Raw genomic sequence first — 144,179 nt, 5'->3', positions numbered from 1 at the left:
GGCTCATTAGCATAACGCAACGTTAACGATTTCTGAAAATCGCAAATAAAATGAAAATAATGCGCCTGCTCTCAAGCTTAGCCTTTTCTTAACAACACTGTAATCTCAGATTTTCAAAATATGCTTTTGAACCATAGCAATTCACTAATTTGTGTAAGAGTATGCTAAGCTAGCTTAGCATTTTGAGTAGCATTTAGCACGCAACATTTACACAAAAACCAGATAACCAAATAAATAAAATCATTTACCTTTGAAGAGCTTCGGATGTTTTCAATGAGGAGACTCTCAGTTACATAGCAAATGTTCAGTTTTTCCTGAAAGAATCTTTGTGTAGGAGAAATCGCTCCGTTTTGTACATCACATTTGGCTACCGAAACGAACCGAAAATTCAGTCACCAACAACGTCAAACTTTTTCCGAATTAACTCCATAATATCGACCGAAACATTGCAAACGTTGTTTGGAATCAATCCTTAAGGTGTTTTTTCACATATCTCTTCATTGATATATCGTTCGTGGAAGCCTGCTTTCTTCTCTGAATTCCATGGAAAAATACTTGCAGCTGAGGTTTGCGCACCAATTTCGACGCAGGACACCGGGCGGACACCTGGTAAATGTGGTCTCTTATGGTCAATCTTCCAATGATATGCCTACAAATACGTCACAATGCTGCAGACACCTTGGGGAAACGACAGAAAGGGCAGGATCATTCCTCTTCCATTCACAGCCATATAAGGAGACAATGGAAAACGGAGCCTCAAAAATCCTGCTGATTTCCTGGATGCCGTTTCATCTTGGTTTTGCCTGTAGCTCACGTTCTAGGGCACGCACAGAGAATATCTTTGCAGTTCTGGAAACGTCAGAGTGTTTTCTTTCCAAAGCTATCAATTATATGCATAGTCAAGCATCTTTTTGTGACAAAATATTGCGCTTAAAACGGGCACGTCTTTTTATCCAAAAATGATATAGCGCCCCCAGAGTTTCAAGAGGTTAAACTCTATGTCTGTGAGTATAACAGAACTGATATTGGAGGCGAAAACCCACAGAAAATCATCCATCATTTTTTTTTCACCAACTACTTCGCAGACACAGTTCAGTGTGTCAAATCGGAGCACCTGTTGTCCTGACCTCTGGCAGTCTCTATGGGGGTACCACAGGGTTCAATTCTTGGGCTGACTCTTTTCTCTGTATATATCAACGATGTCTCTCGTGCTGCTGGTGATTCTCTGATCCACCTCAATGCAGATGACACCATTCTGTATACATCTGACCCCTTCTTTGGTCACTGTGTTAACTAACCTCCAAATGAGCTTCAATGCCATATAACACTCCTTCCATGGCATCCAACTGTTCTTAAACGCTAGAAAAACCAAATGCATGCTTTTCAACCGTTCGCTGCCCACAGCCGCCCGCCCGACTAGCATCACTACTCTGGACGGTTCTGACCTAGAATATGTGGTTAACTACAAATACCTAGGTGTCTGGCTAGACTGTAAACTCTCCTTCCAGACTCATATCAACCATATCCACTCCAAAATCAAATCTAGAATCGGCTTTCTATTCGCCACAAATTCTCCTTCACTCACGCCACCAAACTTACCCTAGTAAAACTGACTATCCTACTGATCCTCGACTTTGGCTATGTCATCTACAAATAGCTTCCAATACTGGATGCAGTCTATCACAGTGCCATCCATTTTGTTAACAAAGCCCCTTATACCACCCAACAATGCGACCTGTATGCTCTAGTCTGCTGGCCCTCGCTACATATTCGTCTCGAAACCCGCTGGCTCCTGGTCATCTAAGTCTATGCTAGGTAAAGCTCCGCCTTATCTCAGCTCACTGGTCACGATAACAACACCCACCTGTAGTATGTGCTCCAGCAGGTATATCTCACTGGTCATCCCCAAAGCAAACACATCCTTTGGCCGCCTTTCCTTCCAGTTCTCTGCTGCCAGTGACTGGAACGAATTGCTAAAATCGCTGAAGCTGGAGACTTACATTTCCCTCACTAATTTTAAACATCAGCTATCTGAGCAGCTAACCTATCGCTGCAGCTGTACATAGTCCACCCAATCTACCTACCTCATCCCCATATTGCTTTTCTTTACTTTTCTGCTCTTTTGCACACCAGTATCACAACTTGCACATCATCATCTGCTCATCTATCACTCCAGAGTTAATCTGCTATAATGTAATTACTTTGTTACTATGGCCTATATATTGCCTAACCTCCTCACGCCATTTGCACACACTGTATATAGACTATCTTTTTTCTATTGTGTTATTGACTGTACGCTCGTTTATTCCATGTGTAACTCTGTTGCTGCTTTGTTTTATCTTGGCCAGGTCGCAGGTGTAAATGAGAACTTGTTCTCTACTTGCTTACCTGGGTAAATAAAGGTGAAATAAATTAAATTAAAAAAGAGATGGCACAACATTGTGAACATAGTTATTCATATTTAGGGTCTTAAAGCACATAGTTCAAGAATAGGGCAATACAAATCATGACTACATGACCAATGGTGCAGCTGTTGCATTGCTTGCACACTACAGAGTAGCATCTCATGCAGGTAAAATAAAACCCTTGTATCTACATTCAATAATGAAGTTTGAATGATTCAGGTTTTAGGTGTTACTTGACTAAATCTGAGTGTTAGTTTTAATTGGACACTTGATAAAGTTAACAGACCCTGTTCTATATTAGACAGTGTCATAATATATTAATACATAACTGTAAATACTAAAGCCTGTCTGAAAGAATATTGTACTATATTATAATATATTAATACATACCTGTAAATACTAAAGCCTGTCTTAAAGAATATTGTACTATATTATAATATATTAATACATACCTGTAAATACTAAAGCCTGTCTTAAAGAATATTGTACTATATTATAATATATTAATACATACCTATAAATACTAAAGCCTGTCTGAAAGAAAATTAGACTATATTATAATATATTAGTACATACCTGTTAATAGTGCAGCCTGTTGTAACGGCGTTCTTCGTTTGTCGCAAGAAAGTCGGACCGAAATGCAGAATGGTGGTTACTCATGTTTTTAATGAATGAACCGCGGTACATGAAATAACTGATACAAAATACAAAACAACAAAACGGAACGTGAAACCTAATACAGCCTATCTGGTGAAACTACACAGAGACAGGAACAATCACCCACGAAATACACAGTGAAACCCAGGCTACCTAAATACGGTTCCCCATCAGAGACAACAAGAATCACCTGACTCTGATTGAGAACCGCCTCAGGCAGCCAAACCTAAACTAAACACACCCCTAATCAACCACAATTCCAATGCCTACAAAAACCCCAATACGACAACACAATAACATAAACCCATGTCACACCCTGGCCTGACCAACTAATTAACTAAAACACAAAATACTAAGACCAAGGCGTGACACCTGTCTTAAAGAATATTGTTCTATGTTATAATATATGAATGCATACCTGTGAATAGTTTAGCCTGTCTTAAAGAATATTGTTATATATTAATTAATTTCAATCTTTATTATTTCAGATATTTCAAAACAGCAACTTTGTTTGGAGAGATGAGTTTTAGCACCATAAACAACCTCATATTCTGATGTAGCATCTATTACATTCATACTCATCATTAAAGGGAAGGTTATCATATTCTGATGTAGCATCTGTAGCATCTGTAACATACATACACAACAATATGTTTCATTACACATAAGTCACCAAGTTTATCAGGAAGAAACAGCAGGAGGTAGAGTGGGGAGGTGCTGGGAGTAGGAGAGGGACTCCATGGTGTTGATCATGAGAAACAGCAGGAGGTAGAGTGGGGAGGTGCTGGGAGTAGGAGAGGGACTCCATGGTGTTGATCAGGAAGAAACAGCAGGAGGTAGAGTGGGGAGGTGCTGGGAGTAGGAGAGGGACTCCATGGTGTTGATCAGGAAGAAACAGCAGGAGGTAGAGTGGGGAGGTGCTGGGAGTAGGAGAGGGACTCCATGGTGTTGATCAGGAAGAAACAGCAGGAGGTAGAGTGGGGAGGTGCTGGGAGTAGGAGAGGGACTCCATGGTGTTGATCATGAGAAACAGCAGGAGGTAGAGTGGGGAGGTGCTGGGAGTAGGAGAGGGACTCCATGGTGTTGATCAGGAAGAAACAGCAGGAGGTAGAGTGGGGAGGTGCTGGGAGTAGGAGAGGGACTCCATGGTGTTGATCAGGAAGAAACAGCAGGAGGTAGAGTGGGGAGGTGCTGGGAGTAGGAGAGGAACTCCATGGTGTTGATCAGGAAGAAACAGCAGGAGGTAGAGTGGGAGGTGCTGGGAGTAGGAGAGGGACTCCATGGTGTTGATCAGGAAGAAACAGCAGGAGGTAGAGTGGGGAGGTGCTGGGAGAAGGAGAGGGACTCCATGGTGTTGATCAGGAAGAAACAGCAGGAGGTAGAGTGGGAGGTGCTGGGAGTAGGAGAGGGACTCCATGGTGTTGATCAGGAGAAACAGCAAGAGGTAGAGTGGGGAGGTGCTGGGAGTAGGAGAGGGACTCCATGGTGTTGATCAGGAGAAACAGCAAGAGGTAGAGTGGGAGGTGCTGGGAGTAGGAGAGGGACTCCATGGTGTTGATCAGGAAGAAACAGCAGGAGGTAGAGTGGGGAGGTGCTGGGAGTAGGAGAGGGACTCCATGGTGTTGATCAGGAGAAACAGCAGGAGGTAGAGTGGGGAGGTGCTGGGAGTAGGAGAGGGACTCCATGGTGACTCTGAGGTTCCTAGCTGAGGAGGGAGGAATGGGTGTGACAGATTCCAGGTGAATAAAGATGGAAAGGACAGAGGAGGGTGGAGGACAAGGAGGAGTTAGGAGCAATTCAAGAATGTCTCATTCTCAGTGATCTGAGGATTGTGGAGCGATTTGGTCGCCCTAGCTAGACCAGAGGTACCGTCCTGTATTTTTTTCATTCCAATCCCAATCTAGTCGAACTGATTCTAATCAAATAAAATCAAATTTTATTTGTCACATACACATGGTTAGCAGATGTTAATGCGAGTGTAGCAAATTGCTTGTGATTCTAGTTCCGACCATGCTGTAATATGTAACAATTAATCTAACAATTTCACAACACCTACCTTATACACACACAAGTGTAAAGGAATGAATAAGAATATGTACATAAAAATATATATGAATGAGCGATGGCCGAACGGCATGGGCAAGATGCAGTAGATGGTATAATCAGGTTAGTTACAACTGGGGCTGGAGTGAAAACCAACAGGAGGGTAGCTCTCCAGGAACAGGGTTGGAGAGCCCTGCCCTAGACTGATGTGTTGCTCGACCTCTAGTTCCTACCATGAGTCATTATATCCCTTAGTTATTGTTTGATCCTTTTACCTTGTTCTTTAATTTCCTGTTGGTGCTTTGAATGTCTGAATCAGATCTGAGTTAGAGTTGGAGGTTTCTTAAATGTATCTGTACAAATTTGTATTTCAGGTTACGTGACGTACACACACACGTAACATGGCAACCACACTGTATTTGATTGGTGGTCAAGGAGGCAGTTCATTTGAATTTCACGGTATGAAAAACGGTGCCACCCTCAAGAAGATTGGAGTGGCGGTGGAAGGCTGGCAGGTGAAAGCTGTGCGGGCGGAGCTTACCGACGGGCGCGTTGAGACCTTTGGAAATTTTGAGTTTGAGTTGTACCTCGGCGAGCGCATCACCAAGCTGTTGCTGTGGGGTAACGGTGTCGGCACACGTCTGGGTGCCATCAAGTTCACGACGAGTGAGAACCGGGAGTTCTTTGAAAAAATGACCAGCTGGGGACTGAAGACTGAGTACACCATGGATGTGGGGTCTGGAATCTGCCTGGGGCTGCAGGGCAGGTCTGGCTCAGACTTTGACTGCATGGGCTTCCTCTTCATCAACACCATCAAGTAGTCCGTGCTGACTGACATGGAGTATCCCACCCTGTCCCTCTTCAAACTCCAGGTGTGTGTAGACGGCTCAGGAAAACTCTATCGATGCTCTAACATTAAGGGGGCTGTCCACTTTAAAACATGTAATCCATTATGGGGGTTGACATTCATCAGGCATCTCATTTCTAGGACAGTCACACACACATACACATTAGTTACTATTGTTGGCTTACTAAAAATCAATTGATCAGTTCCTCACTGATGGTTAGTTCTAAAATTGTCTTTGTCTTATCTGAACAATTTGTATCGTTGTGTGTGTGTTGATTTTAGGTGACTCCAGAATATGTGAAATCCGTGTCCCACCACAATGACACCTCATTGGTTCAAGAAGAGTCCATTACATACAGCAAGACACTGACCAAGACTTCCTCCTGGTCAGTCAGCAACAAGATAGAATCCACCTTGAATGTGTCGGTCAAAGCAGGGATCCCGGATCTGGTCGAAGTGTCATCAGGGTTCAGCTTGAACGTGGGAGTGTAGCAATTAACCAGCCTGCAGAAGACAGAGACCATAACAGAATTGGATACTATCAAAGTGAAGATCCCGCCATGGACGACCATGGATGTTGAGATCACAATGGGGAAAGCAAATTTCGACCTTGACTACAGGGCCATAGTGAAAGTCACCTGCATGAATGGCAGTCAGCTGGTCTTCCCATCCACTGGTGTGACTTACACTTCAGTGAGGATATCCACAAAGGAGACATGATACCAGTGTGTGACATCCTGAATAGTATGCACAGTGATAGAAATTGACACCATGACTAAATCTTCGTGTGCCTTCTCTGTTATTATGATCATCTTTGAGTGATTCTGATTGAACCATGTTGCCTCAGCTCTTTATTTCTGTCTCAGCAGAGGGTATAACAACAGGTGGGTCATTCCTACAATCCGTTGCCTTTTGTGTCCAATGACATTTTAACACGTTTTGTGTGAATTATTGAACAACATTCACTACAAAATGTTTTCTTATATTGTTAGATGCCCATTTACCATAAAAAACAATGTTATGTAACTATAATTAATTAAAGTTGTAATAAACCATTTGTCTGGTGTGTCAGTAAGCTTTCGCCCTATCCCCAGTTAAGTTTATTCATCTTCCATTAGATATACTATTCATAAAATTCACAAATATTGTAATTATCATTCCAATATTTTGATGATCATTACATGATTGGGGTGGCAGGGTAGCCTAGTGGTTAGAGAGGTGGACTAGTAACTGGAAGGATTCAAGTTCAAACCTCCTAGCTGACAAGGTACAAATCTGTCGTTCTGCCCCTGAACAGGCAGTTCACCCACTGTTCCTAGGCCGTCATTGAAAATAAGCATTTGTTCTTGACTGACTTGCCTGGTTAAATAAGGGTAAAATAAAACAAATTGAGTTGTTCTCTTTCTAACTCATTGTTAATCATGATTAAGTTAATATTTAATATAAGAATCATCTAATGTGTCTGTTAGTACACATGCAGTCACACACACAGTGTTTTTTCCTCTGGCTGCACATTTAACATGCTGGTAGAAATTAGGTAACATGGATTTAAGTTATCCTGCATTGAAGTCCCCGGCCACTAGGAGCGCCGCCTCTGGATGAGCGTTTTCCTGTTTGCTTATGGCCTTATACAGCTCATTGAGTGCGGTGTTAGTGCCAGCATCGGTTTGTGGTGGTAAGTAGACAGCTACTAATTAATCTTATTGTATAGAATTGTTCATCTGTGTGCTTTTTCCTCAGAGGAGGTCAAATGATACTGTAGTAGCCGGCTCCCTGCTGACCTAAAACAAAGAAGGGATAAAAAAACATTTTACCCATAATGCATTTCACCAGAATGAGTGTGGTAGCATTGCAGGGAACGGCTTGATAAGTCAGTGAGATTGTAAACAGGAGATGGATGATAGTTCCAAAATGGCAGCGTCCATGGAATTGTTTCTTGAATCTGAAAGTGCAGCAAGTGAAGTGTGTGAGAATGAATGGAAAATAGAGATAAAGAATGGAACAAAACGAGCAAAAGGTTGTGGTAGAAGACATGGACTGGTCCAATAATGCATTTCTTATTGGACTGCATTTTTTTGGACAAGGAGGTCAATTTGGGAAATCCAAGCAGTGGGGAAGGTGGATTTCAATAAAGGTGACTAGAAGCGGCCTTGTTTTGGTTAATTGTGTCGATGAAGAACAGAATTAACGTACACTGGATCTGGCTAAATCGTCCACGTCAGAATTAACCTGTATTTGTCTTCGGAGTCGGGCGCCTGCAAAAGGAGTTATAGCTGGAGTCTCCTTGGATATAGATGATGAGTACCTTAGTCAGAAAATCCCAGGAGTGGTCAGTACACGTCACCTGACCCGTATGGTAAATGGAAGGAAGGAGAAAAGTCTATCAATATTATTGTTGTTTGAGGAGACCCTACCTGAATATGTGAAGCTTGGATGTGATATATGCGGTGAGAGCATTTTTGTAGAAACCATTACAGTGTGGGAGCTGTAAAATATATGGTCACGTGTCAAATGTTTGCAGACGGGAGAAGTATGGTATTGAAAACATTGCAACTGTGGTGGGGATCATACTCAGGACATACTTGAGTGCCCTGGATCAGGGCTGTACAGTAAATCTCCTATGTGGAGGCGGTGAAGAGAGTGGAAGGGGCAAGATGAGACAGTGTTGAAGGTATGGCAATGGAGGCAGGGCAACCAGTTGCTAATGTTTTAAGTCAATTAAGTGATTTGGATACATTCAATGTGAAGAAGGTGGACTTTGTAGCATTTATAGCCACAGTGACAAATTGTACAGCACAAATGTCCATGAAGTCCAATAATCTGGACATCATTATATCTGCAGCCGAGAAGTTTTGGGGGCTCCAAGACTTCACTGCAGAAGCACTGCAAGGACTATTGTCGCTATGAAATCTCTCGCCCTCGCAGGTAGCTTCTGAGGCCGTGTAGCAACCTGATTAGAATTTGTGTTTTTTTATACAGAAAGCGGGATGATTTTGTTTAGTTAAAATACATTTTTTAATAATTTGTATGATTATTATAATGATTTCCTTTTTATTATCCACCTCTGGTGGTAGAATGTACATCCAATTGTTTTGCGAACGCCATTATACCATAGAAGAAGATGAAGATGCACATCACCATGGAATGTACCAATTCACATTTCAATGTCCCCCCGGGACAATCAACAGGTTGGCGTGAAACACCACACAGTTCAAATACGGAGTCTCAACCTCACCTCCATGTGCCTGTCAACATCGCCCACCGAGAAACATGAAGTACCCCACAAGTTACAAGGACAAAGTTAGTATTTAGTTTATTTATCTTACCTTATTTATGAATTAACATATGATTACTTTTGTATTTATACTTTTAATTAACAAATGCATGAATGTTAAGAGTAGAGCTGTAAACAAAAGGTTTGGCGCAAAACTAAACTAAATTTATTGGCATACATTTATTTTCCTTTTCACGGTTGAACAACAATAGAAATAGCAGAGAACTTTGCTACAATTATCAAACGTCTTCCACTGTAAACGGTTTTAATCAGTGACTCATTGGACCTTGTTAACATTAGAGATCAGCTCTGTGACCATGATTTTCAATGTAACATAGATGAAAGGAAAAGCATGAATAAAATGTCATTTAAGTGCAGCTACATGAGGATATAACCTACATACAAATAGGCTTCACATAACATGGGCTATGAAAGGCCTATGAAGTGTGACAACACCATCTAGTGGTCATCTGGCTACATCCACTAAGTAGAAACAATACGAATGAATAATTGATGTAAAACCAAAGCAACTACGCAACATACTCTAAATGAAAGGGGTCTTTGTTTTAGGTCAGCAGGGAGTCGGCTACTACAGTACTATCATTTGACCTCCTCTGAGGAAAACGCACACAGATTAACAAGTCTATGCAATAAGATTAATGTCCTGTCAAATTATTTCCGGTAGGTGAACTGTCAATCTGTACTGTGTAGGAAGTATTTGAAATATAGCCCATTACCTTTACCCTCTTATAATGATCTATTGTCTATTCTACTGGCCAAAAGCCAGGTCTATTACGGGGAACTTCAATGGATGAGAGGAGAAAATACAACAGGAATAATTCCTTCTAATGGCCAGAGCCGTGCTCTTTCAGAGATAAAGGGTGTGTGTGAGAGAGATTAGACTTTCGAGCATAAACCCCCCAAAACTGTATATCAAACCCTCTAGACCACAGCTTTTATGGCCTGTATAAACCCCCCAAAACTGTATATCAAACCCTCTAGACCACAGCTTTTATGGCCTGTATAAACCCCCCAAAACTGTATATCAAACCCTCTAGACCACAGCTTTTATGCCCTGTATAAACCCCCCAAAACTCTATATCAAACCCTCTAGACCACAGCTTTTATGGCCATGGCCACTACACTTTGCAGAGTGGAAGTAGAGTTGTTTATGATTTATGTAACAGCATGCTGGATTTGGTTGTTATTAACACGGAGTTTAAAGCAAAGCTGACTTTCCCCAACGTTTGTCACCTTGGAGGAATAACTGACATTTATTGACTCAGTAATCATTTGAACTGTCTTGGTGAGAGGAAGTAGGGTGTTGCTGAAGAAGCTCTGGCTTTAGAATCCTAGCTTCTCTGTCATCAAGGTGGTGTGATTGTAAAAGAAAACTGTACTGCCCTTATTGCTATTATTAGAAACAAAGACAATAGCCTTCATCGAATGATGAAGATCAGATGGACGACAAGAGAGAGAGGGGGGGGATAATGGAGGAAAGAGGGGGGATAATGGAGGAAGAGCGAGAGGGGGGGATAATGGAGGAAGAGAGAGAAGGGGGGATAATGGAGGAAGAGAGAGAGGGGGGATAATGGAAGAGAGGGGGGGGATAATGGAGGAAGTGCGAGAGGGGGATAATGGAGGAAGAGGGGGATAATGGAGGAAGAGAACCAAGAATGGGAGGAGGGATGATGAATGATAATGGTTTACGCACCCACACGGCTGTGGTCACGGCCGTGGCTGGCTCGGTCCTGTGTGTGGGTGAAGGCGTTGGCTGTTGGAAAACCCCAGGTCTGCCACAGGGACCATCTTGTCTGAGCCAATAGATTTATGTGTCCCAAATGGCACCCCAACACTTATTTAGTGCACTACCTTTGACCCATAAGCCCATAGAGAATAGGATGCCATTTGGGACAGACCATAGAAACATTAAGGCAGTTTATACAATTTTAATAACATTATGAAACAGTCACAGATTTCACAACACACTGGGTTCCCTCAGGCCCCTACTCCTCTACTACCACAGATCTACAGTACAAAATCAATGTGTGTATAGTGCGTATTGTGAGCGGACCAAGTAATTGGGCGTCACTCTAAAGCAGAAAGGTGGAATAAACGAGTCAGGAGTAGGTTGTCTTGGTTGAACACAGTTCTCTATTGAGGGCATTTGGTCAACACAAACACAACAACATAATCAATGAAAATCTCCCAAGGAAAAACATACATCTTCTCCAGATGAAACAGGAACACAATAGGATTATCTTTAAACTACAACAAAAAGTCACGGGATTGTCACCGTTTTAGTGGTTCTTCATAGCTCCTCTCTCTCGGTGGCCATCTTCCAGAGATAGTTTTCCCCTCCCCTCTCTGCTGGTTCCATATTCTCTCTTATAGGGGAAGGAGAATATGTCATTAGTAACGTCAGCTGTGCTTAATTGCCTCTGGTTACCTTGTCTCCCATGCCTTGTTGGGCTACTATCCGTGAGCCCAGCCTGCCCTCTGGTGGTCCTTCCACAGTATGTTATCGTGTGTATATGCATGTGTCTGTGTCTATGTTTGTGTTACTTCACAGTCCCCGCTGTTCCATAAGGTGTATTTTTACCTGCTTTTTAAATCTGATTCTATCAGTTACCTGTTGTGGAATGGAGTTCCATGTAGTCATGGCTCTATGTAGTACTGTGGAATAGAGTTCCATGTAGTCATGGCTCTATGTAGTACTGTGGAATAGAGTTCCATGTAGTCATGGCGCTATGTAGTACTGTGGAATGGAGTTCCATGTAGTCATGGCTCTATGTAGTACAGTGGAATAGAGTTCCATGTAGTCATGTCTCTATGCAGTACAGTGGAATAGAGTTCCATGTAGTCATGGCTCTATGTAGTACTGTGGAATAGAGTTCCATGTAGTCATGGCTCTATGTAGTACTGTGGAATAGAGTTCCATGTAGTCATGGCTCTATGTAGTACTGTGGAATAGAGTTCCATGTAGTCATGGCTCGATGTAGTACTGTGGAATAGAGTTCCATGTAGTCATGGCTCTATGTAGTACTGTGGAATAGAGTTCCATGTAGTCATGGCTCTATGTAGTACTGTGGAATAGAGTTCCATGTAGTCATGGCTCTATGTAGTACTGTGGAATAGAGTTCCATGTAGTCATGGCTCGATGTAGTACTGTGGAATAGAGTTCCATGTAGTCATGGCTCTATGTAGTACTGTGGAATAGAGTTCCATGTAGTCATGGCTCTATGTAGTACTGTGGAATAGAGTTCCATGTAGTCATGGCTCTATGTAGTACTGTGGAATAGAGTTCCATGTAGTCATGGCTCGATGTAGTACTGTGGAATAGAGTTCCATGTAGTCATGGCTCTATGTAGTACTGTGGAATAGAGTTCCATGTAGTCATGTCTCTATGTAGTACTGTGGAATAGAGTTCCATGTAGTCATGGCTCTATGTAGTACTGTGGAATAGAGTTCCATGTAGTCATGGCTCTATGTAGTACTGTGGAATAGAGTTCCATGTAGTCATGGCTCTATGTAGTACTGTGGAGTAGAGTTCCATGTAGTCATGGCTCTATGTAGTACAGTGGAATAGAGTTCCATGTAGTCATGTCTCTATGCAGTACAGTGGAATAGAGTTCCATGTAGTCATGGCTCTATGTAGTACTGTGGAATAGAGTTCCATGTAGTCATGGCTCTATGTAGTACTGTGGAATAGAGTTCCATGTAGTCATGGCTCTATGTAGTACTGTGGAATAGAGTTCCATGTAGTCATGGCTCTATGTGGTACTGTGCACCTCCGGTAGTCTGTTCTGGACTTGGGGACTGTGAAGAGACCTCTGGTGGCATGTCTTGTGAGGTATGCATGGGGTGTCTGAGCTGTGTGCTAGTATTTTAAACAGACAGCTCGGTACCTTCAACTTGTCAACACCTCTTACAAAAACAAGTAATGAGGAAGTCAATCTCTCTTCCGTTTTGAACTATGAGAGATTGACATGCATGTCATTAATGATGGCTCTCAGTGTACTTTTAAGGGCTAGCAGTGCTGCCCTGTTTTGAGCCAACTGCAATTTCCCCAAGTCCCTCTTTGTGGCACCTGACCACACGACTGAACTGTAGTCCAGGTGATATTGTTGTTAAGATCAGATCAGCGCTTTATTATGGACAGACTTCTCCCCATCTTAGCTAGGAATACACAGATTTAAAGAGGAGTCCATCATTTGCTTTCTTCTGATTATGATCCTTTCATCAAAGAAGCTGATGAATATATCACTGCTGAAGTAAAAGCCATCCTCACTTGGGGAATGCTGTTTTTTATTATTATTTATTTTATTTATTTATTTGCGACAGTATCACATTTTTGGGGAGGATTATTCTTATTTTCCTCAATTAAGTTTGAAAAATAGGATGATCGAGCAGCACGGTACTGTCTTTCCAAGCTAGTCGGAAGACTTCCAGTTTGGTGTAGCGCCATTCCATTCCAGTTTTCTGGAAGCTTGCTTCAGGGCTCGGGTATTTTCTGTATACCAGGGAGCAAGTTTCTTATGAAAAATGTTTTTTAGTTTTTAGAAGTGCAACTGCTAAAAGGGTATTACGCAAGGTTACATTTATTTCCTCAGTTAGGTGGTTAACCGATTGTTGTACTCTGACATCCTTGGGTGGGTGGGTGGAGGGAGTCGGGAATGGGATCTAGGAATCTTTGGGTTGTCCGAGAATTTCTAGCATGTCTTTTGATGATCCTTGGTGTGGGTCTGAGCAGATTATTTGTTGTGATTGCAAACATAATAAAATGGTGGTCCGATAGTCCAGGATCATGAGGAAAAACATTAAGATCCACAACATTTATTCCATGGGACAAAACTAGGTCCAGAGTATGTCTGTGGCAGTGAGAAGGTCCCGAGACATGTTGGACAAACCCCACTGAGTCGATGATGGCGCCGAAAGCCTTTTGGAGTGGGTCTGTGGATTTTTCACGTGTATATTAAAGTCACCAAAGATGAGAATATTATCTGCTATGACTACAAGGTCCGATAGGAATTCAGGGAACTCAATGAGGAACGCTGTATATGGCCCAGGAGGCCTGTAAACAGTAGCTATAAAAAGTGATTGAGTAGGCTGCATAGATTTCATCACGAGAAGCTCAAAAGACGAAGACATTGGGTTATTTTTTGTAAATTGAAATTTGCTATCGTAAATGTTAGCAACACCTCCGCCTTTGCAGGATGTGATATGGTCACTAGTGTAACCAGGAGGTGAGGCCTCCATTTAACACAGTCAATTCATCAGGCTTAAGCCATGTTTCAGCTTCTTGATATGCTGACAACTAGCGTTCCATATTGACCCCGTTCCGGGTCCGGATCTGGACCACGGTACACCTATTGAGTGTGGCTGCTGTTGTCTCTCGGGCTGCAATCATAGTCATCGCCACTGGAGGGCACTAAGATATCACCCTTCGAAAACATTCTGAGCACAATTTTCATAATACCACCTCATTGAGTGGCGCACAGTGGTCTAAGACACTGCATCTCAGTGCAAAGGGTGTCACTGCAGTATCTGGTTCAAATCCTGGCTGCATCACATCTGGCTGTGATTTGGATCCCATAGGGCGGTGCACAATTGGCCCAGTGTCGTCCAGTTTTGGCTGTGGTAGGCCGTCATTGTAAAATCAATCTGTTCTTAACTGACTTGATTGATAAAATGAAAATTAAAAAAACAAATGTAATTGCACAGAGAAATAGGAGTAAACTATATTCCAATTGAGTCTGTGTTTAATTGCATGTGTAACAACATTTATTTACTACTTTTGTAAACATCCATTGAGTGTAATACTCCATATGAATAAAAGTAATTTCCCTCCCTCTCTGGCTCCTACGTCCTACCTCAGACAGCTGCTCGGGACAAGGCTGGTTAGATGGGAAATAGAGACAGACAAAATGGAGAGAGAAGAGAGAGAGACCGAGGAGAGAGAGAGAGATAGAGAGTGAGAGGGGGAGAGAGCGAGAGAGAGAGACACAGTGAGCGAGAAGGAGAAGAGATAGAGAGAGAGAGAGAGAGAGAGAGAGAGAGAGAGAGAGAGAGACACAGTGAGAGAGAAGGAGAAGCGATAGAGAGAGAGGGAGATGGAGCGAGAGAGAGAAAGAGTGTGAGAGAGAGAGACAGCAGGTTAAACACAGCTCTATACAGCTCTTCCATTACTCATCCTCTTACACTGAGGAGGTCCTTCACCCTTTCACTATATAAATAGGACATTGACAACATAACTAAATGGGGGGGAACAGTTTCAACCTCGCTCTGCCATCAAGGCCATGAATAGAGGAGCAATTTGAAGACAGGAGAAAGTCTTGGAAATAGACATTATAAGATGTATTATATTAAATAATGATGTATTATTTATACTGCTAACGTGTCCTGGAAACCAACTATAGCCACAGGATGAATATTAGATTCTGTTACATCATAGAATATGATCTTTGAGCGTTTTAGTTTTCCCTCTTTTCCACCAGTCAGTGTGCTTCAATCAAGAAGAGGTGGCAGACAGGGTCAAGTGTTCTGATGTTACATGCCTGCTCTGCTAGCTGGCGCCAATACACACACACACACACACATACACTCAGACACACACATACACTCAGACACACACACACACACACACACACACACACACACACACACACACACACACACACACACACACACACACACACACTCTCTCTCTCAGGCACACACACACAGGCACACACACACACACACACACACACACACACACACACACACACACACACACACACACACACAGGCACACACACAGGCACACACACACACACACACACACACACACGCGCACACACACACACAGGCACACACACACACAAACACAGGCATACACACACACACCCACACACACACACACACACACACACACACACACACACACACACACACACACACACACACACACACACACACACACACACACACACACACACACACACACACACACACACACACACACACACACACACACACACACACACACACACACACACAGGCACACACACAGGCACACACACACACACACATTTTGTACTAGTTTCAGGACGTATGTCACACATCACTACTTCAGAGGCATTTGAATGTAAACAACAACAAAAATGTAATCAAAATGCGTTTTTCTGGGGGGTCAGAAATGTCTTCTGGAACGTGTGAACTTTCATGTGCTTTACAGTTTTTTTCGATTGCTAAACGACATTGGGCACAACTGGAGTCACATGTGCAAAACTCTAACTACAGTCTGCAATACCAACAGTCACCTGAGCTAAACAGTTCACATCACCTGCAAAACTCATTCCAAGCAACACAACTCTTAACACATGGCTCAAAACACGCTCAGCGCAGCCAAACACTATGCACAAACCTCACTGAGATAACACACACTGTCACTCAGAACACACTGAGAGTAAAAACACTAGCATCAAACACCAATACAGAAAATACAAACTTTTCATCTTTACAGTTTGAACAATTTCAGTGACTTCATACAAAGTAATTTTTTCTTCAAAGAAAAGAGTGACATTCTTTCACATGATTTATTAAAATTTTTAGAACATAACAATTCTTTAAGGTAAATGAAAATTAGTCTGTAGTAATTTACGGAATTACAGTAATGAGAAAAAAAGGTAGAAACTAAAAGTACATACTGTAATTCGAACAAATAATTGAGGGGCTAATCCTGCCTCTCTCTAGCATCAGGCCACAGGTTTTCTTCAACATCACATCTAATGTTTTCTCTTGCCATGCACCTGGGGAAGAACCTTCTGGAGTGCCTTATCCATCCCTGGCAGTCCTCTGGACTCGTGTCCTCACATCCTGCACGCATGGCTTCCAAAAGAGACATTTGGTCATGTGGGTGGTGACCAAACACTTTCCACCTCCAGGCAGAGAAAAACTCCTCTATTGGGTTGAGGAAGGGTGAATATGCAGGCAGGTATAAGACCATAAATCTGTGATGTGCTGCAAACCAATCTGTGACAGCTGCAGAGTGGTGAAAAGCAACGTTATCGCAAACTATGACAAAAACTTGGGGGTTTCTTACTGGCTCCCCCTGTTCTGCTGGCACTAGCTGAGCATAGAGCTGTTCTAGGAAAGCTATAAGCCTTTCTGTGTTGTATGGGCCAATGAGTGGTGTGTTGAGAAGCAAACCATCATTGGCCATTGCAGCACACATGGTGATATTTCCCCCCCTTTGGCCTGGAACCTCCACAGTGGCCCTTTGATCTATAACATTCCTTCCTCTGCGCCGTGTTTTGGCAAGGTTAAATCCAGCTTCATCGATAAATACAAATGAATGTGGTCTTTCCAGTGCTTCCACCTCCATTACTCTCTGATAAACAGTAAGTGCACAGTTTTACTGTAGAAATGCTAGTGTTTTTTTTTTACTGTAAATATTTTGTATAGCTGTGTACGTAACCTCAGACGTCTTACCTGGACATATTGGTATCTTTGTTCTTTTACCCGTTCACTGTTTCTCTCGAACGGTACAGTGTATAACTGTTTCATTGTAACTTGGTGTTTCTTTAGGACTCAAGCAATAGTTGTTGTGCTGACAGAATTAACATTTTCAAATATATCATTATCAGCCAGCACTCTCTCTTGAATCTCCCACAGTTTTATTGCATTGTTGACAACAATAGCATTTTCTTCCGCATCTGAACATATTTTTCCTCTTCCCCCTGTTGGGGGCCTTTGGGTCCTGTTGTAAAAATATATTTTACAGTCAAACTTACTGTAATATATATCTGTGTAAATATTCTATAATTGCATTACAAAATAGATTCCTGTAATGTTTTCATTTACTGTAAGGATGTAACTCTCACCTGTTTGTATGATGGAAAATTCGCATTACAGATGCCACTGTGGATCTTTGCAGATTGGGTTGCACCTTCAACCCTGCCTCTCTCAATGAGAGACCATGGTTCACGACATGGTCTATAAGTGTAGCCCTTATTTCATCTGAAATAACAGCTCTTTGTCTTCTTTGTCTTCCTCCACGCATCCGCCCTCTCCCTGCCACCCTTCTCCCCCCACGAACCCATCTTCCTTGTTCCATTTCCAAAATGAGTCTTTCTGAGCTCTACCTATATATACTGCAATATGTGTGTGTTCACTAACAAGTCTAAAACAAGACACCTGCTTAGCCTTTCAGCTGAAATTGCAATCAGCAGTGTTTGAAAGGCACAAGGCTGAAATCTATTCCGTTTTGAATGTGTGGTTCACAGTTTAGACAGCAGTGTGTTAGCATTTGAACAAAGTGCTGTAAATCCACAGTGTTGTGCAGGTTGTGGTTAAAGTCATGGGATAAGTGTGTAGAGTTTTGAAAACTGTGTTCAAGCAATGAAAAACGAGCTAGAGTTTGGTCCACATGAACTGCTGCTGTGCAGACTGTAGTTAGAGTTTTGCACATGTGACTCCAGTTGTGTCCACTGTCGTTTAGCAATCGAAAAAAACTGTAATAACAAACTTCTATTCCATCCATAAATATGTAAAATATGTACCATAAAATTGTTAAATTTACAAGCCTTGTTGGTTTAGCAAGGGGAAAAGCCAGTAACCTTCCAGCTAGCCATGATTGGCTGAGATAATGGATGGACTGGACATGCCAGGAGATGAGTTTGGATTGGTCTGTCACGTAGCATGCTCCTGTCTGTACTGTGAGCTGTTCAGTGTTGATAGTCAAATCTGGTACTACAGAGATACGCATTGGCCGATACCACACTGCAGTACGTACAGTACATTACCTGCCATCACTAGTACATCATCACTTCACAAGCCCAAACCCTCTCAGCTTATTCAGGCAAGTAAGTTAAGGACAAAGTCTTATTTAAAATGTCGGCCTGAAAAGTGGCAAGTGCTGTAAATGGGATCATGACTGTGACCTTGTTAAATAACTCTATAGTCATGCATGGATGTGAGATAGTGATTGATATTTAAAACCATCATAAGAAAACAAGAATATTAACATTTTGGCTAATTTCACAAGCCATTGAATGCATCTTCCTCAAGGTATATTATTATTCCACAGCATAGTTTCTATGGCGTTTACACAGATGTCATGAATTAAATCATGTACAATGTCTGAAACTGAAAACCGATTGATTACTTATATGTAGAAGAAGAATACAGTATTTTATTGAACACATTTCCTTACTAAATGTCTACTGTGAAACAGAATGTTCCAAACAAACACAGATCAAATATACAAATGTAACATACACAAATTTCAAAGACTTCACTGAGTTTAAGTTCATATGAGGAAATCAGTCAATTGAAATAAATGAATTAGGCCCTAATCTATGGATTTCACATGACTGGGAATACAGATATGCATCTGTTGGTCACAAAACCAGTCAGTGTCTTGTGTGACCACCATTTGCCTCATGCAGCGCGAAACATCTCTTTCGCACAGTTGATCAAATCAAATCAAATTGTATTTGTCACATGTGCCAAATACAACAGGTGTAGTGAAATGCTTACAGTACAAGCCCTTAACCAACAATGCAGTTCAAGAAATAGACTTAAGAAAATATTTACTAACTAAAATAAAAAGTAACACAATAAAATAACAATATGGGGTACCGGTACCGGTAGTCAATGTGTGGAAGTACAGGTTAGTTGAGGTCATTTGTACGTTGGTAGGGGTGAAGTGATGATAAACAGTGAGCAGCAGCATGGGAGGGTCATTGTCAATAGTCCGGGTGGCCATTTTATTAATTGTTCAGCAGTATTATGGCTGTTAATAAGCCTTTTGGACCGAGACTTGGCGCACCGGTACCGCTTGCCGTGCGGTAGCAGAGAGAGTCTATGACTTGGGTGACTGGAGTCTATGACAATGTTTTGGGCCTTCCTCTGACACTGCCTAGTATATATGTCTTGGATGGCAGGAAGCTTGGCCCCAGTGATGTACTGGGCCGTACGAACTACCCTCTGTAGCTCTTTACGGTCGGATGCCAAGCAGTTGCCAAACCAGGCGGTGATGCTCTCGATGGTGCAGCTGTATAACTTTTTGAGGATCTGGGAACCCATGCATAATCTTTTCAGTCTCCTGAGAGGGAAACGGTGTTGTCATGTCCTCTTCACGACTGTATTGGAGTGTTTGGACCATGATAGTTTGTTGGTGATGTGGACACCAAGGAACTTCAAACTCTCGACCCGCTCCACTACAACCCCGTCGATGTGAATGGGGGCGTGTTCGTCCCCCCTTTTCCTGTAGTCAACAATCAGCTCCTTTGTCTTGCTCACATTGAGAGAGAGGTTGTTGTCCTGGCACCACACTTCTAGGTCTCTGACCTCCTCCCTGTAGGCGGTTTCATTGTTGTCGGTGATCAGGCCTACCACTATTGTGATGTCAGTGAACTTAATGATGGTGTTGGAGTTGTGCTTGGCCATGCAGTCTTGGGTGAACAGGGAGTACAGTAGGGGACTAAGCACACACCCCTGAGGGGCCCCGGTGTTGAGGATCAGCGTAACAGATGTGTTGTTGCCTACACTTACCACCTGGGGGTGGTCCGTCAGGAAGGCTAGGAACCATTTGCAGAGGGAAGTTTTTAGTGCCAGGGTCCTTAGCTTAGTGATGAGCTTTGTGGGCACTTTGGTGTTGATGTGAGACATGACCAGACTTTTAAAGCACTTCATGTCTACCGACGTGAGTGCTACGGTGCGGTAGTTATTTAGGCAGGTTACCTTTGCTTTCTTGGGCACAAGAACTATGGTTGGTCTGCTTAAAACATGTAGGTATTACAGACTCGGTCAGGGAGATGTTGAAAATGTCAGTGAAGACACTTGCCAGGCTGTTGATTGTGGCCTGTGGAATGTTGTCACACTCTTCAATGGCTGTGCGACGTTGCTGGGAACTGGAACACGCTGTCGTACACGTCGATCCAGTGCATCTAAACATGCTCAATGGGTGACATGTCTGGTGATTACGCAGACCATGGAAGAACAGGGCCATTTTCAGCTTCCAGGAATTGTGTACAGATCCTTGCGACATGGGGCCGTGCAGAAACATGAGGTGATGCCGCGGGGTGAAGCGCCCAACAATGGGCCTCAGGATCTCTTCACGGTATGTTAGTCATCAAAAGCCTGCCTGCCTGCCTGCCTGCTTCAGTAAGTAAGTAAGCCCACGTAAAAACCCAGACTAGTGGAATGATAAACAGACTGCTACCCAGAATAGTGGAATGATAAACAGACTAGTGGAATGATAAACAGATTGGTACTCAGACAAGTGGAATGATAAACAGACTAGTGGAATGATAAACAGACTAGTGGAATGATAAACAGACTAGTGGAATGATAAACAGACTGCTACCCAGACTAGTGGAATGATAAACAGACTGGTACCCAGACTAGTGGAATGATAAACAGACTAGTGGAATGATAAACAGATTAGTGGAATGATAAAGAGACTAGTGGAATGATAAACAGACTGCTACCCAGACTAGTGGAATGATAAACAGACTAGTGGAATGATAAACAGACTAGTGGAATGATAAACAGACTAGTGGAATGATAAACAGACTGGTGGAATGATAAACAGACTAGTGGAATGATAAACTGTCATGTCTTATTATGTCTGTTCCTGTCCTTTCTCTTCACTCTGTCTCTCTCTGCTGGTCTTATTAGGTTACCTTCTCTGTCTCTCCTTCTTCAGCTGTTCTACATCTCCCCTAACTAGCTCATTCATCCTTTCCCACCTGTTCTCTCTTTCTCCTCTGATTAGGTCTCTATTTCTCTCTCTGTTCCTGCTACTTTCAGTGTCAGATTCTTGTTTGTGTTTTTCATGCCAGAAGCAAGCTAGCGTCTCGTTTGCTTCCACCTTGTCCTATCCTGTCGGAGTCGGCCTGGCAGGTGCATCCTGCACTATACAACGTCGGAAGAGGATTTATGCCATTCCTGTTTTTTCATTAAAGAACTCTGTTTTCTGTTAAAACCGCTTTTGGGTCTTCACTCAAGTACATAACAGAAGAATCTGACCAAGAATGGACCCAGCGGCTCCGGACCCTTTTCACTCCGCCGTCGAGATCCAGGGAGCGATGCTAGGCAGACACGAGGAGGAATTGTCTGCTGCTCGACATGCCGTTGAGACCCTGGCCGTCCAAGTCTCCGACCTCACAAGACAGGTTCACCAACTCCACCTCGATCCACCGCCCACTTCCAGGGTTTCCGAGTCTCCGGAGCCCAGGATCAACAACCCGCCGTGTTACTCTGGGGAGCCCACTGAGTGCCGCTCATTCCTCACTCAGTGTGATGTGGTGTTCTCTCTCCAGCCCAACACTTACTCCAGGAGCGCAGCCCGCATCGCCTACGTCATTTCTCTCCTTACCGGACGGGCGCGTGAGTGGGGCACGGCAATCTGGGAGGCGAGGGCTGAGTGTATTAACCAGTATCAGGACTTTAAGGAGGAGAAGATATGGGTTTTTGACCGTTCTGTTTTTGGGGAGGAGGCTTCCAGGGCCCTGTCTTCCCTATGTCAGGGGAATCGATCCATAACGGATTATTCTATTGAGTTTCGCACTCTCGCTGCCTCTAGTGACTGGAACGAGCCGGCTTTGCTCGCTCGTTTTCTGGAGGGTCTCCTCGTCGAGGTTAAGGATGAGATCCTCTCCCGGGAGGTTCCTTCCAGTCTGGACTCCTTAATAGCTCTCGCTATTCGCATAGAGCGACGGTTTGATCTTCGTCGCCGAGCTCGTGGAAAGGAGTTCGCGTTCTCCGTTGCTCCCCTCTCCACATCACTGCCACCTGCCGCATCACTGCCACCCTCCTCCGCCGGCTCGGATGCTGAGCCTATGCAGCTGGGGGTATCCGCATCTCGGCCAAGGAGAAGGAACGGAGAATCACCAATCGCCTCTGTCTCTACTGCGGCTCCGCTGGTCATTTTGTCACCTCATGCCCAGTAAAAGCCAGAGCTCATCAGTAAGAGGAGGGCTACTGGTGAGCGCAACTACTCAGGTCTCTCCTTCAGGATCACGCACTACCTTTCCGGTCCATCTCCGCTGGCCCGGTTCATCTGCTTCTTGCAGTGCCTTGATAGACTCTGGGGCGGAGGGCTGTTTTATGGACGAGACCTGGGCTCGGGAACATGACATTCCTCTCAGACAGTTAGGGAGCCCACGGCCTTGTTCGCTTTAGATGGTAGTTCTCTCCCCAAGATTCAGCGTGAGACGCTGCCTTTAACCCTCACTGTCTCTGGTAATCATAGCGAAACCATTTCTTTTTTAATTTTTCGTTCACCTTTTACACCTGTTGTTTTGGGTCATCCCTGGCTAGTGCGCCATAACCCTTCTATTAATTGGTCTAGTAATACTATCCTATCCTGGAATGTTTCTTGTCATGTGACCTGTTTAATGTCTGCTATCCCTCCTGTTTCCTCTGTCTCTTCTTCACAGGAGGAGCCTGGCGATTTGACAGGGGTGCCGGAGGAGTATCACGATCTGCGCACGGTGTTCAGTCGTTCCAAGGCCACTTCTCTCCCTCCACACCGGTCGTATGACTGTAGTATTGATCTCCTTCCGGGAACTACTCCCCCCCGGGGTAGATTATACTCTCTGTCGGCTCCCGAACGTAAGGCTCTCGAGGATTATTTGTCTGTTTCGCTCGACGCCGGTACCATAGTCTCCTCCTCCTCTCCCGCCGGAGCGGGGGTTTTTTTTGTTCAGAAGAAGGACGGGTCCCTGCGCCCATGCGTGGATTATCAAGGGCTGAATGACATAACAGTTAAGAATCGTTATCCGCTTCCTCTTATGTCTTCAGCCTTCGAGATCCTGCAGGGAGCCAGGTTTTTCACCAAATTGGACCTTCGTAACGCCTACCATCTCGTGCGCATCAGGGAGGGGGACGAGTGGAAGACGGCGTTTAACACTCCGTTAGGGCACTTTGAATACCGGGTTCTTCCTTTCGGCCTCGTTAACGCTCCAGCTGTCTTTCAGGCACTAGTTAACGACGTCCTGAGAGACATGCTGAACATTTTTGTTTTCGTTTACATGGACGATATCCTGATTTTTTCACCGTCTCTCCCGATTCATGTTCAGCACGTGCGACGCGTCCTCCAGCGCCTTTTGGAGAACTGTCTTTATGTGAAGGCTGAGAAGTGCACTTTTCATGCCGCCTCTGTCCCTTTTCTCGGTTCCGTTATTTCCGCTGAGGGCATTAAGATGGATCCCGCTAAGGTCCAGGCTGTCATTGATTGGCCCGTTCCTAAGTCACGCGTCGAGCTGCAGCGCTTTCTAGGCTTCGCTAATTTCTATCGTCGTTTCATCCGTAATTTCGGTCAGGTGGCAGCTCCCCTCACAGCCCTTACTTCTGTTAAGACGTGCTTTAAGTGGTCCGTTTCCGCCCAGGGAGCTTTTGATCTTCTTAAGAATCGTTTTACATCCGCACCTATTCTTGTTACACCTGACATCTCTAGACAGTTTGTTGTTGAGGTTGACGCGTCAGAGGTGGGCGTGGGAGCCATTCTTTCTCAGCGCTCTCTCTCTGACGGCAAGGTCCATCCTTGCGCGTTTTTCTCTCATCGCTTATCGCCGTCAGAACGTAACTATGATGTTGGTAATCGCGAACTGCTCGCCATCCGCTTAGCCCTAGGCGAATGGCGACAGTGGTTGGAGGGGGCGACCGTTCCTTTTGTCGTTTGGACTGACCATAGGAACCTTGAGTACATCCGTTCAGCCAAACGACTTAATGCGCGTCAGGCTCGTTGGGCTCTGTTTTTCGCTCGTTTCGAGTTTGTTATTTCTTATCGTCCGGGCTCAAAAACACCAAACCTGATGCTTTATCTCGTCTCTTCAGTTCTTCTGAGGTCTCCACCGACCCCGAGGGGATTCTCCCTGAGGGGCGTGTTGTCGGGTTGACTGTCTGGGGAATTGAGAGGCAGGTAAAGCAAGCACTCGCTCACACTCCGTCGCCGCGAGCTTGTCCTAGGAACCTTCTGTTCGTTCCCGTTCCTACTCGTCCGGCCGTTCTTCAGTGGGCCCACTCTGCCAAGTTAGCCGGCCACCCCGGCGTTCGGGGTACGCTCGCTTCCATTCGCCAGCGTTTCTGGTGGCCCACTCGGGAACGTGACGCGCGTCGATTTGTCGCTGCTTGTTCGGTCTGCGCGCAGACTAAATCTGGGAACTCTCCTCCTGCCGGCCGTCTCAGACCGCTTCCCATTCCCTCTCGACCGTGGTCTCACATCGCTTTAGATTTTATCACCGGACTGCCTTCATCAGCGGGGAAGACAGTTATTCTTACGGTTGTCGATAGATTCTCTAAGGCGGCTCATTTCATTCCTCTCGCTAAGCTCCCTTCTGCTAAGGAGACGGCTCAGATCATTATCGAGAATGTTTTCCGAATTCATGGCCTTCCGTCAGACGTCGTTTCAGACAGAGGCCCGCAGTTCACGTCTCAATTTTGGAGGGAGTTTTGCCGTTTGATTGGGGCTTCCGTCAGTCTCTCGTCCGGCTTTCATCCCCAGTCTAACGGTCAAGCCGAACGGGCCAATCAGACTGTTGGTCGCATTTTACGCAGTCTTTCTTTTCGTAACCCTGCGTCTTGGTCAGAACAGCTCCCCTGGGCAGAGTACGCCCACAACTCGCTTCCTTCGTCTGCTACCGGTCTATCTCCTTTTCAGAGTAGCCTCGGGTACCAGCCTCCGCTGTTCTCATCTCAGCTCGCCGAGTCCTGCGTCCCCTCCGCTCAGGCTTTTGTCCAGCGTTGCGAGCGCACCTGGAAGGGGGTCAGGTCGGCACTTTGCCGTAATAGGGCGCAGACTGTGAGGGCCGCTAATAAGCGTAGGACCAAGAGTCCTAGATATTGTTGCGGTCAGAGAGTATGGCTCTCCACTCAGAACCTTCCCCTTAAGACAGCTTCTCGCAAGTTGGCCCCGCGGTTCATTGGTCCGTTCCGTATTTCTCAGGTCATTAATCCTGTCGCAGTGCGACTTCTTCTCCCGCGCTATCTTCGTCGCGTTCACCCGGTCTTCCATGTCTCCTGTGTTAAGCCCGTTCTTCGCGCCCCCGCTCGTCCCTCCCCCCATCCTTGTCGAGGGCGCACCTATCTACAGGGTTCGTAAGATTTTGGACATGCGCCCTCGGGGCCGTGGTCATCAGTACCTAGTGGATTGGGAGGGGTACGGTCCTGAGGAGAGGAGTTGGGTTCCCTCTCGGGACGTGCTGGACCGTTCGCTGATCGATGATTTCCTCCGTTGCCGCCAGGTTTCCTCCTCGAGTGCGCCAGGAGGCGCTCGGTGAGTGGGGGGGTACTGTCATGTCTTATTATGTCTGTTCCTGTCCTTTCTCTTCACTCTGTCTCTCTCTGCTGGTCTTATTAGGTTACCTTCTCTGTCTCTCCTTCTTCAGCTGTTCTACATCTCCCCTAACTAGCTCATTCATCCTTTCCCACCTGTTCTCTCTTTCTCCTCTGATTAGGTCTCTATTTCTCTCTCTGTTCCTGCTACTTTCAGTGTCAGATTCTTATTTGTGTTTTTCATGCCAGAAGCAAGCTAGCGTCTCGTTTGCTTCCACCTTGTCCTATCCTGTCGGAGTCGGCCTGGCAGGTGCATCCTGCACTATACAACGTCGGAAGAGGATTTATGCCATTCCTGTTTTTTCATTAAAGAACTCTGTTTTCTGTTAAAACCGCTTTTGGGTCTTCACTCAAGTACATAACATAAACAGACTAGTGGAATGATAAACAGACTGCTACCCAGACTAGTGGAATGATAAACAGACTAGTGGAATGATAAACAGACTGGTGGAATGATAAACAGACTAGTGGAATGATAAACAGACTAGTGGAATGATAAACAGACTGCTACCCAGACTAGTGGAATGATAAACAGACAGCTACCCAGACTAGTGGAATGATAAACAGACTAGTGGAATGATAAACACACTGGTACCCAGACTAGTGGAATGATAAACAGACTGGTACCCAGACTAGTGGAATGATAAACACACTGGTACCCAGACTAGTGGAATGATAAACACACTAGTGGAATGATAAACACACTGGTGGAATGATAAACAGACTGGTACCCAGACTATGCTTTCGTAGCACGGTGGGAGAAATACTGTAGCTTCTTGCTCTACAGTCCTGAGTGATGAGAAAAACACAACCTTCAGACAGAGTGAAATACATTCAATAGTTCTCCATTCTAATACATGTTCTATTTCTGTCTGTGGTGGACAAACTGCCGGGCTCAGAAGAACCCATAGAGCGTAGCGTAGTTAGTCTATTCACTGTCAGGTGGGTCTCTTTTCTCTCTTTGGTAGATAGGCCTATTATGACGTCCTCCAGAATTAGTCTCACATCTCACATAGAAGCCTAAGCTCATTATCTATGTCATGATGAGTCATCGCCACCAACACATGGAGATAATCATGTCATCTTGACACTATGCTGCTGTGAGCAAGTGGGCGAGCCAGTAGAAACGCTGTCATCGATTTTACAATAAGACACATTGATCATCACTGGTGTCAACACTGAGCCAGGACTTATGTCTGTCACAATGTGGTCATGACATATTGGAGGATGAGAGGGAGAGGGAGGCAGAGAAAGAGAGTTTATCATTGAATCAATGAGGCTTCTCTAAGCAGGACTAGACTATTAGCAGACAGGGCATGTAGAATCGCTGAATACTGATACCCTATTCGATCGTTTTAAGCTATAATTATTGTATGTTGGGAAATATTTAGGGAGGGATTCTGTTCTGGAGAGGAGTCTGTAAGGTACCTGTGTGTGTGTGTGTGTGTGTGTGTGTGTGTGTGTGTGTGTGTGTGTGTGTGTGTGTGTGTGTGTGTGTGTGTGTGTGTGTGTGTGCGGGCCCTCCAGGGCCCCCTGGGGGTCAGGACCACTGGAGGTCAGGGCCACTGGAGGTCAGGGCCCTCTGTGCACATGCCCTGAGGGACCGGTTGGTCATGTGGTGATGGTTAGGCCTAAGGTTTAGATAGCTAGTAGTCCAGGTAGCCAGTTGATTATCTATTTATAGCAGTCTTGTTTAGAACTCTTATGGCTTGGTGGTAAAGCGTGCTGTTTTATGCAATGCTATGCCTATTGTTGGACTCCACATTTTGAACATAGAGATATTAAATAAATGATAGAGAAGAAGCATAGAATAATAGGAGTGAAAGAGACTGGGTTTTATGTCAGAAGTTAATGGTTCTCTGTAGAAAGATAGATGGCTTTGGAATGTGTTGGGTGGACGGGAGGAGAGCAACGTGTTGATATAGGGGAGACAGATGGACATCTCTGGATTAGGTGAAGGAGAGGTTGAGGTCAGGAGGTGAGGTCAGATCCACAGACGGGAGAGATAAGGGTTTAGTATCCTGTTACTCGTTCCCTGTAGAACCATAACATGTAAGGATTGGAGAGAAGGAGGAGTGTCTTAAGTGGGATATATATATCTGTGATGGGAGAAATGTTGGGTTGTTTGAATTACAGATGTGCAGAACCTTTGGGAAAAATTAAACTTGGTTAAAGCTTCTCTAGTGAGTTATTTACTCTGAAAAATAAGAACCTGTCACGCCCTGACCGTAGAGAGCCTTTTCATGTCTCTATTTGGTTTGGTCAGGGTGTGATTTGGGGTGGGCATTCTATGTTTTGTTTTTCTATGATTTTGTATTTCTATGTTTTGGCCGAGTATGGTTCTCAAGCAGGGACAGCTGTCTATCATTGTCTCTGATTGGGAACCATACTTAGGTAGCCCTTTTTCCCTCCTTTATCTGTGGGAAGTTGACTTTGTTTATGGCACATAGCCTTTAGCTTCACGGTTTGTTTGGTAGTGTTTATTGTTTTGTTCGGCGTCTTTTCTAATAAAGAGAATATGTACGCCCACCACGCTGCACCTTGGTCCTCTTCATTCAACAGACGTGACAGAACCTAACACTATCCATGTGAGAGACGCAGACTCTCTCTCGACCTTTAAGTCCTTATTGAAGATTCATCTCTTCAGTAGGTCCTATGATTGACTGTGGTCTGGCCCACGGGTGCGAAGCTGAATGGCAAGGCACTGGAGTGACGAACCACCCTTGCTGTCTCTGCCGGCTCCCCTCTCTCTCCCCTGGGATTCTCTGCCTCTGACCGTATTACGTAGGCTGAGTCAGTTGGCGTAGTAGTGCTCTTCCATTCCGTCCCTAGGAGGGCTGCGTCATGTCGTGCCAGGCTTTTTTGCACTATACTCAACTTCGAGTGGGTTGAGTCACTGACATGATCTTCCTATCCGGCCTTGCACCCTGTCGGGCTCATGTGGTGGAGGAGATCTGTTATCATGGTAATAGGTTGGTGGTCTGTTGATGTCCCTCTAGTGGTGTGGGGGCTGTGCTTTGGCAAAGTGGGTGGAGTTATATCCTGCCAGGTTGGGGGTATCGTGGGACGGGTGCACTGTGTTCCCCCCCAAAGTATTGACCAAATACTTATTTTCCACCATAATTTGCAAATAAATTCATATAAAATCCTACAATGTGATTTTATGGATTTTTTTTTTCTCATTTTGTCTGTCATAGTTGAAGTGTACCTATGATGAAAATTACAGGCCTCTCTCATCTTTTTAAGTAGGAGAACTTGCACAATTGGTGGCTGACTAAATACTTTTTTGCCCCACTGTATGTGCCTATTGTAAGTAGAAGCAAGGAGACACCAGTGGGCTTCAATGCCAAAAATTATATAAGAGAATTCTTCATTCTAATCCATTGACTTTCAACTGTGTCTGTTATTCTGAACATTATATTTAAACATTTTAACATCAGTAAATTAACTAATAATAACAATTCTTGAGAATTCCACCTGGCGTTGACAGGGTTAGTGTATATTTCCCGAGCTGAATATGTGTCTATCCTTGGTGTCACATTCTGACATTAGTTCCTTTATCATGTCTTTGTGTTAGTTTGGTCAGGGCGTGAGTTGGGTTGGGTAGTCTATGTTATTTTTTTCTATGTTGTATTTCTGTGTTTGGCCTGGTGTGGTTCTCAATCAGAGGCAGCTGTCGATCGTTGTCTCTGATTGAGAATCATACTTAGGTAGCCTGTTTTCCCCCATTTTAGTTGTGGGTGATTATTTTCTGTTTAGTGTTTTTCGTCACACTGTTTCGGTTTCTCTTTTCATTCTCTTTGCTATTTCGTTTAGTGTTCTGAGTTTAAATAAATATGAATATGAACACTTACCACGCTGCGCTTTGGTCCTCCTCTCGTTCCACCAACAACAGCCGTTACACTTGGCGTCAGTTGAATACATCCTCCCCATCTCTCCCTCCACCAGCTGACACCTACCATCCCACGTTCCATACCATTCTCCATACCGCAAATACACCCCTCTAACAGTTGTCTCCCTCACTTGACATATTGTACTGCTGTACATTTTCATGAAGTTCTCTGCTTTTTAGATTCGGAAAGTGGTTGATTACCACACATATCCCAAGCAGAGGAGATTGTAGGGTAGTCAAATACAGATAATTTCATATTCAACATAAGCCTTGTTCTGAGACAGAAAAAAATGTTCATTACCAAAGTGATGCAGTCGCTAATCGTAACACAGCTGTCTACCTCACTAGACTTCAAATGGAACCCAGTCTTGGCCAGGCTAAAAAGTTTAAGAGCTTATTCCAGTATCTTCCTTTTAAAGGTTGGCCACGTGCAGACGTCATCCATCACCCGCACTGGTGCCAACTCCACGTCTCCATTTTCACCTCTCATCATAAATTCAATAACTTTGCAAATGGCTTTTGAGGAAGAATATCTATTTAACCAGCTCAGGAGACCATCCGCCACCTCATCATTCAGATCTAGGATGTGTTATTTTAGTGTTCCCTTTATTTTTTTGAGCAGTGTATTTAATCTGCTCATGTGAAGTGGAGACAAAGCAACAACATACGTCTGTACATTTCCATTACGTTGATTAAATGGTTTTAAGTCCAGGTTTCCATTTAACTTGAAATCGTCACAAACATGGGCTAGGCCAGGAATGTTGTAAAATCACAATACGGGGGACCATACAACTGACTACAGTGCTCCAGAAATTATACAAGTAGAATTTGGGCAAAGTCATGCAGTGCAAGACACAGACGTGGGAGAATGAGAATGTGAACATGGACATCTCCTCGGATGCATTTATCCCAACCTGAATAGCGCTTGACGATCTCTCTAGCTGGAACATCACAGGTGACAGAGGTGACAATTAGGGAGAACTGTTTCCCTTTAATGGCAAACCCCTTTGCAACTAGTAGCACTCACGTCCATAGCCATGAAGTGCTTTGGAAGGCTGGTAATGGCTCACATCAACACCATTATCCCAGAAACCCTAGACCCACTCCAATTTGCATACCGCACCAACAGATCCACAGATTTAAAAAAATGTTGTTTTTTTTTACATCCACAGATGATGCAATCTCTATTGCACACCACACTGTCTTTTCACACCTGGACAAAAGGAATACCTATGTGAGAATGCTATTCTTTGACTACAGCTCAGCATTCAACATCCTCGTACCCTCAAAGCTCATCACTAAGCTAAGGACCCTGGTACTGAACACCTCCCTCTGCAACTGGATCCTGGACTTCCTGACGGGCCGCCCCCAGGTAGTAAGGGTAGGTAACAAAACATCTGCCACGCTGATCCTCAACACTGGGGCACCTCAGAGGTGTGTGCTCAGTCCCCTCCTGTACTCCCTGTTCACTCATGACTGAACGGCCAGGCACGACTCTAACACCATCATTAAGTTTGCTGATGACGCAACAGTGTAGGCCTGATCACCGACAATGGCGAGACAGCCTATGGGGAGGAGGTCGGAGACCTGACCGTGTGGTGCAAGGACAATAACCTCTACCTCAATGTGATCAAGACAAAGGAGATGATTGCGGACCAAAGGAAAATGGGGACCGAGCACGCCCCCATTCTCATTGACAGAGCTGAAGTGGAGCAGGTTGAGAGCTTCAAGTTCCTTGGCGTCGATGTCACTGAAAAGATTTGGCATGGGTCCTCAGATCCTCAAAAGATTTTACAGCTGCACCATCGAGAGCATCCTGATAGCTTGCATCAGTTCCTGGTATGGCAACTGCTCGGCCTCTGACCGCAATGCACTACAGATGGTAGTGCGTACGTCCCAGTACATCTCCGGGGTGAAGCTTCCTGCCATTCAGGACCGCTATATCAGGGTCCTATAGCCTCCACATTGACTCTGTACCGGTACCCCCTGTATATAGCCTCCACATTGACTCTGTACCGGTACCCCCTGTATATAGCCTCCACATTGACTCTGTACCGGTACCCCCTGTATATAGCCTCCACATTGACTCTGTACCAGTACCACCTGTATATAGCCTCCACATTGACTCTGTACCGGTACCCCCTGTATATAGCCTCCACATTGACTCTGTACCGGTACCCCCCTGTATATAGCCTCCACATTGACTCTGTACCGGTACCCCCCTGTATATAGCCTCCACATTGACTCTGTACTGGTACCCCCTGTATATAGTCTCCACATTGACTCTGTACCGGTACCCCCTGTATATAGCCTCCACATTGACTCTGTACTGGTACACCCTGTATATAGCCTCCACATTGACTCTGTACCGGTACCCCCTGTATATAGCCTCCACATTGACTCTGTACCGGTACCTCCTGTATATAGCCTCCACATTGACTCTGTACCGGTACCCCTGTATATAGTCTCCACATTGACTCTGTACTGGTACCCCCTGTATATAGCCTCCACATTGACTCTGTACTGGTACACCCTGTATATAGCCTCCACATTGACTCTGTACCGGTACCCCCTGTATATAGCCTCCACATTGACTCTGTACCGGTACCCCCTGTATATAGCCTCCACATTGACTCTGTACCGGTACCCCCTGTATATAGCCTCCACATTGACTCTGTACCGGTACCCCCTGTATATAGCCTCCACATTGACTCTGTACCGGTACCCCCCTGTATATAGCCTCCACATTGACTCTGTACCGGTACCCCCTGTATATAGACTCTGTACCGGTACCCCTGTATATAGACTCTGTACCGGTACCCCCCTGTATATAGCCTCCACATTGACTCTGTACCGGTACCCCCTGTATATAGCCTCCACATTGACTCTGTACCGGTACCCCCAGTATATAGCCTCCACATTGACTCTGTACCGGTACCCCCTGTATATAGCCTCCACATTGACTCTGTACCAGTACCCCCCTGTATATAGCCTCCACATTGACTCTGTACCGGTACCCCCTGTATATAGCCTCCACATTGACTCTGTACCGGTACCCCCTGTATATAGCCTCCACATTGTACTGTAATACCCTGTATATAGCCTCCACATTGACTCTGTACCGGTACCCCTTGTATATAGCCTCCACATTGACTCTGTACCGGTACCCCCCTGTATATAGCCTCCACATTGACTCTGTACCGGTACCCCCTGTATATAGCCTCCACATTGTACTGTAATACCCTGTATATAGCCTCCACATTGACTCTGTACCCCCCTGTATATAGCCTCCACATTGACTCTGTACCGTAATACCCTGTATATAGCCCCTATTGTTATTTACTGCTGCAGAATACTCCAATGATGACCGGTCACTTAACGTAGCCCTGATGTATCCCTAGCATTGGCCAGAATTGTACACAGGAACTTTTAAACAATGACAAGCCATGGAAGTTCAGCTGCAGTTGGAAAACACATAGTCTATGTGTGACTTCAGACCATGTTTTGAACAGATCCTCCCCATCTCTCCGTCCACCAGCTGGCACATACATCCCTCGCTCCATACCATTCTCCATACCTCCAATACAACCCTCTCCACAAGTCTATCATGGCACAGTTGACGCCACATTCCTGGCTCGTCTCTTTCTCCCTCCTTCCCGGTCTGCTGCCAGCTGCAACCACTTTTTCATGACCAACTCCACATCCCTGTCAGATGCTCTAGATGTTATCGGATTCTTCCAAACAGCAGCTAACGAACTAGAGCACAAATTGTTTCAATGTCATGGTAATCACATTGCAGGAGGCTGTTTGTGTCGTGATATGATAAATATGATAAATCTTTACCAATCGAAAACTCCCTCATTCAAAGGGGTGTGTCCATTTCTCCCTCCACCAGCTGGTACTGAAACATGCGTGAGTGGTTTAATGCTTGCCACCAGGAGAAGGAGGAGAGCATCTGATGAATCTTTGGGTTTTCTTTTGGTCGTGTCTGCTGGAGCCAAAGTCTTGCATGGTCTTGAGGAAACTGGTGGAAATGTAGGAAAGAATGAAAGGAAGCTAGGGATGGAGGATGGAGACCTGGGAAAGGAAGTAAGTAAGAATAGATATTTCTGAATATGTCTACGTTAATATGGATGCTATCATGATTATGGATAATTTTGAATGAATTGTGAATGATAAAAGTGAGAAAGTTACAGGGGGACAAATACACCCTCCCCCCCAAAAAAATATATGCTAATCTCCTCTGTTATTGGTAATGGTGAGAGGATAACATGTTTTGTTGTAGCCTCTGGAATGAGAAAGTTAATCATTGTTCATTATGTCATGATCATGATTAATTTAGTAGTATTCAGAAACATCTTACTGGAAACTACTCCCGTCATCATTAACCATTCAGTTTCTACTGGGCAAAACATAACCCAAAACAGAAACAAAAGAAACTGCAAATGTATCCGAAGAGTGTCCAGTACAAGCTGTTAGTCCTGTATTGACATTTGATGGCTCGTTGGAGGTCAAAGCAGGATTTTTTATAAACATCCAGATTAGTGTCTTGCTCCTGGAAAATGTCAGCTCTAGCCTTTAGTTCAGTGAGGATGTTGCCTGTAATCCATGACTTCTGGTTGGGATATGTACGTACATTCACTGTGGGGATGTCATCGTCAATGCACTTATTAATGAAGCCGGTGACTGATGTGGTAAACTCCTCAATGCCATTGGATGAATACCAGAACATATTCCAGTCTGTACTAGCAAAACATTCCAGTAGTTTAGCATCTTCTTAGTCAGACCACTTCCGTATTGAGTGAATCACTGGTACTTCATGTTTGAGTTTTTGCTTGTAAGCAGGAATCAGGAGGATAGAGTTATGGTCAGATTTGTTACACAGGTGACATGCTAGTAGAAATGAGGTAAGACGGATTTGACTTTCCCTGCATTAAAATCACTGGCCACTAATAGTGCTGCCTCTGGATTAGCATTTTCTTGTTTGCTTATAGCCCTATACAGCTCGTTGAGTGTGGTCTTAGAACGGAGAGTAGAGGTGGATTATTTACTATACAACATATTTTTGTCAAGGTGCCCACACGTTGGCCTGTCTTACACCATCTCTTCCTTTCCTGAGTCTCTGGGATTAGAGTCTGGGCCGGGGTGAGTGGTATGTCCTGCGCTGCCAACTCGTTGAAGTAGAACTTAATCCAAATCGAGGTTAGTGACCGCTCTTCTGATGTCCAGAACATTATGTCTAAAGAAAAGTTAAGCTCAACGCAAAAAAACATACAAAATAGCGAATTAGTCAGGAGCCCGTAAAACAGCAGCTATAATTTCTACAGCCGTGTGTGCTTGAGGGACACAGTATTGCATGCCACCAGAGATGTATGTGACTGGCAGACCTCCTCATCTTTCTCTTCTGTCATCCTCTTCCCCACACCTCTTATCATCCCCCTCCGCCTTCCTCATCCTCTTCCCCGCACCTCTCCTCATCCCCCCTCTACCTTCCTCATCCTCTTCCCCGCACCTCTCCTAATCCCCCCTTTCACTTTCACTTCCTCATCCTGTCCCCTGCACCTCTCCTCATCCCCCCTTTCACTTCCTCCTCCCCGCACCTCTCCTCATTCCCCCTTTCACTTCCTCATCCTCTTCCCCGCACCTCTCCTCATCCCCCCTCATTCTTCCTCATCCTCTTCCCCGCACCTCTCCTCATCCCTCCTTTCACTTTCACTTCCTCATCCTCTTCCCCGCACCTCTCCTCATCCCTCCTTTCACTTTCACTTCCTCATCCTCTTCCCCGCACCTCTCCTCATCCCCCCCTTTCACTTCCTCATCCTCTTCCCGCACCTCTCCTCATCCCCCCTTTCACTTCCTCATCCTCTTCCCCGTACCTTTCCCTCACCCTCCTCTCCTCTCTTCTCCTCCTCCTCTTTCCCTCACCTCTATTTAACAGCTCGTAAACAATCAAATCTCTTCTGTTGTAAATGCCAATGATTGAGATCCAAAGTCGTTACTGTGGTAGTAAAACAACTCTCTGCTCTACGCATCACTCTGTGCTCGTCCCAAATGGCCCCCTCTTCCTCATGGGCCCTGGTCTGAAGTAGTTCACTATAAAGGGAATGCTTCTGCTTCTGTTAACGCTCTCGCCAACAGGCTGTCAGGTGTCAATATTAACCTATTATACATCTCATATGATAGGGCTCAGTAGGGCACTACAGGAAGTCATCGCGTTCAAGCATCAGTCTCTGCTTTAACAGTTTAACCGGTGTATGGAATATGGAATAAACAAAACACACTCTCCAATGGATTTAGTGTTTTTGTTTTTGTTTTTACTGTATTGGATTTCATGTAAAATGCTTGAATAAAAGGATCTTTTTTGTTTTTACTGCATCAGTAAGGCAGAGCAGGCAGCCATCTTGTTTTCAAGGTCAAATCAGAATACAGCCATGCAGACCAACACTGTGTTATTGATGCATGCTGTGCTCTTCCTCCTGACAAATATGTTGCTTTAGAAAGCTGATGTCCTCTGTGTATATGGTATTATAATAGTAAATGTTATGCAGATTTGATTCATATTTTGAAGATAGCATTAACATATATTTAATCACATTTGACTATTTATTCATGTTTAGCATTTTTTTTTTATTAAAAAATGTAAACGATCCATCTTTGCTCTGAGAAACGTTGTACACACTTAAGGCACTTGATCATAATTGCTTCAGGGTTGCTGGTGATAATGGCAGTCTAAGTCACTTTCCAATGGTGTCTCAGGGAGAGTTAGGATATGAAGGGAAAAAACAACAACATTTCACACCTGTACATGTGTAAAATTTGACAAATATAAGCACCCACCAGCAGTGGGTGAAAATGAAAAAAAATATATGTACAATTTATTAGTTCTCACATTTTAAAATGATTTCCTTGCAATATAATTGTTATTGTTGCTCTCAATACTCCAGGACATACTCCAGCCTGGCCATTCATTCAAAGCCTCGATGCATAAATCCCAGTCCGTAAGCTGCTAAGGTGCTAGAACACAGTGAGTAACTATCATATGATCTGCAGTTGCCGTAGCAACTGATCCCAGCAGTCGAGCCCTTGGAAAGTGAGTCACATGAGCGAATGGAAGCAGGCGGGTGGGCGGGCTGCAGCAAGCTTACTGTGTACACACACTGTGTGTGTGTGTGTGTGTGTGTGTGTGTGTGTGTGTGTGTGTGTGTGTGTGTGTGTGTGTGTGTGTGTGTGTGTGTGTGTGTTCATCCACAATCTGCCTCGTGATGCACAGGGGAGAATAGGGGCTAACATGCACAGCCATACACACACCATAAGCTTAGGATGCTCCACCATGCCTCCAGCTGTAGTTACTGTGGGTGGCAGCATGGAAAACAGAGGGAGGGAGAGATGGAGAGAGAGAGGGAGAGAGAGCTGCAGGGATGGATGGATAAAGGGAGGAGCCACCTCATGGACAAGCCAATCCTATCGTCAGTGGTGGTCTACATCAGCAACATGTCTTCTCTTTCACAAAAAAAAAACAACAACATTTTCACACAGACATTCTCATCCTGACAGATGGACAAATACAACATTGCAACATCTATAACCTAGAGCCTTTAGTTTAGACCTCTGGCAATGCAATGGTTGTCTGAGGATGGAGGAATATCGTTGAGAATCTGAATATTTTACACGCAGACATTCCCGCTGTAAACCCTGGAAAAACCTCCAAAATAATGGGATCGTATCCTCTCTTAAGTTTAGCATCTAACGTAACAGCTTAATATAGTCTATTTACAGATTCCTGTAAAAACATTAAAAGGAATTATAGGAATGTGTTCTCTCCCTAAGTCATTTCCTGTAGGATTTACCATCAGTTCTAATAGTAACACATTCCTAACCTCTTACAACAACCCTAATATGTCAGCCCAGTTTAACTTGTTTGCGTCATTCTACACAGCAGCCACACTCTGAATGTTCTAAACTGGGCTATCCTCACTGTTTGTTGTTCTAAAGGCATCTGAGACATAGCTGGTTCTCTGTGGACTGCTGTCTCACACACTGCTGCCTGCCTCAGGGAAGAGTATCCAGGGAGTAGGGGATAGAATACCCAGGGAGTAGGGGGTAGGATGCCCAGGGAGTAGGGGGCAGGATGCCCAGGGAGTAGGGGGCAGGATGCCCAGGGAGTAGGGGGCAGGATGCCCAGGGAGTAGGGGGTAGGATGCCCAGGGAGTAGGGGGTAGGATGCCCAGAGAGTAGGGGGTAGGGTACCCAGGGAGTAGGGGTAGGATGCCCAGGGAGTAGGGGGCAGGATGCCCAGGGAGTAGGGGGCAGGATGCCCAGGGAGTAGGGGGCAGGATGCCCAGGGAGTAGGGGGTAGGATGCCCAGGGAGTAGGGGGTAGGATGCCCAGAGAGTAGGGGGTAGGGTACCCAGGGAGTAGGGGGTAGGATGCCCAGGGAGTAGGGGGTAGGGTACCCAGGGAGTAGGGGGTAGGGTACCCAGGGAGTAGGGGGTAGGATGCCCAGAGAGTAGGGGGTAGGGTACCCAGGGAGTAGGGGGTAGGATGCCCAGGGAGTAGGGGGTAGGGTACCCAGGGAGTAGGGGGTAGGATGCCCAGGGAGTAGGGGGTAGGATGCCCAGGGAGTAGGGGGTAGGATGCCCAGGGAGTAGGGGGTAGGATGCCCAGGGAGTAGGGGGTAGGGTACCCAGGGAGTAGGGGGTAGGATGCCCAGGGAGTAGGGGGTAGGATGCCCAGGGAGTAGGGGGTAGGATGCCCAGGGAGTAGGGGGTAGGGTACCCAGGGAGTAGGGGGCAGGATGCCCAGGGAGTAGGGGGCAGGATGCCCAGGGAGTAGGGGGTAGGATGCCCAGGGAGTAGGGGGTAGGATGCCCAGAGAGTAGGGGGTAGGGTACCCAGGGAGTAGGGGGTAGGATGCCCAGGGAGTAGGGGGTAGGGTACCCAGGGAGTAGGGGGTAGGATGCCCAGGGAGTAGGGGGCAGGATGCCCAGGGAGTAGGGGGCAGGATGCCCAGGGAGTAGGGGGCAGGATGCCCAGGGAGTAGGGGGTAGGATGCCCAGGGAGTAGGGGGTAGGATGCCCAGAGAGTAGGGGTAGGGTACCCAGGGAGTAGGGGGTAGGATGCCCAGGGAGTAGGGGGTAGGGTACCCAGGGAGTAGGGGGTAGGGTACCCAGGGAGTAGGGGGTAGGATGCCCAGAGAGTAGGGGGTAGGGTACCCAGGGAGTAGGGGGTAGGGTACCCAGGGAGTAGGGGGTAGGGTACCCAGGGAGTAGGGGGTAGGGTACCCAGGGAGTAGGGGGTAGGGTACCCAGGGAGTAGGGGGTAGGGTACCCAGGGAGTAGGGGGTAGGGTACCCAGGGAGTAGGGGGTAGGATGCCCAGGGAGTAGGGGGTAGGGTACCCAGGGAGTAGGGGGTAGGATGCCCAGGGAGTAGGGGGCAGGATGCCCAGGGAGTAGGGGGTAGGGTACCCAGGGAGTAGAGGGCAGGATACCCAGGGAGTAGGGGGCAGGATACCCAGGGAGTAGGGGGTAGGGTACCCAGGGAGTAGGGGGTAGGATGCCCAGGGAGTAGGGGGTAGGATGCCCAGGGAGTAGGGGGTAGGGTACCCAGGGAGTAGAGGGCAGGATGCCCAGGGAGTAGGGGGTAGGGTACCCAGGGAGTAGGGGCAGGGTACCCAGGGAGTAGTGGACAGGATACCCAGGTAGTAGGGGGTAGGATGCCCAGGGAGTAGAGGGCAGGATGCCCAGGGAGTAGGGGGTTAGGGTGCCCAGGGAGTAGGGGCAGGGTACCCAGGGAGTAGTGGACAGGATACCCAGGTAGTAGGGGGTAGGATGCCCAGGGAGTAGGCGGGTAGGGTACCCAGGGAGTAGAGGGCAGGATGCCCAGGGAGTAGGGGCAGGGTACCCAGGGAGTAGTGGACAGGATACCCAGGGAGTAGGGGGCAGGATACCCAGGGAGTAGGGGGTAGGGTACCCAGGGAGTAGAGGGCAGGATGCCCAGGGAGTAGGGGGTTAGGGTGCCCAGGGAGTAGGGGCAGGGTACCCAGGGAGTAGTGGACAGGATACCCAGGTAGTAAGGGGCAGGATACCCAGGGAGTAGGGGGTAGGGTACCCAGGGAGTAGAGGGCAGGATGCCCAGGGAGTAGGGGGTTAGAGTGCCCAGGGAGTAGGGGCAGGGTACCCAGGGAGTAGTGGACAGGATACCCAGGTAGTAAGGGGCAGGATACCCAGAGAGGTAGTGGATCTCCAGTCTGCCCACAAATACTTGTGTTTATAATTGTATATTTCAAGGAAGAGGATCCCTCACAAGATCCATTTCAAAGGGAGAGGATCCCTCACAAGATCCGTTTGCCAACTATCTCTTCAAAGAGCAACACATGTTCCAAATCCTCTATTTAGCTTTAAAGTGTTCAGTGATACTCTTCCATCTGTACACCAACTCAGATGGCACTAAAGTACAACAACAATTGTGACCCTTTGTGTCTAGGAATTGACCACTGTAGGTCTGTTTGTTCATATAAAAAAAAATACATGTTGATGTGCTGCTGTTCCAAAGTGAATAACTTGGAATAAATGTCTTTATAGTCCACAGCTGCTAAAGAAATGACAAGCAGTGTGCATCCAAAGATGTCCTTGAAAAACATGCAATAATGTGTCATATAATCTCAATAGAGCAGGACTTCAGCAGAAGAAAAAAGGTCAGTGGAGGCAATTAAAGAAATGGTCTGGAAGATAGCCTGTCTGTGATCACATATCCTGAGCCAGAAATGGAGGATAGCCTGTCTGTGATCACATATCCTCAGCCAGACATGGAAGATAGCCTGTCTGTGATCGCATATCCTCAGCTAGACATGGAGGATAGCCTGTCTGTGATCGCATATCCTCAGCCAGACATGGAAGATAGCCTGTCTGTGATCACATATCCTCAGACAGACATGGAAGATAGCCTGTCTGTGATCTCATATACTCAGCCAGACATGGAAGATAGCCTGTCTGTGATCACATATCCTCAGACAGACATGGAAGATAGCCTGTCTGTGATCACATATCCTCAGCCAGACATGGAAGATAGCCTGTCTGTGATCACATATCCTCAGCCAGACATGGAAGATAGCCTGTCTGTGATCACATATCCTCAGCCAGACATGGAAGATAGCCTGTCTGTGATCGCATATCCTCAGACAGAAATGAACTGTGATGGGGCGGCAGGGTAGCCTAGTGGTTAGAGGACTAGTTACCGAAAGGTTGCAAGTTCAAATCCCCGAGCTGACAAGGTACAAATCTGTCGTTCTGCCCCTGAACAGGCAGTTAACCCACTGTTCCTAGGCCGTCATTGAAAATAAGAATTTGTTCTTAACTGACTTGACTAGTAAAATAAAGGTATAAAAAAAAATGTTGTTGGAAGAAAATATGAAGCCATTGTCACACAGCATGTTACAATATCTGGTAATCATATGCATAAAGTGTAGTTACGAGTAATAATACTGATAGAAACAACACATTTTGTTCCATTGATTTGAATGTCTCTTGGACATTAGACAACGGCATACCGTAGGTGTAATTGTACATTTGAATATTCAAACTACTCTGTGTGCATATTTACACACACTAATTGAGCATGACATTTATTTTTTTGTCAAAATGTCTGACAGGGGTGCAAAATTCCACACCTAGTTAGTGTCATTATTATAGCCAAGTGTTGACACCTGTATCTGCAAGTTTAAGAGGCTGCTTCATTTAATTTCAGCTTTGTGACAACAGCAAAACAATCTGTTACCTAGAGTTGAAGATGGAAGTTTACATACACTTAGGTTGGAGTCATTAAAACTAATTTTTCAACCACTCCACAAATTTCTTGTTAACAAACCATTGTTTTGGCAAGTCGGTTAGCACATCTACTTTGTGCATGACACAAGGTATTTTTCCAAAAATTGTTTGCAGACAGATTATTTCATTTATAATTCACTGTATCACAATTCCAGTGGGTCAGAAGTTTACATACACTAAGTTGACTGTGACTTTAAACAGCTTGGAAAAATCCACAAAACAATGTCATGGATTTAGAAGCTTCTGATAGGTTAATTGACATGATTTGAGTCAATTCGAGGTGTACTTGTGGATGTATTTCAAGGCTTACCTTCAAACTCAGTGCCACTTTGCTTGACATCATTGGAAAATTTTAAAAAATCAGCCAAGACCTCAGAAAAAAGATTGTAGACCTCCACAAGTCTGGTTCATCCTTGGGAGCAATTTCCAAACGCCTGAAGGTACCACGTTCATCTGTACAAACAATAGTACGCAAGTATAAACACCATGGGACCACGCAGCCGTCATACCGCTCAGGACTGGTGCACTTCAAAAAATAGATGTCATCATAAGGGATGAAAATGATGTGGATATATTGAAGCAACATATCAAGACATCACTCAGGAAATTAAAGCTTGGTCGCAAATGGGTCTTCCAAATGGACAATGACCCCAGGCATACTTCCAAAGTTGTGGCAAAATGGCTTAAGGACAACAAAGTCAAGGTATTGGAGTGGCCATCACAAAGCCCTGACTTCAATCCTATAGAAAATGTGTGAGCACAACTGAAAAAGTGTGTACGATCAAGGATCCTACAAACCTGACCCAGTTACAGCAGCTCTGTCAGGAGGAATGGGCCAAAATTCACCCAACTTATTGTGGGAAGCTTGTGGAAGGCTGCCTGAAACGTTTGACCCAAGTTAAACCATTTAAAGGCAATACTAGCAAATACTAATTGAGTGTATGTAAACTTCTTACCCACTGGAAATGTGTAGAAAAAAAAGCAAAAATAAATAATTCTCTCTACTATTATTCTGACACATAAAACAGGGAATTTTACTAGGATTAAATGTCAGGAATTGTGAAAAACTGTTTAAATGTATCTGGCTAAGGTGCATGTAAACTTCCAACTTCAACTGTACCTTGTTGTGTTGAACAACATGCACCATTACTTTCACTGCCCTCCCTCGAGGTCAAATAGCAGCACCTCGACTGTTATTGTCTGACAGAAACATACTAGATGCTTTACAATAGGTATATAAACATCGGCTGACGTAAGAAAGAGAGGATGACTCAAACCAGCGTCAGGCATCTTGATGGGGAGAAAAAAAACTTCACCATAGTCAACTCTAAATACAGGGAGTTGTCCTACCAATAACCACGTGGAAGGAACCTTAACATTCGTAATATTGACAATATCAGTGCTGGATTGATGAAGTAATACAATACATTGTCGTTATTGTGTGTAAAAGTGACCGTTATTGTCCGTTAAACTTGCCAATGAGAACCATTGGCGTCTGTCTCTGTCTGCGTCAGACTTTACGCGCATCACCGCATGTCATTTTCCACCAAGGAACTCGCGGTGATTTTGCATCTCTGCGCGCAGAGAGATGCTGGTTTCGGAGGTTGTGCCTGAATGAAGATTTGCCTTACTAAATGTGTGAATTTTGAATTGTTTTGAGAACAAATACTTTTGCTGTTGTACTTTGAATAAGGTAAGGAGGGCATTTACGATTCTTAATCCTTTCTTTCCATCTAGCAACGCATTAGGCTACTCGATTGCATCATGAAATATCTAGACTAATAATAAGATAATCGTTAAAGTCAATGGAAAATAATTGTCATGTCTCACCTTTTCAAATATGCATGATTGTTTCATAGGCTATTTCATATTGTAGCTTTGTCTTTTTGAAAGCGTTCGTCTTTTTTCCGTGCGATTTGAGGCTGAGCGCTCATTGGCGCGGTCACTCTAGGTTGCGGTGCTGTCCACAATATTTAGTTCGATTATAAAGCCCTACAATAAGCATCCCCGACGTTCAGGTATAGCATTTATTGAGTGATCAGGTCACCTATGGAGGAAATAGGCTACCGTGCTCTGTCTTTGGATGCATGGACATCTTATTCGGGGGTTTTCTTACCTTGACCTTGGCGACGATTCATGAAATGTGTCCTCCAGCTGTGCACTGTTTGAAGCAATAGTGTTTATTTTTTTACACAAGGAGTCACACACGACACATTGTACCTGTGGACATTAGGCCAATTGGCTATGACATGATGGTGTCTCTTAGTTGAGTTGGGCCTGGAGGAGGCACCCCTAAGTGGGAAGATGCTAAATGTCAAGATGCTATGGGATTTCAACTCAGTTTTTAAAAAGTCCCAAATCCTCTCAAAACCACATGGAATATAATAGTTTCTATAGAATATAATAATTTGTTGTCTTCAGAAAAGGCAACTATTTCCCCCAGTATACAACAATATACTATAGTTTTGAGTTTGACATGGGATGTACTGAAACTGTCCAAGAACAAGTAATTAGACTCAATATGGGTGGACCATGGCCTGGATATATTTAATTCACTCCTAGCCTCGATCCCGGTCGTGAATAGGGTGTGATGTCTGGCAGGTTAAGGCTAGTTCACTTCTATTTTGTCACAGTAACTCTATGTGATTGGCAGCAGTCCTTCCAAGAGATGACAGTGACAGTCTGTGAGATAGTGAGAGGAGGAGAGGTTGGGTTTCACTGATGCTGCAGGGATGGAATGTACATTTAACAGGAAGAACCATTGCCTAGCAACCCCATTTGGATAAAGTGGAGCATCTCCTCTAGAAATGGCACCACAAGGACCTGGACTGTTATGATTTAAGCAACAACTCTTCCCTGGAGAGATGGGGTCTTACTGGTTGGTTTGTTACGTAGCGTCACTACTCTCCACATGTATAAAGGATCCATCCAGTTATTTGGCCTACAGAAATGCCATGATTCATAGTTGATGAGCAGACACGACAACAGTCTGGTTGATAAGGTCAAGGCTAAAGTGACAGACAGTCAGACAGGTCTGAGGGCCCCAGGATACTGTAGCTCATTTCTCTCTCTCTCTCTCTCTCTCTCTCTCTCTCTCTCTCTCTCTCTCTCTCTCTCTCTCTCTCTCTCTCTCTCTCTCTCTCTCTCTCTCTGTCTCTCTCTCTCTCCCTCTCTCTGTCGCTCTCTCTCTCTCTCTTGCTCTCTCCCTCTCTCTTGCTCTCTCCCTCTCTCTGTCTCTCTCTCTCTCTCTCTTGCTCTCTCCCCTGTCTCCCTCTCTCTTTGTCCCTCTCTTTCTTTCTCTCACTCTCTTTCTCTCACTCTCTCTCTGACTTCCTACAGTGAGAAGTGAATCACTCAGTAGATTTTCATCTGATAAACTATCCCAACATCTACTAAACATAGTATTCAAGGCCAGAGGATTCCAACTTGATCATGATTTGCGTACGCACCATAAATAGGAGGCCACTATAGGCCAGAAATAAATCATTGTCAAGTGTCAGTTGTGCAGAGGTGAGGACGGAGTCAGGCGTAGGACACAGAACCGAGTAAAAAAGCCTACTTTACTCTGAAAAATAAACAGCCAATAAATCCATGCAGGGATAACAAACCCGAACACAAAAGACTAACACAAAACCAGGAACAAACACTCACAAAACATAATGAGAGCCAGAGGGTTAACACATGGAAACAGAAACGTGGATCGGTGGCAGCTAGAAAGCCGGTGATGACGACCACCGAACGGTGCCCGAACAAGGTGAGGCACCAACTTCGGCGGAAGTCGTGACAATAATCTCTAGGCTATGTCACAAATAGCACCCTATTCCCTATGTAGTGCACTACTTTTGATAGGGCTCTGGTCAAAAGTAGTGCACTAACTAGTCCGCCGAGCCTGACATGCATGACATACTGCTTTCCCCTGAACAGGCCCAGATCCCCGTCATTTGCGGGAAGAGAAGGCGGAGAAAATGGGGCCAGAGGGCGGGCTGCTTTCTGAGAATTCGTAGGCGATCAAATAAATCCCCACTGCCTTCCATTCTGCTAGCAAACGTGCAATCTTTCGAAAATAAAATTGATGACCTGCGCGGAAGATTAAACTACCAACGTGACATTCAAAACTGTAATATCTTATGCTTCACGGAGTCGTGGCTGAATGAGGACATTATCAACATGCAGTTGGCTGGTTATATGCTGTATCAACAGGATAGAAAAACAGCGTCTGGTAAGACAAGGAGTGGCGGACTACGTATTTTTGTAAATAACAGCTGGTGCACAATGCCTAAGGAAGACTCTAGATTTTGCTCGCCTGAGGTTAAGTGTCTCATGATAAGCTGTAAACCACACAATCAGCCTAGAGAGTTCTATTTTTCCTTTGCTGTCTACATACACCACAGACTGATGCTAGCACTAAGATTGCACTCAATGAGCTATATTCCGCCAAAAGCAAACAGGAAAACTCTCACCCAGAGGTGGTGCTCCGAGTGGCCGGGGACTTTAATGCAGGGAAACTTAAATCAGTCTTATCAAATTTCTATCAGCATGTTAATTTAATGTGCAACCAGATGGAAAAAAAACTTTGAACCACTTTTACTCCACACACAGAGATGCATACAAAGCTCCCCTCACCCTCCATTTGGCAAATCCTGCTTACAAGCAAAAATTAAAGCAGGAAGCACCAGTGACTCGATCAATAAAAAAGTGGTCAGCTGAAGCAGATGCTAAGTTACAAGATTGTTTTGCTAGCTCAGACCAGAATTTGTCCCGGGAAGCACAGCCGAGAGCAAATAACACTGGCAAATAACATTGAAACATGCATGAGAGCACCAGCTGTTCCGGAAGACTGTGTGATCACACTCTCCGCAGCCTGCTGTCCATTGATTATTGATTTCCATTACCATTAATATTTATCTATTTCTTCTGCTATTGGTCACTATTATTCCTCTTTACATGTATATATTACCATTAGTATATTGAGCCTCCCGAGTGGCGCAGCTGTCTTAGGCACTGCATCTCAGTGCAAGGGGCGTCACTACATTCCCAGGTTTGAATCCAGGCTGAATCATATCTGGCCGTGATAGGGAGTCCCATAGGGCGGTGCACAGCTGGCCCAGCGTCGTCCGGGTTTGGCCAGGGTAGGCCGATATTGTAAATGAGAATTTGTTCTTATCTGAATTGCCTAGTTAAATAAAGGTTAAATACTAAATATTACGAGAAGTATTTATATATTCCTGCTATCACACAATTTTCAGCCCTGTATATAACTACCAGTACATTTTTATTGTATAAACCCACCTCAACCAATATAGTACCCCTGCACATCGAATAAGGTACTGGTACTGACCTGTATATACAACCAGTCCAGTACCCCTGTACGTTGAATAAGGTTCTGGTACTGACCTGTATATATAACCACTCCAGTACCCCTGTACGTTGAATAAGGTTCTGGTACTGACCTGTATATATAACCACTCCAGTACCCCTGTACGTTGAATAAGGTACTTGTACTGACCTGTATATATAACCACTCCAGTATCCCTGTACGTTGAATAAGGTTCTGGTACTGACCTGTATATACAACCAGTCCAGTACCCCTGTACGTTGAATAAGGTTCTGGTACTGACCTGTATATACAACCAATACAGTACCCCTGTACGTTGAATAAGGTTCTGGTACTGACCTGTATATACAACCAGTCCAGTACCCCTGTACGTTGAATAAGGTTCTGGTACTGACCTGTATATACAACCAGTCCAGTACCCCTGTACGTTGAATAAGGTACTGACACTGACCTGTATATACAACCAGTCCAGTACCCCTGTACGTTGAATAAGGTTCTGGTACTGACCTGTATATACAACCAGTCCAGTACCCCTGTACGTTGAATAAGGTTCTGGTACTGACCTGTATATACAACCAGTCCAGTACCCCTGTACGTTGAATAAGGTTCTGGTACTGACCTGTATATACAACCAGTCCAGTACCCCTGTACGTTGAATAAGGTTCTGGTACTGACCTGTATATACAACCAGTCCAGTACCCCTGTACGTTGAATAAGGTTCTGGTACTGACCTGTATATACAACCAGTCCAGTACCCCTGTACGTTGAATAAGGTACTGACACTGACCTGTATATACAACCAGTCCAGTACCCCTGTACGTTGAATAAGGTTCTGGTACTGACCTGTATATACTTTTATTTGTGTGTTTCTTTAACTCATCGTAGTTCTTGTGTAATAATTGTGTAAAAATGTAATAATAATAATAATAGTTTAATAAACTGTTATGACAGTCTTCATTCATAACCATCACGGTTATATTGTAATTGTGCCAGCCCTACCTACAGTTGAAGTCAAAGGTTTACATACACCTTAGCCAAATACATTTAAACTCAGTTTTTCACAATTCCTGATATTTAATCCTAGTAAAACTTCCGTGTCAGTTAGGATCACCACTTTATTTTAAGAATTTGAAATGGCAGAATATAAGTAGAGAGAATTATTTATTTCAGCTTTTATTTTTTTCATCACATTCCCAGTGGGTCAGAAGTTGCATACACTCAATTAGTATTTGGTAGCATTGCCTTTAAATTGTTTAACTTGGGTCAAATGTTTCGGGTAGCCTTCCACAAGCTTCCCACAATAGGTTGGGTGAATTTTGGCCCATTCCTCCTGACAGAGCTGGTGTAACTGGTTCAGGTTTGTAGACCTCCTTGCTCGCACACGCTTTTTCAGTTCTTCCCACAAATGTTCTATGGGATTGAGGTCAGGTTTTTGTGATGGCCACTCCAATACCTTGACTTTGTTGTCCTTAAGCTTTTTTTGGGGGGGGTCATTGTCCATTTGGAAGACCTATTTGCGACCAAGCTTTAACTTCCTCACTGATGTCTTGAGATGTTGCTTCAATATACCCACATAAATTTCATCCCCCATGATGCCATCTATTTTGTGAAGTGCACCAGTCCCTCCTGCAGCAAAGCACCCGCACAACATGAGGCTGCCACCCCCGTGCTTCACGATTGGGATGGTCTTCTTCGGCTTGCAAGCCTCCCCCCTTTTCCTCCAAACATAACGGTGGTCATTATGGCCAAATGTATTTTTGTTTCATCAGACCAGAGGACATTTCTCCAAAAAGTACTATCTTTGTCCCCATGTGCAGTTGCAAACTGTAGTCTGGCTTTTTATGGCGATTTTGGAGCAGTGCCTTCTTCCTTGCTGAGCAGCCTTTCAGGTTATGTCGATGTAAATCAAATCAAATGTTATTGGTCCCATACACATGGTTAGCAGATGTTAAGTGTAACGAAATGCTTGAGCTTCTAGTTCTGACCGTGCAGTAATATCTAACAAGTAATCTAACAATTTCACAACAACTACCTTATACACGCAAGTGTAAAGGAATTAATAAGAATATGTACATATAAATATATGGATGAGCGATGGTTGAGCAGCATAGGCAAGATGCAGTAGATGTATAGAGTACAGTATATACATATGAGATGAGTAATGTAGGGTATGTAAACATTACATACATTACATTACAAACATTACATTGTTTCAAGTGACTAGAGATATGTTTATTACCTCCAATAGTTTTATTATTAAAGTAGCTAGAGATTTGAGTCAGTGTGTTGGCAGCAGCCACTCAATGTTAGTGATGGCTGTTGAACAGTCTGATGGTCTTGAGATAGAAGCTGTTTTTCAGTCTCTCGGTCCCAGCTTTGATGCACATGTACTGACCTCGACTTCTGGATGATAGCGGGGTGAACAGGCAGTGGCTCGGGGGTTGTTGTCCTTGATGATCTTTTTGGCCTTCCGATTTTTTTTTTACCCCTTTATTTAACTAGGCAAGACAGTTAATTAAGAACACATTCTTATTTTCAAAGACGGCCTAGGAACGGCGGGTTAACTGCCTTGTTTAGGGGTACCTTGTCAGCTCTGGGATTCAATCTTGCAACCTTACGGTTAACTAGTCCAATGCTCTAACCACCTGCCTCTCATTGCACTCCATGAGGAGTCTGCCTGTTACGCGTAGAAGCCAAGGTAAGTTGCTAGCTAGCATTAAACTTATCTTATAAAAATCAATGAATCTGTAAGGTACTGGGTGTTGTGAGGGTGAAGTCAGGCACAGGAAAGCAGAGAGTTCAATATAGTGCTCCTTTAATGCACACACGGTGAACCACAGCCACCCCACTTTTGGGTGCTCAAACAAAATGCCCCAGACACAGGGAACAAAAACAGTCCAGCACTAAATACACGAACACGTTCGTCTGTAGCAAACCCCAGGATTACAATGATCAATCCCGCACAAAGAAACGGACGGGCCGGCTGACCAATAAAGCCCAACTAATACAATTTGCGGAAAAAAGCACAATCGTTGCACGACTGTACCTAACCTAAACAGCAATGATTTCTTAAAATCAATACACAGAAGTATATATTTTTAAACCTGCATATTTAGCTAAAAGAAATCCAGGTTAGCGGGCAATATTAACCAGGTGAAATTGTGTCACTCCTCTTGCGTTCATTGCACGCAGAGCCAGGGTATATGCAACCGGTATCAGCTTTTTTTGGTCCTCCAATAATCGGTATCGGTATCGGCGGTGAAAAATCATAATCGGTCAACCTCTAGTGGAGATGTTGTTTCCTACCCTCACCACCTGGGCGCGGCCTTTCAGAAAGTCCAGGACCCAGTTGCACAGGGCAGGGTTGAGACCCAGGGTCTCGAGCTTAATGACGAGTTTGGAGGGTACTATGGTGTTAAATGCTTAGCTGTAATCGATGAACAGCATTCTTAAATAGGTATTCCTCTTGTCCAGATGGGTTAGGGCAGTATGCAGTGGGATTGCGAGTGTGTTGTCTGTGGACCTATTGGGGCAGTAAGCAAATTGGAGTGGGTCTAGGGTGTCAGGTAGGGTGGACGTGATATGATTCTCGACTAGTCTCTCAAAGCACTTCATGAGGACAGAAGTGAGTGCTACGGGGCGATAGTCATTTAGCTCAGTTACCTTAGCTTTCTTGGGAACAGGAACAATGGTGGCCCTCTTGAAGCATGTGGGAACAGCAGTCTGGGATAGGAATTGATTATATATGTCCTTAAACACACCAGCCAGCTGGCTGCGCATGCACTGAGGACACGGCTACGCATGGCATCTGGGCCGGCAGCCTTGCGAGGGTTAAGACGTTTAAATGTTTTACTCACGTTGGCCAGGGTGAAGGAGAGCCTGCAGGTTTTGGTAACGGGCCGTGTTAGTGGCACTGTATTGTCCTCAAAGCGAGCAAAGAAGTTGTTTAATTTGCCTGGGAGCAAGACGCTGGTGTCCGCGACTGGGCTGGTTTTCTTTTTGTAATCTGTGATTGACTGTAGACCCTGCCACATACGTCTCGTGTCTGGGCCGTTGAATTGCGACTCTACCTTTGTCTCTATACTGACGCTTAGCTTGTTTGATTGCCTTGCGAAGGGAATAGCTAAACTGTTTGTATTCCCTCATGTTTCCGGTCTCCTTGCCATGATTAAAAGCAGTGGTTTGCACTTTCAATTTTGCGTGACTGCTGCCATCAAGCCACAGTTTCTGGTTGGGGAAGGATTTAATAGTCACCTTGTGTACAACATCACCGATGCACTTGTTAATAAACTCGCTCACCGAATCAGAGTATACATCAATGTTGTTGTCTGACGCTATCTGGAACATATTCCAGTCCACGTGATCGAAGCAATCTTGAAGCGTGGAATCCGATTGGTCGGACCAGCGTTAGAACAGACCCCAGCATGGGCGTTTCCTGTTTTAGTTTCTGTCTATAGGCTGGGAGCTACAAAATGGAGTCCTGGTCAGATTTGCCAAAAGGGACTATAGGACTTGTTTTACTGTGGATATAGATACTTTTGTAGCTGTTTCCTCCAGCATTTTCACAAGGTACTCTGCTACTGTTCTGTGATTGATTTGCACTTCTCGCACCAAAGTACGTTCATCTCTAGGGGACAGAATGCGTCTAGCCCTTGAAATACATCCACAGGTACACCTCCAATTGACTCAAATTATGTCAATTAGCCTATCAGAAGCTTCGAAAGCCATGACATAATTTTCAGGAATTGTCCAAGCTGTTTAAAGGCCCAGTCAACTTAGTGTATGTAAACTTCTGACCCACTGGAATTGTGATACAGTGAATTATAAGTGAAATAATCTGTCTGTAAACAATTTTTGGAAGAATTACTTGTGTCATGCAGAAAGTAGATGTCCTAACCGACTTGCCAAAACTATAGTTTGTTAACAAGAAATGTGTGGAGTGGTTGATAAACGAGTGTATGTAAACTTCCAACTTCAACTGTATAGCACAGACCCCTCCCCCCATCAGATGTACTGGCTAAACCAACAACATAGCATCCCTCTGAGGAAGGGACAGGAAAGGAGCTACTGACTTGTCAAGCAGCCAGTCAGCCGACCACCCCAAGCAGCCAACCAACCAACCAGAGATTAGAGGGTTTTACACAGTCTCCCTCCACAAAGTTACATTCAATTGCCCAATGCCGTGAGCTCAGACGATTTCCATTCAGACTCAATTTCTAGACAAATCTCCTTTAGCTATTACCTTAGACCTGGCATAATTAATGGGACTGACATAAATACAGCTGAATCATGCTGAAATGTTGGGCTCTTTGATGAAAACTACTGTGGTTTTAAAGAGCCCGTACAGGAGGGGAGAGGGGACTGCTGTGGATAGGGTGTCTATATTTGTCTAGTTGCATAAGTTATAGACATTGAGCTTTTGTCGCTGTAAATTATCTGTGTTTTAAGGCATATACAGAGACATATTTCCAAGTCTGATTGTTTAGGACATAGAAAGATTTATCTAACCAACTCGTAACTTGTCTCTTTCCAGGTTCAAGACAAAAAACATCTTTACGCCTCTATCTGTGGAATCTACTTTTTGACCATCTCTGACCCCTTCTGACATCTAACCCCTGACCCTAGACCACCCTCACCATCCACCGCCACCATGCCTAAAAACAGCAAGGTGACCCTGGGACTCCCTCACAGTGATCCCGTCACTGAGTCAGTGGCGGACCTCCTGACCCTGGCCGAGCCCCTGGACTATAAGAGCAGCCGGATGAGTATGGGTCTCAGCCCCGGGGCCCAGCCGGCCATGGGCAAGGGCCTGCTGCCTTCTCCAGGGGACGAGGAGGGGAGGCCGGCCTGGAACAGCAAGCTGCAGTACATCCTGGCCCAGGTCGGGTTCTCTGTGGGGCTGGGCAATGTCTGGAGGTTCCCCTACCTGTGTCAGAAGAACGGAGGAGGTGGGTAATGCTGGGGAATCTGGGTATTGTACTTAGTTACTGGTGGGGATTCTGGATAGTGTAGTCACAGGGGGGATATGGGTACCTTAGTCTTTGTCGGGATTATCTGTGGTGCTGGGAAACATTTGGAGATTCCCCTACCTGTGTCACAAGAACAGAGGAGGTGGGTTCTGGGTATTGTAGTCATTCTTGGAGTGGGGGGATATGGATACTGTTGTCACTAGTGGGGATTATGGATACTGTTTTTTCGGTGGGGGTGGGCTTCCCTATAGGCCCCGCTATCGTACTGAGGTTCCTCTACCTAGGCCGGAAGAATGGAGGAGCTGGGTATTGTAGTCACCGGAGATTCTGGGCACTGTAGTCAATCTGCATACTGTAATTACTAGTGAGGGTTTTGGGAACTCTGTGAAGCAGTTACTGTGTTATAATAATGATGATGATAATGACAATCATGAAGAACCATGCTGTGTTTACTATGTATGTATCAGAACATGCTCATCCTTTACAGCTTTACAAGGCTTTACAGGTTTACAAGGCTTGAGAAAGTGCAGTTTGTTTTTATGTCACCAGTCACCCCAGGCTGGTGGGGAAATGGTGGGGGGAAAGAGCATCACATCTCCTGACAAGGCGGGTCATTGTTCTGGCAGACTGGACAGGTGTGAAATAGCAGGCAGTTGTAGCTGTCACTATTCACATTTTCTATAGTGTAGTACCAGGCTGAGTCAGGGAACATCCAATAGGTGACCCTGAGCATCTTGTTCACTTGTTGCAACAAGGATAAACATGGTGAAGGACTATAATACATTTGACTTCAAAGATATACTGCCCTTGGCTATACTAGTACTATAATAGCCTAGTATCCCCTAGTACAGTGTTTCACAAAACGCGAGGGGATGGAAGGTGGGTGCGGATCCCCCCTCCGTCTTGAAATAAATGAATAAATATATATATATATATATACAGTATATTACGGTTACATACAGTATATACATACAGTAGCAGTCAAAGATTTGGAAACACCTACTCATTCAAGGGTATTTCTGTATTTTTACTATTTTCTACATTGTTCTACATTGAAGACATCAAAACTATGAAATAACACATATGGAATCATGTAGTAATATAAAAAAAAACTAAATATATTTTATCTTTGAGATTCCTCAAAATAGCCAAAAAATAGCCTTGATGACATATTTGCACACCCTTGGCATTCTCTCAACCAGCTTCACCTGGAATGCTTTTCCAAAAGTCTTGAAGGAGTTCCCACATATGCTGAGCACTTGTTGTCTGCTTTTCCTTCACTCTGCGGTCCAACTCATCCCAAACCATCTCAATTGTGTTGAGGTCGGGTGACTGTGGAGGCCAGGTCATCTGATGCAGCACTCTGTTAATCTCCTTATTAGTCAAATAGCCCTTACACAGCCTGGAGGTGTGTTAGGCCATTGTCCTGTTGAAAAACAAATGATAGTCCCACTAAGCACAAACCACATGGGATTGCGTATCGCTGTAAAATGCTATGATAGCCATGCTGGTTAAGTGTGCCTTGAATTCTAAGTAAATCAAGACAGTGTCACCAGAAAAGCACCCCCACACCATCACACCTCCTCCTCCATGCTTCATGGTGGGAACCATACATGCATAGATCATCCGTTCACCTACTCTGCATCTCACAAAGACACAGCGGTTGGAACAAAAAATCTCAAATTTGGACACATCAGACAAAAGGACAGATTTGCACCAGTCTAATGTCAATTTTTTGTGTTTCTTGCCCAAAACAAGTCTGTTCTTCTTATTGGTGTCCTTTAGTAGTGGTTTCTTTGCAACAATTCAAACATGAAGGCCTGATTCACACAGTCTCCTCTGAACAGTTGATGAGATGTGTCTTTTATTTGGAAAGCATTTATTTGGGCTGCAATGTGAGGTGCAGTTAACTCTAATGAACTTGTCCTCTGCAGCAGAGGTAACTCTGGGTCTTCCTTTCCTGTGGCGGTCCTCATGAGAGCCAGTTTCATCACAGCGCTTGATGGTTTTTGGCGACTGCACTTGAAGAAACTTTGAAAGTTCTTGAAATGTTCAGGATTGACTGACTTTCATGTCTTAAAGTAATGATGGACTGTCGTTTCTCTTATCTTATTTGAGCTGTTCTTGCCAGAATATGGACCTGGTCTTTTACCAAATAAGGCTATATTCTGTATACCACTCTAACCTTATCACAACACTCAATGCAGCTTCAAATGCATTAAGAAAGAAAGAAATTCCTGTTATTTGAAATGCATTCCAGGTGACTAAATCATTAAGCTGGTTGAGACAATGCCAAGAGTGTGCAAAGCTGTCATCAAGGAAAAGGGTGGCTACTATATATAATATACATTTTGATTTGTTTAACACTCTTTTGTTACTACATGATTCCATATGTGTTATTTCAATGTAGAAAATATTAAAAATAAAGAAAAACATTTAATGAGTAGGTGTTCTATATATATAATTTTTTTGAGGAACTCAGTCAGTCTCAACTTACTCTTGAAAGTCGTGTGCCATCAGGTGCCATTTCTAAACTGTGTCCCAGTGAAACCTGACACCGTGGTAGCCTGTAACCTCAAGTCCAGGCTTGTCCTAGTGATGATTGATTCTGATGCTCCTTGACAACCCATTTGTGTCTCCCTACGTCTTCTCCTCTCCTCTCCTCTCTCTCTCTCTTCCTCCTTTCCCCCCTCCTTCATGTTCTCTCTATTCTATTGCCTTTTGATGAAAGGCCAGTAGAGATGACATTGAACAAAGGCTACAGTATTACAGTGCTCAATTACAGCAGCAAAAAGCACCACTATATTATAAGCCCTCCATCAAAATAATTGTGTTCCAAAGAGTAAAGAGCATTATAAACCTGAAGAGCTTTCGCTCTGCTGTGTTTGGATCCGCACAACCAGTCCAGGCCTCCTAGTCCCAGGTGTGTTATTACTGGGATTTGTTTTCTGGTCTCCTGGAATAGCAGCAGCAAGTGAGAGTTGGCTGGCAGCCAAGGTTGTGTTGATTAGGGTATTCATTGGGGTGCAAATGTGTTGTTTGTGAGTGCATGATGATGCTCTGTGTGCTCGGTGGAGCTAAAAGAGGCAGGTAGAGAGGTACAGTTTAGTGCAAGACAGAGGGAGACAGGAAGTGGTGAGGCTGCAGAAGGCAGAGAGACAGGAAGTGGTGAGGCTGCAGAAGGCAGAGAGAGACAGGAAGTGGTGAGGCTGCAGAAAGGCAGAGAGAGATGGGAAGTGGTGAAGCTGCAGAAGACTGAGAGAGACAGGAAGTGGTGAGGCTGCAGAAGACAGAGAAAGACAGGAAGTGGTGAGGCTGCAGAAGACAGAGAGAGACAGGAAGTGGTGAGGCTGCAGAGGTAGGATAATAGAAAACATGACCATGACAAACCAGTCTGTCTTTCTTTGTTTTGCTTGAGACATTTCTTTCAATGTGATATATAGTGTGCTCGCCTTTTCCTTCCATCCAGAAGGCTGTTTCAATTTTACCTTTACTGACTTGTACCTAACCTTCTTCCTCTTCATTCCCCCTCTCCTTCTCATTCCTCTTTCTTCCACTTCCCCTCCCCCATCCCCTCCCTCCACCCCCTTCCTCTCTCAGGTGCGTACCTGGTCCCATACTTCATCCTCCTCATCCTCATCGGGATCCCTCTGTTCTTCCTGGAGCTGGCGGTGGGACAGAGGATTAGGAGAGGCAGCATCGGGGTGTGGAACTATGTTTACCCTCAGCTAGGAGGCATCGGGGTCTCCAGTCTAATGGTGAGAGGCTTGCACACACACACTAAAGGGCTGTGGCGGTCATGACATTTTGTCAGCCGGTGAATGTCGTGCAAATAACTGCTGGTCTCATAGTACTTAATTACAATAAACACGTTTAGCATCTCTAGGCTTTGAGCCACTGGTGCGCCACTGGTGCGGACTGGTGCGCCACTGGTGCGCCACTGGTGCGCCACTGGTGCGGACCTTTTACATCTACATTTGAATGTAGCCTACACCATCACACAATAAATCCATTATTTATTTAAGCAGGTTTAAAGAAATGTTATGATATGAAGAAAATTGTACCTATTTCAGAAGAACAGAATAGCATATTCTGAGACGACCTTATGTTGGGCCCTGATCTATGGCTATGCCATAGACTGTGGGCTACTTTAGTTAATTTAGCAGACAAGATTGGTTTTCATTCCTGTAGTATCATTTTATAGTAAGAAGAATACAATTGAACATAGCTGAATAAAATATAAAATATATTTTTCGCAAACGATTTCCGAGGGAATAATATAATAATAAAGCCTACCAATGTACAGTACACACCTACTCATTCAAGGGTTTCTTTATTTTTACTATTTTCAACATTGTAGAATTATCATGACACAAGGTGAGACCCAAACGTAGACACAGGAGGCAGATGGTTGGAGTCTTACAATGTTAATTCATCCAAAAGGAGTAGGCAAGATAATGGTCGTGGACAGGCAGAAAGGTCAAAACCAGATCAGAGTCCAGGAGGTACAGAGTGGCAGACAGGCTCGTGGTCAAGGCTGTCAGAATGGTCAGGCAGGCGGTTACAAAGTCCAGAAACAGGCAAGGGTCAAAACCAGGAGGATTAGAAAAAGGAGAAATGCAAAAAGCAGGAGAAAGGGAAAACCACTGTTTGACTTGGAAACATACAAGACAAACTGGCACAGAGAGACAGGAAACACAGGGATGAATACACTGGGGAAAATCAGCAACACCTGGGGCCAGGGGGTGGAGACAGTCACAAGAAGAGGTGAAACAGATCAGGGCGTACCCCACCTGTCGTCCTACCTGGGTGCATACCTGGCTGACCGGCGGTGGAATTGGCGATGAGGGCCAGGTCCAAGATGTCTTTAGCAGGAACCCAGCACCTCTCCTCCAGGCCATGACCCTCCCAGTCAACCAGGTACTGGAAACCCCTGCCCCATGCTCGAACCTTCAGGAGTCGTCTCACCGTATACGCTGGCTGGCCATGGATTACCCGGGGGGCGGAATGGGCCTGGTAAAACAGACACAGTGAGACACATGCTTAATTCTGGATACATGGAAAGGAGGATGGATACGGAGGGTACGGGATAACACAAGACGGACAGCAGTGGAACTCAGCACTCTGGAGATGGGAAAAGGGCCAATGATCCGGGGAGACACTCCCCGGCCAGGTCCCAAGTCGAAAGCCATATAAAGCCATATCCTCTGCCCAATGCAGCCGAAGGGAGCTGGGGTCCGACAACAGTCCGCTTGTCGACGATACCTGGAGTTGGTCGTGAGAATAGCCGACAGAGGTGGACATCGACAGAGGTGGACAAACATCTGGGCCGTGGGTACGCTGACCTCCTGCTCTTGTTCCGGGAAGACTGGAGGCTGATACCCCATGGAGCACTCGAAAGGGGAGAGTCCCATGGCAGAACAGGGAAGGGAGTTCCTGGCATACTCCACCCAGACCAGTTGTTGACTCCAGGTAGTGGGATTGGTTGAGACTAGGCATCTCAGTGTGGTTTCCAGGTCTTGGTTGGCTCGCTCCGACTGACTGTTGGTTTGGGGATGGAATCCGGATGACAGGCTGGCCGACGGCCCAATAAGGATGCAGAATGCCTTCCAGAACTGAGACGAGAACTGAGGACCCCGATCAGAGACCATGTCTACCGGGAGTCCGTGGATCCGGAAGACATGCTGCGTCATAAGCTGAGCCGTCTCCTTGGCAGAAGGTAGTTTGGGGTAGTTTGGGGAGAGGGATGAAATGGACGGCCTTGGAAAACCTGTCGACTACCGTCAGAATGACAGTGTTGCCATCAGACGGAGGAGGCCCAGTGACAAAAACCAGAGATATATGAGACCAGGGACGATGAGGGACCAGTACTGGCTGCAGGAGGACAAAAGGAGCTTGCCGTGGAGTCTTGTTATGAGCACACACTGGGCATGGGGCGACGAAGACTGAGACATCAGGAACCATTGTGGCAGACCAGAAGCGTTGTCGAAGGAAGGCTGGTGTACGACGGGACCCTGGATGACAGGTCAGCCTGGAGGAATAAGCCCATTCCAGGAACCGGGACTGGACTGGATTAGGGACAAAAATCCGGTTAGCCAGGCTCCCTTCAGGTCCAGGCTAGGATCGTTGTGCCTCGCGGATCAGGTTCTCAATACCCCAATCTACAGTGCAGCAAGGCATGAGGTAGGGAGAATGGTTTCAGAGGTCGAGGGTGAGGCAAAGGAACTGTATAGGCGGAGAGGGCGTCAGGCTTCACATTCTTTGACCCTGGGCAGTAGGAAATGCTGAAGTTGAATCTGGTAAACAAGTGGGCCCACCGTGCCTACCTGGAGTTGAGGCGCTTGGCTGTACGGAGATATTCCAGGTTTTTATGGTCGGTCCAGACCTGGAATGGCTGTTCTGCTCCTTCCGGCCAGTGCCTCTACTATTCCAATGCCATCTTCACCGCCAGGAGTTCTCGGTTGCCAACATCGTAGTTCCTTTCAGCAGGATTGAGATGATGGGACAGGAAGGCACAGGGATGAAGCTTCTGGTCCTGGGCAGATCGCTGGGACAGGATGGCCCCCACTCCAACAACCGAAGCATCCACTTCCACCACAAATTGACGCGAGGGGTCCAGATGGATGAGGATGGGTGCTGTTGTGAACAGATGCTTCAGGTCCACAAAGGCTTTGTCGACATCTGGAGACCATTTGAATGGCAAATACACTGGGGAAAATCAGCGACACCTGGAGAGGGTGGAGACAATCACAAGGACAGGTGAAACAGATCAGGGCGTGACAAGAATCATAGTGAAGACATCAAAACTATGAAATAACACATATGGAATCATGTAGTAACCAAAAAAGTTTTAAACAATTCAAGTATAATTTAGATTTTAGATTCTTCAAAGTAGCCACCCTTTGCCTTGATAAAAGCTTTGCACACTTTTGGCAAAAAAGCAAACTCGGCTCCATCCTTCATTGAGGCAGATGGCTTGTTCCTAACAAAACCCTTTGGTATTGCCAACCACTTGAATAACTTTTTTGTTGACAAGATTAGCAAACTTAGGCCTGAAATACAAACAACAAATGCTAAGCATCTTCAGCACTGTAGTTTTGAGTTCTACAAAGTGGGTGTGGAAGAGGTGAAACAATTGTAGCTGTCTATAAATGAGGACAAACCACCTGGTACCCACAAAGGTTGGCACGCAGTTCAGACACTCATAGGTACAAGACATGTAACCAGAGGTCTCTTCATAGTTCCCAGGTTCAGAACAGAGGCTGGGAATAACACGTTCTTTAAATAGATAATAATAATAATTTTATGCCATCCCAGGTAACTATAGCAATAATACCAGATTAAAAAACAGATAAAATAACACTACTGCACAAAGGGGACAGTGAAGAGACATTTTATAAATATTTTATTATACTTTGCCCTGTATTATGTATGTATTAGACCTAGATATTGTGTGTATGTATTAAATGTATGTATTTCAGTCCTTGACTAATAGTGTTCTGTACTACGTCTTATGTCATGTTTCATGTGGACCCCAAGAAGAGTACGGCTAATGGGGGATCCTAATAAGTACAAAATGCCAAATATGGCATTCTGGCAACACAAGAATAGAATAGTTTATTGTTCTCCAATTGAGCAGCCAAGTCTGTCTCAAACATATACCATTCACCAGGACACGAAACAGCAGTTTTGATGTCATTGTCTCAGTTTACCTGACAGACGTGTGGTCTGATGAAACATTTTGCATCCCTCAGAAGGCCTACCCACATTAGTGTCTCTAGAGAGTTCAGAGTAGACTGACATACAGACGTCAGCACTACCAGTCGCTTTCATCTGTCAAATGTCACACTCCTCCATCCTCAGTACTCTCAGGCAGAGGCTTCTGTCCAGGAGAAGATGTGTGCTCTGGATGCCTATGTTGCTATGTGGCTAACTGAAGGACCAAGAGGCTAGCCTGTCTGTCAAATACAGGTGACTTTAGAGCTCAGGTCACTCACCACAATCACATCTGCTATGTCCACAGTCAGCCAGCCAGCCAGTCAGTCAGACTTTAGATCTCAGGGCACTCACCACGCTCACATCTGCTACAGCCAGCCAGCCAGTCAGTCAGTCAGTCTGTGACTCAGTCAGTGAGCCAGTCAGTGAGCCAGTCAACGAGTCAGTCTGTCAGCCAATCAGTCAGTCAGTGTGTAGTTAGTCAGTCAGTGTGTAGTTAGTCAGTCAGTGACACAGTCAGTCAGTCAGTGTGTAATCAGTCAGTCAGTGTGTTATCAGTCAGTCAGTGTGTAGTTAGTCAGTCAGTGTGTAATCAGTCAGTCAGTGTGTAGTTAGTCAGTCAGTGTGTAGTTAGTCAGTCAGTGTGTAGTTAGTCAGTCAGTGTGTAATCAGTCAGTCAGTGTGTAGTTAGTCAGTCAGTGTGTAGTCAGTCAGTGTGTAATCAGTCAGTCAGTGTGTAGTTAGTCAGTCAGTGTGTAATCAGTCAGTCAGTGTGTAGTTAGTCAGTCAGTGTGTAGTTAGTCAGTCAGTGTGTAATCAGTCAGTCAGTGTGTAGTTAGTCAGTCAGTGTGTAGTCAGTCAGTCAGTGTGTAATCAGTCAGTGTGTAGTCAGTCAGTCAGTGTGTAGTTAGTCAGTCAGTGACACAGTCAGTCAGTCAGTGTGTAATCAGTCAGTCAGTGTGTAATCAGTCAGTCAGTGACACAGTCAGTCAGTCAGTGTGTAGGTAGTCAGTCAGTGTGTAGTTAGTCAGTCAGTGACACAGTCAGTCAGTCAGTGTGTAGGTAGTCAGTCAGTGTGTAGTTAGTCAGTCAGTGTGTAGTTAGTCAGTCAGTGTGTAATCAGTCAGTCAGTGACACAGTCAGTCAGTCAGTGTGTAATCAGTCAGTCAGTGTGTAATCAGTCAGTCAGTGACACAGTCAGTCAGTCAGTGTGTAATCAGTCAGTCAGTGTGTAATCAGTCAGTCAGTGAGTCAGTCAGTCAGTGTGTAGTCAGTCAGTCAGTGACATAGTCAGTCTGTAGTCAGTGAGTCCATCAGTCGATCAGTCTGTAGTCAGCCAGGCCCATGCAGCCCTGGTCCAGTGAGGTGTGAGGCTGTCTGTGAAGTAGTAGACTCATATGCTAGCATGGATAATGTAACATAGGCCATCAGTTAGTCAGTCAGTCAGTGAGTCAGTGAGTGAGTAAGTCAGTCAGTGAGTCAGTCATTCAGTCAGTGAGTAAGTCAGTCAGTGAGTCAGTCATTCAGTCAGTGAGTAAGTCAGTCAGTGAGTCAGTCAGTGAGTAAGTAAGTCAGTCAGCCAGTGAGTCAATCAGCCATTCAGTCAGCCAGTCAGTCAACCAGTCAGTCAACCAGTCAGTCAATCAGTCAGCCAGCCAGTCAGTGAGTCAGCCAATCAATCAGTCAGTGAGTCAACCAGTCAGTCAGTCAGCGAGCCAGCCAGTCAGCCAGTGAGTTAGTCAGTCAGTCAGTCAGTCAGTGTGTCAGCAATAATTTAGATCTCAGGGCACTCACCACACTCACATCTGCTACAGCCAGTCAGTCAGTGAGTAAGTCTATCAGACAATGAGTCAGTCAGTGAGTCAATCAGCCAGTCAGCCAATCAGTCAGCCAGTCAGTCAGTTAGCCAGTGAGTAAGTCAGTCAGTAAGTTAATCAGCCAGTCATTCAGTCAGTGAGTAAGTCAATCAATCAGCGAGTCAGTCTTTCAGTCAGTTAGTGAGTCAGTCAGTGGCACAGTCAGTCAGTCAGTCAGTGAGTCAGCCAATCAGTCAATCAGTCAGTGATTACGTCAATCAATCAGTGAGTCAGCCATTCAGTCAGCCAGTGAGTCAGTCAGTGAGTCAATCAGCCATTCAGTCAGCCAGTCAATGAATCAGTCAGACAGTCAGTCAGTCAGTAACACAGTCAGTCAGTCCTTCTGTAGTCAGTCAGTATCTAATAGCTAGCATACCAATGAAGCATTGTCGTGGGCACACATCTTAAAATTAACCATTGTATTGGGTACACATCTTAAAATTAACCATTGTATTGGGTACACATCTTAGAATGAAGCATTGTATTGGGTACGCATCTTAGAATGAAGCATTGTATTGGACACACATCTTAGAATGAAGCATTGTATTGGGTACGCATCTTAGAATGAAGCATTGTAGTGGGTATGCATCTTAGAATGAAGCATTGTATTGGGTATGCATCTTAGAATGAAGCATTGTATTGGGTACGCATCTTAGAATGAAGCATTGCATTGGGTATGCATCTTAGAATGAAGCATTGTATTGGGTACACATCTTAGAATGAAGCATTGTATTGGACACACATCTTAGAATGAAGCATTGCATTGGGTATGCATCTTAGAATGAAGCATTGTATTGGGTACACATCTTAGAATGAAGCATTGTATTGGACACACATCTTAGAATGAAGCATTGTAGTGGGTACGCATCTTAGAATGAAGCATTGTAGTGGACACACATCTTAGAATGAAGCATTGTAGTGGACACACATCTTAGAATGAAGCATTGTAGTGGACACACATCTTAGAATGAAGCATTGTATTGGGCACACATCTTAGAATGAAGCATTGTAGTGGACACACATCTTAGAATGAAGCATTGTATTGGGTACGCATCTTAGAATGAAGCATTGTAGTGGACACACATCTTAGAATGAAGCATTGTATTGGACATGCATCTTAGAATGAAGCATTGTAGTGGGCACACATCTTAGAATGAAGCATTGTAGTGGGCACACATCTTAGAATGAAGCATTATAGTGGGCACACATCTTAGAATGAAGCATTGTAGTGGGTACACATCTTAGAATGAAGCATTATAGTGGACACACATCTTAGAATGAAGCATTGTATTGGACACACATCTTAGAATGAAGTATTGTAGTGGGCACACATCTTAGAATGAAGCATTGTATTGGGTACACATCTTAGAATGAAGCATTGTAGTGGGCACACATCTTAGAATGAAGCATTGTATTGGACACACATCTTAGAATGAAGCATTGTAGTGGACACACATCTTAGAATGAAGCATTGTAGTGGGTACACATCTTAGAATGAAGCATTGTAGTGGGTACACATCTTAGAATGAAGCATTGTAGTGGACACACATCTTAGAATGAAGCATTGTAGTGGACACACATCTTAGAATGAAGCATTGTAGTGGGCACACATCTTAGAATGAAGCATTGTATTGGCCACACATCTTAGAATGAAGCATTGTAGTGGGTACACATCTTAGAATGAAGCATTGTAGTGGGTACACATCTTAGAATGAAGCATTGTAGTGGACACACATCTTAGAATGAAGCATTGTAGTGGACACACATCTTAGAATGAAGCATTGTAGTGGGCACACATCTTAGAATGAAGCATTGTATTGGACACACATCTTAGAATGAAGCATTGTAGTGGACATGTATTCTAAGTAGTATTCTACTATAGCTGTTGGAAATTGCAGACAGTGCAGGAGGCCCTATACAGTACTATGCAGTGCTGAGGCAGTGAGGGTTGAGGCGAGAGGGCATGAGGCATTGAGGTATGAGGCGTTAGATTTGAGGTGTTAGGCTTGAGGGTTGAGGCGGGAGGGCAAGAGGCATTGAGGCGTAAGGTTTGAGGTGTTAGGCTTGAGGGTTGAGGCGGGAGGGCATGAGGCATTGAGGCGTAAGGTTTGAGGTGTGAGGGTCGAGGGTTGAGGCGGGAGGGCATGAGGCATTGAGGTGTGAAGTGTAAGGTTTGAGGTGTGAGGGTCGAGGCGTGATGGTTGAGGTTTGAGGCGTGAGGTTTGAGGTGTTAGGCTTGAGGGTTGAGGCGGGAGGGCATGAGGCATTGAGGCGTAAGGTTTGAGGTGTTAGGCTTGAGGGTTGACGCGGGAGGTCATGAGGCATTGAGGCGTGAGGTTTGAGGCGTGAGGGCCTGAGGCTTGAGGGTTGAGGCAGGAGGGAATGAGGCATGAGGGTTGAGGCGTGGGGGTTCAGGCAGTGAGGTGTGATTGTTGAGGTGTGAGGGTCGAGGCGTGATGGTTGAGGTTTGAGGCTTGAGTCAGTGAGGCGTGAGAGTTGAAGCGTGAGGGTTGAGGCTGGATGGTTGAGGCGTGAGGCAGTGAGGCGTGAGGGTTGAGGCGTGAGAGTTTCAGGCATGAGGGTTGAGGCGTGAGGGTTGAGGTGTGAGGGTTTCAGACATGAGAGTTGAGGCGTGGGGGTTGAGGTAGTGAGGGTTGAGGCGTGAGGGTTGAGGCGTGAGGGTGTCAGGCATGAAGGTTGGGGCATGAGGGTTGAGGTGTGAGGGTTTCAGGCATGAGGGTTGAGGCGTGGGGGTTGAGGCAGTGAGGTGTGAGGGTTGAGGCGTGAGGGTTGAGGTGTGAGGGTTTCAGGCATGAGAGTTGAGGCGTGGGGGTTGAGGCAGTGAGGTGTGAGGCGTGAGGGTTGAGGCATGAGGGTTTCAGGCATGAAGGTTGAGGGTTGAGGCAGGCTGGATGGACCTGGATGTTTATGTACCTACACTAGCATACCACTTAGAAAGAAGCAATGCATTGGACATGCATTCTAAATAATATGCTATGCCAGTATGTATACTGCAGTCAGTCTGTCTGACCCTGAGATGGTGAGGCGTTAGGCAGACAGGATGGCTCTGTAACAGTACTCATACTAGCCTACCAGAATGACAAAATTATGCTCCTGACTGACTGACTGATATTAGAATGTAACCACTGCAGTCGATAAATCAGTCCCGCAGGCTCTGCTGCAGAGGCAGATAGACAGTCAGCCAGGCTCTGCTGCAGAGGCAGATAGACAGTCAGCCAGGCTCTGCTGCAGAGGCAGATAGACAGTCAGCCAGGCTCTGCTGCAGAGGCAGATAGACAGTCAGCCAGGCCCTGCTGCAGAGGCAGATAGACAGTCAGCCAGGCCCTGCTGCAGAGGCAGATAGACAGTCAGCCAGGCCCTGCTGCAGAGGCAGATAGACAGTCAGCCAGGCTCTGCTGCAGAGGCAGATAGACAGTCAGCCAGGCTCTGCTGCAGAGGCAGATAGACAGTCAGCCAGGCTCTGCTGCAGAGGCAGATAGACAGTCAGCCAGGCCCTGCTGCAGAGGCAGATAGACAGTCAGCCAGGCCCTGCTGCAGAGGCAGATAGACAGTCAGCCAGGCTCTGCTGCAGAGGCAGATAGACAGTCAGCCAGGCTCTGCTGCAGAGGCAGATAGACAGTCAGCCAGGCTCTGCTGCAGAGGCAGATAGACAGTCAGCCAGGCCCTGCTGCAGAGGCAGATAGACAGTCAGCCAGGCCCTGCTGCAGAGGCAGATAGACAGTCAGCCAGGCTCTGCTGCAGAGGCAGATAGACAGTCAGCCAGGCTCTGCTGCAGAGGCAGATAGACAGTCAGCCAGGCTCTGCTGCAGAGGCAGATAGACAGTCAGCCAGGCTCTGCTGCAGAGGCAGATAGACAGTCAGCCAGGCTCTGCTGCAGAGGCAGATAGACAGTCAGCCAGGCTCTGCTGCAGAGGCAGATAGACAGTCAGCCAGGCTCTGCTGCAGAGGCAGATAGACAGTCAGCCAGGCCTTGCTGGAGAGGCAGATAGACAGTCAGCCAGGCCCTGCTGCAGAGGCAGATAGACAGTCAGCCAGGCCCTGCTGCAGAGGCAGATAGACAGTCAGCCAGGCTCTGCTGCAGAGGCAGATAGACAGTCAGCCAGGCTCTGCTGCAGAGGCAGATAGACAGTCAGCCAGGCTCTGCTGCAGAGGCAGATAGACAGTCAGCCAGGCTCTGCTGCAGAGGCAGATAGACAGTCAGCCAGGCTCTGCTGCAGAGGCAGATAGACAGTCAGCCAGGCTCTGCTGCAGAGGCAGATAGACAGTCAACCAGGCTCTGCTGCAGAGGCAGATAGACAGTCAACCAGGCTCTGCTGCAGAGGCAGATAGACAGTCAACCAGGCTCTGCTGCAGATGCAGATAGACAGTCAGCCAGGCCCATGTAGCCTGGGACAGTGAGGATTAAGCAGGATGTAGCCTGGGGCAATGAGGGTTGAGATAGGCTGGATGTAACCTGGGACAGTGAGGGTTGAGATAGGCTGGATGTAACCTGGGACAGTGAGGGTTGAGATAGGCTGGATGTAACCTGGGACAGTGAGGGTTGAGATAGGCTGGATGTAACCTGGGACAGTGAGGGTTGAGATAGGCTGGATGTGACACCAGGAGCTCTGCTCTGCTCTGGAGCTATAAATACATAGAGGCCTAGAACACACAGAGGACTTTAATTATTCAGAGAAACTTCAGCTGTGGGCTGCCTGAGTGTCTGAGAGTGAATCACAGAGAAAAGCCGATTCACATGATAGCATTTCCTGTGTAGCTTTCTGTTGGTCTTTGCGTGTCAGCCAGGAAAACCATATGTATGTGTAACCGGCGCCGGTTGGTTGATGGAAACTCTGATATGCTATGGGTTTCCCAAAACACAGCCCTATCACATAACAAACACACCACAAAACAAACATTGAAGTTTGAGCAATGACCGACATTTCTTGGAAGAACTACAGATTTGTTTTACCGTTCTCTCTCTGTCTCTCTCCAGGTGTGTGGTTTCGTGGGCCTGTACTACAACGTGATCATCGGCTGGAGTATCTTCTACTTCTTCCAGTCCTTCCAGTACCCGCTGCCCTGGGCAGAGTGCCCAATCAGAGTGGTCAACGGGAGCCAAGCCAGTAAGGTCACACAAGCAGCACAGTTTAGAACAGTACAGCAAATGAGAACACAACGAGACACAGTACAGCATCATGTAGTACAACACAGTACAGCATCATGTAGTAGAACACAGTACAGCATCATCTAGTACAACACAGTACAGCATCATGTAGTATAACACAGTACAGCATCATGTAGTAGAACACAGAACAGCATCCTGTAGTATACCACAGTACAGCATCATGTAGTATAACACAGAACATCATCAGGGTAGTAATCACTTCATATGACATCGCAGCACGTTATATAACATCACAGTACAGCACGTCATATGACATCACAGCACGTCATATGATATCACAGCACGTCATATGATATCACAGCACGTCATATGACATCACAGCACGTCATATGACATCACAGCACATCATATGACATCACATCATATGACATCACATCATATAACATCACATCACGTCATATGACATCACGGTACATGAATGTCAACCACTGTGCAGTACAGCGTGGCTGAGATCTAGGGTACAGCTGAATACACCACACTACATTACATTTGCTACATTGACCTACTGTAGTTTTCCATTCACTGTGCCTGCTCAGTACTGTATAGTCAACAATACATTACATCAAATAATACGATGTTTTACTGTCACATATAATGAACAGCCTGTAATCTGCTGGTTGAGCAGAGAGAGGATGAGGTGGGATGCAGTCAGAACAGAGCTGGGATGGCTCTATACTTAATCTGACCTAAGAGGGTAGGTGTGATGCTGCGTACTGTCAGGAGGTGTGGCCCAGTCTCTGAGTACCCAGCATGCCCTGCGATGACGGCAGGCAGCACATAGCAATCCAGACAGAGTCAGGGACCTTACGTCAGCATTAGCTCGCATTAGCTCCTCCACTCACCTAATGTTAGCATGCTAGTCTTAGGTCCCACACTGACCTTGTGTTAGCATGCTAGTCTTAGCTCCCACAGCGACCTCTATGCAGATATTAGCCATTGGCCACTATGTAAACTTCACGGCTGTATATTTCGTACTTTCTCCCCCCTCTTTGCACACTCCCATATCTCCCTCTCCCCTCCTATCTTCCCCCATCTCCCTTCTCTCCTCCCTCCCTCTGCCGCTCCCTCTAGTCATCGAGCCGGAGTGTGAAAAGTCTTCTGCCACCACCTACTTCTGGTACCGGCAAACCCTGAACATCACCAGCACCATCGAGGACAGCGGAGGCCTCAACTGGAGAATGACCCTGTCCCTGTTCGCCGCCTGGCTCATCGTCTGTCTGGCAGTGATCAAGGGTATCCAGTCATCTGGGAAGGTAACAGGCCGAGAGCTATTATATAGAATACTTTGGAAAGTATTCAGACGTTTTGATGTTACAGCCTAAAATCGAAATTCTAAAATCGATTAAATTTCTTCATTAATCTACACACAATACCCAACAATGAAAAAGGCAAAAATAGGTTTTTAGACATTTTCTAAAATGTATATATAAAATAAAAACTGAAATATCACATTTATATAGTAAGTATTCAGACCCTTTACTCAGTACTTTGTTGAAGCACCTTTTGGCAGCGATTACAGCCTCGAGTCTTGGGTATGACGCTACAAGCTTGGCACACCTGTATTTGGGAAGTTTCTCCCATTCTTCTCTGCAGATCCTCTCAACCTCTGTTAGGTTGGATGGGGAGAGATGCTGCACATCTATTTTCAGGTCTCTCAGAGATGTTTGATTGGGTTCAAGTCCGGGCTCTGGCTGGGCCACTCAAGAACATTCAGAGACTTGTCCCGAAAACACTCCTAATTTGTCTTGGCTGTGTGCTTAGGGTCATTGTCCTGATGGAAGGTGAACCTTTGCCCCTGTCTGAGGTCCTGGGTGCTCTGAAGCAGGTTTTCATCAAGGATCTCTGTACTTTTCTCCATTCATTGTTCCCTCAGTCCTGACTAGTCTCTCAGTCCCTGCCGCTGAAAAACATTCCCACAGTATGATGCTGCCACCACCATGCTTCACCGTAGGGATGGTTCCAGGTTTCCTCCAGACATGATGCTGCCACCACCACCATGCTTCACCGTAGGGATGATTCCAGGTTTCCTCCAGGCGTGAGGCTTGGCATTCAATCCAAAGAGTTCAATCTTGGTTTCATCAGACCAGAGAATGTTGTTTCTCATGGTCTGAGAGTCTTTAGGTGCCTTTTGGCAAACTCCAAGCGTGCTGTCATGTGGCCACTTTACCATAAAGGCCTGATTGGTGGAGTGCTGCAGAGATGGTTGTCCTTCTGGAAGGCACTCCCATCTCCACATAAGAAATCTGATGCTTTCAGAGTGACCATTATGTTCTTGGTCACCTCCCTGACCAAGGCCCATCTCCACTGATGGCTCAGTTTGGCTGGGCGGCCAGATATAAGAAGAGTCTTAGTGTTTCCTAACTTCTTCCATTTAAGAATTATTGAGACCACTGTGATCTTGGGGACCTTCATTGCTGCAGAAATGTTTTGGTACCCTTCCCCAGATCTATGTCACGACACAATTCTGTCTCGGAGCTCTACGGACAACTCCTTCGACCTCATGGCTTGGTTTTTGCTCTGACATGCACTGTCAACTGTGGGACCTTATATAGGCAGGTGTGTGGCTTACCAAATCATGTCCAATCAATTTAATTTACCACAGGTAGACTCCAATCAAGTTGTAGATACATCTCAAGGATGATCAATGGAAACGGGATGTAACTGAGCTCCTTTTCGAGTCTTATAGCAAAGGGTCTGATTGCTGTTTTTTTCTGGGGTTTTTTCGCTTTGTCATTATGGGGTATTGTGTGTAGATTGATGAGGATTTTTTTATTTATTTAATCAATTTTAGAATAAGGTTGTAAACGTAACTAAATGTGGAAAAAGTCAAAGGGTCTGAATACTTTCCAAGTGCACCACTGTATGACTGGAAAGGTACAGGGCCAGGGGCATCGTCTTCCCGACAGATACTGTATGCTGTTGTAACATGATTCTATCTGTGGTAAGACAGTGGGGGGAGGGGTTACATGAAAAAGAAACACTGGTGTTGTTGAAAGTGTTCTGGAAGGTTTAAGCGATCCACTCAGTTGTTAATACAGATTATTAAGTGTGCTGGAGTTTGACTTTTTCAAATACAGATATTTTCCTATGGACTTTCTATGTGTAAAATACAGTAGGAAGAGATTCACATCTTGTCGTGTGTAAGTATATTCATTTTCATGAGCATTTTTGTACTGGCTGGACTGTGACATAGCCTATGGTGAGAAAGGCTAAAGTGTTAATTAAAGCACAAAATACTATCTTTTGTATTATCTTGTGTTAAACAATTATATATTTGTATTATCTTGGGTTAAACAATTCTATCTTTGTATTATCTTGGGTTAAACAATACTATCTTTGTATTATCTTGTGTTAAACAATTCTATATTTGTATTATCTTGGGTTAAACAATTCTATATTTGTATTATCTTGGGTTAAACAATTCTATATTTGTATTATCTTGGGTTAAACAATACTATATTTGTATTATCTTGTGTTAAACAATACTATCTTTGTATTATCTTGTGTTAAACAATACTATATTTGTATTATCTTGTGTTAAACAATACTATCTTTGTATTATCTTGTGTTAAACAATACTATATTTGTATTATCTTGGGTTAAACAATTCTATATTTGTATTATCTTGGGTTAAACAATTCTATATTTGTATTATCTTGGGTTAAACAATTCTATATTTGTATTATCTTGTTTTATGGGAAGGAAGCAAAATGAATGAGCTTAGTCTGAAGAGTCTCGGAGGCACAGTGTTGTTCGATAATATGTTGGCTGGCCAACAACTCCATTCCCAAATGGTGACCTATCCCCTATATAGTGCACTACATTTAACCAGAGCACTATGGTAGCGTATTCCCTATATATAGTGCACTACTTTTGACCAGAGCCTTGGTCAAACTTGAGAATAGGGTGCCATTTGTGATTCAGCCTAACAAAGTGCTTTCATCTCAGTCCAAACAATGAGTCATGATCACAACACAACAATCCAACCCACATTTTGGAATAGAGAAATATATAACAAGTTCTGACAGTTTGTCTGGATTCCAAATAGCACCTTATTCCCTGTACACTGAGTACAAACATTATTAACACCCACAGTTGTGTCAAGTTGGCTGGATGTCCTTTGGATGCCGGCCCATGTTGACTCCAATGTTTCCCACAGTTGTGTCAAGTTGGCTGGATGTCCTTTGTGTGGTGGACCATTCTTGATACACATGGGAAACTGTTGTTGACACAAACCGGTGTGCCTGGCCCCTACTACCATACCCCGTTCAAAGCCACTTAAATCTTTTGTGTTGCCCAATCACCCTCTGAATGGCACACAATCCATGTCTCAATTGTCTCAAGGGTTAAAAATCCTTCTTTAACCCGTCTCCTCCCCTTCATCTACACTGGTTGACGTGGATTTAACAATTGACATCAATAAGGGATCATAGCTTTCACCTGGATACACCTGGTCAGTCTACGTCATGGAAAGAGCAGGGGCCATGGTCTAAAGTAATGCCCTGTATAGGGATACAACCTTTTAACATGGGGCTATTATTCAACTAAATTACCAAAGTTATGATAGATTGCCATAGAGTTTATGTTAATTACCCACATTTTCAAGATTTCCGGTAACTTTAGTAAACTACGTGTGTGTATGTGTGTGTGTGTGTGTGTGTGTGTGTGTGTGTGTGTGTGTGTGTGTGTGTGTGTGTGTGTGTGTGTGTGTGTGTGTGTGTGTGTGTGTGTGTGTGTGTGTGTGTGTACGTGTGTGTGTGAGTGTTTGTGCAGTGTTTGTGCATTCATACCTCTGTATGCACGTGTGTATGCATGTGTCTGTCTCAGTGTCTCTGTCTGTTCGAAGCATCACAATATGGTCCCTCTTCACTGTGAGGTCAGACTAGTTTGAGGCAGTATGGTAGTGTCCGTGGTAATGGTGTGGTGGTTCCCATGGTAACAGTGCGGCTGTGTCCATGATAACAGTGTGGTGGTGTCCATGGTAACAGTGTGACGTGTGTACAATCCTCTGTCTGTCGCCCCTCTCAGGTGATATACTTTATGACGGTGTGTGTGTGTGTGTGTGTGTGTGTGTGTGTGTGTGTGTGTGTGTTTTATTTTCTCCTATCAGGTGATGTACTTCAGCTCTCTCTTCCCCTACGTGGTGTTGATCTGTTTCCTCGTCAGAGGCCTGATGCTCAAAGGATCTGTTGACGGCATCGCTCACATGTTCACCCCAAAGGTACACGCACACACACACACACGCACACACACACACACACACACACACCAAAGGTACACACACACAGACAGACAAACATTCACACACACACACACCAAAGGTACACACACACACACCAAATGTACACACACACACACCGACACACACATTCTCACACACACACACACCAAAGGTACACACACACACCAAATGTACACCGACACACACCGACACACACACACACACACACACACACACACACACACACACACACACACACACACACACACACACACACACACACACACACACACACACACACACACCAAAGGTACACACACACAGACAGACAAACATTCACACACACACACCAAAGGTACACACACACACACCAAATGTACACACACACACACCGACACACACATTCTCACACACACACACACCAAAGGTACACACACACACACACCAAATGTACACCGACACACACACACACACACACACACACACACACACACACACACACACACACACACACACACACACACACACACACACACACACACACACACACACACACACACACAGACAGACACACACAACACCAAAGATAAATACACACACACCATCCTTTATCTGTGGTACTGAGAATTACAGCTCCACAGATTCAACTCACCTGCATGTTGTGTATCCGAAGGTACAACACATCCAACACAGCCATCCAACATCCAACACAGCCATCCAACATCTAACACAGCCATCTGATATCCAACACAGCTATCCAACATCCAACACAGCCATCCGATATCCAACACATAACATCCAACACAGCCATCCGACATCCAACACAGCCATCCGACATCCAACACAGCCATCCAACATCCAACACAGCCATCTGATATCCAACACAGCCATCTGATATCCAACACAGCCATCTGATATCCAACACAGCCATCTGATATCCAACACAGCCATCCAACATCCAACACAGCCATCTGATATCCAACACAGCCATCTGATATCCAACACAGCCATCTGATATCCAACACAGCCATCTGATATCCAACACAGCCATCCGACATCCCACACAGCCATCCAACATCCAACACAGCTATCCAACATCCAACACAGCCATCTAACATCCAACACAGCCATCTGATATCCAACACAGCCATCCGATATCCAACACAGCCATCCAACATCCCACACAGCCATCCAACATCAAACACAGCCATCTGATATCCAACACAGCCATCCAACATCCAAACAGCCATCCAAGACAGCCATCCAACATCCAACACAGCCATCCAACATCCAACACACACATCCAACACAGATATCCAACATCCAACACAGCCAGCAAACATCCAACACAGCCATCTGATATCCAACACAGCCATCAAACACAGCCATCCAACATCCAACACAGCCATCCAACATCCAACACAGCCATCCAACATCCAACACAGCCATCCAACACAGCCATCCAACATCCAACACAGACATCCAACACAGATATCCAACACAGCCATCCAACATCCAACACAGACATCCAACACAGATATCCAACACAGACATCCAACACAGATATCCAACACAGCCATCTGATATCCAACACAGCCATCTGATATCCAACACAGCCATCCGATATCCAACACAGCCACCCGACATCCAACACAGCCATCTGATATCCAACACAGCCATCTGATATCCAACACAGCCATCCGACATCCAACACAGCCATCCGACATCCAACACAGCCATCTGATATCCAACACAGCCATCCAACATCCCACACAGCCATCTAACATCCAACACAGCCATTCAACATCCAACACAGCCATCCGATATCCAACACAGCCATCTGATATCCAACACAGCCATCTAACATCCAACACAGCCATCTAACATCCAACACAGCCATCCGATATCCAACACAGCCATCTGATATCCAACACAGCCATCTGATATCCAACACAGCCATCCAACATCCAACACAGCCATCCAACACAGCCATCTGATATCCAACACAGCCATCCAACACAGCCATCCAACATCCAACACAGACATCCAACACAGATATCCAACACAGCCATCCGATATCCAACACAGCCATCCGACATCCAACACAGCCATCCAACATCCAACACAGCCATCCAACACAGCCATCTGATATCCAACACAGCCATCCAACACAGCCATCCAACATCCTGTGTGGCTCAGTCGGTAGAGCATGGCGCTTGCAACGCCAAGCGTCGTGGGTTCGATTCCCGCTAGTGGCCCCAGCCGACTTGTAAGTCGCTTTGGACAAAAGCGTCTGCTAAATGGGATATATTATCCAACACAGACATCCAAAACAGATATCCAACACAGCCATCCGATATCCAACACAGCCATCCGACATCCAACACAGCCATCTGATATCCAACACAGCCATCTGATATCCAACACAGCCATCTGATATCCAACACAGCCATTCGGCATCCAACACAGCCATCCAGCACTATCTCCGACTCCTTCTCAAACACAGGGCTATGGCTGTCATCACACTCAGACTAGAGAGTGGCTGTCATCACACTCACACTAGAGAGTGGCTGTCATCACACTCAGACTAGAGAGTGGCTGTCATCACACTCAGACTAGAGAGTGGCTGTCATCACACTCAGACTAGAGAGTGGCTGTCATCACACTCACACTAGAGAGTGGCTGTCATCACACTCAGACTAGAGAGTGGCTGTCATCACACTCACACTAGAGAGTGGCTGTCATCACACTCAGACTAGAGAGCATTGGTACAAAGCATCACATTCTGAGAGGAGAGAAAGGTTTCCTTATATGGCAGTTAGAGTCTCAGGGCAGTGTCTGTTTGTCTGTCTGGACTGGATTCTATGTAGGGAAACTCTAGTCTCAGGGCACTGTCTGTTTGTCTGTCTGGACTGGATTCTATGTAGGGAAACTATAGTCTCAGGGCACTGTCTGTTTGTCTGTCTGGACTGGATTCTATGTAGGGAAACTATAGTCTCAGGGCACTGTCTGTTTGTCTGTCTGGACTGGACTGGATTCTATGTAGGGAAACTCTAGTCTCAGGGCACTGTCTGTTTGTCTGTCTGGACTGGACTGGATTCTATGTAGGGAAACTCTAGTCTCAGGGCACTGTCTGTTTGTCTGTCTGGACTGGATTCTATGTAGGGAAACTCTAGTCTCAGGGCTGTGTTTCTCCTGCTGTCTTTTGTTCCTCTTGCATCCCATTCTTTGCAGGGATAGGAACGTTGATCCTCACTCTTAGATAGCGAGATAGAGGAGTGTTTTAGTGAAACATTTTCTTTGAATGACACTCAACCATAATTCATGTATTCAATGCCTCTGTACTGAATGTCTGGATCCTTAGAGTGACGTCAGACTGAAAGTGTGAAATTGTGGTTGTTGTCTCCCTCCAATGGCTGACTTAGGTACTCGCACTAGATAATGTCTTACTCCTCTTGTTAAGTGCAAAAGGACAGGCCATGATTGTGTGGAACATTACATAGTTACCTCTGACCTCTAACCCCAGTTGGAGAAGATGCTGGAGCCCCAGGTATGGAGGGAGGCAGCCACCCAGGTGTTCTTCGCTCTGGGCCTGGGGTTCGGAGGGGTCATAGCCTTCTCCAGCTACAACAAGAGGGACAACAACTGTCACTTTGACGCAGCGCTGGTCTCTATCATCAACTTCATCACCTCCATCCTGGCTACGCTGGTGGTGTTCGCCGTGCTGGGGTTCAAGGCCAACATCATGAACGAGAAATGTGTTGTGGAGTGAGTATATCTTATCCCAGATATGTTTGTGCTGTCTTCTAGAGTTAATCTACTGTATAACCAGTCGTTCCTCTTGAATATTGACTTAATATGATGTGTTTTTTGGCAGGGTTGGGGAGTAATGTATTACATGTAAGGGATTACAACAAAACAACGGTAACTGTAATCCGTTATGTTACCAGCAAAAATATTCTAATCAGATTACAGATACTTTTGAAAAACTAGATGATTACTCCGAGGATTACTTTTAAATTGAGAAAGATTGTTTGGGAAAAAAAAATATTTGACCCTTCTCTGTTTTCTCAATGACATTCAAATCAGCATTGAAAAAAGGAACAAGTTTAAGTTTGTTCCACTTGAGCGAGTCTAACCACAAGTCAGAGACCACTATGATGTCAGAGAACACTATGATGTCAGAGACCACTATGATGTCAGAGAACACTATGATGTCAGAGACCACTATGATGTCAGAGACCACTATGATGTCAGAGACCACTATGATGTCAAAGAACACTATGATGTCAGAGACCACTATGATGTCAGAGACCTCTATGATGTCAGAGAACACTATGATGTCAGAGAACACTATGATGTCAGAGAACACTATGATGTCAGAGACCACTATGATGTCAGAGAACACTATGATGTCAGAGACCACTATGATGTCAGAGAACACTATGATGTCAGAGACCACTATGATGACACACCAAATGTGTTTGATGGATCGTGGGAAAAGAGCAGGATTAGAGTTTTGTAGGCTACAGTCCAAGCTTTTGTCTTCCAATGGTGCGACTGCTGTCGGCATCCAAAGATTATACAATTTGAATAAACGCTTGGAGGTAAGGATGACAGCAGTGGTGTCGTCTACGGCGATACGGATATGACCTATTATTGATATCTACATAGTGCATTGATGTGAATCACACTGCTGCTCTCTCATTTAGCTATTTGAGCCTCATGGATTGTGGTTGTTATGGATGGCTGTTCACAAATCTAAATGTGTATTTGAACCCAATAATGGTTTGAATTCAAGAAGTTTAAGATGCCTATCGATAATTGTTTTTGAAACCAGTGGACAGCCAGTGAAAAATGCTCTCTTGCGACAGCTGCATAGTGCGGATCTCAGCCTATGGGATAACAGCTGCATAGTGTGGATCCCAGCCTATGGGATAACAGCTGCGTAGTGTGGATCCCAGCCTATGGGATAACAGCTGCATAGTGTGGATCCCAGCCTATGGGATAACAGCTGCATAGTGCAGATCCCAGCCTATGGGATAACAGCTGCATAGTGCAGATCCCAGCCTATGGGATAACAACTGCATAGTGCAGATCTCAGCCTATGGGATAACAGCTGCATAGTGTGGATCCCAGCCTATGGGATAACAGCTGCATAGTGTGGATCCCAGCCTATGGGATAACAGCTGCATAGTGTGGATCCCAGCCTATGTGATAACAGCTGCATAGTGCAGATCCCAGCCTATGGGATAAAAGTGGAGCTTTCATTGCTCAATCTAATTCATGCTGATAAAAAGGCCGAACGGACACATGCTCAAACTTGTACACGTTTGATAAACTTAAAGGGGCAATCTGTAGTTGCTACATCCATTTTTTGACATTTTTTGACTAAATATATAGTTGAAGTCGGAAGTTTACATACACCTTAGTTAAATACATTTAAAGTCAGTTTTTCACCATTCCTGACATTTAATCCTAGTAAGATTCCCTGTTTTAGGTCAGTCAGGATCACCACTTTATTTTAAGAATGTGTAATGTCAGAATAATAGTAGAGAGAATTATTTATTTCAGCTTTTTTTCATCACATTCCCAGTGGGTCAGAAGTTTACATACACTCAATTAGTATTTGGTATTTGATCCCATGTGCAGTTGCAAGCCAGACTGGCTTCTTTATGGCAGTTTTGGAGCAGTGGCTTCTTCCTTGCTGAGCTGCCTTTCAGGTTATGTCGTTATAGGACTCGTTTTACTGTGGATATAGATACTTTTGTACCTGTTTCCTCCAGCATCTTCACAAGGTCCTTTGATGTTGTTCTGGGATTGATTTGCACTTTTCGCAGCAAAGTACATTCATCTCTAGGAGAAAGAACATTTCTCCTTCCTGAGCGGTATGACGGCTGCGTGGTCCCACGGTGTTTATACTTGCGTACTATTGTTTGTACAGATGAACGTGGTACCTTCAGGCATTTGGAAATTGCTCACAAGGATCAACCAGACTTGTGGAGGTCTACAATGTTTTTTCCTGAGGTCTTGGCTGATTTATTTTGATTTTCCCATGATGTCAAGCAAAGAGGCACTGAGTTTGAAGGTAGGCCTTGAAATACATCCACAGGCACACCTCCAATTGACTCAAATGATGTCAATTAGCCTATCAGACGCTTCTAAAGCCATAGCATTATTTTCTGTAATTTTCCAAGCTGTTTAAAGGCACAGTCAACTTAGTGTATGTAAACTTCTGACCCACTGGAATTGTGATACAGTAAAATATAAGTGAGATAATCTGTGTGTAAACATGTAAAATGACTTGTGTCATGCACAGAGTAGATGTCTTAACTGACTTGCCAAAACTATAGTTTGTTAACAAGAAATTAGTGGAGTGGTTAATAAACAAGTTTTAACGACTCCAACCTAAGTGTATGTAAACTTCCGACTTCAACTGTGTATATATACACTACCGGTCAAAAGTTTTAGAACACCTACTCATTCAAGGGTTTTTCTTTATTTCTACATTGTAGAATAATAGTGAAGACTTCAAAACTATGAAATAACACATATGGAATCATGTAGTAACCAAAAAAGTGTTAAACAAATTTAAATATATTTTATATTTGAGATTCTTCAAAGTAGCCACCCGTTGCCTTGATGACAGCTTTGCACACTCTTGGCATTCTCTCAACCAGCTTCATGAGCTACTCACCTGGAATGCATTTCAATTAACAGGTGTGCCTTGTTAAAAGTTAATTTGTCAAATTTCTTTCCTTCTTAATGTGTTTGAGCAAATCAGTTGTGTTTTGACAAGCTGGCGGTGGTATACAGAAGATAGCCCTATTTGGTGAAAGACAAGTCCATAGTTTGGCAAGAACAGCTCAAATAAGCAGAGAAACGACAGTCCATCATTACTTTAAGACGTGAAGGTCAATCAATACAGAACATTTCAAGAACCTTTAACCTTTCATCAAGTGCAGTCACCCTCAAGCGCCAAACTCTAAAAATTTTGTCAAGCTCAAATAGCTTAACCAAATGTAACGGATGTGAAATGCTAGTTTAGTTAGCGGTGGTTCGCGCTAAATAGCGTTTCAATCGGTGACGTCACTTGCTCGAGGGAGACTGTTGTTGATGTGTGCAGAGGGTCCCTGGTTCGCGGCCGGGTATGGGCGAGGGGACGGTTTAAAATTATACTGTTACACAACCATCTATTGTCATTGTAAAATAGAGTCAATCTTTTTCAGCACTATCCCTACCCACTCGGTCTTTCCTACCTGTTACTATGAACGCAGCTCGATGACATCACTACCTCACAATTAACACTAACACGTTCCTCTTCTCCGCTCTCCACCTTTCTACAGGAATGGTGAGAAGATCCTAGGTTACCTGAACACAGGTGTGTTGAGCCATGATCTGATCCCTCCCCATGTCAACTTCTCTCACCTGTCAGCTGTGGACTATCAGGAGATGTATGGAGTGATCAAGACTGTCAGGGAGGACAGCTTCAGTCAGCTTGGACTGGACCCCTGTATACTGGAAGACGAACTCAACAAGGTATGTTGGGTCTGGACCCCTGTATACTGGAAGACGAACTCAACAAGGTATGTTGGGTCTGGACCCCTGTATACTGGAGGATGAACTCAACAAGGTATGTTGGGTCTGGACCCCTGTATACTGGAAGACGAACTCAACAAGGTATGTTGGGTCTGGACCCCTGTATACTGGAGGATGAACTCAACAAGGTATGTTGGGTCTGGACCCCGTATAGTGGAGGATGAACTCAACAAGGTATGTTGGGTCTGGACCCCTGTATACTGGAGGATGAACTCAACAAGGTATGTTGGGTCTGGACCCCGTATAGTGGAGAATGAACTCAACAAGGTATGTTGGGTCTGGACCCCGTATACTGGAGGATGAACTCAACAAGGTATATTGGGTCTGGATCGCTGTATTCTGGAGGACGACCTCAACCAGGTATGTTGGGTCTGGACCCCGTATACTGGAGGATGAACTCAACAAGGTATATTGGGTCTGAATCCCTGTATTCTGGAGGACGACCTCAACCAGGTATGTTGGGTCTGGACCCCGTATACTGGAGGATGAACTCAACAAGGTATATTGGGTCTGGATCCCTGTATTCTGGAGGATGAACTCAACAAGGTATGTTGGGTCTGGACCCCGTATACTGGAGGATGAACTCAACAAGGTATATTGGGTCTGGACCCCGTATACTGGAGGATGAAATCAACAAGGTATATTGGGTCTGAATCCCTGTATTCTGGAGGACGACCTCAACCAGGTATGTTGGGTCTGGACCCTGTATACTGGAGGATGAACTCAACAAGGTATGTTGGGTCTGGACCCCGTATACTGGAGGATGAACTCAACAAGGTATGTTGGGTCTGGACCCCGTATACTAGAGGATGAACTCAACAAGGTATATTGGGTCTGGATCCCTGTATTCTGGAGGACGACCTCAACCAGGTATGTTGGGTCTGGACCCCGTATACTGGAGGACGACCTCAACCAGGTATGTTGGGTCTGGACCCCGTATACTGGAGGATGAACTCAACAAGGTATATTGGGTCTGGATCCCTGTATTCTGGAGGATGAACTCAACAAGGTATGTTGGGTCTGGACCCCGTATACTGGAGGATGAACTCAACAAGGTATATTGGGTCTGGACCCCGTATACTGGAGGATGAAATCAACAAGGTATATTGGGTCTGAATCCCTGTATTCTGGAGGACGACCTCAACCAGGTATGTTGGGTCTGGACCCCGTATACTGGAGGATGAACTCAACAAGGTATGTTGGGTCTGGACCCCGTATACTGGAGGATGAAATCAACAAGGTATATTGGGTCTGGATCCCTGTATTCTGGAGGACGACCTCAACCAGGTATGTTGGGTCTGGACCCTGTATACTGGAGGATGAACTCAACAAGGTATGTTGGGTCTGGACCCCGTATACTGGAGGATGAACTCAACAAGGTATGTTGGGTCTGGACCCCGTATACTAGAGGATGAACTCAACAAGGTATATTGGGTCTGGATCCCTGTATTCTGGAGGATGACCTCAACCAGGTATGTTGGGTCTGGACCCCGTATACTGGAGGACGACCTCAACCAGGTATGTTGGGTCTGGACCCCGTATACTGGAGGATGAACTCAACAAGGTATGTTGGGTCTGGACCCCGTATACTGGAGGATGAACTCAACAAGGTATGTTGGGTCTGGACCCCGTATACTGGAGGATGAACTCAACAAGGTATGTTGGGTCTGGACCCCATATACTGGAGGATGAACTCAACAAGGTATATTGGGTCTGGACCCCCTATACTGGAGGATGAACTCAACAAGGTATATTGGGTCTGGATCCCTGTATTCTGGAGGACGACCTCAACCAGGTATGTTGGGTCTGAATCCCTGTATTCTGGAGGACGACCTCAACCAGGTATGTTGGTCTGATTTGGTTTAGAGGTGAATTATTATTTATTTTTTTACATTTTCACAAGAAATACACTGCTCAAAAAAATAAAGGGAACACTTAAACAACACAATGTAACTCCAAGTCAATCACACTTCTGTGAAATCAAAATAATTGATTTTGTTGTCAGCACATTCAACTATGTAAAGAAAAAAGTATTTAATCAAAATATTTCATTCATTCAGATCTAGGATGTGTTATTTTAGTGTTCCCTTTATTTTTTGGAGCAGTGTATATATATTTTTGGGGCCTTTGATGTAAATCTATGGCCCTGATTTTTCTAGTCCTGCTTTCGGTCTGGGGAACTAGCCTATAAAGTAGAGATTTCATACTCTGATCAACACCCAAAGCACTTCCAACATCATCTACAACCACTTTTAGATGGAAAACAGTCATCTCATTATATGAAGTGAAATACAGTGAAGACACATGGATAAAATATCTCTCATATCTTTCCCTCCCTCCCTCCTTTCTCCAGGCAGTGCAGGGTACAGGCCTGGCCTTCATTGCCTTCACTGAGGCCATGACCCACTTCCCTGCCTCTCCCTTCTGGTCCGTCATGTTCTTCTTCATGCTGATTAACCTGGGGCTGGGGTCCATGATCGGCACCATGACAGGGATCACCACACCTGTACTGGACGCTTTCCCCAAGATCCGCAAGGAGTTCCTCTGTGGTAAGGCTTCTATTGGTTGGTTGGATGATTCTTTATCAGTCAGAAGTCAAAGGTCAGCCAATGGCTGTTGAAAGAGACTATATGTTGTAGGCCTTACTTTGAATTGGTAAGCATCCGAAATGTAGTCATATAAACAGCCTGGCGTCTTTCTTTCTCTATTCCTCCTCTTTCAGTAGGCAGTTGCATCGTAGTCTTCTTCTGTGGTCTGTAGGTATGATTATTAATGTTTCCTCCTCCTCTTCCTCCTCCTTCCTTCTCAGTTGGTTGTTGCATTGTGGCGTTCTTCTGTGGCCTGCTGTTCGTCCAGCGCTCCGGGAACTACTTTGTGACCATGTTTGATGACTACTCAGCTGGCCTGCCTCTCACTGTGGTGGTTATGCTGGAGAATATATCTGTGGCCTGGATCTACGGCACCAAGAGGTACTGGATACGTAACATGACACAAGGAACATACATATTACCTTACAGCAGTGCCTAGGAGAAATAGCTTTGTAAAATTGATTGTGTTCAAAATTCTCTTTTGTTCATCCCCACCTTAATCTTTCCTTCCTTCCTTCCTTCCTTCCTTCCTTCCTTCCTTCCTTCCTTCCTTCCTTCCTTCCTTCCTTCCTTCCTTCCTTCCTTCCTTCCTTCCTTCCTTTCCATCCATCCTTCCTCTCTCTCTCTCTCTCTCTCTCTCTCTCTCTCTCTCTCTCAGGTTCATGCAGGACCTAGAGGACATGTTGGGTTTCAGACCTTACTCTTTCTATTTCTATATGTGGAAGTACGTATCTCCTGCCTGTCTCACCGTGCTCATTGTTGCCACTGTGATAGAGATGTCCGTCAGTCCTGCTGGGTACAATGCCTGGGTGGAGGAACTGGTCAGTGAATCTTTACCTTTGTTACACCAGCTCTAACAGCTGGTTAGCTCTAACGCATTTGTGCTAATCCATCCCATTTCACCTAACCGGAATCTCACTCTAAGTCCCACGACTACAAAAGTGACAATCTTTTTCATGGTCCTTCGAGCCCGGATGGGTTTTGTACAGCATGGTTCTCTTTGAAGCATCTTTTGTATTCACACATGCATTTACTTTCCCTTTAAAATGATCTCCTTTTGGTCAAGGGTTAACTCACCCTCATCTTCCTCATCACGGACTGCTTCACTTTATATAAAGTGTCTTTAGAAGTATTCACACCCTTTTTAATTCGCTTTGTAAAATTGTTTCAAAATTAATTTAAAAAATTTAAAAAGCTGAAATGTCTTGAGTCAGTAAGAATTCATCCCCTTTGTTTTGGCAAACCTAAATAAGTTCAGAATTTAAAATGTGCTTAATAAATTGTAAAATCACATAATAATTTGCATAGACTCATTCTGTGTTCAATAAAAAGTGTTTAACGTGATGTTTTAATCACTACCCCATTTCTATACCCCAAACATACAATTATTCTGTAAGGTCCCTCAATCGAGTAGTGAATATCAAGCACAGATTCAACCAATGCCTCGCAAAGAAGGGCACCCGACTGGTAGATGTGTGACAACATACAAAAAAAAGGGTAAAGTTATTCATTAGGTTTTTGATGATGTATCAACACACCCGGTCACTTTCTAACTTAGTAGCCAGAGACTAAGAATAATAACATACCAAAACATGCATCCTGTTTGCAACAATATGCATCCTGTTTGCAACAATATACATCCTGTTTGCAACAATATACATCCTGTTTGCAACAATATGCATCCTGTTTGCAACAACATACATCCTGTTTGCAACAACATACATCCTGTTTGCAACAACATACATCCTGTTTGCAACAACATACATCCTGTTTGCAACAACATACATCCTGTTTGCAACAACATACATCCTGTTTGCAACAACATACATCCTGTTTGCAACAACATACATCCTGTTTGCAACAACATACATCCTGTTTGCAACAACATACATCCTGTTTGCAACAACATGCATCCTGTTTGCAACAACATACATCCTGTTTGCAACAACATACATCCTGTTTGCAACAATATGCATCCTGTTTGCAACAACATACATCCTGTTTGCAACAACATACATCCTGTTTGCAACAATATGCATCCTGTTTGCAACAACATACATCCTGTTTGCAACAACATACATCCTGTTTGCAACAATATGCATCCTGTTTGCAACAACATACATCCTGTTTGCAACAACATACATCCTGTTTGCAACAACATGCATCCTGTTTGCAACAACATACATCCTGTTTGCAACAACATACATCCTGTTTGCAACAACATACATCCTGTTTGCAACAACATACATCCTGTTTGCAACAATATGCATCCTGTTTGCAACAACATACATCCTGTTTGCAACAACATACATCCTGTTTGCAACAACATACATCCTGTTTGCAACAATATGCATCCTGTTTGCAACAAGGCACTATAAAAAAAATATTGCAAAGAAAATGAACTTTTTAGTCCTGAATAGAAAGCGTTATGTCACTGAGTACCACTCTTCACATTTTAATTTGTGGTGGTGGCTGCATCATGTTATGAGTATGCTTGTCATCAGCAAGGACTAGGGAGTAAAATTCCAAAATAAAAATGACCGAATAAAGCAAAGCACAGGCAAAATCCTAGAGGAAAAAATGATTCAGTCTGCTTTCAAATTCACATTTCAAACCTAAAACACAATGCTAAATCTACACTGGAGTTGGTTACCAGGATGGCATTCAAATCAAATCAAATTTTATTGGTCGCATACACATGGTTAGCAGATGTTAATGTGAGTGTAGCGATATGCTTGTGCTTCTAGTTCCGACCGTGCAGTAATATCTAACAATCTAACATTGAATGTTCCTGAGTGGCCTAGTTACTATTTGTAAATGGCTTTCTAGCAATGATGAACAACCAACTTGACAGAGCTTGAAGATTTTTCTAAAGAATAATGGACAAATGTTGTACAATCCAGGTGTAAAGGGCTCTAGAGACTGAACCAGAGAGACTCACAGCTGTAATCGCTGCCAAAGGGGATTCTAAAATGTATTGACTCAGTGGGGTAGTATTTTGTGTCGATGTTTTTACCCAAGATTACAATTAAATCCATTTGAATCCCACTTTATAACACAACAAAATGTAGAAAACGTCAATGGGTGTGAAACATTTCTGAAGGGACTGTATATTCTATCTGTGTTTGTATTTACTGTCCAATCAGTTGATCGTGTGTTTGTATTTACTGTCCAATCAGTTTATCGTGTGTTTGTATTTACTGTCCAAACAGTTTATCGTGTGTTTGTATTTACTGTCCAATCAGTTTATCGTGTGTTTGTATTTACTGTCCAATCAGTTTATCGTGTGTTTGTATTTACTGTCCAATCAGTTTATCATGTGTTTGTATTTACTGTCCAATCAGTTTATCGTGCGTTTGTATTTACTGTCCAATCAGTTTATCGTGTGTTTGTATTTACTGTCCAATCAGTTTATCGTGTGTTTGTATTTACTGTCCAATCAGTTTATCATGTGTTTGTATTCAGTTTATTATGTGTTTTTATGCAGTTGCAAACCCAATTTCCCAATATTGGGACACTAAAAGCTTTTCTGAATCTGTATCTCAATGTCTCAATCTTCACTCTCCTCCTCTCCCCTCTTCTTCGTCCTCCCTCTCCTCTCTCCTCCCTCTCGTTCTCCCTCTGCTAGGCGTCGGAGAAGTTCCTCTCCTACCCTCCGTGGGCTCTGGGCGTGGCCTACTCCCTCATCATCGCCGCCATGCTTCCTCTCCCCTGCGTCTTCATCGCCCGCCACTTCAACCTGCTCTCTGACGGCTCCAACAAGCTGTCCGTCTCCTACCGTAAAGGCATGACCAAGGACCTCTCTGGCCTAGAGGAGGAGAACGAGTCCCGCTTCATCCTCGGTAAAGGCACCCCCAGCCCCAGCCCCTCGCCCATGCCTTCTCACCGCCCCTACCTGGGGCCCGGCGGAGCCCAGGAGATGACCAACACGGCTGGATATGGTACCGGGACACCGACCAAGACGGGTTATCAGAATATTCATTCGCCAGAGTCCGAACTATGATCGATCTGACTGACTGAAGCACAAGAAACCCTATCTATCAAACCCAACACAACACAACCCCTCCAGAGACAGAGAGAGAGAGAGAAAGAAAGAGCATATCTGTAAAGCACAGCCTCCCCCTCTCTCTGCTGTTCACCTAGCTGTAAAGCACAGCCCCCCCTCTCTCTGCTGTTCACCTAGCTGTAAAGCACAGCCCCCCCCTCTCTCTCTCTGCTGTTCACCTAGCTGTAAAGCACAGCCTCCCACCTCTCTGCTGTTCACTTATCCGTAAAGCACAGCCCCCCCCCCCTCTCTGCTGTTCACATATCCGTAAAGCACAGCCCCCTCTCTCTGCTGTTCACATATCCGTAAAGCACAGACCCACCCCCCTCTGCTGTTCACATATCTGTAAAGCACAGCCCCCCTCTCTCTGCTGTTCACCTTTTCGTTAAAGCACAGCCCCCCTCTCTCTGCTGTTCACATATCTGTAAAGCACAGCCCCCTCTCTCTGCTGTTCACCTTTTCGTTAAAGCACAGCCCCCCTCTCTCTGCTGTTCACATAGCTGTAAAACACAGCCCCCCTGCTGTTCACCTTTTCGTTAAAGCACAGCCCCCCTCTCTCTGCTGTTCACTTAGCTGTAAAGCGAAGCCCCCCGTCTACTGTTCACCTAGCTGTAAAGCACAGCCCCCCCCCCTCTCTCTGCTGTTCACCTTGCTGTAAAGCGAAGCCCCCCCGTCTACTGTTCATCTAGCTGTACAGCCCCCTCCCCCTCTCTCTGCCGTTCACCTAGCTGTAAAGCACAGCCCCCCCTCTCTCTGCTGTTCACCTAGCTGTAAAACACAGCCCCCCCCTCTCTCTGCTGTTCACCTAGCTGTACAGCCCCCTCCCACTCCCCATAACATAGAACATCTCTGAGCCTAAACACACTTTCATTCTATTCTAAAACACCCTTCCCCACATCGCCCCTAATCTAAACAAAACCATGACCCTAAGCAGAGCCACTACCTATGTTAATGTCAGTCCTCGTCCTACATCACTCAGAGGCACAAACGAAGAAGGAGGGCCTCCATTTGAATTCAGCCTTAGAAGGCAGGCATGGGGTGATTCATCTGAACGCAGATAAGCCAAGCAGCTAGCGTTTGATCATCAGGCAGTGTGTGTGTGTGTGTGTGTGTGTGTGTGTGTGTGTGTGTGTGTGTGTGTGTGTGTGTGTGTGTGTGTGTGTGTGGTCGTGCTCCCCAGCCATTCCAGGTGACCCCTAGTGTTATAAATAGATGTGATACCCACGTTGGCAACCGGCCCCGGCAACACAGTGCCATGGTGATGAATCCTCTTGTGATGTCATGGAGGAAGGCACACACACACACACACACAAGAGGGAATACACACACACACACACACATATATAAGAGGGCACGTTGTTGCGCTTTGTCAACCAGCTGTTACCAAGCCGGGTTGTGTTCATTAGGGAAAACATTTTTAAAAGCAGAGTGAAACCAGCTGTTATCAAGCCGGGTTGTGTTCATTTGGGAGAAAAAGCAGAGTGAAAACAACTGTTAAAAAAACAATTGAAACAGGGAGGTACAGCCTGAATGTGTACTAAGGTACTACCTGAAAATGTGAGCACAGATTGTAGTTTTATTTTGCAACAGTGTGACCTATTGAACACTACCCAGGTGTGCCACAAGCCATTATATATGTTGATATCTGTTTACCGTTGTTCAGAAATGGATCAATGGGAAATGTAGGGTTAATTGTTATTGTACATTCCTCTAATCATGTTCTTCGATAAGCACTCTGATCAATCAATGGCACTAATAATAGATTTATTTATGTGAATTGTCAAGTAAAAAAAAGCCTTTTTATTTAAATGGTTGAGATATTTGTATGATAGTGTGTAATAATAATTATGTGGATAATGTAGTCTATAATACTGTAGTGTACAAAACTTTTTTGTTGTTGCAATAGAAGACTTGAGCCACAGGGTGGCGCTGTTGGCCACCAGAGGAGTACCTGACATAATCTGTGTGTTTCCTGCCTCTTCATGAAGACAGTGATGACACACACAGAGCACACTGTGGCTCTTTCTAAAAATCCATCCTCTCCTCCATCGCACTGATCTGCAAGAACTGACCAGGTTAAACATTTTCCAAACAGTGCAGATGAAGGGGGGAAAATTATGAGAGGGAGGATTTTTAAGAGATTGAGAATGAGATACATCCAAGCTGTTGCTGGCAGCCAGCCCAGAGATGCTTCGATTCTAACGGTGATACAGGCTATGGTCAACCTGTTGATGGATTCTAATGTTGATTCAGGCTATGGTCAACCTGTAGATCGTTGATACAAGCTATGGTCAACCTGTTGATGGATTCTAATGTTGATACAGGCTATGGTCAACCTGTTGATGGATTATACTGTTGATACAAGCTATGGTCAACCTGTTGATGGATTCTAATGTTGATACAGGCTATGGTCGACCTGTTGATGGTTCATACTGTTGATACAAGCTATGGTCAACCTGTTGATGGATTATACTGTTGATACAAGCTATGGTCAACCTGTTGATGGATTCTAATGTTGATACAAGCTATGGTCAACCTGTTGATGGATTCTGATGTTGATACAAGCTATGGTCAACCTGTTGATGGATTCTAATGTTGATACAAGCTATGGTCAACCTGTTGATGGATTCTGATGTTGATACAAGCTATGGTCAACCTGTTGATGGATTCTAATGTTGATACAGGCTATGGTCAACCTGTTGATGGATTCTAATGTTGATACAAGCTATGGTCAACCTGTTGATGGATTCTAATGTTGATACAGGCTATGGTCAACCTGTTGATGGATTCTAATGTTGATACAAGCTATGGTCGACCTGTTGATGGATTCTAATGTTGATACAAACTATGGTCGACCTGTTGATGGATTCTAATGTTGATACAAACTATGGTCAACCTGTTGATGGTGCCTGAACAGCATATCTGTGTCTGTCTGCTAAGCCTTTTTAAAGTCGTCTTTATGGAGACTTTATGGAGATTCTATAGTGTTGTTACGTAGTCTGTAGTCCCAGCCATGTCAGCACTTTACAGCAGGTAGAGACCCTGGAGTTGAACATCAAGGACTTTATAGCATGTAGAGACTCTGGAGTTGAACATCAAGGACTTTATAGCAGGTAGAGACCCTGGAGTTGAACATCAAGGATCTTATAGAAAGTAGAGACCCTGGAGTTGAACATCAATGACTTTATAGCAGGTAGAGACCCTGGAGTTGAACATCAAGGACTTTATAACATGTAGAGACCCTGGAGTTGAACATCAATGACTTTATAGCAGGTAGAGACCCTGGAGTTGAACATCAAGGACTTTATAGTAGGTAGAGACCCTGGAGTTGAACATCAAGGACTTTATAGCAGGTAGAGACCCTGGAGTTGAACATCAATGACTTTATAGCAGGTAGAGACCCTGGAGTTGATCATCAATGACTTTATAGCAGGTAGAGACCCTGGAGTTGAACATTAAGGACTTTATAGCAGGTAGAGACCCTGGAGTTGAACATCAAGGACTTTATAGCATGTAGAGACCCTGGAGTTGAACATCAATGACTTTATAGCAGGTAGAGACCCTGGAGTTGATCATCAATGACTTTATAGCAGGTAGAGACCCTGGAGTTGAACATTAAGGACTTTATAGCAGGTAGAGACCCTGGAGTTGAACATCAAGGACTTTATAGCATGTAGAGACCCTGGAGTTGAACATTAAGGACTTTATAGCAGGTAGAGACCCTGGAGTTGAACATTAAGGACTTTATAGCAGGTAGAGACCCTGGAGTTGAACATTAAGGACTTTATAGCAGGTAGAGACCCTGGAGCTCAACATCAATGACTTTATAGCAGGTAGAGACCCTGGAGTTTAACATGAATGACTTTATAGCAGGTAGAGACCCTGGAGTTGAACATGAATGACTTTATAGCAGGTAGAGACCCTGGAGTTCAACATCAAGGACTTTATAGCAGGTAGAGACCCTGGAGTTGAACATCAATGACTTTATAGCAGGTAGAGACCCTGGAGTTGAACATCAATGACTTTATAGCAGGTAGAGACCCTGGAGTTGAACATCAATGACTTTATAGCAGGTAGAGACCCTGGAGTTGAACATCAAACACTGATTGAACAGAAAACCACCGACAGAGCATGTCTTGTCTGTCTGCAGCAGTAGTCACAACAGGACTGTCATTAAATGTTTTGTTTTTTTGATACTATTAGAAGTGATAGACCTGTAATGATGGCCACACAATACAGAATACCCTGCACACAAATAGCACAGGATCTAAAGGCACAAACATAAAAGCCCTCTCGATTGTAGATCACAGCCACATGTTGCTCGGGACTGCTTGTAGATCACAGCCAGCGGTAAATTATGGATTACCAATTAGAGAGCTAGAATCACTTGAACTATTATTGATGGAGGGAGAGGTTGAGGGAGCGGGGGAGAGAGAGTTGGAGGGGGAGAGAGAGAAAGAGAGAGAGAGAGAGAGAGAATAGTAACCACCATACAGTACTGAAATCAAATCACATTTGATTAGTCACATGCACATAATACAACAGGTGTAGACCTTACAGGGAAATGCTTACTTACGAGCCCCAAACCAACATTGCAGTTAAATAAAAACAGAATAAGAAATAAAAGGGTATTACGGTACAGAGTCAATGTGGAGGCTATATACAGGGTGTTACGGTACAGAGTCAATGTGGAGACTATATACAGGGGGTACCGGTACTGAGTCAATGTGGAGGCTATATACAGGGTGTTACGGTACAGAGTCAATGTGGAGACTATATACAGGGGGTACCGGTACTGAGTCAATGTGGTGGCTATATACAGGTGGTACCGGTACAGAGTCAATGTGGAGGTTATATACAGGGGGTACCGGTACAGAGTCAATGTGGTGGCTATATACAGGGTGTTACGGTACAGAGTCAATGTGGAGACTATATACAGGGGGTACTGGTACAGAGTCAATGTGGTGGCTATATACAGGTGGTACCGGTACAGAGTCAATGTGGAGGTTATATACAGGGGGTACCGGTACAGAGTCAATGTGGAGGCTATATACAGGGTGTTACGGTACAGAGTCAATGTGGAGGTTATATACAGGGGGTACCGGTACAGAGTCAATGTGGAGGCTATATACAGGGGGTCCCGGTACAGAGTCAATGTGGAGGCTATATACAGGGGGGTACCGGTACAGAGTCAATGTGGAGGCTATATACAGGGGTACTGGTACAGAGTCAATGTGGAGGCTATATACAGGGGGTACCGGTACAGAGTCAATGTGGAGGCTATATACAGGGGGTACCGGTACAGAGTCAATGTGGAGGCTATATACAGGGGGTACCGGTACAGAGTCAATGTGGAGGCTATATACAGGGGGTACCGGTACAGAGTCAATGTGGAGGCTATATACAGGGGGTACCGGTACTGAGTCAATGTGGAGGCTATATACAGGGTGTTACGGTACAGAGTCAATGTGGAGACTATATACAGGGGGTACCGGTACTGAGTCAATGTGGAGGCTATATACAGGGTGTTACGGTACAGAGTCAATGTGGAGGCTATATACAGGGGGTACCGGTACTGAGTCAATGTGGAGGCTATATACAGGGTGTTACGGTACAGAGTCAATGTGGAGACTATATACAGGGGGTACCGGTACTGAGTCAATGTGGTGGCTATATACAGGTGGTACCGGTACAGAGTCAATGTGGAGGTTATATACAGGGGGTACCGGTACAGAGTCAATGTGGTGGCTATATACAGGGTGTTACGGTACAGAGTCAATGTGGAGACTATATACAGGGGGTACCGGTACAGAGTCAATGTGGTGGCTATATACAGGTGGTACCGGTACAGAGTCAATGTGGAGGTTATATACAGGGGGTACCGGTACAGAGTCAATGTGGAGGCTATATACAGGGTGTTACGGTACAGAGTCAATGTGGAGGTTATATACAGGGATTACCGGTACAGAGTCAATGTGGAGGCTATATACAGGGGGTCCCGGTACAGAGTCAATGTGGAGGCTATATACAGGGGGGTACCGGTACAGAGTCAATGTGGAGGCTATATACAGGGGTACTGGTACAGAGTCAATGTGGAGGCTATATACAGGGGGTACCGGTACAGAGTCAATGTGGAGGCTATATACAGGGGGTACCGGTACAGAGTTAATGTGGAGGCTATATACAGGGGGGGTACCGGTACAGAGTCAATGTGGAGGCTATATACAGGGGGTACCGGTACAGAGTCAATGTGGAGGCTATATACAGGAGGTACCGGTACAGAGTCAATGTGGAGGCTATATACAGGGGGTACCGGTACAGAGTCAATGTGGAGGCTATATACAGGGGGTACCGGTACAGAGTCAATGTGGAGGCTATATACAGGGGGGTACCAGTACAGATTCAATGTGGAGACTATATACAGGGGGCACCGGTACAGAGTCAATGTGTGGGGGTATAGTTATTAAAGTGACTATCGATAAATGACAACAACAGAGAGTAGCAGCGGTGTAAAGGAGAGGGGAGGGGGGCAAAGCAAATGGCTAGCCATTCAATTAGATGTTCAGGAGTCTTATGGCTTCGGGGTAGAAGCTGATTAGAAGTCTCTTGGACTCCAACTTTAATGTCACCCAGGCAGCTTCTGCCAAAGTGTGGTCTCTGTCTGGTTTGACACTACCCAGGAGGAGCTGTCTGTCTGGTCTGACACTACCCAAGAGGAGCTGTCTGTCTGGTCTGACACTACCCAAGAGGAGCTGTCTGTCTGGTCTGACACTACCCAGGAGGAGCTGTCTGTCTGGTCTGACACTACCCGGGAGGAGCTGTCTGTCTGGTCTGACACTACCCAAGAGGAGCTGTCTGTCTGGTTTGACATTCCCCAGGGGAGCTGTCTGTCTGGTTTGACACTACCCAAGAGGAGCTGTCTGTCTGGTCTGACACTACCCAAGAGGAGCTGTCTGTCTGGTTTGACACTACCCAGGAGGAGCTGTCTGTCTGGTCTGACACTACCCAGGAGGAGCTGTCTGTCTGGTCTGACACTACCCGGGAGGAGCTGTCTGTCTGGTCTGACACTACCCAAGAGGAGCTGTCTGTCTGGTCTGACACTACCCAGGAGGAGCTGTCTGTCTGGTCTGACACTACCCGGGAGGAGCTGTCTGTCTGGTCTGACACTACCCGGGAGGAGCTGTCTGTCTGGTTTGACACTACCCAGGGGAGCTGTCTGTCTGGTCTGACACTACCCAAGAGGAGCTGTCTGTCTGGTTTGACACTACCCAGGAGGAGAGAGACAAGAAGGTGTTCATGCACAAGGGCCCGATTCCGACTTAAGTTGCTATTCAGACTTACCTTATGCAGTAACTGGCTTTGCAGGCGTGGTTCCCTTGCGAGCGTTGAATTAATGTAATTCAACCACTTACAAACCCTCTCACTCGCTGGCCAACAGATTTTCTTGTGGAATATTCAATCAAAAGAGTTTTCAGGACATTTATCTGAAGCCGTCCCTTTACAGTGTACCTTTCATTACAATAATTAGGATTTCATTAGAATACATGAATATGGTCGACAGACTAGAATACATAGAGAGACAGGTTCAGAATATTAGGGATCCATTTTTTAAAAAGCCATCTAAATATCTGCATATTTTGTCTCTGTTTCAACACCAAGTGGTAGATAAAACATTTTTTAAATACTCTCATTATTAAGGCACAATTTTAGGATTATGTGTTAATCTTCATTTTTTTAAACAGGTTTGGAGATCTCTAAGCACCTAATATATTGATAAATCAAAAATACAGTGGTTTGATTCATTCTGAAAATGTGTCACATTCAGTTCTACAACCCATGATAATGTTGGAAGATTAGTGTACATATAATTATAATAGGGCCAATAGTGTACAATAGTAGGCTATATCCTCCTCTATTTCCTGCACTAGCCACAGAACTGTGTGATGTCACAGCCAAGTATTGCACTGTGTCAGGGTCTAATTGCTCAATAACATTTAAATTAGCCTACATGTCTTTATATATATATATATATATATATATATATATATATATATATAATATAGTATGTAGACTCCTTTATATAAACTTCTTCATATATATATATATATATATATATATATATATTACTATATTACTATATTATATATTACTAATGATACTCAGCAACAACGCCATGGTCGTGAAGGAGTTTACAGAGGACGAAAATTAAGGTAAATTAAACACTTGGGGTGGCAGGGTAGCCTAGTGGTTAGAGTGTTGGACTAGTAACTGGAAGGTTGCGATTTCAAATTCTTGAGCTGACAAGGTACAAATCTGTCGTTCTGCCCCTGAACAGGCAGTTAACCCACTGTTCCTAGGCTGTCATTGAAAATAAGAATTTGTTCTTAACTGACTTGCCTAGTAAAATAAATAAAATTAATTAAACAGAATGATATTGTAGGCTACACCAACTGAAGGGAAGTAACCATTGAAATTGGCATTGTAATATGTGTGGTTATTAGGCCTACTGATGGTCAATAGTGGTGTTTAACATGATAGAGACAGAGAAAGTCGAGGTAGCCTATAATTACAACATTTCAGAGTGCCCATACCTGCAAGTTGAAAGAATGTACAATTCCAAACCTGCGTAAAATGTATTTAACTAGGCAAGTCAGCTAAGAACAAATCCTTATTTTCAATGACAGCCTACCTGGGAAGAGTAGGTTACCTGCCTTGTTCAGGGGTAGAATTACAGATTGTTTTCCTTGTCAGCTCAGGGATTTGATTTTACAACCTTCCGGTTTCTAATCCTACGCTGTAACCACTAGGCTACCCTGCCGCCCCAACAGACTCACTTTGATATGCTTAATTTTCTTGATGCCATATGACTGGTGTCACATTTGTCTCCAGCGATTATATGGTTCAATAGCTCTAAAACAAGCCTCATTTACATTTACATTTCCCTTATCCAAAACGGATTACTCAAATACCTAACTCTTGTCGATAGCTCTTATTAAATTGGTGTTATTTCAATCTGAAAAAGACAAATAAATGAGATACCTTTTCCTCACCTTTTATTAATGGTTTCCTTGCACATAAAGGTGGTAGAATTACTTTGGGAATTAAGTCAGAATACCATCTATCTGAAAGCACACCATCGATCTCCACCCTGAACGAGTAGTGTGTGAAAAGCACCGATGTGAATCGAAATAGGGGCCAGGGCTGTTGCTAGACAATTTGCCTAAAAGAACGTTCAATTCCCTAAATCACTTATTGAGGTGATGTAATGTCAACTCCAGATGGCCTGTATGTATTATCATCACTGTCTCATTACTGCCTTGTACAAGTACAATAAATGAAACATGTGTAGACTAACTCGATTTCTCTCAAAATGACAGTGATAGTGTATTAATTTACTTAATAGTGATAATATGCTTTATTCTGTGATTTGATCAATAACTAAACTACAGTACTTACAAGGGGAAGCCCAGGAATGTATCATTTGATGTTAGAGGATTCCTCACCCTGAAATGAGTCCTTATGCCCCATTCACTTCCATTGAGTGTTATAGCTAGTAGTAGCTGTAGTTAGCTGCAGTTTGTATTAGCTGTTTGAAGAAAACAGTTTCTCCAGGCCCATAGACGGCTTTCAGGGTGAGGAACCATGGAACATCAAGTTGTAGAATTCCGAACCTACCCATTTTATTCTGTATATTTACTCTATAGGCATTGATGTACATTCTGTCCCTTCACAATGAAGTTATCTATAGTGTAAGGAGAGAATACTTGAGCTGTATATAATAATTGTATATTTTGAGATATTTCAGATTTTTGTACGTAATGTACCCTTATTGTGTCTGTAGATTTATGATGTAAAAAATATTAGTGTGAAATTGTTGTTTTCAATCCAAATAACTGGAGAGATTGTACTTTGGCGTGTGTCTGTGTGCGTGCTCTTGTGTGTGAGTGAGTATGTGATGTGCTTACGTGTATGTGTGTGTGTAAGTCTGGTGTGATTGAGTGTGTGATTCTGTGTTCATGTAGATGTCATTGTTAAAACTGGTTGTGTGTTTCTTGATTTCCACCTTCAGTGTTGTGTGAGCTTTACTGACTGTAATCAAGTAGATACGACTCACTTGTAATGACTTGGGACCACTGACTTCTTTAAGCAATCTGTAAGTGTTCTGTGTTTCTTCAGCTGCTCTATGGGACAACTCTCTGTTCTCCACACAAATTACAACTTGAACATGGAATAAAATTGTGTGAGAATTCACGAGCGTCAATACTGTAACAACCAATGTTTTTTTGTCTTAGACAAAACATTGAGGGAATATGAAATAAAAGTTAGCACTTTTATGAACCACGTTATACAGTGTGTTGGTAGTGTCATTTATTTGAATACATTTTATTTTATTTCATTCGAATGGGATTGTCACGTGTCTCTGGTTTGGAGTCTAACATTGTTATCTGTCTGTCAACAAGCAGCTTGGAGTCTTAACACACTATGTCTGTTTTGTTAACTAGCAGAAACTGAAGCTAAAGTAGCTTGTTGGGGGGGGGGGTCTTCTATTCCTTGCCGAGGCTACAGTAGCTTGTTTGGGGGGGGGGTCTTCTATTCCCTTGCCGAGGCTACAGTAGCTTGTTGGGGGGGGTGGGTCTTCTATTCCTTTGCCGAGGCTACAGTAGCTTGTTAGGGGGGGAGGGGGTCTTCTATTCCCTTGCCGAGGCTACAGTAAAGAGATATTCTCTTTGGACATTGATCGCTTTATTGAGTGATGTCAGAGATGCATGGATTCCCAGAAATGGATACAACAGTGACGCTTGGATGCAGAAATATACCATCTGAGGCAGACGTCACAGCCTTCCAGCTCACTATCTATCAGTATATATATCTATCAGTATATATATATCTATCAGTATATATATCTATCAGTATATATATCTATCGGTATATATATCTATCGGTATATATATCTATCAGTATATATATCTATCAGTATATATATATCTATCAGTATATATATCAGTATATATATCTATCAGTATATATATATATATATATCAGTATATATATATCTATCAGTATATATATATCTATCAGTATATATATCTATCAGTATATATATCTATCGGTATATATATCTATCGGTATATATATCTATCGGTATATATATCTATCGGTATATATATCTATCAGTATATATATCTATCAGTATATATATATCTATCAGTATATATATCAGTATATATATCTATCAGTATATATATATCTATCAGTATATATATCAGTATATATATCTATCAGTATATATATATATATATATATATCAGTATATATATATCTATCAGTATATATATCTATCAGTATATATATCTATCAGTATATATATCTATCAGACTCAAGGTCCTGCGTGTCTCAGAGCGCGGCATTTCCAACCCCAGGATCGTGGGTTTGATTCCCGCTGGGGTCACCCATACCAATGCTATGTGTGCGTGCATGACGGTAAGGATGGAAACGTTTGCTGAATGGCATATAGTAGTAATATAAGGATTAATTGGTAGATAAAAATCAGAATGTTGTTTGTTCAGAAACAACATTTCGCGACTACTTGACCGCTAATTGTTACACCTCTCTGGTCAGGTCTGGTCTGCCACAAATTGGCCCAGATCTGACCCACATCTGACCCTAATGACGACACTCTTCTCTGGACCACACAGGCCCACCCTCTTCTCTGGACTGAGAACCATAATCCCTATTCTCTCAGTTGACTGAATGGGGGTTGAAGGTCACTGACAAGCCCACCAGAAAGACACAGCAGCCATATAGAGGGCTTTGGGACAAACGCACATGTAAAAACCCATATACGCACACACGCACACACACACACGTGTTCACACAAAATGCTCATAGAATTGGGACAGGGACAGGGTGTGTGTGCATGGTATTAAATATTTACACCCTTTGAAAGCAACACTGGAGAGGTATTTTTTGACTGGTGTTAACCTCGTCTGACTGGTGTTAACCTCGTCTGACTAGTGTTAACCTCGTCTGACTGGAGTTAACCTCGTCTGACTGGAGTTAACCTTGTCTGGTGTAAACCTCGTCTGACTGGTGTTAACCTCGTCTGGTGTTAACCTCGTCTGACTGGTGTTAACCTCGTCTGGTGTTAACCTCGTCTGACTGGAGTTAACCTCGTCTGACTGGAGTTAACCTTGTCTGACTGGTGTTAACCTCGTCTGACTGGTGTTAACCTCGTCTGGTGTTAACCTCGTCTCACTGGTGTTAACCTCGTCTGACTGGAGTTAGTCTGACTGGAGTTAAACTCGTCTGACTGGAGTCAACCTCGTCTGGTGTTAACCTCGTCTGACTGGAGTTAACCTCGTCTGACTGGTGTTAACCTCGTCTGACTGGAGTTAACCTCGTCTGGTGTTAACCTCGTCTGACTGGAGTCAACCTCGTCTGGTGTTAACCTCGTCTGACTGGAGTTAACCTCGTCTGACTGGAGTTAACCTCGTCTGACTGGAGTTAACCTCATCTGGTGTTAACCTCGTCTGACTGGAGTTAACCTCGTCTGACTGGAGTTAACCTCGTCTGGTGTTAACCTCGTCTGGTGTAAACCTCGTCTGACTGGTGTTAACCTCGTCTGGTGTAAACCTCGTCTGACTGGTGTTAACCTCGTCTGACTGGTGTTAACCTCGTCTGACTGGAGTCAATAACATGCACTGATGGTTTTAATCACAAAACCACAAAATGTTGAGTACCTCATCTAAAATCCTACAATGGGATTTCTATTCAAAGTGAGGTGTGGGAAATGAGAGATGGCAGTACTTCCCTGTAACCGTCTGCTGCCCACAGCAGCATCACTATGCGTTGGAGGCCAGCTGGGTCCTTGGTCTGGAAGCTGACATTGGAACTGCAACAGACGGTGAGAATATGACTGGTGTTAACCTCGTCTGACTGGAGTTAACCTCGTCTGACTGGAGTTAACCTTGTCTGGTGTTAACCTCGTCTGTCTGGAGTTAACCTTGTCTGGTGTAAACCTCATCTGACTGGTGTTAACCTTGTCTGGTGTTAACCTCGTCTGACTGGAGTTAACCTTGTCTGGTGTAAACCTCGTCTGACTGGTGTAAACCTCGTCTGACTGGTGTTAACCATCACTATGCGTTGGAGGCCAGCTGGGCCCTTGGTCTGGAAGCTGACATTGGAACTGTAACAGACGGTGAGAATATGACTGGTAGTTTTCCACCCCCACGTCCACTGTCTTCTTGTCCTTCTGAAGAGGAAGTGGGGCTAAGAGTATAAGAAAATGTTTATAACTACCAAGAGCCTCTTCCTAGATTCTAAATCAGGTGGACGGACATTGGAAAAATGGGAAGTGGCCTCTTGGCTTGATATTTCGGGCACACAGACACACATACACACACACAGAGAGACAGACACACATACACACACACACAGACACACATACACACACACACACACACAGACACACACACAGACAGACACACACACACACATACACACACATAGAGACAGACACACATACACACACACACAGAGTGATAGACAGACACGCACACAGACACGCACACACAAACAGACAGACACACACACACACAGAGAGACAGACACACACACACACAGAGACAGACACACACACACACAGAGACAGACACACACACATACAGACACACACAGATACACACAGAGACAGACACACACAGATACACACACACACACACACTAATTATATTGTCTTGGTGCTCTGACCAGATAAAGATCTGGACTGGAACCTGCAAGACGGCACATGGTCCTCCGTCATTAACTATAAAGATGGGAATCCCATTAGCGTGTGTGCCTGCCTGTGTATATATGTATGTGTCAGTCATGGTTAGGTCAGTATTTCTGTTGTCATGGATACCCCAGAAGAGGCATGCTGCCGTTCTGCTGTTCAAAGACCACAGGAACACAGAGGTTAAGAATGGAAGAGTGTGACGCAGCGATGAGGGACAATACTGTTGACATTTACACACACAACCTGTCTGCCAAGTCAACAGTGTCAGAAACATTTCCTGCTCTGGCAGGAACTCTACGTACATCTACACAATAACAGAAAACACACACACACACACTGTTGACTCATCTCTTGCTAGGTGGCAATTGTGTAGGTTAGGTTTTGATTAAATTCATAACTCAAAGTGCCAACAGGAGACATGAGGCACAGACTTATTCCGACCTGACAGATTCTGTCGTCACGGATACTTGATGTTGTTTGTTGTACTCTACTGTTAGTTTACATATCATATTGAGATCGAGATCGGGATCAGGTCATTTAAGTGTGTATGTGTGTGTGTATATATTGCACATGTGTGTGTGTGTGTGTGTGTGCATGCGCGTGTGTGTGTACGTTCGTGTGTGCACGTGTGTGTGTGTGTGTGTGCGTGCGCGTGTGTGTGCATGCGCGCATGTACGTGTGTGTGTTATCGCGTGCGTGTGTGTACGTGTGTGCGTGCGCGTGTGTGCATGCGCGCATGTACGTGTGTGTGTTTTCGCGTGCGTGTGTGTACGTGTGTGTGTGCGCGTGTGTGCATGCGCGCATGTACGTGTGTGTGTTTTCGCGTGCGTGTGTGTACGTGTGTGTGCGTGCGCGTGTGTGCATGCGCGCATGTACGTGTGTGTGTTTTCGCGTGTGTGTGTGTGTGTGTGTGTGTGTCCTCCTGATCCTGTGTAAACCAGCAGCCACTTACTACAAGTGAGTAGGCAGCAGGAGATTGTTGATTCCGTCCAACAACACCACATGATAACAGCTCTGCTCTACGATGGATGGATGTAGGACTGTGTGTGGTGTGTTGTTGTTCTTGTGGGGATCAGAAGTCCTCACGAGCATAGTAAAACAAGGTGGGGACATTTCGCCGGTCCCCAGAAGGACCATTTCTATTTTAAGCTTAGGGCTTAGGTTTAGGGTTTCAATTAGGGTTAAGGGTTAGGGTTAGGGTTTCAATTAGGGTTAAGGGTTAGGGTTAGGGTTTCAATTAGGGTTAGGGTTAAGGGTTAGGGTTAGGGTTTCAATTAGGGTTAAGGGTTAGGGTTAGGGTTAGGGTTTCAATTAGGGTTAGGGTTAGGGTTTCAATTAGGGTTAGGGTTAGGGTTAGGGTTTCAATTAGGGTTAGGGTTAGGGTTTCAATTAGGGTTAGGGTTAGGGTTAGGGTTTCAATTAGGGTTAGGGTTAAGGGTTAGGGTTTCAATTAGGGTTAGGGTTAGGGTTAGGGTTTCAATTAGGGTTAGGGTTAGGGTTAAGGGTTAAGGGTTAGGGTTTCAATTAGGGTTAAGGGTTAGGGTTAGGGTTTCAATTAGGGTTAGGGTTAGGGTTTCAATTAGGGTTAGGGTTAGGGTTTCAATTAGGGTTAGGGTTTCAATTAGGGTTAGGGTTAGGGTTTCAATTAGGGTTAGGGTTAAGGGTTAGGGTTTCAATTAGGGTTAGGGTTAAGGATTAAGGGTTAGGGTTAGGGTTTCAATTAGGGTTAAGGGTTAGGGTGAGGGTTAGGGTTAGGGTTTCAGTTAGGGTTAGGGTTTCAATTAGGGTTAGGGTTAGGGTTTCAATTAGGGTTAGGGTTAGGGTTTCAATTAGGGTTAGGGTTAGGGTTAGGGTTTCAATTAGGGTTAGGGTTAGGGTTTCAATTAGGGTTAGGGTTAGGGTTTCAATTAGGGTTAGGGTTAGGGTTTCAATTAGGGTAAGGGTTAGGGTTAAGGGTTAGGGTTTAGGGTTAAGGGTTAGGGTTAGGGTTATAGGGAAAATAGGATTTTGATGGGGAATCTGCTGAGGCCAAATTAGCCTGTATGTGACAATAACTGCTTCCAAAATAGCCATTATTAAATTTCCTCATCCATTTCCAGAGAACACACAACGGGTCATGTTTTTGGTTGAATTTAGGAGTGGGGTTTTCACACTAAAACCGCCAAGGGCCACTTACGTTTGATTTTAGAAATTAAAATAATCCTGCTCCTTCCCTGACTCTTCCTAAATGTTTTCTATTCTCCAACGCCACTGAATTCAGAAATCACCAATAGAAGTATTTAGAGCCCTTTTACCCGTTTCTTCCACCACATATTCCTGATTTTACCCACCAAGACAATGTGCTGTAGGACATTGGTACCCAGCTAGGCTCCAAGACAATGTAATGTAGGTTGTTGGTACCCAGCTAGGCTCCAAGACAATGTAATGTAGGTTGTTGGTACCCAGCTAGGCTCCAAGACAATGTAATGTAGGTTGTTGGTACCCAGCTAGGCTCCAAGACAATGTAATGTAGGTTGTTGGTACCCAGCTAGGCTCCAAGACAATGTAATGTAGGTTGTTGGTACCCAGCTAGGCTCCAAGACAATGTAATGTAGGTTGTTGGTACCCAGCTAGGCTCCAAGACAATGTAATGTAGGTTGTTGGTACCCAGCTAGGCTCCAAGACAATGTAATGTAGGTTGTTGGTACCCAGCTAGGCTCCAAGACAATGTAATGTAGGTTGTTGGTACCCAGCTAGGCTCCAAGACAATGCACTGTAGGACATTGGTACCCAGCTAGGCTCCAAGACAATGTAATGTAGGTTGTTGGTACCCAGCTAGGCTCCAAGACAATGTAATGTAGGTTGTTGGTACCCAGCTAGGCTCCAAGACAATGTAATGTAGGTTGTTGGTACCCAGCTAGGCTCCAAGACAATGTAATGTAGGTTGTTGGTACCCAGCCAGGCTCCAAGACAATGTAATGTAGGTTGTTGGTACCCAGCTAGACTCCAAGACAATGTAATGTAGGTTGTTGGTACCCAGCTAGGCTCCAAGACAATGTAATATATCCCATTTAGCAGACGCTTTTGTCCAAAGCGACTTACAAGTCGGCTGGGGCCACTACTTTTACATATGGGTGGTCCCAGTGGGAAGGTTGTTGGTACCCAGCTAGGCTCCAAGACAATGTAATGATGGTTGTTGGTACCCAGCTAGGCTCCAAGACAATGTAATGTAGGTTGTTGGTACCCAGCTAGGCTCCAAGACAATGTAATGTAGGATGTTGGTACCCAGCTAGGCTCCAAGACAATGTAATGTTGGTTGTTGGTACCCAGCTAGGCACCAAGACAATGTAATGTAGGTTGTTGGTACCCAGCTAGGCTCCAAGAAAATGTAATGTAGGTTGTTGGTACCCAGCTAGGCTCCAAGACAATGTCATGTAGGTTGTTGGTACCCAGCTAGGCTCCAAGACAATGTCATGTAGGTTGTTGGTACCCAGCTAGGCTCCAAGACAATGTAATGTAGGTTGTTGGTACCCAGCCAGGCTCCAAGACAATGTAATGTAGGTTGTTGGTACCCAGCTTGGCTCCAAGACAATGTGCTGTAGGTTGTTGGTACCCAGACACCCACCAAGACAATGTGCTGTAGGTTGTTGGTACCCAGACACCCACCAAGACAATGTGCTGTAGGTTGTTGGTACCCAGACACCCACAAAGACAATGTGCTGTAGGTTGTTGGTACCCAGACACCCACCAAGACAATGTCCTGTAGGTTGTTGGTCCCAGGCCATTATTCCTCCTCCACCAAACTTTACAGTTGGCACTATGCATTAGGGCAGATAGCGTTCTCCTGGCATCCACCAAACCCTCCAGAGAACGCATTTCAACTGCACCCATGGCGCCGAGCTTAACGCCACTCCAGACGACGCTTGGCATTGTGCATGGTGATCTTAGGCTTGTGTGCAGCTGGGAAACCCATTTCATGAAGCTCCCGACGAACACTTCTTGTGCTGAACGTTGCTTTCAGAGGCAGTTTGGAACATCGAGTCAGTGTTTTTATACACTTTCTGTATATATAGTGTATGTCGGGCAATTAAATAATCCTCCTCTACCCACCGTGCTATTGGCAAACTAACAATCACTGGAAAACAGACTGCATGAGCTCCGTTGGAGATTATCCTATCAACGGGACCTGAAGAACTGGAATAGTCGTTGCTGAACAAGGACATGGATAATATACAGTCAATATACATATATACAATATACATATACATATATACAATATACATATACATATACATATATACAATATACATATATACATATACTTATATACAATATACATATATACAATATACATATACATATATACAATATACATATATACAATATACATATATACATATATACAATATACATATACATATATACAATATACATATATACATATACATATATACAATATACATATATACAATATACATATATACATATACATATATACAATATACATATATACATATACACATGAACATATATACAATATACATATATACCATTTACATATATACATATATACATATATACAATATACATATATACAATATACATATATACAATATACAGGGTAACACACATCTAGATATTTTTTTCTATGCATCGTCGGGTAAGGTTACCATAAAGGCAAAGTGTCAATACAGGACTAAGATCAAATTATACTACGCCGGCTCTGACGCTCGTCAGATGTGGCAGGGCTTGCAAACTATAACGGATTACAAAGGGAAACCCAGCCTAGAGATGCCCCAGTGACATTAGCCCACCAGACGAACTAAATGCCTTCTATGTTCGCTTCAAGGCAAGCAACACTGAACCATGCACAAGAACACCAGCTATTCTGGATGACTGTGTGAACACGCTCTCCGTAGCCGATATGAGTTACACCTTTAAACAGCTTAACGTTCACACGGCCGCAGGGCCAGACGGATTACCAGGAGGCATAGTCAAAGCACCAGCTGGCCAGTGTCTTTTCATTTGTATCTATTATGTATCCCCATAAGTATACCTTAAATCTGATTTTACTGCTTTCATTAATTATTTGATTTGAAATAGAGTTCCATGTAGTCATGGCTCTATGTGCGCCTCCAATAGTCTGTTTTGGACTTGGGGATTGTGAAGAGGCCTCTGTCTTGTGGGATAGGTGTCTGACCTGTGTGCTAATAGTTTAAAACAGACAACTCAGTGCATTCAACATGTCAATAGTTTTCACAAATATAAGTAGTGATGATGTCAATTTCTCCTCTACTTTGAGCCAGGAGAGATGCATATTATGTTAGCTCTCCATGTACATTTAAGGGCCAGCCGTGCTGCCCTGTTCTGGGCCAATTGTCATTTTCTTAAGTCACTCTTTGTGGCACCTGACCAAACGACTGAACAGTAGTCCAGGTTCTACCAAGCTAGGGCCAGTAGGACCTGCTTTGTTGATAGTGTCGTTAAGAAAGAGCAGCGCTTTATTATGGACAGAACTCTCCCCATCTTAGCTACTGTTGTATCAATATATTTTTACCACGACAGTTTACAATCCAGGGTTGCTCCAAGCAGTTTAGTCTCCTCAACTTGCAAAATGTTCACATTATTCATTACAAGATTTAGTTGAGGTTTAGGGTTAAGTGAATGATTTGTCCCAAATATAATGCTTTCATTTTTTGAAATATTTAGGACTAACTTGTTTTTTTCCACCAATTCTGAAACTGATTGCAACTTTTTGTTAAATGTTGCAGTGATTTCACTTGCTGTGGTAGCTGATGTGTATGGTGTTGACTCATCTGCATTCATAGACACATACTGTAGACTTTACTCAGAGCCAGTGGCAGCTTATTAGTAAAGATTGAAAAAGTAAGAGGCTTAGACATCTGCCCTGGGGAATGCCTGACTCTTGAAAAATTAAAGGAGAGCCGCACACTCCAGGAGATCAGATGCAATAATTTAATAACCAACGTTTCGATAGACAAACTGTCCTCATCAATGTAATTCTTAAATTATTGTGATGTGTGATATCAAAATGACGCCAAACAAAACAATAAAACACTTCAAAAACAAACCGTGAAGCTCAAAAGCGACGTCGAGCACCGGCGAGGGAGATTGGGAGTAGATGTGACACACACAGACATTCCTGTATCTTTGGGAATATGTTGCATTGCTACCACTGTGTCATCAAATGTATTATCTAAATGAGTTTCAGAGATAGTCAGAATATGAATGTTACACATTGCAAAAAGCAAATGAAATAGGTCATTAACTAAAGTGAAATAAACAATACAAAAATGTACAGTAAGCATAACACTCACAAAAGTTCCAAAAGAATAAAGACATTTCAAATGTCATATTATGCGCATATAGTTTTAAGTACAAAATGGAAAATATAGAAACATAAATATGTGTTGTATTTACAATAGTGTTTGTTCTTCACTGGTTTCCCTTTTCTTGTGGCAACAAGTCACAAATATTGTTGTTGTGATGGCACACTGTGGTATTTCACCCAGTAGATATGGGAGTTTATCATAATTGGGTGTGTATTCAAACTCTTTGTGGGTCTGTGTAATCTGAAAGAACTCTTTGTGGGTCTGTGTAATCTGAAGGAAGTATGTGTCTCTAAGATGGTCATACATATGGCAGCAGGTTAGGAAGTGCAGCTCAGTTTCCACCCCATAGTCTTTTCTTGAGAGCCAGGTCTGCCTACGGCAGCCTTTCTCAATAGCAAGGCTATGATCACTGAGTCTGTAAATAGTCAAAGTTTTCCTTAAATTTGTGTCAGTCAGGCTTCCTGTGTGGCGCAGTGGTTAAGGGTGCTGTACTGCAGCGCCAGCTGTGCCACCAGAGACTCTGGGTTCGCGCCCACCGGCTGTGACCGGGAGGTCCGTGGGGTGACGCATCATCCGTGTTAGGGAGGGTTTGGCCAGAAATCCATGTCTCATTGTGCACCAGCAAATCCTGTGGCGGGCTGGGTGCAGTGCACGCTAACCAAGGTTGCCAGGTGCACAGTGTTTCCTCCAACACATTGCTTCCGGGTTCAATAGCGCTGTGTTAAGAAGCAGTGCGGCTTGGTTGGGTTCGGAGGACGCATGACTTTCAACCTTCGTCTCTCCCAAGCCCATACTGGAGTTGTAGCGATGAGACAAGATAGTAGCTACTAAAAGAACAATTGGATACCATGAAAAAGGGGTAAAAAATAATAATAGAAAATTGGGGACCGTCACAGTGGTCAGGTATTATGGCACTGTGTACTCTCTGTTTAGGGCAAAATAGCATTCTAGTTTGATCTGCTATTTTGTAATTATCTTTTTGTTTTCTCATAATTTGGTTGGGTCTAATTGTCTCTCTCTCTCTTTCCGTGTCTCTCTCTGTCTCACTCTCTGCCCCTCTCTCTCCCTCTCTCTCTCTCTCTCTTTCTCTCTCTGTCTCCCTCTCTCTCTCTTTCCATCTGTCTTTGTCTCTCTGCCTCTCTATTACCGTCTCTCGCTCTCTCTTTCTCTCTCTCTCTCTTGCTGTCTATCTCAATTCAATTCAACTCAAGGGGCTTTATTGGCATGGGAAACATATGTTAACATTGCCAAAGCAAGTGTATTAGATAATACACAAAAGTTAAATAAAAAGTAAAAATGAACAGTAAACATTACACTCACAGAAGTTCCAAAATAATAAATACATTACAAATGTCATATTATGTATATATACAGTGTTGTAACGATGTGCAAATGGTTAAGTACAAAAGGGAAAATAAATAAACATCAATATGGGTTGCATTTACAATGGTGTTTGTTCTTCACTGGTCACTGCTTTTCTTGTGGCAACAGGTAACAAATCGTGCTGCTGTGATGGCACACTGTGGTATTTCACCCAGTAGATATGAGAGTTTATCAAAATCTGGTTTGTTTTTGAATTCTTTATGGATCTGTGTGATCTGAGGGAAATATGTGTCACACTTAGTCATTTTGTGGGCAGTGAGCACATGGCCTGTCTTCTCTTGAGAGCCAGGTCTGCCAACGGCGGCCTTTCTCAGTAGCAATGCTATGCTCACTGAGTCTGTACATAGTCAAAACTTTCCTTAAGTTTGGGTCAGTCACAGTGGTCAGATATTCTGCCACTGTGTACTCTCTGTTTAGAGCCAAATAGCATTCTAGTTTGCTCTGTTTTTTGTCTGTCTCTGTCTCTCTCCCGCTCTCTTCCTCTCTCCCTCTCTCCTGCTCTCTCTCTCTCTCTTTCCATCTCTCTCTTTCTGTCTCTCTCTCTTTCCGTCTCTCTTTCTGTCTCTCTCTCTCTTTCCATCTCTCTCTCTCTCTCTCTCTCTCTCTCTCTCTCTTTCCGTCTCTCTCTCTCTCTCTCGCGCTTTCCGTCTCTCACTCTCCCTCTCTCCTGCTCTCTCTCTCTCTTTCCATCTCTCTCTTTCTGTCTCTCTCTCTTTCCATCTCTCTTTCCGTCTCTCTCTCTTTCCATCTCTCTTGCTCTCTCTCTCTTTCTCTTTCTGTCTCTCTTGCTCTCTCTTTCTGTCTCTCTCTCTCTCTTTCTGTCTCTCTTGCTCTCTCTTTCCGTCTCTCTCTCTCTTTCCATCTCTCTCTCTCTCTCTCTCTCTCTCTCTCTCATTCTGTCTCTCTCTCTCTCTCTCTCTCTCTTTCTGTCTCTCTTGCTCTCTCTTTCCATCTCTCTCTCTATTTCCGTCTCTCTCTCTCTTTCCATCTCTCTCTTTCCATCTCTCTTTCTCACTCTCTCTCTCTCACAGTTAGCCACTCTCTCTCTCTCAGTTAGCCACTCTCTCTCAGTTAGCCTCTCTCTCTCTCTCTCTCAGTTAGCCATTCCATTCATCTCTGCCTTTAAAGGGTATTGGTCTCAGCCTGATATAAGGGTCACAGCTATAAGGGTCACATATAAATAGGAAGAGGTTGAAAGGCCTCAGGAAAAGCAAAGGGAGTGTGCAGAGACCCCCGGCTGGATTCTCTCCATTCTGAAGTAAACAAACAAACTAGAAACAACCTGCGCCCTTTTGTCTTTATTCATCACTTGTTGGTATTTTAATCAGGCAGGAACACAACCAGTGTTTCTCAAAACAGGATAGAGAGGGGTCTCTTCCCACCACATGGCAAAGTAACCTAGGGGTGTTCCACATGGCTCCCTACTCCCTATCTAGTGCACTACTTTTGACCAGAGCCCTATGGAACCCTATTCCCTATCTAGTGCACTACTTTTGACCAGGGCCCTATGGAATCCTATTCCCTATCTAGTGCACTACTTTTGACCAGGGCCCTATGGAACCCTATTCCCTATCTAGTGCACTACTTTTGACCAGAGCAATATGGTTCATGCATATAGTTCAAGTATATGGACCCTGGTCTAAAGTAGTGCATGATGTTGGGGAACAGGGTGTTTTTTGGGATGCTAAATAGCTGTACAGAAGAAGCGCTAGGCTACTGGCTCATCTGTTCTCTTCTTGTGTCTGGCATCAATGGATAGGAAAGGGGGTCTGTCAATGAGAACAGTGTATTTTAAAACCCTACCTACCAAATTCACAGTATAGTACTGAAATCCCGCCTAGGGATCGATATTAAGACACCTTGATGGAAATACAATACTCTATCAGAAACCATGGTGGTGAATATGAACAAGACGAGACTTGCAATATGCCCCCCCCCCCCTCCCCCCACACTAAAGTTCTGTGTAAACCAGATAACATAGCTTCCCTGATGTATCGTACGGAGAAAATACACTTCAATGTTTGGGAGAAGAGGTTCTGGTTGGTCTGAAACAGGGATGGGCAACTTTGATGGGAGTGGGGGGAGCAACAAAAGATTCTGAACTCATCATGAGGGGCTGCAGTTGCACCACTGCTAAACTCCCCCACCCGAATACATTTTGTGCAATTCTAACATTTTTGCCATGGGGTGTAAGGATATTGTTGCTGTTTTAAAGCAAGTTTGCTGAAATTCTACACATTTTGCCTGGGGGGGGGGGATACTATTACAAGTTTAGATAGCTTGCTAAATTGCAACTTGTGTGCGTTTTACTATTCTAACTCTTAACAGTCAATTGAGACCCCGACTGATACCAGTAAATACCACCATTTGCCCTTTCATGGTCTGAGAAGAAGGCCAGTCAGAGTCCAGACTGTGAGGAGTTATACTGTAGGACCTGATACATCAGAGAGACAGGAAAAGTGTTTTTCATAGAAAGAACTAAGAACCATTAGTGACATCACATCTTGAGCTTTATATCATAAACTTAGCCTGAGTTAATCACTGAACCAAACGCATTTGACTTTCCAATGCCTTTACAAAACTCAGAATTATCCCAAACCCCAGAATTGATTAAGCTCGAATCACAACCGGTTACTGATTAATGGCAGTCCAATCAGTAGTAACAACAGGGTCCAAAGCAAACATACCCACGGTTTTTCAGACCAGAATATTAAGGGATGTCAAGCTAGGTTTCTGCTCAAACAAAACATACATAAAGAATGCCCCCAATGTCACTAGCTAGGTTTTCAACCGATTGGCGACAGATTTTCACGCGAATGTTCTAGAATCCGCATAATGAAAACATGCACATTTGCCCACCAGTGATGTGTTTCCACCATTTAGTTTTTTTTGCTGATTAATTATCAGCGCGTGTTGACGTAGTCCACACAACATTTACTTTAAAAAATAAAATCTCAATCTCAATATGTTTCCATCTCATTTTCAACTAGTTAAGTCACAAAAACTGTTGCGTTAAATAGCAAATATTTCTACTCTGGTCTTGGTGCTTAAGCTTGAGACAACAACTCTCAGATACTGTATGGGTAGGCTAGTCTACATGATGATATTATTATGGATAAGAGTGAAAATATTTTGGGGGTTAGACAATCATTGATTATTCATAGATCATCATGTCACTGGAATAAGACCCTTCTATATTTATTAGTAAGGAGCATCAAGATCACTGCACTTTCACCCCCCTGTGAAGTTCATCAGAACTTATTTAATCTGTAGACTAATGAACTGGTTTCCTGAGTTGTCGTGGGAGGACCACACACCATATCCTCACCGCTCACAAGTGTAGTTCAATAAAATGGTTATTATATCAATATTTGCGCATAAAGACATTTCTACTGCCCTTTCTCACATAGTGAATTTTACCGACACACAAAAAAAAAGATCCCACCATTAACAAACTAACAAATTGTCTGTCAGCGTTTATAAAATTGTCGTGAAACTTTGTGTTTCCATCACAGCTGTCATACATTTTTACAGGTCAACAGTCCAGTTCAGGCATGGTGTAAATGACTGTGGGGCTACAGTGGAGGCTAGGTGCCAGGAAATGTGTTAATACCTAGCTAGCTAAAAGTGTTGATACCTAGCTAGCTACAGTGGAGGCTAGGTGCCAGGAAACCTAGCTAGCTAAATGTGTTGATACCTAGCTAGCTAAATGTGTTGATACCTAGCTAGCTAAATGTGTTGATACCTAGCTAGCTACAGTGGAGGCTAGGTGCCAGGAAATGTGTTGATACCTAGCTAGCTACAGTGGAGGCTAGGTGCCAAGAAATGTGTTGATACCTAGCTAGCTACAGTGGAGGCTAGGTGCCAAGAAATGTGTTGATACCTAGCTAGCTACAGTGGAGGCTAGGTGCCAGGAAATGTGTCGATACCTAGCTAGCTACAGTGGAGGCTAGGTGACAGGAAATGTGTTGATACCTAGCTAGCTAAATGCGTTAATACCTAGCTAGCTAAAGGTGTTGATACCTAGCTAGCTAAATGTGTTGATACCAAGCTAGCTAAATGTGTTGATACCTCGCGAGCTACAGTGGGCTTCAACTGTGAGAGACGGAATCTAAAACAAAAATTCAGAAAATCACATTGTATGATTTTTAAGTAATTCATTTGAATTTTATTGCATGACATAAGTATTTGATACATCAGAAAAGCAGAACTTAATATTTAGTACAGAAAACCTTTTTTGCAATTACAAAGATAATATGTTTCCTGTAGTTCTTGACCAGGTTTGCACACACTGCCGCAGTGATTTTGGCCCACTCCTTCATACAGACCTTCTCCAGATCCTTCAGGTTTCGGGGCTGTCGCTGGGCAATACGGACTTTTCAAATTATCAAATACTTATGTCATGCAATAAAATGCAAATTAATTACTTATTATTATCAATCATACAATGTGATTTTCTGGATTTTTGTTTTAGATTCCGTCTCTCACAGTTGAAGTGTACCTATGATAAAAATTACAGACCTCTACATGCTTTGTAAGTAGGAAAGTCAGCAAAATCGGCAGTGTATCAAATACAGTGCCTTGCGAAAGTATTCGGCCCCCTTGAACTTTGCGACCTTTTGCCACATTTCAGGCTTCAAACATAAAGATATAAAACTGTATTTTTTGGTGAAGAAACAACAACAAGTGGGACACAATCATGAAGTCGAACGACATTTATTGGATATTTCAAACTTTTTTAACAAATCAAAAACTGAAAAATTGGGCGTGGAAAATTATTCAGCCCCCTTAAGTTAATACTTTGTAGCGCCACCTTTTGCTGCAATTACAGCTGTAAGTCGCTTGGGGTATGTCTCTATCAGTTTTGCACATCGAGAGACTCAAATTTTTTCCCATTCCTCCTTGCAAAACAGCTCGAGCTCAGTGAGGTTGGATGGAGAGCATTTGTGAACAGCAGTTTTCAGTTCTTTCCACAGATTCTCGATTGGATTCAGGTCTGGACTTTGACTTGGCCATTCTAACACCTGGATATGTTTATTTTTGAACCATTCCATTGTAGATGTTGCTTTATGTTTTGGATCATTGTCTTGTTGGAAGACAAATCTCCGTCCCAGTCTCAGGTCTTTTGCAGACTCCATCAGGTTTTCTTCCAGAATGGTCCTGTATTTGGCTCCATCCATCTTCCCATCAATTTTAACCATCTTCCCTGTCCCTGCTGAAGAAAAGCAGGCCCAAACCATGATGCTGCCACAACCATGTTTGACAGTGGGGATTGTGTGTTCAGGGTGATGAGCTGTGTTGCTTTTACGCCAAACATAACGTTTTGCATTGTTGCCAAAAAGTTCAATTTTGGTTTCATCTGACCAGAGCACCTTCTTCCACATGTTTGGTGTGTCTCCCAGGTGGCTTGTGGCAAACTTTAAACAACACTTTTTATGGATATCTTTAAGAAATTGCTTTCTTCTTGCCACTCTTCCATAAAGGCCAGATTTGTGCAATATACGGCTGATTGTTGTCCTATGGACAGAGTCTCCCACCTCAGCTGTAGATCTCTGCAGTTCATCCAGAGTGATCATGGGCCTCTTGGCTGCATCTCTGATCCGTCTTCTCCTTGTATGAGCTGAAAGTTTAGAGGGACGGCCAGATCTTGGTAGATTTGCAGTGGTCTGATACTCCTTCCATTTCAATATTATCGCTTGCACAGTGCTCCTTGGGGTGTTTAAAGCTTGGGAAATCTTTTTGTATCCAAATCCGGCTTTAAACTTCTTCACAACAGTATCTCGGACCTGCCTGGTGTGTTCCTTGTTCTTCATGATGCTCTCTGCGCTTTTAACGCACCTCTGAGACTATCACAGTGCAGGTGCATTTATACGGAGACCTGATTACACACAGGTGGATTGTATTTATCATCATTAGTCATTTAGGTCAACATTGGATCATTCAGAGATCCTCACTGAACTTCTGGAGAGAGTTTGCTGCACAGAAAGTAAAGGGGCTGAATAATTTTGCACGCCCAATTTTTCAGTTTTTGATTTGTTAAAAAAGTTTGAAATATCCAATAAATGTCGTTCCACTTCATGATTGTGTCCCACTTGTTGTTGATTCTTCACAAAAAAATACAGTTTTATATCTTTATGTTTGAAGCCTGAAATGTGGCAAAGGTCGCAAAGTTCAAGGGGGCCGAATACTTTCGCAAGGCACTGTACATGTTCTCCCCACTGTAAATGTGTTGATACCTAGCTAGCTAAATGTGTTGATTCCTAGCTAGCTAAATGTGTTGATACCTAGCTAGCTAAATGTGTTGATACCTAGCTAGCTAAGTGGCGACAGAACAGACTTTATGCTACAGTACACTGGTAAAGAAAGAAGAGGCCATGGATCTGTCCCAAATTGCACTCTAAAAAGGGTGCAAAAGGGGTAAGGTGTATGTAAACTTCTGACTTCAACTATACACCGTAGCCAAATACATTTAAACTCAATTTTTCACAATTCCTGACATTTAATCCAAGTAAAAAAATATTTAAAATTCTGAGGTCTTGGCTGATTTCTTTTGATTTTTCCATGATGTCAAGCAAAGAGGCACTGAGTTTGAAGGTAGGCCTTGAAATACATTCACAGGTACACCTTCAATTGACTCAAATTATGTTAATTAGCCAATCAGAAGCTTCTAAAGCCATGACATAATTTTCTGGAAGTCACAGTCAACTTAGTGTATGTCAACTTCTGACCCACTGGAATTGTGATACAGGGAATTATAAGTGAAATAATCTGTCTGTGGGCCTCCCGGGTGGTGCAGTGGTTGCCAATGCCCCTAAGATCATGTACATTTGATGATACTGGACCTGAAATTATTCACAGTTTTTTGGGGTCTTTTAATGCTAATATCAGTTCTTTCAAATCCATTTTCAAATGTTCCGAGCTAGCCCTCCGAGCTAGCCCACATGGACTACGACAGTGTCATCTCCCGGCATTTGAGGTAGAACAGTCGGAAGCAGCCATGTTATTTTCAGTACTTGTGCTCCTGGGTAGCATAGGGTTTTCGCCTTGGGGACCTAGATGTTTCTTCCCATAGAGCTGCCTATGATGACAGCTGGTAATGTTGAATGGTCTGGTCTCTCAGGCAGCCTCACGGTCTGGTGAGCTCCGAGGATCTGAACCCGAGGTAGAATCCACCAGAGAGGGAGACAGAACCGAGGGATGAAGATGCAGGTACCTCCGGATACGATCTTGATTGGGAAGCCACCAAGGAAGAAGGCGCCGGAACTTCTGGATCCAGGGTGACAAAGCTGTTTCTGGTCTGTGTCAGTTCCGGGCTCAACATCTCCATGGAGACCCCCATTGCCAGAGGACAACGTCTTCGACGAGTGACGTCCCTCCATGGCTGGTTGGTTTGGTCGAGAACAGCTCCATTCTCTAGAGAAGGGGGAGGCTGTGGAGAGCCGACACGGCGGCAAAACTTCCAGCAGACCAGAGCGGCATCCAGCTACTGGGGTGGAAGAAAAATAAAAAGTAGGTGGGTGTGGGTTCCCCAGTAGCTTATTGCTTGCTTGCTACTTGCTTGCTAAGAGGAGCTACTTCGCTCCTGTAGTCCTCCGCAACAAGCAGTTGCTACATTGATGGCATAGAAGGCCCTTCTTGCTTGTCTCTCAGATTGTTCACAGCTTTGTGGAAGTTACCTGTGGCGCTGATGTTTAGCCTGAGGTTTGTATAGTTTTTTGTGTGCTCTAGGGCAAAGGTGTCTAGATGGAATTTGAATTTGTGGTCATGGCAACTGGACCTTTTTTGGAACACCATTATTTTTGTCTCACTTTTTGCCTTACTGATATTTACTGCCAGGTCTGACAGAATCTGTGCAGAAGATCTAGTTGCTGCTGTAGGCCATACTTGGTTGGGGACAGAATTCTAGTAGGGTGAGGCCGGGTGCTGCAGACTATTCTAGTGCCCTCGCTAATTCGTATATGTTGAAGAGGGTGGGGCTTAAGCTGCATCACTGTCTCACCCCCCGGCCCCACTTTCCATCAATTTGTATAAGAGGCTCTCCTGCCAAATTCAGGCTAAAGCTTTTTTGAAAATAACAATGCATGAGAAGACTTTGTCTTTGTTTTGGATTGATTATTTGTCAATTGGGGTGTGCAATATGTGGTCTGTCGCAAAGATATTTGGTAAAGAGCCAATTTGACATTTGCTCAGTAGATTGTTTTCGCTGAGGAAATGTACGAGTCTGCTGTTCATGAAAATGCAGAGGATTTTGCTAAGGTTGATGTTGATGCATATGCCACGGTAGTTATTGGAGTCAAATTTGTATCCCCTTTTGTGGATTGGGATGATCAGTCCTTTGTTCCAAATATTGGGGAAAATGCCAGAACTGAGGATGATGTTAAAGAGTTTAAGTATAGCCAATTGGAATTTGTGGTCTGTATATTTTATCATTTCATTTCGGATAACATCAACCCCACAGGCCATTTTGGGTTGGAGGGTTAGTATATAGTTCTGTAGTTCATTCAATGTAATTGGATAATCCAATGTGTTGTGTTACTCTTTAATAGTTGATTCTAAGATTTGTATTTGATCTTGTATGTTTTTTTCTGTTTGTTATTTTCTTATAGGGCCAAAACGATTGGAGAAGTGGTTCACCCATACATCTCCATTTTGCATAGATAATTCTTCGTGCTGTTGTTTCTTTAGTGTTTTCCAATTTTCCCAAGAGTGGTTAGATTCTATGAATTCTTCAATTACATTGAGCTGATTTCTGATGTGCTGTAGTGTATTTCTGTATTGTTGTTGAAGGAATTCTAAATTCCTTTGTTTTAATTCCCAATCAAAACTAAACTCTCTGTCAATGCATTAAGGGTTTGTAAGACCCTTATCTTGTAAGAATGGACAGAGCCCCGGTCTTAAAAGTCAGGTAACAGTCTTTAATTCAAGAGAGTACTGCCTTCATACACATTTTACCACAGGTTATAAACTGAAAATGACGTCAGCGTTTTCTAAATGTTCCGTCTCTTCTTGACACTGGTAGAAAGGCCCTATAATTCTCAAGCCTTCCCTCCTCGCCTAGAGCCAAGGTCAGTCAGTGTAGATAAGCATTCTAGACAGTCTGGAGATTTGTACAAAGGAACAGACTGTCATTGTTACTAAACTCTTGACCACATTCACTTCAGTACTGGGATCAGATAAGAAAATTCATACATATACAGTAACATAATAGTATTCTGATTAGTACATATACAGTAACATAATAGTATTCTGATTAGTACATATACAGTAACATAGTATTCTGATTAGTACATATACAGTAACATAATAGTATTCTGATTAGTACATATACAGTAACATAATAGTATTCTGATTAGTACATCCTGATTGAAATGTATACATAATAACAATTGTTTAAGGGATTCACCATAGTGAAGGCGTAGGCCCAGGTTTTCCTCATCTCTCTCTCTCTCTCTCTCTCTCTCTCTCTCGCTCTCTCTCTCTCTCTCATTCACGCAATAGCCTCTATCTTTCACTGTCCCGACTCCCCCTCTCTTTCCATCCCTGTTTTCCCCAAACACCACAGAGTGCATAGAGAAGTCACAGGAGGGGCAGAGCAAGGAGTGATGTCCATTATCGTCTCTACTGAGACTGGTGCTCTCCTGTTTCCGGATCACACACACAATACACACACTGCAAACACTATATACACTACACACACTATACACACTACACAATAAACACAATGCACATACAATACACAATACACAATACACACAATACACACACTACAAACTATACACAATACACGCACTACATAATACACACACATAATACACGCAAACCACACACACACAGTACAAACAATACACAATACACACACGCAATACACACCCACACATTACACACACACACACAATACAAACAATACACACACTACACGCAATACACCCAATACACACAGACAATAAATGCAACACACACACAAGACACACACACGCACACAATACACATATACAATGCACATACAATACACAACACACAATACACACACACGATACACATATACAATGCACAGACAATACACAAAACACACACACAATGCACACCCTACACAATACACACAATAAACACACACACAACACACACAATAAACACACAATACACACACACACAACTGAGTGCTCTCCTGTTGAACAACAGATAAAACTAGATTGGTAGTTATTCCTTTTAGGTGTGTTGACCAATAAATAGTTCTCCTTCTGCTCTTCGTGGATCGATATGTCTCACAGTATTGAGTCATTTCTTTGTCCTGTCCTTCCATGTCGTTCCTCAGCCTATTCTCAGAGGACAAGCAGACCTGGGCGGACATACCACACCAAAAAGGTATTTTAACACAGTGATGATCTGTTTTGTTTTATGTCAAATCTAATTTTCTGAAATGTGCATTAGTCTGCAGACATGAAGGCTACGTCATTCATGTACTGCACTTGAACAATTCTTGTGTGATTGTTAGATATTTCGAGGCACATGTTGATTGCATGTAGGCTACTGCTGCCCGTTCCTCAGTGACGACAAGAAGTGCAAATCGAAAGGTTAAACAACTAAATCTATTTCTCTCTCTCTCTCTCTCTCTCTCTCTCTACAAGCAACCAGCTATATTGATTGACTCTTGAGCCTCTGGCTTGTCTTTAGAGGCTCAGAACAGACACTCAACAGGTGTTCAGCTTACAGATATCACCAAATGACCTATGACTCTGATGGCTTGACAATGACTGACTTGACGACTGTCAGTGATGAGGCTAGATGGCCACTGTTCTCCACGTCAAGGGCTAACGGCTAATGGCTGTAGGCTCTCCAAATAGGGGGATGATGCTTGATGCTCGATGACTGTGTTGAAGAAGGGGAGAGGAGAGGAAAAACAACGCCCTAATAGCAGTGTCACCATGGTAACTACAGGTGGCCGTGTGGCTCTGTCTGTTGTTGTTCCTTCATTCCATTCGGGTTGTCATGTGATGTATAAGAGGCGCGGGATTGGTGGAATGGAACAGGAGGGGTGTGGAAGAGAAGAGGACCAGAGTACTGATAAGCCAGGGCCTGAGTCAGAGCCAATTAAACCTGTTTATTATTATTTTAGACATGGTAGCATCGAGAGGAGGAGGCAATGGAAATGACTTCTTTAACAATGGAAATTACTACAGAACAAATTTCAATTTAAACCATGATTCTAATGGTGCTGATGTGACCGACTGGGCTCGAACCAGGACGTTCAGACCGCAATAGCACAACATCTGAAGTGTTTGTAGCAGCTTTGAACGTTAACTAAATTTAAAAAAAAAAATCTAAAATCACACGTACCCATTCACAAGCACACCCCCAACCCCACCCCTGGCCACTCCTGTGACCTGGCTGGCGCTGAGGCTGCGTGCTGAACGGATGATCATAAGGATGAGGATACAATGAAATTCCTTGATTCTAAGTAGTTCCACACATCTACAACAACAACAAAAAGATCTCCACTCATGATTCTACTGAATACTATTCAACTCTTAAATTGAGCTGTCCATCTTACTTACTGGGTGTAGTTTTTTCCCCCACTTTGAATGAAACCAGAAACCAAACAGCGTAGACAATTAATGGTCAAACATGAGTTTGCATCTCAAATGGCACCGTATTCCCTTAACTGGGGCTCTATCTGGTATAAAGTAGTGCACTATGTAGGGAATAGGGTGCCATTTGGCATTTCCCATGGTTTGACAGCCTTGACACAAGGAGTGGATAGATTGTCTTCTATCAGAGAGCCTCCTAAACAGCAGGACAGAGAGGGAGAGAGAGGAAGAAAGATGGAGGGAGAGAGAGTACCTTATAGCACCTGGACACAGAGAGGCAGAGAGAGAAGAAGAGATGTAGAGTGAGAAAGAGGCAGAGAGAGAGAGAGAGACAGAGAGAGAGACAGAGAGACAGGCAGAGAGAGAGAAAGAGGGGCAGAGAGAGAGAAAGAGAGAGAGAGAGGGAGAGGCAGAGAGAGAGAGAGAGAGAGAGGCAGAGAGAGAGAGACAAAGAGAGAGGCAGAGAGAGGGGCAGAGAGAGAGACAAAGAGAGAGGCAGAGAGAGGCAGAGAGAGAGAGAAAAAAAGCGAGTGTCATGTACTACAAAGGAATCTAAACCACTTTGTGTGTCTCTCTCATGCCTCTCTCTCTGCCTCTCTAGGCTTCTAGACTCGTTGTAGTATCTGTAGCTGTATGGTTCCCTCCTGTTACTATTTCAGCTACCTGTGTTTACAACCCTAGCTGTAGAGTGCAGTACTTTAGCCATGGAAATGATTACAGAACAAAATTCTAATTTATGATTCCCTGGGCTCAAACCAGGGCCTTCTGACCGCATACTACACGACTGGGTAAGTTGGATGAGCTAAAGGCTAGGCATTAGCTCGGGGGGGGGGGTGGGGGGCGACAAAAGGGAAGCGCAGGTTAAAGGATGCAGTTCAATACACAGATACACAAACACGTATCATTCACAAGCACACACACACACACACACCCTCCCCCCAGGTTATGAAGGTGTCTGTGTTCTTCCAGGGGTTAAACCATCTAGCCACTCCTGTGACCCGGCTGCGTGCTGAACGGATGAGCACTTCTCCATGGAAACTGTGTTCGATATCGCCATGACAACCATATTTGGGAAGGGGGTAAAAATACGACAACCACAAATGAGCAAAAACATTGAATGAAATGAAAGAGCCTAATAAGAAATGACAGGCAGCGTACTATGGGGATTTCTGGTCTAAAATAATGCGCAATATAGGGAATAGGGGTGCCATTTGGGATACAGAATGACTAATGTTATCTCAACCTTATCTGAGCTGGAAGCATTTCCTTTAGCCATAACTGCCAAGAAGAGCATCTGACTCCTGTCTGCCTGTCTTGGGTTGTGTTTTCTGGCTTACGGCTGGTGGTGGTGATGGTGCTTGATGATGCCGGCTTCATCTTGAGGTGGATACAGGTGGACAGGCCTGAGTTCACCTGCTATTTGTTTTCTTTCAAATACTTTAAAAACCTCTTAAGGATCGGACCCTTTTTATTCCCAATTTTCACTTAAAATGGCATACCCAAATCTAACTGTCTGTAGCTCAGGACCCACATCTAACTGCCTGTAGCTCAGGACCCAAATCTAACTGCCTGTAGCTCAGGACCCACATCTAACTGCCTGTAGCTCAGGACCAAAATCTAACTGTCTGTAGCTCAGGACCCAAATCTAACTGTCTGTAGCTCAGGACCCACATCTAACTGCCTGTAGCTCAGGACCCAAATCTAACTGTCTGTAGCTCAGGACCCACATCTAACTGTCTGTAGCTCAGGACCCACATCTAACTGCCTGTAGCTCAGGACCCAAATCTAACTGTCTGTAGCTCAGGACCCAAATCTAACTGCCTGTAGCTCAGGACCCAAATCTAACTGCCTGTAGCTCAGGACCCAAATCTAACTGATGTAGCTCAGGACCCAAATCTAACTGCCTGTAGCTCAGGACCCAAATCTAACTGATGTAGCTCAGGACCCAAATCTAACTGCCTGTAGCTCAGGACCCAAATCTAACTGCCTGTAGCTCAGGACCCAAATCTAACTGCCTGTAGCTCAGGACCCAAATCTAACTGTCTGTAGCTCAGGACCCAAATCTAACTGCCTGTAGCTCAGGACCCAAATCTAACTGTCTGTAGCTCAGGACCCAAATCTAACTGTCTGTAGCTCAGGACCCAAATCTAACTGTCTGTAGCTCAGGACCCAAATCTAACTGCCTGTAGCTCAGGACCCAAATCTAACTGTCTGTAGCTCAGGACCCAAATCTAACTGCCTGTAGCTCAGGACCCAAATCTAACTGCCTGTAGCTCAGGACCCACATCTAACTGTCTGTAGCTCAGGACCCAAATCTAACTGCCTGTAGCTCAGGACCCAAATCTAACTGTCTGTAGCTCAGGACCCAAATCTAACTGCCTGTAGCTCAGGACCCAAATCTAACTGTCTGTAGCTCAGGACCCAAATCTAACTGCCTGTAGCTCAGGACCCAAATCTAACTGCCTGTAGCTCAGGACCCAAATCTGACTGCCTGTAGCTCAGGACCCAAATCTAACTGCCTGTAGCTCAGGACCCAAATCTAACTGCCTGTAGCTCAGGACCCAAATCTAACTGCCTGTAGCTCAGGACCCACATCTGCCTTTAGCTCAGGACATGAAGCAAGGATATGCATGTTCTTGGTACCATTTGAAAGGAAAGAATTTGAAGTTTGTGGAAATGTGAAATTAATGTAGTAGAATATAACACATTAGATTTAGTAAAAGATAATACAAACCAAAAAAATGTTTTCTATTTATTTTTTCATTCCATCATCTTTGAAATGCAAGAGAAAGGCCATACATTGACATAGGATCCTAGGTGTAGTTTAGATGTTGTCCACCAGTTGGCAGTATGTGTGCAAAGTTTCAGATTGATCCAGTGAATAATTACTTCACTACTAATACTACTACTTCACAAGTCTGTCAGGAGTTTGACCAAATGTGCCGAATTGGTAAATTGATACGTTTTCAAGTACATAACTATAGAGAACATACTAAGATGCTATGGTAATAAAGCATTTAAGTTTACACACATCCAGAATGTCATACATTATGGATCATTAGCTTCCCTATAGAAAATAGACAAACCTTCACACGTCTAGATTGCAGGGGGGTTTCCTAAAAAATTGTAATGTAAGTGTGTAAGTACATCTTACAATACATAATATAAGAATGTAAGTACATGATTTACCTACAGAGGTGAATGTATCAAACCAGTTGCTGTGATAAAAGTGTTTTGTTGTTGTGCACTCTCCTCAAACAATAGCCTGATATTTTTTTTGTTGCTCTAATAGTTACTGTAAATTGGACACTTGAGTTAGATTAACAACAATTGATGCTTTCTGCCCTTTATAAGAGATGCCTATGTCCCGGAGTTGGCTGTAGTTTACAATGCCATTCTAGTCATTTTAACTGTCCCAGTTTAGGGACACCAATCCCGTAGAGGCTGCGTTTGATCTTGGCCGACCCAAACTGAATTCTTCCCCTGCTCTATGATCGCTACATACTTCATAGAGTGGTAAGGAGGAGGAGTCTACAATGTTCAGAAGTGATGTCACCAAGTCATTTCCTGTATTCAGGGTTCACTCAAACATCGCTTTAAGCTTTGTTTTACTATTGTCAGTTACAGTTGATTTCGGGATTGTATGTCTTTTCGCTTTCATTAAATATAAGTCTGATTGATTCATTTCAGTCTCAATTGAAACTTCTCGCTGCCAGCTCCTGATATGATAAAAGATACAGTATGTCTCCTGCCATAAGAAGACGGTAAGGAAGGATATCATTGCTACTTAATGTGGATCCAAGTTCAGTTTTGAGATCAACCGGGATCATTGGCATAGGGTTACCTGGACATTTCTGACTGGTCTTGGAACTGTGTCAAAGGGCAGCCGTGGATCGATGGGATGCAGTCAGTACTGATTCTGCCACAGACAGATATGTCCAGTCTTGTACCCTTAAACTCACTATCGTACTTGATGTCCTGAATACCAAGTGTTATGTTTGGGGGGGGAGGAGAAAGAGAGAGAGAGAGAGAGAGAATTAAAGGGGGAAATCTTTAGTTCACACAGAACACCAGACTAATGAAAAGAAAAGCCTGGCACAACATGACGTACCCCTCCTAGGGACGGAAGAGCACTAAAAAGCCAGTGGCTCAGCCTCCATAATAGGGTCAGAGGCAGAGAATCCCAGTGGAGAGAGGGGAGCCGACCAGGCAGTAAGGGTGGTTCATCACTCCAGTGCCTTGTCGTTCACCTTCACACCCCTGGGCCAGACTACATTCAATCATTGGACCTAATGAAGAGATGAGTCTTCAGGAAAGACTTAAAGGTCGAGACAGAGTCTGCCTCTCTCACATGGATAGGCAGGCAGACCATTCAATAAAAATTGAGCTCTACAGGAGAAAGCCCTGCCTCCAGTTGTTTGCTTAGAAATTCTAGGGACAGTAAGGAGGCCTGAGTCTTGTGACGGTAGCGTACATGTAGGTATGTCCGGCAAAACCAAATCGGAGAGATAGGTAGGAGCAAGTCCATGTAATGCTTTGTAGGTTAGCAATAAAACCTTGAAGTCAGCCCTTGCCTTAACAGGAAGCCAGTGTAGAGAGGAGTAATATGATCAGATTGTTTTGGTTCTAGTGAAGATTCTAGCAACGCAGCCTCAGTAAGGCCTCATTTAAACCACAAACACACACACACACACACACACACACACACACACACACAAACACACACACCATGTAAAATGGTTGAAATTTAATCAGTCTTGAGCCGTGTTTCAGTCAGACCAATCACATCAAGGTTATGATCAATGATTAGTTCATTAACCTGCCTTGGAAGTGAGGGCTCTAACATTAAGTAGCCCTATTTAGAGATGTGAGATATTGTCACAACCTCTTTCAATATTGACATGAATGGAGGAGGTCTTTGTTCCAGTGAGATTGCTAAGGCGAACACTGCCATGTTCAGTTTTGCCCGACCTAGATCAAAGCACAGACACTGTCTCCATGGGGAAATATGAAATGACTACACTGACTGTGCTAGTGGCAGACTCCACTAAGCTGGCAGGGTGGCTAACAGCCTGCTGCCTGGCCTGCACCCTAGTGTGGTGCTAGAGGAGACAAAGCCATGTCTATGTTGATAGATAAGATGAGAGCACCCCTCCAGCTTGGATGGAGTCCTTCACTCCTCAGTAGGCCAGGCTAGGTCCTGTTTGTGGGAGAGTCCCAGAATGAAGGCCAGTTATCTACAAATTCTTTATTTTGGGTGCGGCAGAAAACCGTTTTCAACCAGCGATTGAGTTGTCCGAGACTGCTGTAGAACTCATCACTCCCCCTAACTGTTTTATCCTAACATCATTGGTGCCGACGTGGATGCTAGCTCATCTAGCTCATCTGGGCTGGCAGCCTTGCGAGGGTTAACACGCTTAAATGTCTGACTCACGTCGGGCCACGGAGAAGGAGAGCCCACAGTCCTTGGTAGTGGGCCCTGTTGGTGACACTGTGTTATCCTCAAAGCGTGAGAAGAAGTTGTTGAGCTTGTCCGTAAGCAAGACGTTGGTGACACTGGGTTATCCTCAAAGCATGAGAAGAAGGTGTTTAGCTCGTCTGTAAGCAAAACGTCGGTCTCGGAGACGTGGCTGGTTTTCTTTTTGTAGTCTGTGATTGTGTGTAGACCCTGCCACATACGTCTTGTGTCTGAGCCGTTGAATTGCGACTCCACTTTGTCTTTATACTGACGTTTTGCCTGTTTGATTGCTTGGTTTTAATAGTCATAGTGGGTACAACATCTACCATACCCTTCCTGATAAACTCATTCATCTTTTTAGTATATTTGTAAATATTACTTACTGTTTGAGTTTCTGCCTATAAGAAGGGAGGTGCAAAACTGTCATGGTCAGATTTGCCGAAAGGAGGACAGGGGAGGGTCTTGTAGGCATCCCGGAAGTTGGAGTAACAGTGGTCGATTGTTTTAGCAGCGCGACTACTACAGTCAATTAATGTGTTGATAGAACTTTGGCAGACTTTTCCTCAAATTTGCTTTGTTAAAATCCCCAGCTACAATAAATACGGCCTCAAGATATATGGTTTCCAGTTTGCATAAAGTCCAGTGAAGTTCCTTGATGGCCGTCTTGGTATCCGCTTGCGGGGGGGGGGATAAACATGGCTGTGACTATAACCGAAGAGAATTCTCTTGGGAGATAATACGGTCGGCATTTGATTGTGAGATATTCCCGGTCGGGTGACCAAAAGGAATTGAGTTCCTGTATGTTATCACAATTACATCATGAGTTGTTAAACACGAAATATACACCCCAGCCATTCTTCCGGAGAGATATTTATTCCTGTCTGCGTGATGAACTGAGAACCCAACTGGCTGGGCGATGAACTGAGAACCCAACTGGCTGGGCAATGAACTGAGAACCCAACTGGCTGGGCGATGAACTGAGAACCCAACTGGCTGGGCGATGAACTGAGAACCCAACTGGCTGGGCGATGAACTGAGAACCCAACTGGCTGGGCAATGAACTGAGAACCCAACTGGCTGGGCGATGAACTGAGAACCCAACTGGCTGGACGGACTCAGACAGTATATCCCGAGAGAGCCATGTTTCCGTGAAACAGAGTATGCTACAATCCCTGATGTCTCTCTGGAAAGAGACACTCGCCCTGAGCTCGTCAACTTTATTATCCAGAGACTGAACATTAGTGAGTAATATACTCTGAAGCGGTAGGTGGTGTGCACGCCTCCTAAATCGGACTAGAAGACCACTCCGAATATCTCTCCTCCGACTGCGGTGTTTTGGGTCGGCCTCTGGAATCAGTTAAATTGCCCTGGGGGGTGCGAACAAAGGATCCGCTTCGGGAAAGTCGTATTCCTGGTCGCAGTGCTGGAAGTGCTGGTGAGTTACCGCTGCTCTGATATCCAATAGTTCTTCCTGGCCTTATGTAATAACATCAATAAAAAAATCTGAGCTAACAATGTAAGAAATAATACATGAAAAAACAAAATACTGCAAAGTGTCCTAAGAACTAGAAGCACAGCAGCCCTCTCTGTCGGCGCCATTGAGAGTAAACTCAGAGTGAGCTCAGTGCTAGATCTTGAGTCACTTGTTTGTCCAAATGGCACCCTATTCCCTATAGCGCCTTTGGGCCCTGGTCAAAAGTTGTGCACTAAATAGGAAATAGTGTGCCTTTTGGGAGACTGAGAAAGAACATTGCCATTCACTGGGTGTTCCATTCCATATGTGTTCCATTCCGGTGAGGTGTTCCATTAATTCAGCGAAGGGGTGCTACCAGGTAATAATAGAGTAGCACACTTCAGTCAGCATCTGACACGTTGAACAGAGTTGACTATTTTGTAGCGATGTTTAGCTCACTAAAGGAGTCGGTCTGCTTTCATCAAGAAAACAGCAAGCCTGATTTGTGACTCATTGTTTTACGTCCAACCTCGGTGTCTCTATAGACAGCATAGCGCGCATGCATGTACACACACACACACACACGCACACACACGCACGCACACACACGCACGCACACGCACACACGCACGCACGCACACACACTTTCTTTTTTCTGTTTATGTGTGTGTGTGTGTGCTTCCAAGTGTGAGGATCAGCAGCAGAGAAGCAACTGAACAGTAATTAGTAGCCTGTCGTTCCAGATCTCCGTGGAGACGGCTGTGTGTTGTGTTCCATCTACACCTTCAGCGAGTGATCACACAGACACTGGGGAGTAGGAGGCATGTCTATGACTTTCATTACACCTCTTTACAACAAACCACAATAACACACATATTCTAGTCTGGTGCTCTGGTAGCTGCAAATAACCACAATATAACACACACACACACACATACTAGTCTGGTGCTCTGGTAGCTGCTAATAACCACAATATAACACACACACTAGTCTGGTGCTCTGGTAGCTGCTAATAACCACAATATCACACACACACACACACACACACACACACACACACACACACACACACACACACACACACACACACACACACACACACACACACACACACACACACACACACACACACACACACACACACACACACACACACACACACACGTCTGGTGCTCTGGTAGCTGCTAATAACCACAATAAAAATCACACGCACATTCTAAGCACCTCTACTCCTGTTTTTTGAGCACAAAAACACTGTTTAAAAAAATAAATAAAAAATTCACAACCACAAACAGCAATCACACTGATTCTAGTTTTGATCCCACCAAGAACAGAAATCAAAGCACGACAAGTTGGCCCCCACGTTGTGCAGTAAATGGTTGAGTGTATAAAGGCCACGGGGCAAAGACGTCACCGTGGAAACATACAGCCTCGGAGACAGAAACAATAACAGCTATCAGCTTGTGGAAAGGCAGAGACAGTGGCACATTTGGTTTTTACTGTAGTCATAGAGAAAATGTATTTTATTTTCACATGATACATGATATCAACTGCAATGCTTTAAGACACACAACATCTGACAGTTTCACTGCGTTTCAATCACCAAAATGGACCGTTCAACTTTACAAACTGCACCAGATACACAGCTCCATACAAAGCCTCCAACCCATGATGAGAACCCCATATAATTAGAATGAGAATCTTAGAATCGTGCTATGTTCTATGGAGAATATTCTAACCATTCTAATTCTCATTGTAATCATTCTAGAAACCAGCTTACTCATATAGCTACGATGCAGTTCACCCCTGCTAAAACACAGCAGTACAAGTGGAAAAGGAGGCTGTATAGGTAGATATAGATAAAGCTGGAATCCTTAATTGAAACAATAACAAAGGGTCACCCCGTCTGTGTTTTGGTAAACAGCTGAGGGATGAGGCTGGAGAAATGTAACTACTCTCAAATTCATAGAGAGAGCTACGGTATGGATACAAGGACTGACCATCCATGATATCAACATTATAGTATGAACCATGTTTTGAGACTATACAGTGTTTTGTTTACATTTACTTTGTTTACAAACATTGGAGTATAACAACTTTATATATTGTGTTCTGATGGGGTGTGACAGTTGAACTAAGCTCACGAGGCATTTACAAGTTAGGTTCTTCAAGAATCATTCCGTTGTCCAAAAGTCCAAAAATGGATGTAGCAACTAAGGATTCTAGATTTAAATTATCAAAATAAAATAATCTTCATATAATGTAATATATTGTTACTAAATGTGCAGATAATCAATTTTCTAGAGGGGTTTTCTACAGGATTAAGGTTAAGTCGATAGGCCTATAGTGTGCTACATACAACTGTGCTTCTATATACAGACTTGTGTCAGAGCAGTCAAAAATAGGGTTGAGATATAAATTAAAATACATTTCAATAAAACGTTACTTTTTTAAATAGTAAACACAAGGCAACTATGGTCGACCAAGAGAAATATATTAAGACACCACGTGAAAGAAAACACACTCTCTTTGGCTTGCATCCCAAATCCCACTCTCAAAACACACTCTCTTTGTCTTGCCCCCAAATCCCACTGTCAAAACACACTCTCCTTGGCTTGCGTCCCAAATCCCACTCTCAAAACACACTCTCTTTGGCTTGCATCCCAAATCCCACTCTCAAAACACACTCTCTTTGTCTTGCCCCCAAATCCCACTGTCAAAACACACTCTCCTTGGCTTGCGTCCCAAATCCCACTCTCAAAACACACTCTCTTTGGCTTGCCCCCAAATCCCACTGTCAAAACACACTCTCCTTGGTTTCGTTCCAAATCCCACTCTCAAAACACACTCTCCTTGGCTTGCTTCCCAAATCCCACTCTCAAAACACACTCTCCTTGGCTTGCTTCCCAAATCCCACTCTCAAAACACACTCTCCTTGGCTTGCGTCCCAAATCCCACTCTCAAAACACAACAGGGTGCCATTTGAGAAGCAACCTTTTTCCACCTTACACGCTGACTAAACCAGGCACGTTGAATAAACCAGGCACGCTGAATAAACCAGGCACGCTGACTAAACCAGGCACGTTGAATTAATCAGGCACGCTGACTAAACCGGGCACACGGACTAAACCAGGCACGCCGACTAAACCAGGCACGTTGAATAAATCAGGCACGCTGACTAAACCGGGCACACGGACTAAACCGTGCACGCCGACTAAACCGGGCACGCCGACTAAACCGGGCACGCCGACTAAACCGGGCACGCCGACTAAACCGGGCACGCCGACTAAACCGGGCATGCCTTCGATTTTGTCTATCCACACCAGACGCGATCAGGACTCTCAACTCTGAACCAAATATATTAATTTGGACACAGGTCAAAACATTTATGAAACATTAATGGACATTTAGCTAGCTAGCTTGCTGTTGCTATCTCATTTTGTCCTGGGATATAAACATTTGGTTGTTATTTTACTTGAAATGCAAAAGGTCCTTTTTTGTTGTTGTTGCTGGATCTTTGTAGAATATCAACCCATTTTGAGTCACGCAAAATAGTGTGTTCTCTACTCTGACAATGAATCCACAGTAATCTCTCCTAGTTCAGTATTCTTCTTCTGTGGATTTTATATGGTGGTTGGCTACCAACTTTAAGGTGAATTACTACAACCAACTGGACTGGAGTGTGGACCTCTGTTCACCCAATATGCTCCTAAAAACCAATGAGATGGAAGAGGCGGGACTTGCAGCGTGTCAAGCGTCTAAAATAGAACCAAAGTATTATTTTAGCGCCTGGCTAGCAGACGCTTGTTGTGCAAGCAGTTTGGACAAGATGACTGAATAACATGTATTTGTACATTTATTTTGCAACGCTCGCGCACATTACGCCGCCGGTGTGGTTAGCATGTTAGATACATGTACAATGATTATCAAACAACGAAGATCTTAAAAATAACCAAGATCTTAAAGAACCAAGATTGGCGTTTTAGGAAGAAAATCTAAATCTCATCACATTACTCCATAACAACATTAAGCTCCATCCCTTTGACATTAAGCACGACTGGAACGGGCGGATGATGTCACACAGCATGTGCCGATATGGATCTTAACAATGCATTTACTAACCATGTTGATGATGCATTTAGCAATGATGATGTTGAGATAATCTCTTTTAATCTAATATGGCCGCCCACATTTTTGGTCCCCTTTTTCAACCAAGCAAATGTATTGTCAAAGAAGTACAATAGCATTTCTGTATTATTTGCAGGACACTTTTGTTTGTGAAAAGACAAGTAGTGTGTGCTTCTTCAGTCACATGCTAAATCTTGACTACTGTCTGACTGCATCTGGTCTCTCAATTCCGTATTTCTCTTCTTTTTTTTTGGTACAACGACATAAAGACACTGAGTTTGTGAACAGTAGCGTAAGCTTTAATAGTCACTTGCTACTTACTGTCTGCATGTTGACACTCCTCTTCCTGAAACTGTTTACGCACTGTACTTGTAATAGACATTATTTTTTATTATTTCATACATCATTTTTATTCTTTCTATAAGGATTTGCAAGATACTTTGTTTGTGAAAGGAAAATAGCGTGAGCTTTCATAGTCACATGCCACTGCTTGACTACAGCCTGTCTGTTGACTGGCATGACACCAGGCAGAGATCCAACCTGTTTTAACTTTCACTTAATCAAAACAAAGCTGGACTTGTTGGGAGTCAGTTGGCTGGGAACAACGACTCCTAGTTCCAATCCCACTGTAGTCTGTTAACAGTCACTTTTTATTATTTATTATTTATTTTATTTTACCTTTATTTAACTAGGCAAGTCAGTTAAGAACAAATTCTTATTTTCAATGACGGCCTAGGAACAGTGGGTTAACTGCCTTGTTCAGGGGCAGAACGACAGATTTTTGCCTTGACGGCTCGGGGATTCACTCTAGCAACATTTTGGTTACTAGTCCAACGCTCTAACCACTAGGCTACCTGCTGGTTACTAGCCCAACGCTCTAACCACTAGGCTACCTGCTGGTTACTAGCCCAACACTCTAACCACTAGGCTACCTGCTGGTTACTAGCCCAACGCTCTAACCACTAGGCTACCTGCTGGTTACTAGCCCAACACTCTAACCACTAGGCTACCTGCTGGTTACTAGCCCAACGCTCTAACCACTAGGCTACCTGCTGGTTACTAGCCCAACGCTCTAACCACTAGGCTACCTGCTCGTTACTAGCCCAACGCTCTAACCACTAGGCTACCTGCTGGTTACTAGCCCAACGCTCTAACCACTAGGCTACCTGCTGGTTACTAGCCCAACGCTCTAACCACTAGGCTACCTGCTGGTTACTAGCCCAACGCTCTAACCACTAGGCTACCTGCTGGTTACTAGCCCAACGCTCTAACCACTAGGCTACCTGCAGGTTACTAGCCCAACGCTCTAACCACTAGGCTACCTGCTGGTTACTAGCCCAACGCTCTAACCACTAGGCGACCTGCTGGTTACTAGCCCAACGCTCTAACCACTAGGCTACCTGCTGGTTACTAGCCTAATGCTCTAACCACTAGGCTACCTGCTGGTTACTAGCCCAACGCTCTAACCACTAGGCTACCTGCCGCCCCATGCAGTGGTGCAACTCCACATTTCTGTTGAATTTTTGTTAGTCAATATTTACCAATTACACTTAATTGATGAAAGACTGCAGCATTTTTTTACAGAAACATCAAATAACTCGAATCCTTCACAAATAGTAGCAATTTCTTGAAAACACCATTTGGAAATAGGAGTTACTTCAGATATTCAAAACACTCCTCAACTTTAAATGTGTCCCTTAACATTAAGTTCACTGATGATATTTTCTTTCATGGTACATTATATAGTGCTAGATCATGCAATACAATACATGCTAAATGCTTGGAAACAGACAGATGTGTGTACATACATAACTATACCTCCTAAAGCATCAGATAGACGTATTCTACAACAGAGTTTGGGTACTGTGTACTTGACAGAAAGACAAGAGATCTTCTTCCAGAACCTTCCGGAAGGACCCGGACCTTCATCTCAGTTAGAGGAAGGAGGGACCTAAGACCTGAAGCTCCACCCCATGTCCTTCAGTGCTGCATCCTGGTTCACACGCAATTCTCCTTCATCGACCAATCAACTTCTTCAGGTCAGAGTGGTGATTTCTGGTTGGGCGTAGTTCCCAGTAGCGGCCAGGATGTCTTTACAGCTCTCTGTAACAAAGGTACATAAAAGGGTGGAAATTAGAGACAGGAAAGTCAAAAACAATGTTCTGTGTATGTATGGCATGACAATGATGGACGAGTTGGCAACATCACTGAATGAAGTATATGATAATATAGCGTTCATTCAATATTGGGACTTTGAGACAAATATTCTATACATTATGGGATCAGAAATTCATTGCCAACCATAGTGGTAAAGGCCTGAATACATTCTACGGGGACGTTGGGGAAGTTGAGCCATGTTTTACATTCAGCAACACTCCGTCAAGGGAAACATCGTATTCCTTCGAACAAAGATATCGACAAATACTTCAGGATGTTGTGTATCCCTGGAAGTAATCAGAATGAATGTAAACATTCATGAAAACATCTTGTCCAAGAGAAAAGTAATCTCCTGACACAACGTACCCTGGTTATGGGGTAAGATGAGCCGGGGGAAAGGGGAAATTAAGCTGCTTACACATTTCTGAAGTGAATTAAATACTACTATGTTTTTAAAACCATGACTGTCTTTTTTCCCTCAGACACAATTCAACACAATCGCAATAGCTTTTTCAGTTAAAACAATAATAATTTTAAGCATCTTTTAACAGAGGCTTTACACCTAACAAAAAAAAAACTTTTAACATAGGCCAGGCCCTGTTGTTAACTCATATCCCATCGATAATGACTTGCATTACGCCGAGCAAGAACATTTGCTTCAATTTGCTCAACTTGCCATTGGCTCAACCACTGGCTCAATTTACCCCATGGCCATTGGCTCAACCACTGGCTCAATTTACCCCATGGCCATTGGCTCAACCACTGGCTCAATTTACCCCATGGCCATTGGCTCAACCACTGACTCAATTTACCCCATTGGCTCAACCACTGACTCAATTTACCCCATTGGCTCAATTTACCCCATTGGCTCAACCACTGACTCAATTTACCCCATTGGCTCAACCACTGACTCAATTTACCCCATTGGCTCAACCTCTGACTCAATTTACCCCATTGGCTCAACCACTGACTCAATTTACCCCATGGCCATTGGCTCAACCACTGACTCAATTTACCCCATTTGCTCAACCACTGACTCAATTTACCCCATTGGCTCAACCACTGACTCAATTTACCCCATTGGCTCAACCACTGACTCAATTTACCCCATTGGCTCAACCACTGGCTCAGCTTACTCCATGGCCATTGGCTCAACCACTGGCTCAGCTTACTCCATGGCCATTGGCTCAACCATTGGCTCAGCTTACTCCATGGCCATTGTCTCAACCATTGGCTCAGCTTACTCCATGGCCATTGGCTCAACCACTGGCTCAGCTTACTCCATGGCCATTGGCTCAACCACTGGCTCAGCTTACTCCATGGCCATTGGCTCAACCATTGGCTCAGCTTACTCCATGGCCATTGGCTCAGCTTACTCCATGCCCATTGGCTCAACCATTGGCTTAGCTTACTCCATGGCCATTGGCTCAATTTACCCCAAGGCAAACATATTGGCTGTATTAGGATACACATCTATAATTATGCACATTCATGCTAGGTTTATGACCTTATAATGAAGCTTATAGAGACCCCAACTGATGTATAGAACAATCTTAAAAGTATCTACTTTGGTTTAGATACAAGCATCATGAAATCTCTATCACAATCAATTTCATTTGACTGGTGAACATCTCTCAACTTTTCCATGTGGTTTCTAACTTCACAAACTCCATACAAGTATGACTTCTTCCTAAAGATTTGGTTAAAATTTTGGTCAAAAGTTTCCTAGAAACAAGGACACCTCTATCACTGGCCACTTTAACAATGGAACACTAGTGACTTTAATAAGGTTTAAATATTTTGCGCTACTCATGTGTATATGCTGTACTCTATCCTATTCTACTGTATCTTAGTCTATAACAGGTGTGTGCCTTTCAAATCATGTCCAATCAATTGAATTTACCACAAGTGGACTCCAATCAATGTGTAAATCAAATCAAATCAAATTGTATTTGTCACATACACATGGTTAGCAGATGTTAATGCGAGTGTAGCGAAATGCTTGTGCTTCTAGTTCCGACAATGCAGTAATAACCAACAAGTAATCTAACTAACAATTCCTAAACTACTGTCATATACACAGAGTAAGGGGATAAAGAATATGTACATAAGGATATATGAATGAGTGATGGTACAGAGCAGCATAGGCAAGATACAGTAGATGGTATCGAGTACAGTATATACATATGAGATGAGTATGTAAACAAAGTGGCATAGTTAAAGTGGCTAGTGATACATGTATTACATAAGGATGCAGTCGATGATATAGAGTACAGTATATACGTATGCATATGAGATGATGTAGGGTAAGTAACATTATATAAGGTAGCATTGTTTAAAGTGGCTAGTGATATATTTACATAATTTCCCATCAATTCCCATTATTAAAGTGGCTGGAGTTGAGTCAGTGTCAGTGTGTTGGCAGCAGCCACTCAATGTTAGTGGTGGCTGTTTAACAGTCTGATGGCCTTGAGATAGAAGCTGTTTTTCAGTCTCTCGGTTCCAGCTTTGATGCACCTGTACTGACCTCGCCTTCTGGATGATAGCGGGGTGAACAGGCAGTGGCTCGGGTGGTTGATGTCCTTGATGATCTTTATGGCCTTCCTGTAACATCGGGTGGTGTAGGTGTCCTGGAGGGCAGGTAGTTTGCCCCCGGTGATGCGTTGTGCAGACCTCACTACCCTCTGGAGAGCCTTACGGTTGAGGGCGGAGCAGTTGCCGTACCAGGCGGTGATACAGCCCGCCAGGATGCTCTCGATTGTGCATCTGTAGAAGTTTGTGAGTGCTTTTGGTGACAAGCCGAATTTCTTCAGCCTCCTGAGGTTGAAGAGGAGCTGCTGCGCCTTCTTCACGATGCTGTCTGTGTGAGTGGACCAATTCAGTTTGTCTGTGATGTGTATGCCGAGGAACTTAAAACTTCCACTCTCTACACTACTGTTCCATCGATGTGGATAGGGGGGTGTTCCCTCTGCTGTTTCCTGAAGTCCACAATCATTTCCTTAGTTTTGTTGACGTTGAGTGTGAGGTTATTTTCCTGACACCAGACTCCGAGGGCCCTCACCTCCTCCCTGTAGGCCGTCTCGTCGTTGTTGGTAATCAAGCCTACCACTGTTGTGTCGTCCGCAAACTTGATGATTGAGTTGGAGGCGTGCGTGGCCACGCAGTCGTGGGTGAACAGGGAGTACAGGAGAGGGCTCAGAACGCACCCTTGTGGGGCCCCAGTGTTGAGGATCAGCGGGGAGGAGATGTTGTTACCTACCCTCACCACCTGGGGGCGGCCCGTCAGGAAGTCCAGTACCCAGTTGCACAGGGCAGGGTCGAGACCCAGGGTCTCGAGCTTGATGACGAGCTTGGAGGGTACTATGGTGTTGAATGCCGAGCCGTAGTCGATGAACAGCATTCTCACATAGGTATTCCTCTTGTCCAGATGGGTTAGGGCAGTGTGCAGTGTGGTTTAGATTGCATCGTCTGTGGACCTATTTGGGCGGTAAGCAAATTGGAGTGGGTCTAGGGTGTCAGGTAGGGTGGAGGTGATATGGTCCTTGACTAGTCTCTCAAAGCACTTCATGATGACGGAAGTGAGTGCTACGGGGCGGTAGTCGTTTAGCTCAGTTACCTTAGCTTTCTTGGGAACAGGAACAATGGTGGCCCTCTTGAAGCATGTGGGAACAGCAGACTGGTATAGGGATTGATTGAATATGTCCGTAAACACACCAGCCAGCTGGTCTGCGCATGCTCTGAGGGCGCGGCTGGGGATGCCGTCTGGGCCTGCAGCCTTGCGAGGGTTAACACGTTTAAATGTTTTACTCACCTCGGCTGCAGTGAAGGAGAGACCGCATGTTTCCGTTGCAGGCCGTGTCAGTGGCACTGTATTGTCCTCAAAGCGGGCAAAAAAGTAATTTAGTCCGTTTAGTCTGCCTGGGAGCAAGACATCCTGGTCCGTGACTGGGCTGGATTTCTTCCTGTAGTCCGTGATTGACTGTAGACCCTGCCACATGCCTCTTGTGTCTGAGCCGTTGAATTGAGATTCTACTTTGTCTCTGTACTGACGCTTAGCTTGTTTGATAGCCTTACGGAGGGAATAGCTGCACTGTTTGTATTCAGTCATGTTACCAGACACCTTGCCCTGATTGAAAGCAGTGGTTCGCGCTTTCAGTTTCACGCGAATGCTGCCATCAATCCACGGTTTCTGGTTAGGGAATGTTTTAATCGTTGCTATGGGAACGACATCTTCAACGCACGTTCTAATGAACTCGCACACCGAATCAGCGTATTCGTCAATGTTGTTATCTGACGCAATACGAAACATGTCCCAATCCACGTGATGGAAGCAGTCTTGGAGTGTGGAGTCAGCTTGGTCGGACCAGCGTTGGACAGACCTCAGCGTGGGAGCTTATTTTTTAAATTTTTGTCTGTAGGCAGGTATCAGCAAAATGGAGTCGTGGTCAGCTTTTCCGAAAGGGGGGCGGGGCAGGACCTTATATGCGTTGCGGTGTGTAGAATATCTCAAGGATGATCAATGGAAACAGGATGCACCTGAACTCAATTTCGACATTCATAGCAAAGGGTCTGAATACTCATATAAATCAGGTATTTCAGTTTGTTATTATTAATACATTTCGCCAAAAAATGTCTAAAAACCTGTTTTCACTTTGCCATTATGTGGTATTGTGTGTAGATTGCTGAGGATTTATTTTATTTTTTTAAATCAATTTTAGGAATAAGGCGGTAACTAAATGTGGTAAAAAAGTCAAGGGGTCTGAAGGCACCGTAGTTTCCTAGGAACAAGGGTGGTTCAACTTACCCCATCTCCCCTACTTGTATTAATGAACACTCGGGGGCAGGTCGCCTAGAGGATAAAGGTCTGTCGATGTACCTTTGAGCAAGGCACTTAACCCTAATTTGCTCCCGGGGTGCAATACTATTTTGGCCGACCCTGTAAAACACATTTCACTGCACCTTTGTTTTAGACGACACCCTGACTGTAATTCAGCAATATGTTGAAAGGAAGAGGAAGCCCTCAGGCAAATGAAAAGCTTTACTGTCTGCAGATCATAACCTGGACCAGTGAGAGAGAGTCTAGCGGAAGAGGAAGCCCTCAGGCGAATGAAAAGCTTTACTGTCTGCAGATCATAACCTGGACCAGTGAGAGAGAGTCTAGCGGAAGAGGAAGCCCTCAGGCAAATGAAAAGCTTTACTGTCTGCAGATCATAACCTGGACCAGTGAGAGAGAGTCTAGCGGAAGAGGAAGCCCTCAGGCAAATGAACAGCTTTACTGTCTGCAGATCATAACCTGGACCAATGAGAGAGAGTCTAGCGGAAGAGGAAGCCCTCAGGCAAATGAACAGCTTTACTGTCTGCAGATCATAACCTGGACCAGTGAGAGAGAGTCTAGCGGAAGAGGAAGCCCTCAGGCAAATGAAAAGCTTTACTGTCTGCAGATCATAACCTGGACCAGTGAGAGAGAGTCTAGCGGAAGAGGAAGCCCTCAGGCTATGATGGTCATGACCGCTATTCCTAATTGGAAACATATTAGTGGCTATCAAGTTAAATATACCACAAGTGGACTCCAATCAAGTTGTAGAAACATCTCAAGGATGTTTCTACATCCTTGTTTCTATGCTTCAAGCAGCTATCAATTTGAATGCTGAGCCAGAACCTACCCAGACTCTGTAAATGACCAAGGTCAGTAGGACTCTGGCATCCTATTCCCTATATAGTGCACTACTTTAGACCATGGTCAGTAGGATTCTGGCACCCTATTCCCTATATAGTGCACTACTTTAGACCGGGGCTCTGATCAAAAGTAGGGCACTATGTATGGAATAAGATGCCATTTGGGATGCAGGCCCCTTCTCCCTGCAGGTAATGTGCACTAAAATGTGAGAGTCTATGTGTGATGTTCCCCTTTCACAGGCCGGGATGTCATTGCCCAGATACTCACCAGATACAGAGCCCGTGATATTGAATTGCTTAGCCTTCTCTCCTTCTGTAGCTTTCTCTCTCTCACCTTCTCCGTCTCTCTCTCTCTCTTTATTTCTCCCTCTCTCTCAATCAAATCAAATGTATTGATATAGCCCTTCGTACATCAGCTGATATCTCAAAGTGCTGTGCAGAAACCCAGCCTAAAACCCCAAACAGCAAGCAATGCAGGTGTTGAAGCACGTTGGCTAGGAAAAACTCCCTCGAAAGGCCAAAACCTAGGAAGAAACCTAGAGAGGAACCAGGCTATGAGGGGTGGCCAGTCCTCTTCTGGCTGTGCCGGGTGGAGATTATAACAGAACATGACCAAGATGTTCAAATGTTCATACATGACCAGCATGGTCAAATAATAGGTCTGGGACAGGTAGCACGTCCGGTGAACAGGTCAGGATTCCATAGCCGCAGGCAGAATTCTCCTATCTATCTTCCCTCTCTCTATCGCTCTTTTTCTCTCTCTTTCTCCCCTTCTCCATCTCTCTCTCCTTATTTCTCCCTCTCGCTCCTATCGCTCATGTCATCTCTATGTAGTTGACAACACAAACTAGCCACAATTACCTGTGGAACATTTATCACTTGCTATTGTGGCTGCGGGTTTTTAACTGAACACTTTGATCCACCAACCCAAGTAAGTTATTGAGAAGACACTCTCTATTCCTATAATGACCTGATGACCTCTAGCCAGCTGAATAATGCACGCCAGAGCATGGGGTTGCGTCCATTAGGCTCTAAATGTCAGAAAAAAAGTCTCAAACAGGGAGGGACTATACAGCTGGACTCGTCCAAACTGAAACACTCATTTTAATTTTCCATTGCAGAATATTTGCGTTGACCTAAAGAGCATGGCCCATTAATGCTTGGGGAGTTCCAATGAGAAGCCTCTCGAGGCTATTCTCCCTGTTATCCACAGTTCATTTACCCAGCAGGTCTGGACTGTCAGAGCTGCCCACCCTTTTATTGATCTTCTCATTCGCCTCGATGGATCTCTTTCACTCCGTCGCTTTCTCTCTGCACACTCGGTCTATGCTCTCTCTCTCTCTCTCTCTCTCTCTCTCTCTCTCTCTCTCTCTCTCTCTCTCTCTCTCTCTCTCTCTCTCTCTCTCTCTCTCTCTCTCTCTCTCTCTCTCTCTCTCTCTCTCTCTCTCTCTCTCTCTCTCTCTCTCTCTCTCTCTCTCTCTCTCTCTCTCTCTCTCTCTCTCTCTCTCTCTCTCTCTCTCTCTCTCTCTCTCTCTCTCTCTCTCTCTCTCTCTCTCTCTCTCTCCAAATTTAAGGTGGCTTTATTGGCATGGGAAACATATGTCAACATTGCCAAGGTAAGTGAAATAGATAAAAAAAAAAAAAAGTGAAATAAACAATAAAAAATGCACAGTAAACATTACACAAAAGTTCCAAAAGAATAAGGACATTTCAAATGTCATATTATGTCTATATAATATATATAATATTTCCTTAATTTTGGGTCAGTCACAGTGGTCAGATATTCTGCCACAGTGTAATCTCTGTTTAGAGCCAAATAGCATTCTAGTTTGCTCTGTTCTTTTGTTAATTCTTTCCAATGTGTCAAGTAATTATCTTTTTGTTTTCTCATGATTTGATTGGTTATAATTGTGCTGCTGTCCTGGGGCTCTGTGGGGTCTGTTTGTGTTTGTTGACAGAGCCCCAAGACCAGCTTGCTTAGGGGACTCTTCTCCAGGTTCATCTCTCTGTAGGTGACTGCTTTGTTATGGAAGGTTTGGGAATCGCTTCCTTTTAGGTGGTTGTAGAATTTAATGTCTCTTTTCTGGATTTGGATAATTAGCAGGTATTGGCCTAATTCTGCTCTGCATGCATTATTTGGTGTTCTACGTTGTACACAGAGGATATATTTGCAGAATTCTGCATGTAGAGTCTCAATTTGGTGTTTGGAACATTTTGTTAATTCTTGGTTGGTGAGCGGACCCCAGACCTCACAGCCATAAAGGGCAATGGGCTCTGTAACTGATTCAAGTACTTTTAGACAGATCCTAATTGGTATGTCAAATTTGATGTTCCTTTTCATGGCGTAGAAGGCCCTTCTTGCCTTGTCTCTCAGATCGTCCACAGCTTTGTGGAAGTTACCTGTGGTGCTGATGTTTAGGCCGAGGTAAGTATAGATTTTTGTGTGCTCTAGGGCAACAGTGTCTTGATGGAATTTGTATTCGTGGTCATGGCAACAGGACCTTTTTTGGAACACCATCATTATTGTCTTACTGAGATTTACTGTCAGGGCCCAGGTCTGACAGAATCTGTGCAGAAGATCTAGTTGCTGCTGTAGGCCATCCTTGGTTGGGGACAGAAGCACCAGATCATCAGCAAACAGTAGACATTTGACTTCAGATTCGAATAGGGTGAGGCCGGGTGCTGCAGACTGTTCTCGTGCCCTCGCCAATTCGTTGATATACAGTACCAGTCAAAAGTTTGGACACACCTACTCATTTTTTAAACTATTTTCTACATTGTAGAATAATAGTGAAGACATCAAAACTATGAAATAACAGATATGGAATCATGTAGTAACCAAAAGAGTGTTAAACAAATCACATGCGCTGAATACAACAGGTGTAGTAGACCTTACAGTGAAATGCTGAATACAACAGGTGTAGTAGACCTGACAGTGAAATGCTGAATACAACAGGTGTAGTAGACCTTACAGTGAAATGCTGAATACAACAGGTGTAGTAGACCTCACAGTGAAATGCTGAATACAACAGGTGTAGTAGACCTTACAGTGAAATGCTGAATACAACAGGTGTAGTAGACCTTACAGTGAAATGCTGAATACAACAGGTGTAGTAGACCTCACAGTGAAATGCTGAATACAACAGGTGTAGTAGACCTTACAGTGAAATGCTGAATACAACAGGTGTAGTAGACCTTACAGTGAAATGCTTACTTAACCAATAGTGTAATTTCTAAGATAGAAACAAAAAGGTATTAGGTGAACAACAGGTAAGTAAAGAAATAAAAACAACAGTAAAAAGACAGTGAAAAATAACAGTAGTGAGGCTTTATACAGTAGACAGGCTCTATACAGTAGTGAGGCTATATACAGTATGGAGGCTATATACAGTAGACAGGCTATATACAGTAGACAGGCTATATACAGTAGAGAGGCTATATACAGTAGACAGGCTATATACAGTAGTGAGGCTATATACAGTAGTGAGGCTATATACAGTAGACAGGCTCTATACAGTAGTGAGGCTATATACAGTAGTGAGGCTATATACAGTAGACAGGCTCTATACAGTAGACAGGTTATATACAGTAGTGAGGCTATATACAGTAGTGAGGCTTTATACAGTAGACATGCTCTATACAGTAGTGAGGCTATATACAGTAGTGAGGCTATATACAGTAGTGAGGCTATATACAGTAGACAGGCTATATACAGTAGACAGGCTATATACAGTAGAGAGGCTCTATACAGTAGACAGGCTATATACAGTAGTGAGGCTATATACAGTAGTGAGGCTATATACAGTAGACAGGCTATATACAGTAGACAGGCTCTATACAGTAGTGAGGCTATATACAGTAGTGAGGCTATATACAGCAGAGGGGCTCTATACAGCAGAGGGGCTCTATATAGTAGACAGGCTATATACAGTAGACAGGCTATATACAGTAGACAGGCTATATACAGTAGACAGGCTATATACAGTAGACAGGCTCTATACAGCAGAGGGGCTCTATACAGTAGACAGGCTATATACAGTAGACAGGCTATATACAGTACAGGCTATATACAGTAGAGAGGCTATATACAGTAGAGGGGCTATATACAGTAGAGGGGCTATATACAGTAGACAGGCTATATACAGTAGTGAGGCTATATACAGTAGAGAGGCTCTATACAGTAGTGAGGCTATATACAGTAGACAGGCTATATACAGTAGTGAGGCTATATACAGTAGAGGGGCTCTATACAGTAGAGGGGCTCTATACAGTAGAGGGGATCTATACAGTAGACAGGCTATATACAGTAGAGAGGCTCTATACAGTCGAGAGGCTATATACAGTCGTGAGGCTCTATACAGTAGTGAGGCTATATACAGTAGAGAGGCTATATACAGTAGTGAGGCTATATACAGTAGAGAGGCTATATACAGTCGTGAGGCTATATA

General features: G+C 44.3%; 2 protein-coding genes and 1 pseudogene across 2 annotated transcripts in view; 2 read left to right on the top strand and 1 right to left on the bottom strand.

The window, feature by feature from the left end:
• Window positions 1-5,506: 5,506 nt before the first annotated feature.
• LOC135527503 (aerolysin-like protein) lies at window positions 5,507-7,007 on the top strand (annotated as a pseudogene).
• Window positions 7,008-43,588: 36,581 nt separating this feature from the next.
• On the top strand, window positions 43,589-88,101 carry LOC135527736 (sodium-dependent neutral amino acid transporter SLC6A17-like). The gene is made up of 12 exons (XM_064956260.1): window positions 43,589-43,961; window positions 53,137-53,551; window positions 57,173-57,330; window positions 68,141-68,270; window positions 69,404-69,585; window positions 73,443-73,553; window positions 77,080-77,321; window positions 80,900-81,092; window positions 83,506-83,701; window positions 83,962-84,121; window positions 84,399-84,561; window positions 87,369-88,101. The coding sequence occupies exons 2-12, from the start codon at window positions 53,254-53,256 to the stop codon at window positions 87,741-87,743; spliced, it is 2,208 nt and encodes a 735-aa protein (XP_064812332.1). The 5' UTR covers window positions 43,589-43,961; window positions 53,137-53,253; the 3' UTR covers window positions 87,744-88,101.
• Window positions 88,102-133,076: 44,975 nt separating this feature from the next.
• Window positions 133,077-144,179, bottom strand: part of LOC135527734 (potassium voltage-gated channel subfamily C member 1-like) — a 75,003-nt gene continuing 63,900 nt past the window's right edge. Inside the window, exon 5 of the mRNA XM_064956259.1 lies at window positions 133,077-134,001. Coding sequence (XP_064812331.1) covers window positions 133,934-134,001 — 68 coding nt within the window. The 3' untranslated portion in view covers window positions 133,077-133,933. The remainder of the gene's footprint in view (window positions 134,002-144,179) is intronic.

Source organism: Oncorhynchus masou, chromosome 33 (genome assembly GCF_036934945.1).
Source record: "Oncorhynchus masou masou isolate Uvic2021 chromosome 33, UVic_Omas_1.1, whole genome shotgun sequence".
In the NCBI taxonomy this organism is placed as follows: Eukaryota; Metazoa; Chordata; class Actinopteri; order Salmoniformes; family Salmonidae; genus Oncorhynchus; species Oncorhynchus masou.
This window is presented reverse-complemented; position numbering and strand designations above follow the sequence as displayed.

Excerpts from the sequence above, each read along its gene's own strand:
- LOC135527736 (XM_064956260.1), top strand. The coding sequence starts at position 53,254 with ATGCCTAAAAACAGCAAGGTGACCCTGGGACTCCCTCACAGTGATCCC. Across the intron at positions 69,586-73,442 it reads GTATCCAGTCATCTGGGAAG|GTGATGTACTTCAGCTCTCT; the intron begins GTAACAGGCCGA and ends TTCTCCTATCAG. Across the intron at positions 77,322-80,899 it reads AACGAGAAATGTGTTGTGGA|GAATGGTGAGAAGATCCTAG; the intron begins GTGAGTATATCT and ends ACCTTTCTACAG.